Genomic DNA, 140,469 nt, shown 5'->3' with positions numbered 1-140,469 from the left:
TTCATTACCTGTGGGTCCAATCGATGCCCCGCATTTTCGGGGGCTGGATGGGGTGCACTTTTCCACTGGACCGCAGCCCCCCCCCCCGGCCACCTCCCGCTGCCCTGGACGGCCTGTCATCGCAGCTATAAATAATGTGATTTGTTTGCCGAAGAACAAATTTAGCTTGTCCAAAAGGTCACCGTGCCGGGAGCCTAGCCTTGCTTCAAATAGTCTTCCATTAAAATGGTTCTCGTGTTTTGAGCTTCACAACCAAAGGAGGAGAAGGCTGAGGACATGGAAGGTGGCGAGGGGGCAGACTTCTCACCTTGTCCAAGGAAGAGCCTGCATTCTCCGAGGACGCTAAGATGACAGGAATAGCCAACACCCCAGATGACAGTTGCAAAATGCAGATGGACCTCGACAGGGGTGCCTGGCTAAGGCAGGCTGCCCCGTCGCATCTTCGCTGGGAACAGAGAGGGGCCCAGGTTAGCCAGCATATAAAGTTGCAATTTGTACAGACCATCCTCAATTTACAATGTGTTCCGATATCTCAGGGGTTGCCACAAAGAAGAGGGAGTCAAGCTATTCTCCGAGGCACCCGAAGCCAGAACAAGAAGCAATGGATGTGTGGAAAGGGAACTTCGTGAGGACAGTGGTGACACCCAAGCAGGAAAAGCCCAAAGGGAACAACAGGCCAGCCATAAAACAAACTTGCATAGGAGAAGAGATTTAATAAAAGGTATTGAAAGAAGCCCCCTAGACAAAAGCCAAGTAATTAAGAAAGCTAGGGAAACAAGAAAAAGAAATCCCTTACAAACAACGGGATATGCCAAATCAGCAAAACAAATAGACAAAAGACACGAAATAAATTCCATAGCAGACAAGAGATTGCCACCAAACAAATATAAGAAAACATTAGGATGAAACTGATAATCCAATCAAACCACCCTGCAGAGTTTACCATCTGGCGGAAATGAAGACAACCCCTGACAGGATTTAAAACATTAAGAAATACAAACACAAGCACACACACTCAAAAGGAGAAAAGGTATAAAAATCAGGGGTTTATTATACAAAGATGGCTAGCCCCAGGAACGCAGACTTCTTGCTATCTCTTGCCTTCCTGAAAAATAAAAAGAACCAGCTTCCAAGCAGTTGTCTGTGTCCCTGCACCAGAGCTCTCCCAGCAGGAAAATCGAGCCCTCAGAAGAAAGGCATTTTCCAGCCTTTCAACAGATGGAAATGAACTACGGAGAAACTTCCTAATCAGTGCAACAATTTGCCTCCAGAAGTTGTGGGTGCTTTATCACTAAAGGCTTTCAAGGAGAGATTTGACAGCCAGTTGTCTGAAATGATATAGGGTTTCCTGCCTAAGCAAGCAAGTTGAACTACTGTACAAGACCTCCAAGGTCCCTTCTAACTCAGTCCTTCTGTTTTATTCTGTTCTGTTTCGTTCTAAAATGAAATTCAGTGTAGAGAAGAGTACGTGTTTACACTTAGGCAAGATAAACTAAAAGCACAGGCACGGATTAGGTGAAACTCCGCTCAATAACAGGAACGGAGAGAGGGATTTTGGAGCCATAGGGGGCAATCATTTAAATATGAGCCAGCAAGGGTGTGGCATTAGCCAAAAAAGCCAATGTAATCCTAAACTGCATTAACAGAGGGGTACAATCGAGATCAAGGGAGGCACTAATACCACTCTATAAAGCCTTAGTAAGGCCACACCTAGAGTACTGCACCCAGTTTTGGTCACCACACTATCAAAAAGATGTCGAGACTCTAGAAAGAATGCAGAGAAGAGCAACCAGGATGATGAGGGGACTGGAGGCTAAAACATCTGAAGAACGGTTGCAGGAACTGGGCTTGGCTGGTCTAGTGAAGAGAAGGACCAGGGGAGACAGGATAATATCTTCCAATATTTGAGGGGCTGCCCCAGAGAGGAGGAAGGGGGTCAATCTATTTTCGACAGCGCCTGTAGGCCAACAAGAAATAATGGATGGAAACTGAACAAGGAGAGATTCAGCCTGGAAGTAAGGAAAGCCTACACCATTTCTGACAAATGGCAGTGCAGCCTCTTCTTGAAAGCTTCCAGTGATGAAGTGATCAACTTCTGTTCCATTGGTTGATTGTTCTCACTGTCAGAAAATATCTCCTTATTTCTCTGCGCTTTTTCTAGAATCTCAACATCTTTTTTTATAATGTGGTGATCCAAAACTAGATGCAGTACTCTAGGTGTGGTCTTACTAAGGCTTTATAGAGTGATATTAGTACCTCCCTCGATCTCGATTGTATCCCTCTGTTAATGCAACTGAGGATTGCGTTGGCCTTTTTGGCTGCCGTTGCACACTGCTGGCTCCTATTTAGCTGGTTGTCCACTAAGACTCCAAGATCCCTCTCCCAGTTCCTGCCATTGAGCCTGGTTTCACCCAATCTATATGTGGACTTTGGGTTTTTCTTGCCTAAGTGTAGGACTTCACTTTTCTCTACATTGAATTTCATTTTGTTAGATACGGCCCGGGGTTCTAGTCTGTCAAGATCCATCTGGATCTTGAGCCCATCATAATTGCCTTCTGCGGTGAATTCCCTCGCATGACACGGCCAAAATAAGCGAGGCACGGTTTCGTGGTTTTTTGCCTTCCAGGGACACATCTGACGTTATGGGCTGCAGTAGTAGCTTGTTCGTCCAAGGAAGACTGCAGGAACCGTCTCCAGCAGCTCAGTTCAAATGAGGGTTCGACTGTCTTCCCGTCTTGCTTTTTAAATCACTTGCTAGTTTTTTTTTTTTCCCTTTACCCTTTTCCAGTTTTAAGTTGGTAGTTCGATATAACCACCTGTTATGGCGCTGAAGTGAATTGGAATTTCAGAGCTGGCTCTGCAAAAGCTCAAACTTTTAAAGGAGAATGGAGCCATTTTGGCCAAAGAGTAAAATATTTCCCAGCAGGATGGCTTCTCAGCTGTTTCCATTTGTCCCCGGATTCCAGCTTGTGTCAGGACAGCTGTTGGTGGAGGGGGGGGCAGAGTAAGATGGGGAGAGTGGGGGTAGCTTTCACAGAGGGTAAAACCCGGAGCAATAAAGAAAACAATGCATGGAAGTGGCACCAGGCCATAAAAGCAGAAGGACACACGGAACATGGAACACGTCTGCCTCTCTCCTGCTCTCAAGAAGAAGCTAAAACTCGACAACTAAAATTCTCTCTCTCTGTGTGTAAGAGGAGATAGCAAAAAAAAAAAGGAGGAAAAAGAAAACTTTTTTAAAAAAATGCACCCGTAGTTTGCAAATTTAGAGTATTACAACTGATCGGTGGAAGCAGCCCACAGTTGGCAAAGACGTTATATATCAATCTTCGCCTCCTCCTTAACTGGGCTGATGGATCGGCGAATGGTTGGGCCACTGTGCCAACAGCTGAGATAAGTTTACATGAAGAAAGGAGAATATTTGTAGCACAGGGTTGACATGAGGGGTCCTTGGTGCTCCCTGGGTTTGCTTGGTTTCTTGGTTTGTTACCCAAACATCACCAGTGCTGGTCCTTCTTCTCCGTCCCAGCGCTGAGACGTTACCTAGTTTGGGTAATGAAACCTCTGTAAGAAGACAAGCTCAGAAGAGCACCAAGGACCTCTCATAAGTTTACATATTGGCCATCTGTAGTCTGGGAACTGGTGGTTCTTGGCCTCACTGGAGAAAAAGTCAACTTTCTTTCCAGTCCGGATGAATTCCCGATTCCTGCAGCAAGACAGAAATGTTTTTGCCAAGGTTTACTCCCAAGATGTTTTATCTGCACCGTTCAGATTTCCTGGTGGTCTTCCCTCAATGTTGCTGTCAACCCTTTAAGAGAGGCCAGGTGAAAAAACGAACTGCTCAAAGAAGCCTGGGGACTCCACTTTATTCATGCAGGATATAATCATGGAATCTTGAAAGTCTGATAACATTTCCCCTTTCATCCCCATTCTACCACCAAGAGCCCAGGAGAAGTCAAATTTCTTTCTAACATCTTCTTCCTTTCCCAGCCTTCATCCTTGCTTTGCTAACTGCCTTGGCCTACCTTCTCCAAGGTCGTCTCATCTGGTGGTCCACGAGAAAATTTTGGTGGTCCTTGGGAAAATCCCCCCAAAAGGTCTGCAGGAAAAAACCCCACCCCATTTTCCTACCGATTGATCATTCTTTATTTGGGATCGCAGGATACTGTCTCTCTTTCTTCCTCTCTCTCTCTCTTTTCCCATACCCCAGAATGGAGCTGAAAAGGAGGTTAGTGAGGGAATGTGGCTGCCTTGGAGGGGATGAGGGTGTGTGAGGGACCTCTGTGTGTGTTTGTGTGTGTGTTTGTGAGAGAGAGAGAGAGAGAGAAAGAGAGAGAGAGAACACTACCAGCCCTCCAAGGTTAGATCGGATCTCTCTCTCTCTCTCTCTCTCTCTCCCACCAATATCAGCAAGCCACCATCAGTCAAAATTCATATTAGTGGTCCGCAGGATTTAAAATTATGAGTTTGGTGGTCCCTGAGGTCCAAAAGTTTGGTGACACTTGCTCTATATGGTTGTCTGCACCTAACAAGTTCAGATGCCACACAGTATTTGGAGAAGTTTGTATTTAGCAGGCCCATTTCCTGGTCTTGGTCCCACTGAGGTCCCCATCAAGGTCCCACCAAGTCCCAGGAAGAGATGCAATGACCACAGGCCCATTCACACCTGACCACATCTTCCTCTTCTCCAGAAATGGTATCCGCTTAAAACTAAGGACCCATTCGGCTGCTGTAGAGCCCTGACCAGCATCCTGGGTCATCCAGAGGACTGCAGAATAGAAATACAGTATTTGTGGAAGACGTTCACCTGATCTTATGCGTAGCCACCTTCCTAACCTGGGGCCTTCCAGATGTATGGGAATGTAACACCCATCACATCTGAATTGGGGTGGTGGTGAGGGAGGGAGACAGACTGGGGAAGGCTGAATTTCAGGCTTGCGAGAAAACCAGTGGCACCCAAGACATCTTGGGCGCGAGTTGAAAGTTCTCCGAAACTTGCAGCTGTCTGGAGTGAAGACAGGATTCCCGAGTAACTAGCAGTCTGTCTCGAGAGCCCGGGAGACGAGAAAGCAAAGCTGGAGCGTGCCTCAATCCTTCCCCCCGAAAGGAAACATGGAAACCTGACCTTCTCCTTGAGATGGCTCCGAAGCAGCCACCCCCACTCCATCTTTCAAGGCCTAATTAGCCAACAAGAGTGCTGGCATCTCCCACCTGTCATTCGGTCCGGAATACTCAGCCTTGGACAAAAGTGACCCAAGAAAACTTCTCAAGAAAGCATCCCACGGCTACTCAGGTAGCCAGACTAAGTCTCTGGAGAGTCTCATCCAGGTCGTGGTTGAACCCCAAAGGGTCCCTTTTCAAAAGGCAACTGGACATTCTTGATTTTCCTTTGGAGACATTTGGAGAAGCGAAACGTCTTGAAGGAAAAACAAAGGAAGTCCAAGTTGCCTTTTGAAAAAGGACCCCTTGGGCAAACGATGCAGCCATTTCTGAAATTTATCTCCTGCCAGTTTCATCTCACTTTTTCCCTGCCTTGCCTTCAGGAAGGCCTGTGAACCTCTAGAAGTCTCCTTTTCCCAGTCTCCATCACCACAAACATTCCTCCAAAGATCTTCCTTCCAGAATCCTGAATATTCCTAGGTAAAGTTTTCAGGGTAACCATTTGTGTCGGTCACCGGAACCAGAGGTTTCGTCTTCCGAGCTTTCAGATTCATGCTGGAGCCCATCCTCAGGGGAACGCCTCTCTATCAGGATGTCTGCTTTGGGTTATTCTTTGCATTGTGTTTATGGGGTGCCCGGTTGCATGTGGCTTCATTGTTTGTAGGTTGTTGGCCTTGCGTGCGGTGAAGGAATCCCAAAGCCAAACCGATCGAAGCATTTAGCCAACCCTCTCTCTCACGAAAGAAGGCAAATTTTATACACGCTCCGGGAAAACGTTGCAGGATCCAATCTGGCTTGGAAAAGGGAACCACACAATTCCCAGGTCCCTGCAACCGTCATAAGTACATGCCAGTTGCCAAGGGCCTGAATTTTGATCGTGTGATCACGGAGAGGCTACAACGGTTGCGTGAAAAATGACTGCGTCCAGTTTTGGTTGCCACGATGTAAAAAGGATGTTGGGACTCTAGAAAGAGAGCAGAGAGGAGCAACAAAGATAATTAGGGGACTGGAGGCGAAAACCTACGAGGTACGGTGGCGGGAATTGGGCTTTGTCTGGTGTGATGAAAAGAAGGACTAGGAGAGACATGATAGCAGTGGTCCAACATCTCAAAGGTTGCCCCAAAGAAAAGAGAGTCAAGCTGTTCCCCAAAGCCCCCGAGGGCAGGACAAGAAGCAACAAGTGGAAACTGATCAAGGAGAGAAGCAACTAAGAACGAAGGAGAAATTTCCTGACAATTAGAACAATTAACCAGTGGAACAACTTGCCTCCAGAGGTTGTGAATGCTTCAACCCTGGAAGTTTTTAAGAAGAGATTGGACAACCCTTTGTCTGAAGCGGTGTAGGGCTTCCTGCCTAGGCAGGGGGTTGGACTGGATGACCTCCAAGGTCCCTTCCCGCTCTGTTATTCTATTTCCATTTCTAAAAATGGTAGTAAGTTACTTTCCGCCCCAGTCGTTTCAATTTAGAGAAGTGGCTGCCCATTTACCGAAATGGCTGCAAATCTCCGCCCGGTGAGAATCCAAAAAGGAAGATTTCCAGTTGGGATCAGAGAGACTTTCAGATCTGACCTTGTAAGAAGGGCTCTGGACTCCCAGGAAATGTTAAACACACACACACACACACACACACACACATGCACATTCCAAGCAACTGGTGCTGAAATATGCATTTTTAGCCTCGTCTCCGGAGCAGGCTGAGCAGAACCGCGGTCTCTCAGCTGTCCTCCTTCCATCCATCCCCACTTCAGGCCAACTTCCCCAGCCCGCTTGGGGAGAAGCATGGCTGATTGGCACCTGGTTAGGCTGCACTCAGCTGTCCCTGATATTTGACACACAGACACCCTCTCTCACACACACATACATCCACACCCCTCCTTCCTGCCAAACCAAAAAAAAAACACCCCATCGGCCCTGGGAAAGGGAAATAAACACGCAAGGGAAAGCGGGGTGGCAGGGTTGAAAGGGGAAAAAGAAGTCCTACTTCCAGAGCAAAAGAGACCCTCGGGACGTTGCCAGTGTCTTTTGGGTAGAGGGATACCCTGCAGCCAGATCTTGAGGTAGATCTGCTGGGAAGAAAGTGGCCCTCTTGAAAAATGGTTGTGTGAAGAGGACCTCTTTGACTGGAGATTTTAGAACTGGATAAACACCCAAAGCTTCCCTGAGAAAGAGTTCTCTAGCCTGGACCGTTTCTTCTTTTGTAAAAGGGACTTCTTCAAGATTACCACCATATTTTATTTTCCCTTCCTCTTGAACCTTTCCCCATCAATCCACCCTGGGATTTTCCACCAGGAAGGCCCTTTGCAACGCGTGGCACACGGGGCAACCTTCTCTTCCTCCTCCTCTACTCCAAACTGGAAGGAGAGCTTGGGTTTTTTCCTGCATCTTTGGGAACTATGTCAACATTGTTGGAAGCCTCCGATGGAAATGCGAAGGAGGTACAACCACAAACTCTCTCGGGAACAACCGGCGTGGAAAGCGGTGGTAAGGCATGGGGTTTTTTGGGGAAGAAAAATCAGGTTGGTTTGGGGATCTTGCAAACCACTGACACGGGAGGGGGCTACTTTTGAGAATGTGCAGCCCTCTCCCCACTTTAGACAGATAAACTATATCCTGTAATCATGGTTAAGTCAAATCGGACTAAAGAATCCAAGACTTGCTGGAAAATGCTCCCGTCATCCATTATGTATGGCTAATGCTTACGCTGTCCTAGCGTTGCCTCGGGTCAAACAAGTTTAGCTCCTTCCTTGATCCCATTTTTCTGCCACCACAACATTAACATTGTTTTAAAATGCAGATGGAATAGAATAGAATTCTTTTATTGGCCAAGCGTGGTTGGACACACAAGGAATTCGTCTTGGTGCAAATGCTCTCAGTGTAGATAAAAGAAAAGATATATTTGTCAAGAATCATCAGGGACAACACTTAATGATGGTCATAGGGTACAATAAGAATAGAATAGAATAGAATAGAATAGAATAGAATAGAATAGAATAGAATAGAATAGAATAGAATAGAATAGAATAGAATAGAATAGAATTCTTTATTGGCCAAGTGTGATTGAACACACAAGGAATTTCTCTTGGTGCAAATACTCTCAGTGTACATAAAAAGAAAAGATACATTCATCAAGAGTCAAGAATCATCATCAATACTTAATAACAGTCATCGGGTACAATAAGCCATCAAATCATACTAGGAAACTGTCAATATAAATCGTAAGGATGCAAGCGACAAAGTTACAGTCCTACAGTCCCAAGTGGGAGGAGATGGGTGATGGGAAGATTAATAGTAATAGTAGTGCAGACTTTGTAAATAGTGGGACAGTGTTGAGGGAATTATTTGTTTAGCAGAGGGATGGTGTTTGGGAAAAAAACCGTCCTCTAGTTGTTCTGGTATGCAGGGCTCTATAGTGTGCATTGCTATATGGAAGGGGAAATGCTCTTCTTCACCTAGTATAATATGCTCAAAGTGTAAGATGAGGTCCCAATGTATGTAGATTTAGGGAACCGGAGTGTTTCTTATGGAAGGAAAGAAAGGGAAGTCGACCAAACATTCAAGGGCCTGTGGTAACCCTCAGTGAGAAAGGGGTGACCGCTTCAAATATTAATTGCAAGGTTTGAGCAGTTTCGTCAAGTCTCACAATTCCTGGAGATCTTTAATGCTGAACTGACTAGCTTCTCCTGTGTCTGCAAAAATTCCCTGAAGAAAAGCTGCCTGCTGTTCTCGAGTCCCATTTTGATAATTTTTGGCAGAAGAAAAATGCCTATGTAAGTGTTATGCCATTCAGGGGAATGGGGAAAATATTATCTTATGTTTACATTCCATGCGCAATAGGATTATACTTGCTATTTTGCAATTTGGTGTTTTAAAAAATAATATAGAAGAAGCAACCATTCTGCCTTGGCCTCCTTGGTCCCTATATTTCCCTATGTCCCTAATATTTCTGCCATGCTCTCTACCGATGAAAACAACTTTTAAAAAAAATTCCAGTTGCCCGCAGATTGATTCTCCTTCATACGTGTGTTTAAAGAGGCTTTCCTGGTTGGTTGAGTTGAAACGGTTCACAGAGCAGCGTGCAAAGCAACGTCGACAACCAAAGAAGATAACCCAAACAGCTGACTCCAAAGTGGAGGGAGGAGGAAAAATGAGAATATTGTTGCAAAGTAAAGCTAAAATAGGACAGAAGAGAATATTTGCAACTCGGTGTTGAAATGAGGGGTCCTTGGTGCTCTTGGAGTTTGGTGGATTTTCTTTCAGACGTTTCATGACCAAACCTGGTAGCACTATCAGTGCTAGAAGGGAGTGGGGTTTGTGAGGAGGAGGAGGAGGAGGAGGAGGAGGAGGAGGAGGAGGAGGAGGAGGAGGAATGGGGGTGGCCATGGTAGAGTCCTTGGTGTTCTCTGAGCTTGGTGGTTTTCTTGCAGATGTTTCATGACCAAACTAGGTAACATCATCAGTGCAGTGCCTGGCTGGGATGAAAAGAGTTAGGAGGAGGAGGAGGAGGAGGAGGAGGAGGAGGAATCGGGCTGGCCATTGTAGGGTCCTTGGTGTTTTCTGAGCTTGGTGGTTTTCTTGCATATGTTTCATGACCAAACCTGGTAACACCATCAGTACTAGAAGGGAGTGGGGTTTGTGAGGAGGAGGAGGAGGAGGAGGAGGAGTGGGGGTGGCCATGGTAGGGTCCTTGGTGTTCTCTGAGCTTGGTGGTTTTCTTGCAGGTGTTTCATGACCAAACTAGGTAACATCATCAGTGCAGTGCCTGGCTGGGATGAAAAGAGTTAGGGAGAAGGGGAGCCAAGAGGAGCTGCTCTCTCCAGGCCACCAAGCTGGCTTGACCAAGACCATCTTGGAGGCTTCAGTGCTGCCACCCGGGAGCTGAGGGATAGGGAGGGGGAGTAGAAGTGGGGTTTTGTAGGCAAAACAAAATAGTTTGTCTTGGGAACCAAGGACATCCCCACAGGGGGCTGAAGGGAGGAGGAGCAAAGTTGCCAAGCAACCAGCCAGCGCCTTGATTGGACCATGTGACTGATTGTTTGGGGAATTGGGGGAAACTTTTACCTTTTTAAAAAAAATCATTTTGTATCTTATTTATTGTACTGCATTTCAGTTACGTCTTAAATTCTATTTTACGTTTTATAGACTTCCTTTCCTATCCCTCCATACATAAAAATTGTCCCATACTTTATAATATTCTGATGTGTCCCGTTCTTTCAGTTCTAAAGTCAAACTGTCCTGTTCGGCGCATCGAAGAACCTTATCGATTATTGCTTCGACGTTTGGAATTTCTTTTAACTTCCGAGTGTGGGCAAGCGAGATTCTCGCTGCCGTAATTGACATGAATAACTGGGTAACGTTTACTTTTAATTCGATGAAAATCGCAGGAACATTCAGAGTTGGTTTTCACCAGTCGGTGCCAAGAGGATACATCTAACGAACTTGCTCGTTGAGGAGCCTGCTTGACTCAAGAGTTCTGTTTGCGACAGGCGTAATTCCTTGATGACATTCTTCTGTCCTCCTTTCCCCTCTCCAGGAGAAAATGGCGAGACCTCTCGGGGCAAATCTTCAGATTCCAGCGGTGAAGAGGAAGCCAGCACGGGTCCAAAGAAGCCTCGCAGGCACAGGACCCATTTCACCAGCCAGCAGCTGCAGGAGCTGGAGGCTACTTTTCAGCGAAATCGCTATCCGGACATGAGCACGAGGGAAGAGATAGCGGGCTGGACCAATCTGACGGAGCCGAGGATAAGGGTGAGGGTCCCCGTGGAATGAGGCGATGGGGAGGGGGGGAAACAAGGGAAACGGCTCCTCAAATTAGCTCAGCCACCCCAGGGATGGATCCTGGAAGAAGGGAGTGGCCTGAAAGCCAAACCTTGGCAAGATGAGCCACGGTGGCCCAGTGGTGAGAGTGCGGTATTGCAGGCTGCTTCTGTTGACTGCCGGCTGACTGCAATTTGGCAGTTTGATTCTCACCAGGCTCCAGGTTGACTCAGCCTTCCTTCTTTCTGAGGTGGGTAAAATGAGGATCCAGATTGTTGGGGGCAAGAGGCTGACTCTGTAAACTTAGGGAGGGCTGTAAAAGCACTGTGAAACAGTATATAGTAGTCTGTGAAGCAGTATATAGCAGTATATAGCAGTCTAAGTGCTATTGCTATTCCTTCCTTCCTTCCTTCCTTCCTTCCTTCCTTCCTTCCTTCCTTCCTCTTATTACCTTTCTCCTTCACCTTCCTGGTGCCGCAATGCTTAGAATGAAGTATTGCAGGCTAACTCTGCCCAGTGTTAGGAGTTCGATCCTGACCGGCTCCTTCCAAGGTCAGTAAAATGATCACCCAGACTGTTGGGGACAAGAGGCTGATTCTATAAACCGCTTAGAGAGGGATGTAAAAGCCCTGTGAAGCGGTATATAAGTCTAAGGGCTATCGCTATTCCTTCCTTCCTGTTAAAAATGCACTATTGCAGGTTGACTCTGCCCACTGCCAGCAGTTCAATCCTCACTGTCTCAAGGTTGACTCAGCCTTCTGTCCTTCCAAGGACCATAAAATGAGGATGCAGGTTGTTGGGGGCAAGAGGCTGACTCTGCTTAGAGAAGGCTGTAAAAGCACTGTGAAGCGATATACGGTATAAGTCTAAGCACTTTTGCTAAGATCAGAGTTTCTTGGCTCACCTTTCTCTGAAGTATTTATATCAGTTTATAATGCCTTGGTAAGACCACACTTGGAATACCACATCAAGCTTTGATTGTCACAATCTAGAAATGAGTGCAGAGAAGAGCAACAAAGAGGGTAAGGGGGTTGGAGGCTAAAACATATGAAGAACGGTTGCAGGAATTGGGTATGTTTAGTTTGGTGAAAAGAAGGTCTGGGGGGACATGATAGCCGTGTTCTGATATCTCAGGGGTTGCCCGAGGGAGTCAAGCTGTTCCCCAAAGCCCCTGAGGGCAGGACAAGAAGCAACCGATGGAAACTAATTCAGGAGAGAAGCAACTTAGAACTAAGGAGGAATTTCCTGACAGTGAGAACAATTCATCAGTGGAACAACTTGTGAATGCTCCAACACTGGAAGTTTTTTAAGAAGAGTTTGGATAGCCACTTGTCTGAAATGCTATAGGGGTTCCTGCCTGAACAGGGAGTTGAGCTAGAGGACCTCTAAGGTCCCTTCCAACTCTGTTATTCCGTTATACCCCAACTTCTTCAGGAATTGTCAACTTTTGTGAGGTTGGCAAACTCGCAAAAGAAAGGAGAGATCTTTAGGGCCAGTAGGACAAGGTGGCAGAATCTTGAAAGCCCATCAAAGCAATTCTCCAGCTCATCTTAGACCTTGTGTAATTAAGGTGGAATTGCTTTCCTTTGGGGTCTCCAGACTTTGCAACTTTGAGACTTGTGGACTTCAATTCTCAGAACTCTCCAGTCAGCAAGGCTAGCTGAGAAATGCTGGGAGTTGAAGTTCACAAGTCTTAAAGTTGCCATTGCAAATGTCCAGCTGTCTGCAAGGAGGATCAATCCTTCCATTCCCCACCATCCAGTCCAGAGCTAAAGAAGTTCCTTGGATGAGAAGCACAACCAGAAAAACCAGAAAGTCCAGTTGCCTCCTGGAAAAAGCACTGTTAGGACAACCATGACCTGGAGGATAGAGTATCTCCATAGACGTTGAGTAGGCTTCAAACTTCCTCACACTTCTGCCTCTCCAAGGCACGTCTTTTGCAGTGCAGAGTTTTTCTCCTCTGCCTTTCCATACACATTCCAATCCCAGTTGTGTTGAGGCCACATTCTGGTTGGGAACTGGGGGTGGGGTGGGGGATTGAGTGACAGTGCATCTGGAAGACAGCAGAAGGGGAAAGACTGGAAGGAAAACTGGTGTAAATCACCGTGAAATGATGGGATGATATGTCCGATTTGAGGCTTGTAGGCTGGCTTAAGTGCTGTTGCTGCAACACACTGGTTTTTCTTTTTTGTTTTTAAAAAACACACACACACACCACATGCCCTATGATTGTTCACGCATTCCTCTATGGAAGCATGGAGAATGGGACAAACTAAAAGCATTCATAGGTGTATTTTGCAAACATCAGTAAATATACGTCTCCCGGGATAAGCGCTTGCGGGATACAGTCTGAATCGGTCCCCGAGAGCAAAGGTTTATTCTTCCAAGGATAAAGTTCTATCTTCAGGGAACTTCAGTCTCTAGAATGTGAACACCAACAACCTTCACAACCTTTTCTATACCCTGCACCCCTAAAATGCTTCTGATATATTCCCACGGCCCCTTAAAAACATAAATAATTATATGTATATAATATATATATATATATATGCCAAGTACCACTCACTCATCATGAAATCTCCAGAACTGTAAAGCCTACAAACTTGAAATTTGGCACACATGTTCCTCTTGACTTCTAGGTGCTTGCTAAGAAAGGGTTTTTCGAAATGACCATTGGATCATTAGTATTTCACTATTATTTCTTATACAGCAATTAACACGCTCTGATGCTAAGGAGTTCTACTCCCCTTCCCCACCTGAAAAGAACTCTGCTCCAACTGCCAGTTGCCTCACCTTCCGTTACCTCAGTTCAAACAGGCAGACGTTCCACTCCTTCACTCAGGAGCAGCCTGGGGCTCCTTATAGCAGTGGTCCCCAACCTTTTTCGTGCTGCGGCCCAGTACTGGCATCACAAAATCATCCACGGCACGCTACCGGCATCAGCACGCTTGGCAAGGCGAGCCGGGCGACCGGCCAGCCAGCCATCCCCCACTTCTCCCCGCCACCTTCAATTCCTCCTTTGTACCTGAGTCGATGGGCTTCGCGACGGCTTCGGGATGGTCGCTCGGCTCGCCTTGCCATGCGTGCTGAAAGAATCCTCGTGCCTTAGTTTTGTTCGAAGCCGTCGCCCCCCGTTCGATGAAACTAAGGCGCGAGGATTCTTTCAGCACCCAAACGCCGCTTATCCGGAAAAGCTCACCGAAGCACTTTTTCATCAAAACAAGATGGCGGCGCCCAGCAAACCGGTGGCCTGGTAGAAATTGTTCCACGGACGGCATCGTCCAGGGACCGTGGTTGGGGACCCTTGCCTTATAGCACTAAACGTCGGTACCTCGCCGAAACATCTACGCCTTCCATCTATGGAACTGCTTATGGACTCCAGGAGGTGGGAGTGATATTCCCTTATGTGTTTCAATCACCGGCCAGCACTGAGCCAATGGATCATAAACGGATTTCTCTGCATAGCCCAATCACAAAGTTTTGTCACAAAGCACGGGTATCCCGCTAGCTATACATGTGTACTATAATTTTGAAACTTCTAAACCCAAGTTTTTTGGGGAGTAGCGGGGCTGGAATATCATCTCACAACCCCTGCACTAGGCTGTTTTATCTGTTGTATTTATATGGTGCCTGGTGGTATGAGCTTTTAGTGGTTAATTAGGGCATGGATGACCAGTTATTAAGTCTTTACTTGCTGTTTCCTTGTGTGTCCCTGTCCCCTCGGCTCCTAAGTACCTGGTAGGCTGGGGGTCAATCAGCACCCCAATGGACTGACAAGGGGCTTGTTTCCCAGACTTAAACCATTTCTCTGGCTATTTTTGTTCGTGCTCAGCCAACAATTGTATTAGTTGTGGGAAAAAAAAATGAAGGCATGTCCTTGTTCAAAATACGTTCATAGGACCTGCAGGGCAGGAACTGTTTGGATCAAGAAATTCAAATTATTTTTCAGATAATCAGAGTTGGAAGGGACCTTGTAGATCATGTAGTCCAACCCCCTGCCCAAGCAGGAGACCCTACACCATTTCTGACAGATGGCAGTCCAGTCTCTTCTTCAAAGCCTCCAGGGATGAAACTCCCACAACTTCTGTCCGACCGGTTGATTGTTCTCACTGTCGGAAAATTCCTCCATTTCCAGGTTGAATCTCTCCTTGGTCAGTTTCCATCTGTTATTCCTTGTCTGGCCTTCAGGTGCTTTGGAGAATAGCTTGACCCCCTCCCTCCTCTCTATGGCAGCCCCTCAAATATTGGAAGGCTGCTATCTTGTCTCCCCTGGTCCTTCTCTTCCCTAGACTAGCCAGGCCCAGTTCCTGCAATCATTCTTCATACGTTTTAGCCTCCAGTCCCAGTTGCGCCAATATGACAACTCTCATAAAATGGAACTTTAAGGAAATTTATACCTCTGAGTTTATTGGTTTTCGAGTGAGTTAGTTGGAACGCTGACTGACATGTTTTTTTTCTCCTGACCTGCCTCTTTCCTTTCAAGGTTTGGTTCAAGAACCGAAGAGCCAAGTGGCGGAAAAAGGAACGCCATCAGCAAACGGAGCTTTGCAAAGGAGCCTTTGGCTCCCAGCTTAACGGGTTGACTGGAAACCCTTACGATGACCTCTACCCGACCTACGCCTATAATACCTGGACTCCCAAGGGGCTACACGGCAACCCTATCCACGGCAAAGGCTTCCAGCTCTTCAACTCCATCAACCTCAATTCTTTCGTGCCCCAGAATGTCTTTCCAGCCGCCACGGGAGCTTCTCTGCCCAGAGTCCCGTCTCTGGACAACTTCAACAGCCTGGCAAGTCCTCCCGGGCACTCAGGTCCTATGTATGGGCCTGGTGCCCCTTCGCCCTACATGTACAGGGACCCCTGCAACTCAAGCCTGGCAGGATTGAGACTCAGAGCGAAACAGCCACAATCCCCTCTCGATTATGGCGCCGCCCAGACCATCAGCCACAGCTCCAGCCAGTATCACCTGGACAGGCCGGTGTGACGCTGGGTTGCGGGTGGAGAGATGATCAGAATTGTATCCCATTAAGAATCCTCCCGGCGGCCTCCGTACAAATGAATTTTAAAAGCCTCTTCGAGTCCTGGGTGGAGAAAGATTAGGGTTGGCCAATGTTTTGGGTTGTCTCCTTTCGGAAGACCACGCCCGCTTCAAGTATTTTCTTAGCCCGGATTTTGCTTTGGTGAAAGGCTACAAAGCACCCAACCGTAGTCTAATTTCATCTGAACCGTTCAGGGTTGGATACCCGAGGTGGTTGGAATTAATCAATTAATAATAATGATCCTGGAAAGATGGCAGGGTCAGATGTTTAGAGGGGGGGAAAACATCTGTTTTTACTCATCAAAGCAGAAACTCTCAAAAAAATAAAAGAGGAAGAGGGGGAAAAAAACCCCCAAACCTCCTCTCTACCAAGGCAGTCTTCTTCAACTTGGCCAACCCCATGGGTGTTGTATTACAACACCTCTCATCCTCAGCCAGTATAGCCGTAACAGTTCAACTCAGGGTGTAAGCACTAGAAACGGGAAGGCGAGTTGGAGAATAGACCTATGGAGGCAGCTAGTTGGCGCTCTATTCACCTTCATTAATCTCTACAACACTATTAACCTCAGTTTCCCCCCCCCTGGGTGCCCAGAAACTTCCAGGTCAGGGCCCTGAAAAGGAATTAGATCCCCCTATTCTCCTCTTGTGCTGGTCCACTCCCCTATATCACTAGACAGATAGTAGTTAGACTTATATACCGCTTCACAGAGCTTCACAGCCCTCTCTAAGCGGTTTAAAGAGTCAGCCTCTTGTCCCCCAACAATCTGGGTCCTCATTTTACCCACCTTGGAAGGACGGAAGGCTGAGTCAACCTTGAGTCAAACTACTGGCAGTGGGCAGAGTTAGCCTGCAATACTACATTATAACCACTGGGAAGGAAGGAGGGAGGGAGGGAGGGAGGGAGGGAACGAAGGAAGGAAGGAAGGAAGGAAGGAAGGAAGGAAGGAAGGAAGGAAGGAAGGAATAATAGCAATAGCACTTAGATTTATATCCCGCTTCACAGTGCTTTCCAGCCCTAAGTGGTTTACAGAGTCAGCCTCTTGCCCCCAACAATCTGGATCTCCTCATTTTACCTTGAGCCTGGTGGGATTTGAACTGCTGGCAGTGAGCAGAATTAGCCTGCACTACTGCGTTCTAACCACTGAGAGAGAGGGAGGGAAGGAAGGAAGGAAAATAACAATAGCCCTTAGACTTATATACCACTTCACAGTGCTTTCCAGCCCTTTCTACGCAGTTTACAGAGTCAGCCTCTTGTCCCCCAACAATCTGGGTCCTCATTTGACCCACCTTGGAAGGACGGAAGGCTGAGTAAATCTTGAGCCTGGCAAGATTCGAACTGCCAAATTGCAGGGAGCCTGCAGTACTGCACTCTAACCACTGTGCCACCGTGGTTGGATCCTGTAATTTCAGCTTTGCCCTGAGCTTTCCTCTCCTTTTCCTAGGCGGCTGGAGGCCAAAACCTATGAAGAACAGTTGCAGCAATTGGGTAGGTTTAGTCTAGTGGGAAAAAAAGTACTCAGGGTGACAAGATAGTAGCGTTCCAATATTTGAGGGGCTGCTACAAAGAAGAGGGAGTCCACCTGTTCTCCAAAGCACCAGAAGGCAAAGCAAGAAACAACGGATGGAAACTACTCAAGGAGAGAAGCAACCTGGAATTAAGGAGAAACTCCCTAATGTCGCGAGGACCATCAACCAGTGGAACCACTTGCCACCAGAATTTGTGGGCGCTTCTTCCCTGGAAGTTTTTCAGAAGAGACTTGGACAGCCACTTGTCTGAAATGGTATTGAGCAGAGGGAGCTCGACTAGAAGACCTCCAAGCTTCCCTCCCAGCGGTGTTGATCCTGCGGTTCGGTCCGAGTTTCATCCTCCCAGTCTGAGGCTTTTGGCCTCCTACACCATCAATCCTGCAGCTCCAAAGTTTGACGGAGGGCTAAGAAAGGCTTCCCTTTCCTTTGGCTGCTTTGTGGCCTCTTCCATTTCAGAAAATTTAACAATCCCGTCTATCCTGAGAGGTCGAAGTCATAAATGGGAAAAGGGGTCGTAATTCACATTTTTCCCCACTCAGGGCCATCGTAACTTTGAACCATCACTAAATGAACTGTTATAAGTCAAGGACTGCTTGTCGTTTTATCAGCTCGGGAGTCTTCTGAAAACTGGGCTGCCTTTTATTTTGCATTCTTTTGCAAATAACTAAAAAACTAGAGACAGCATGGCAACCTATTTTCTCCTTCCTCTTCTATCCGGCGGGCGTATTTCAGAAGGTTTTCCTTCTCTACTAGATGAACGTGTCAGATGGAAGCTCTATTCTTTTTAATCTCCATAATCCACCCTTCTCCTCCAGGTGCCCTCTAGATACCTTAAGCTAAGCCCACCCCACGTCACGTCTAAGTTGCCTCTCTACTGCGAATTCTGCTGCCCTTCCCAATGAAGAATGTCCTTGAAAACTATCTGGAGACCTTTTGATCATGTCCTTTTTTTGCCTGATCCATCTGGAAGTGCAGCTGATAAATTTAGAACTAATAAAAGGAGATACTTCTTCACTCAGCGTGTCGCCAGTGAGTGGAATTCACAATCGCAGAAGGCAACCTTTGCCTCCAAGGAAGTTGAAACGAGCTCTCCTCCAACTATAAGCCCATAGTTAGTTATTTTCCCGAAATGTTTACTGCTGTTTTAGGATTTGTGTTATTTCACCCTTTATCTCTCTCTCTCTCTCATCTATCTATCTATCTATCTATCTATCTATCTATCTATCTATCTATCTATCTATCTATCTATCTCTATTTTTCTATCACCCATCTATCATCTCATATCTATCTAATCTCTTATCAATCTCTATTTTCTATCTATTTATCTCTCTCATCTATCTCTTATCTCTATTTTTCTATTATCCATCTATCCGTCATTATCTTTCTAATCTCTTATCCATCTCTATTTTCTAACTATCTACCTACCTATCTAATCTTATCTCATTCATCTCTATTTTCTATTTATCTATCTCTATCATCTATCTCTATCTTTCTATAATCTATCCATCCATCCATCCATCCATCCATCCATCCATCATGTCATCTATCTCTATCTATCCATCCATCCATCCATCCATCCATGCCCACCTATTTCATCTCTTATCATCTATCTATATAATGTTTAACTGTATAATATTTTTACTGTAACCAGAGACATTTAAGGAGTGGGTCACAGATAGATTTTTTTTTCTAAAAAAATAAATAAAATGTGCCTGCAGACGTTCGGAATTTCCCATGGTGAATCAACAGGGGGAGATGGGGGTGTTTTATTTAGCCGCCCCTTTGAGGAAGGGAGACCAAACAACAATTCTTATTGTGTGTTTCTGGGGAAGAAAATGTTGCGACCCACCAACAGCCAGAGGAGCTGGCAGCAGATTCAGACAGTGAGGAGGTTGGGGAGCAACATGGGCCAGTCCTGGGGTCTGGGGAAGGCTCGGACGAGGGCTCTGCATCGGAGGCAGAGATGGGGCCAGGGCCCTCTGACAGTTATCAGCTGCCTTTGGAATCGGACATCAGTGAGGCAGAAGAACAGCTGGAGCCTGTTCCCAGTGTGCACATGCACGGAGCTGCCGGAAGAAGGGAACAGCTAAGGAACAAGGGTCGACTCGGGAGTAAAGGTACAGGTGGACGGTGAATGGCCCCTCCCATAGGGAATAAGGAGGAGCAAAAGGGAATGGTGTTTGCAGGAGATAATTAGTTCATTTAATGAGGGTGAAGATCTGTTCCCGACTTGTTGGCAAGTATTCTCTGCTGCAGCATGGCATTTGGAAGCTATCGGCCTGACAATTCTCCCAGCCTGATTAAGGTGCAATCTCTTGAAAAACTGTTTGTCGGGACTTTGCTGGATGTGAATGAGAGGAAATACACATTAGCCTAAATAAAAGGGGTTTTGTCAGGATGATTTTGGGAAGCCCAGTTCAGAACACAAAAAGGTTGAGAGTTACAAGATTTGAGCTGGGGGAATTGGTCCAGAGGAGGAACATTGAGTGATCATTCCTGCACATTGTAACTCACCTTTAAATGCCCTCAAAGGGAAGACTCCCCATTTTGACCTATGCTTGCCAACACAACTAAGCCTTGCGGGAAGATCCAGGGAGCTCCAAGGTCTCCATACTCAAAAACTTCCAAGGCTTGTAGACTTCAACTCCCAGAATTCCCCAGCCAGCAGGAGTTGAAGTCCACAAGTCTTGAAGTTGCCAAGTCTGGAGACCCCTTATATAGCTGAACAAATTGACAGGCAGGGAAGACAAAGGAGATCCCATTTAATCCCCTTGCATCAATTCCAAATCTGACTTTTCCAAATATAAAGACTATGACTATTTGGGGTATGGCCTTGGTTGTAGGTTTTTTTTTTTTAGGTCAATGGTATTTGTTGTAAGACGGACATGTTATAGAGCAGCAACGGGTCTTGGTTCTTCTGGTTCATTCCAGCTACTGGTGAATTGAGGTCTTTTGGTTAGATCTAAAAATATCTCTTGGCGTAAACAAGTCATCAGCCTCCTGGAATCGGAATCTCTTGACAGAATGCTAGGAGTATATTTTAGTCCCACTACAAAGGAAGTGATGGGACCATGGTACACATATAAACAGACCTTGCCCTCCTCCGTCCACTTGGAAGAGGTCAGTGTGACATGTCCTCAAAGAACTCCACTTCATCAAGATTATGATCTGCTCCACGCTTGGTTGCCCAACTGGGAGAATCAGACATAGCACCCGAGCAAGAGCACAGGAGATCAGCTTGCAGAGACAGGCTTTTCAGACCATTCATGGGTTTTCTCACAAGATTCAGCGCCTTATTTACTATTTACAATATTTGCACCCTGTCAGTATGTTTCTTCCAAAAGCATCTGCAGCTCTGCAGCCATTATGATGTCAAATACCCTTTAAAAAAAAAAGTGGATGTGAATAATTGGACAATTTAAAAGTCACTCCGGATTCTTGGTTCTTAAGAATTGTCCAGTTATTGGATTCAGAACAATTCACCGGTGGAAGTGCTGGCCACCAGAAATTGTGGGTGCTCCATCACTGGAGGCTTTTAAGAAGAGACTGGATAGCCACTACTTGAGGAGGGGGTTGGACTAGAAGACCTCCAAGGTCCCTTCCTATTCTATTCTATTTCTATTCTATTCTATTTTCTCTTCTATTCTGTCTCCTGTTCTGTGTTATAATCTTTATTGTATCCTTATTCTATTCTATATTCTATATTCCATTCCATTCTTTATTCTGTTGTTTATTCTATGCTAGTTTATTCTATTCTATTGTTTATTCTATTCTATTCCTATTTTATTGTCTCCTATATTCTATTTATTCTATTCTTTATTGTATTCTATATTCTATTCTATTCTATTCTATATTCTATTCTATTCTTTATTCCATTCCATTCTACTCTTTATTCTATTATTTTATTCTATTCTTTATTCCATTCCATTCTTTATTCTATTCTATTTCTATATTCTATTTATTCTATTCTCTATTCTATTCTATTCTATTCTCAATCCTATTCCTATTCTATTCTATATTCTATTTATTCTATTCTATATTCTATTCTTCATTCCATTCTATTCTATTCTTTATTCTGTTCCATTCCTATTCCTATTCTATTCTGTCTCCTATTCTAAGTTCTATATTCCTATTTCTTCTCCTTTCCCTCCCTGGGGAATCGTCGCGGCCGCTCCATCATCGGAGACTTTTGAAAGGTTGGAGAATAACTGGCCCGCCATGCTGGGGCCCCTTCCCGCTCCGTCATTCCTTTTATCTTCGCCGTCCCTTTCAGAGCGGGGCGAAGCGCACAGAGCCGAAGTCGAAAAGAAACCCGCACGTCTAGCGCGCGTGCCAAAGGACGTCCCCTCTAGGGATCCTTACGTCACGCTCTCCTCCTCCCGGGTACCCAGAACGAGCCTTGAAAAAAAGAGGAAGGACTACCGGAGTTGACCCGGAACCGGAAGTTCCGAAACGTTTCCTCCCCCCTTCTCTCCTTTCTTCCGCCTGCGCGTGAGGGAAGCGTTGCCCGGGAAGCGAGAGACCCGGAGCGGCCGGAGAAAGGCCCAGCCGAGCCGGGGCGGAGAACGAAGCAGCGGCCGGAGCTCCCCGAAGATCCGCTGCTGCCGCCGCCGCCGCCGCCATGGCGGACGTGACCGCCCGGAGCCTGCAGTACGAGTACAAGGCGGTGAGTGCGGGGCCGGGATGGCCGAGCGCCGCTTTCGTGGGCCTGTCCCGGGCTGGGGTCTCCTCCTCCTTGGGCCCCGCGGAAGGGGGATCGAAGGAGCCGGCTTGGGAAGTCCAGGCCTGGGAATGGAGGCACCGGGAGGGAAGCCTGTCCTGTCCTCCCTCTTGTGGGGATCCTCGGGGGTCCTGGGGGGGTAGATTCCTCCAAGCAGTCGGGGCCCAGAGAAGGGGGGGGAGCGGTCTCCAACCTGGGCCCCTTTAAGCCTGGAGGACTTCAACTCCCAGAATCCCCCAGCCAGCTTTGGTAGGCAGAGGCTGAATTTCTGTCCCCCTTATTTTCCTCCCCAAAAACTAAACTCGACCACGTAGTTTCGTACTGAAGCACAAACATAGAACTTGCAGAATATAGAACGGAAATAGAATAATACATAGAATATAGAATATAGGATAGAAATAGAAGAGAATATAGAATGGAATACAACATAGAATATAGGAGAAGAGAATATAGCATGGAAATAGAATACAACATAGAATATAGACTAGAATATAGGATGAAATAGAGAAGAGAATATAGAATGGAAATAGAATACAACATAGAATATAACTAGAATATAGGATAGAAATAGAAGAGAATATAGAATAGAAATAGAATACAACGTAGAATATAGACTAGAATATGGGATAGAAATAGAAGAGAATATAGAATGGAAATAGAATACAACATAGAATATAGACTAGAATATGGGATAGAATTAGAAGAATACAGAATTGAATAGAATACAACATAGAATATGGGATAGAAATAGAAGAGAATATAGAATAGAAATAGAATACAACGTAGAATATAGACTAGAATATAGGATAGAAAATAGAAGAGAATATAGAATGGAAATAGAATACAACATAGAATATAGACTAGAATATGGGATAGAAATAGAAGAGAATACAGAATTGAATAGAATACAACATAGAATATAGGATAGAAATAGAAGAGAATACAGAATGGAAATAGAATACAACATAGAATATAGGATAGAAATAGAAGAGAATATAGCATGGAAATAGAATACAACATAGAATATAGACTAGAATATAGGATAGAAATAGAAGAGAATATAGAATGGAAATAGAATACAACATAGAATATAGACTAGAATATAGGATAGAAATAGAAGAGAATATAGAATGGAAATAGAATACAACATAGAATATAGACTAGAATATAGGATAGAAATAGAAGAGAATATAGAATTGAATAGAATACAACATAGAATATAGACTAGAATATAGGATAGAAATAGAAGAGAATATAGAATGGGAATAGAATACAACATAGAATATAGACTAGAATATAGGATAGAAATAGAAGAGAATACAGAATTGAATAGAATACAACATAGAATATAGGATAGAAATAGAAGAGAATATAGAATGGAAATAGAATACAACATAGAATATAGACTAGAATATAGGATAGAAATAGAAGAGAATATAGAATTGAATAGAATACAACATAGAATATAGACTAGAATATAGGATAGAAATAGAAGAGAATATAGAATGGAAATAGAATACAACATAGAATATAGACTAGAATATAGGATAGAAATAGAAGAGAATACAGAATTGAATACAACATAGAATATAGGATAGAAATAGAAGAGAATATAGAATGGAAATAGAATACAACGTAGAATATAGACTAGAATATAGGATAGAAATAGAAGAGAATACAGAATTGAATACAACATAGAATATAGGATAGAAATAGAAGAGAATATAGAATGGAAATAGAATACAACATAGAATATAGACTAGAATATAGGATAGAAATAGAAGAGAATACAGAATTGAATACAACATAGAATATAGGATAGAAATAGAAGAGAATATAGAATAGAAATAGAATACAACTAGAATATAGACTAGAATATAGGATAGAAATAGAAGAGAATATAGAATGGAAATAGAATACAACATAGAATATAGACTAGAATATGGGATAGAATTAGAAGAGAATACAGAATTGAATAGAATACAACATAGAATATGGGATAGAAATAGAAGAGAATATAGAATGGAAATAGAATACAACATAGAATATAGACTAGAATATGGGATAGAAATAGAAGAGAATACAGAATTGAATAGAATACAACATAGAATATAGGATAGAAATAGAAGAGAATATAGAATGGAAATAGAATACAGCGTAGAATATAGACTAGAATATGGGATAGAATTAGAAGAGAATATAGAATGAAAATAGAATACAGCGTAGAATATAGACTAGAATATGGGATAGAAATAGAAGAGAATATAGAATAGATTATACAATAGAATATTGAAGGTGGCGGCCCTTTGTGAGCTGAATGCAATGGAATTTCATTTTACTGTGTACTGATTAGTGTTCATTCAAAGTGACAATAAAGTTATTCTAAATCTAAGATTATATGGATCAATTGTGTTCAGAATCTTTCTCTGAGCCTGAGATGGAACCCAATCTCCTAAGCCAATGTTTTGAAATTTCAAGCCCTTCTTAAAGTTGCCAGCTTTGAAAATACACAGTCATAACCTACTGCCAGCGCTTTGTGATTCGGTGGCGATGAACTAATTTCAGGGCAATGATGGAAAAATGTGCCTTTCATTTAATTATAACGTAATCCGTTTAGGCGCTTGCCTGACTCAAAGGTTAAGCAAGAAATGTTTGAAATCAATTGTTGTATAGCCATTACCACCTTGCTGATCTCTCTCTTTTCCCCCTTTCTCTTGTCTGTGTCTGGCAATTCTTTCAGAACTCTAATCTTGTGCTTCAAGCTGACCGGTCTCTGATTGACCGGACCAGACGCGATGAGCCCACAGGAGAGGTCTTATCGTTGGTTGGGAAGCTGGAGGGCACCCGCATGGGTGATAAGGCCCAAAGGACCAAACCCCAGATGCAGGAAGAAAGAAGAGCGAAGTAAGCAAAGAAATATATGCTTGTTGCCTGTTAATATCATACTGAGTTGAGTGAATTCCAGAGTGGGTGGATCTGACACGCTCATTGCATCTTCTGCTTATGATGCTGAGGTTTCTATTGCACACTGATGTGCCAGCACTGCATGTTCAGTTGATCAGAATATTAAACGTTTCCATATCATCTTCTGGAAAACTTTACTTCTAGAGGTCTGTAGAGATTCTCAGTCATCCTGGTTGTCCCAAAGGTGCTTTTTCAGGAGGCAACTTGGATGTCCTTGTTTTTTGTTTTGAAGACATTTTGCTTCTCATCCCACCCAAGAAGCTTTTTCAGCTCTGACAGGAGCTTCCTTTCCCCACCATCCTGTCAGAGCCGAAGAAGCTTCTTGGATGAGAAGCGAAACATCTTCAGAACAAAAACAAGAAAGTCCAGTTGCCTCTTGGAAAAGCACCTTTGGGTCTACTTCATCTCACTCCCCAAGGTTCAACTAGAGGTTGAGGTTGAAGATGCTGCGAAAAAAACAATGCTGATTAAGCAGTATGAATCGATAGAAGTTGAGGCCTGGGGCAGAGAAAATTGTAAGCAGAGATAAAGACAAGCTAATGAGAATGTTCCTCTGGGCGTAGGAAAAGAAGGTGGTTATTGTGCTTCAAGATGATGAGGGTTGGTGATCTCCGAGAGACAGGATTTCATAATCTTGAAATACATTGGCACAAGATCACAGCCAAGTAGAATAATAGGGGTACCAGCTATCCCATCAGTGGGTAAAGAAGATCTGTGTATTTAGAAAAAAAATCACAGATTGGTGAATGGAGGAAGGAACTAATTAATGTATATTTTTGTCATAAAACATAGCTGGATGATACTTTTATTAGGATAATCTAATACAAAAGTGAGCAGATTTTCAGCTTCTCGATAACTTATAAGAATATCGTTATCAAAAGAAAATGGGTGTGTCTGGGGGGGAGAAAGGATGGATAATTTAAAGAGATGGATTTCTAGTTACTGAGCGGTTCTAAAGGAGGATCCTGGGCTGAATGTAGAGTAATTAAAATGCTGTCCATATCAGAATAATTTTGATCTGGACAGAGAAAAAAATACACATTTGTGTATGATATAAATCCTCAGAAAGAGCTTTCTTGGCTCTCCATTAGATAGATTTTCTTGTGTCTTTTCTGGCTGTTGGCTAATCTTCCTCCTGGTTTCCTAGGAGGCGCAAACGTGATGAAGACCGGCATGACATAAACAAGATGAAAGGCTACACCCTGCTTTCCGAGGGTATTGATGAGATGGTGGGAATTATCTATAAACCCAAAACGAAGGAGACTCGGGAAACCTATGAAGTTTTACTGAGCTTCATTCAGGCAGCTCTGGGTGATCAGGTGAGTGAAAAACAGGTGCTGCATTTGTCCTACCTGAGATTTCATAATTACCCTACTTTGTAACCAGTATTGGCAATTTTTGTGCAAAAGCTATAGGAGACCATAATTGAGCTCTTGTGTAGAAACACAGTCAGGTAGGTTTCTGAAGCTCTTTATCATTTCTGTAGAGTCCACTGGAATTGAATGGCCAATACATTTTAAGAAATAAAACAGAGATACCTTAACACTTCAAGATGATCAGCTGTTTTATTTTTTGCTGTTTCTGTCCACTGAGTAAAATGAACATGTCATTTGGTTCAGTGTAGAAACTAGGAGCTTAATGTAGTGTTTGGGAAATCCAGTTTTTTTTGTACTCTTGAGATGTTGAATTTTTACATGCTGTACTAAAGAAAACAAGCTGGTGCCTCATTATCTTTTTATGGATAACTTAATCCAGTCTTTATTTCCCCAATAGCGCCGCTGAGATATGATTCCTGGTGTTTGAACTGACTTTGGATTTTTTTTTTTTAACCGTGATTGTTCAGGGGTGTAGCCGAAGTATTACCAAAGAATTATTTCCAATTATGTTGTGTTTCCACAAATGCTTATTATCGCTTTCTGAAACATGTTTATGGCTCAGACAACATGGCATGTAAAATAATAGAACAGTTATCAAATGAAAACATATTAAGAATGAATAGAATACGATTGCTTATTGTACCTTATGACTATTATTAAGTGTTGTACCTTATGATTCTTGACTCTTGACAAATGTATCTTTTCCCTTACGTACACTGAGAGCATTTGCACCAAGACAAATTCCTTGTGTCTCCAATCACACTTGGCCAATAAAGAATTCTATTCTATTAAAAACCAACTAAGGCAATAAACTAGCAAGCAGAACTAAAATAGACTATACGTAATCAAAGGCTCAAGAAAGCAGCCGGCTCTTAATTCCTAAAGGCCCGCGGTGTGGAGAATAACTGTGTTTTGGGGAAGGGAGTGAGAAAAGGCCACCAAAGACCCCTCCTCGATCCCATAATGTGACTCTGCTCAATGTGTGCGCAAATACAGATGCATGCAGTCCCACAAATGAGTCCTATGATACAGGATAAATGTTCTCAAGTTTTCAGCCATTAAACTGGGCGCAAAAGGAATGGTATCAATGGATACATATAACGGTATTGAAATGTATGTATGTTTTCTTAAGTTTTTATATATATTTATATAAATGTGCAGCCTCGAGACATCCTCTGTGGAGCTGCTGATGAAGTGCTGGCTGTCCTGAAAAACGAAAAGCTACGAGACAAGGAACGGCGAAAAGAGATCGACCTCTTGCTGGGCCAGACCGACGACACCCGTTACCACGTCCTGGTTAACCTGGGCAAGAAGATCACAGATTATGGCGGAGACAAGGAGATCCAGAATATGGGTATAATCCGCGGCCTCGGTTCCTTTCAGCTTATGCTCTCTGAATTAGGACCTGGGGTGGGGGCAGCTTATAGTACAGTCTGATTTTTGGGGTTTTCTTGATTTGATCAAACAGGATGTGGCGCTAAGAGGCTGCAGGGACAAATTCTGTTTGCCTTATCGTTCTCTGCCCCGAGGGTCAGGGATGTTTCCAAGATGGTTAAATCTTAGAAGATTTTAGATTTGGAGTAACCGTATTGTCACTTCGAACATACACCAATCGGCATGCATTAAAATGAAATTCCATTGCATGCAGCTCTCAAAGGGTCTCCGCCTCCAATATACACCACGTAACCCTGACAAAATAAAATACAAAATTCTGCTCACGCCCACATCTACGACACAGCCACAATCCGGTCTAGTTTGGTTGTATAACGTTTTGGTGATTTCATCGTGAGATCTACCAGATTTGAAAAACATTTTAAGGATTGGGCTGCGGTTTGGGTTGCTAAGTTTGATAATGGGAAACTTCTGGCGATCTTAGTTGTTGCATTGGGATGGCAGAAGCTCCAGCTGGGAGGGAAGGATGAGCTTCACACCCAAAAGCCTTTGCGTGGTGTGACTCTTGTAAAATTACCTCTTTTCCCCGACATCGTAACTTACGGTCACGAAAAGCCGTGGTTCTAAAGGGAGGACTGCCTCTCCCTGCTTTTCCTCACCGAAACCCTTTGCTTTCCTTGGCAGATGACAACATCGATGAGACTTACGGAGTGAACGTGCAGTTTGAGTCAGACGAAGAGGTGAGCGTGGAGGCTCCTGTGCTGTAGAACAGGGGTCCTCAGCCTAAGCCGTGACCCACTAACTGCATGACTGGCTTGTGCATAAAGGCCCCTGCTCCCCTCCCCCTGGGCCCCCAACCCAGAAAAGTTGGGGAGCTCTGCTGTAGAATGTCAGGAGAGAAATCCTATGCCAGGTTCCAAGCAATGTAACCATCGTAAAACAATGCACTCCGAGGCATTGCAATTCCTCAAACAACAAATTGATTAAAGTACATCATTTTGGCACTAACTAGTGCAGAGGTCTCCAAACTCCCAGAATTCTCCATTGCTGGCTGGGGAATTCTGGGAGTTGAAGTCCACGAGTCTTCAAAGTTGCCAAGTTTGGAGACCTCTGGACTAGTGGAAAGGCAGCACTGAAAGTTTCCTGGCTTTCCACATCACTATAACTAGAATTTTCTCAATTTTCCAAAACAATATGTCACCTTGTCCAACCAGGGTGTGAAATGGCTTCCTGGCAGCTTCGCTTCTCCTCCCTCTGGCCAAGCAACCATTGGAACGTGGTTGACCCATTGTCCAGCTATGTCATTTTGGCTCTCAGCTCTTCCCCCACCCCACTTTCAGCTTCCAAGTGTGTCAAACTGAATTTGTATGAATAACCCAGGTATAACCCAATCCACCCCCTAACCAGTCTCAGGCTTGACCTCTTAGCAACATTGAATCGTGAAGGGGCTATTTTAAGTAAAAAGAGCCGTTGTGAACCAACAGGAAGGCGATGAGGATGTCTACGGCGAAGTCCGGGATGAAGCATCCGATGAAGACCTGGAAGGCGATGAAGCTGTCGTACGCTGCACCCTCTCGGCTAACGTGAGTCCCCGGGAAAACGAGGCCTTTTGGTTTTTAAAAAATAAATAAAATCAAAAATTAGTTTGATTACATTGGAGACTAGCCACCTTGTACGTTTTCCTGGAAAAATCCTGGCCAGGGGAAAAGGTTTTGAATAACTTGAGAATCAGTTGTTCCTACGTATGTCAGTCTGTGTAGGTAGTCCACGATCACAACGGAATCCAACATTTCTGTTGCAATTTTATATCTGCGTTCAAGGATTCCCTGTAGTGCAGGGGTCTCCAACCTTGGCCGTTGTGGTGACCCTCAATGGCACAAAGGCAACACAGTTAGATAATCCGTAGGAGTCCCTTTATTAGCTCCACCTTTGACCCCAATGTCCTGGTTACCTTCTTGGCTGGAGGAAAACTCTCCCAGGAACAGCCTTTGGCTGCAGTGAATGAAGTCCAAAACATGGTCAACAAAAACTTTAAAGTTCAAACAAGCCAAACTGAAGTAATTAATTAGTCCAGCAGGACAAGAGAAAGAATTTCAGACTTGAGGGCACAGCAATAACTCAACACAGTTTGGAAGACGCCAGGAACACAGATAAGCAGTCGACACAAGATAAACTCACGTTTGCTCTGCAGTCAGCTTGCATCTCTTAAACTTTCATTCCCAGATGTGGCTAATGAAGGGAATCAGGGCCCTTTCCTCCCCCGTAAGCCATGCAACCCACGTTGCTCCCTTCTCCGTTCCTCCCTGTGTGTTCTAGGATGAAGAGGGGGTGGGCTTGGATCTTCCTCTGAACTCCCCCTCCTTTATTCTAGCTCTCCCCTGCTCTGCCCAGCCGGACTTTGCCCTTCCCCAGTTTCCACCACAGCCAACGGTGCCACACTCCCACTCCCTGTCAGCTGTTCGTCTTCCTTCTCGGATTCAGACGGGGTGGGGGTGGGGGGCATGACAGCCACTTTATCCCTGGCAGACTTCAACTCCCAACGCTGCCTGGGGAATTCTGGGAATTGAAGTCCACCAGGCTTAAAGTGGCCAAGGTTGGAGACCCCTGTTGTAAGTGCTTTCTAATTTCAGGAAGAATGAGAGAGGCTACGTATTCCTAGCGTCGCCTTCGGGCTTTGGGGTGTGTGTGTGTGTGCTTAGCCAAGCTCAGGGTGCGAGTCCTGGCATTTCTCCCCAGCTGGTGGCCTCGGGGGAACTGATGTGCTCCAAGAAGAAAGATCTGCATCCCAGGGACATCGACGCCTTTTGGCTGCAACGCCAGCTGAGCCGTTTCTATGACGATGCCATCGTCTCCCAAAAGAAGGCTGACGAAGTGCTGGAAATCTTGAAGGTGTGCTTGCTTGCTTGTTTGATCTTGGTGCTCTGATCCTGATCCTGCCTTTTTTTGGTGTGGGTGGGGGGGGTTGGCTTAATATTTGGGGCTCCAGAAGAAGAGCCTTCCCTGCTGCGGCTGCTGTCCTCTGGAACAGGGGTCTCCCACCTTGGCCGATTTAAGACTTGGGGACTTCCGCTTCTAGAAGTCCACAAGTCTTAAAGTGGCCATGGTGGGAGACCCCTGCTCTGGGACATCTTTGTCGTTGTCCCCCTCCCCTAAAAAAGTCAGTCCTGTCCCTCTTGGCCTCCTGAAAGGCCTTGGAAGACCTGGCTGTGCCAACTAGCTTGGGACCCCCAGTCGCGGTGTGGCACATCGGTGGTGACTGATGGAATAGAGAACGGCCCACCCTCCTGCTTCATTCAGTGTTAATTGTAGGGTTAAATGTAAGGTCTTTATTTATTATTCTGATGTTTCATACAGCATTTCGGTGTCTGAAAGTGCCTGGTGTTGCCTTTGGCTAGATTAATGTGATAAATAAAAAGTTGCGCATATTTATACCATCCGACCCATCTTTCACAAACGTGCCTATGTCAAAGATCCAATTCTTTCAAGCCCTTCAAGAGGAAGGCACTTTTCTCTTGTCTTTTCGCTGAAGTACAACACCAATTTTCTCAATCTCTGGGGCCTGAAATGGGAAGCAGGAAAGCTCTTGGGGGGGGAAAGCTGTCTTTTGGCTTCTCTCTGGTATACCCGGGCTCTACAGACGTATTATGAGGGCCTTGGGGTTCCTCTGAGCTTAGTTGTTTTCTTAGATGTTTCATTACCCAGCTAGGTAACATCCTCAGTGCTAGAAGGGAGTTGTTGTTTGTCTTCCGTTTGTAATGCTAACGACTCGCACTGCCAGTATTGGTGGGAGTATTCAAGGAACCCAGAGCAAATCCCATTTTCTTTTAGAGCTGATGATGTTACCTAGTTGGGTAATGAAACGTCTGCAAGAAAACAGTCAAGCTCAGAGAGCACCAAGGACCCCTCACTCCTCCTCCTCCTTCACCTCCACCACCACCTTTCTACAAATCCCACTCTCTTTTGCATGGATGATGTTACCTGTTTGGGTATTGAAATAAGGAAACAAATCAAGCGCAGATTCCTCATTTTAACCCTGAGCCACAAATATTCTATCAGTTCCCTAGACTTGTATTTATACAGGGAAGCCCAGTTTGCAAAATTCGGAAGAGCCAAATGCAGCGTGGTATTATCTCCAAAGAAGGCTGGCTCCAAACTCCTGAAGGGCACCTGCCAGTCAAAGGCAGCCCTCCTACGTTTCATTTTCCCGACTGCCCTGTGCCTCTCTTTGCCCTTCTGCCATTCGAGGCCCCACTCGTCATCCGTAGAAGATGAAACGGTTCGAAACGGTTTCAAACTGACAGCCGCCTCTCTCCGTTTTCTTCGCTTCCTTCCCCCAAGACGGCCAGCGATGACCGAGAATGTGAAAACCAGCTGGTTCTGCTCCTGGGATTTAACACCTTTGACTTCATCAAGGTGCTGAGGCAGCACAGGATGATGAGTGAGTATCTGTGTCGCTGGAATGTGAAACGCTCCTTTGTGGCGCTCCCCAAGAATTGGCTTCTTGTCCCAAAAGGTCCTTTGAGATGCCCTAGCAGAGGAGAGTTGGGGTTTTTTCTTCTTTCCACCCCGCTCGGATTTCAAAGAATCCCCTTTTCCCCTTTCTGGCTTCTGAAAACGGTCAGAATAGAGCTGGAAGGGGCCTTGGAGGTCTTCTAGTCCAACCCCCAGGCTCAAGCAGGGGACCCTGTGCCCATTTCAGACACAAGTGGCTGTCCAGCCTGTTCTTAAGTTCAGTGTGTTCTCCAGTGATGAAGGACCCATCACTTCTGAAGGCAAGTTGGTCCACCTCCCAGCTGTGGGAATCCAGGTCGCAAGTCCCTCGCCCCCGTAGATCCGTTGTAACTTCGAATGCTTGCTTACTGACTGGGGGATAAATTGAGGATCCCCTGCAATACTAGCCTGCATGCTGCGTATTTCCCTTGTGAGAATTTTATATTTATGTCCTTCCTCTGTGTGTGTGTGTGTGTGTGATGTGCAACTGATGTTTTGAACCAAAGGTGCTTTTTTCCCCAAGAGGCCGCTGGACTTTCTCGTTTTTCTTTTGAAGACGTTTCTGCTTCTCATCCAAGAAGCTTCTTCAGTTCTAACGGGATGGTAGGGAAGGGAAGGATTTATACTCCTTGCAGGCAGCTGGTCATTTGCATCCTTTTGGAAGGTTGTTGAGGCCACTTGGAGGTTTACCTGTTGTCTCAGGGTCACCTGAGTGGTGCAATGGGGTGTGAAGCCTTCTTGGAACTGCTGAAAGGACTGTGTTGTCGAATGGAGATAGATGATCCCTCTGTCAACTCATAAAATATTTCTATGTTGTTGTTTTTTCCAGTTGCCAAGACAAAGGGAAGGTGGGCGGGGAAGGGATTTGAAAGAGCAGTGCGGCAGCTTGGAAAGCAAAAGTGCATTCCATAAATGTTTTCAAAGATAGTAACTAGGTGACTGAAGTTTCTGCCAGGCAAATCTCTAACTGGAGAGCATGATTGATGACTCTGGGCTATGGAGGTGTCCCATTGGAGAATATCAATTACAATACACCCAGGGGGTGGAGGGAAAACCAAGGTCAAGGGTGACAATGAATGATGTGTCTCAGAGCCGGCTACACCCAGGCAATGCCGGATGTGTTAACTCCCAATAAATCCTTTGGAAGTTTTGGAAGTTTGGCTCAAGACTCACGATTTCATTGGGGTGACTGCCGGAATCCTGACACCATAAGTCTAAGTGCTATTGTTGTTGTTTTTTTTCAGTTTTGACATAGAATGGCCTCTTTAACCCCTCTTTCAAACCAGCGGTCCTCTCTGTCCAAAATGTGGACTTTACTGTCTTCAAATGTGGACTTTACTGTCTTTTAAATACAGATGGATTGCTGAATATAGTCCTGAGGGATTTGTTCTCCTGTGTCAGGGGTCCCCAGACTTGGCAACTTTAAGGCTTGTGGACTTCCTCACTCCTTGCTCTGAGGAATTCTGGGAGTTGAAGTCCACAAGTCTTAAAGTTGCCAAGTTTGGAGACCTCTGGCCTACGTTGAAGAGCTGAAGCTCCTTGGATGAGAAGCAAAACGTCTTCAAAGAAAAACCAGAACGTGACCCCGATGACAAGAGAATCTCCGTAGAATATTTGACTGATATTTTTGCTTTCTGGCTCTAGTCCTCTACTGCAGTCTCCTGGCCAGTGCTCAGAGTGAAGCTGAGAAGGAGAGGATTATGGGAAAGATGGAGTCAGACCCCGAGTTGTCCAAGTTCCTGTACCAGCTGCATGAAACTGAGAAGGAAGATTTGATCCGGGTAAGAATTTGACAGTAACGATCAAGAGAGAAACCTTTTTAAAAGGACGTTTGTACCAAAGCAGGCAAATCCAGAACTAGGATTGACTTTGCGCAATGCAGCTGCACCGTGTAGCTTATCTTTCGTGTCTCTAGCATTGCTACGTTAAGAGAAATACACAATTGAAGCGCTACTAAAACAAGTGAACAATAACAATAGCATTTAAGGCTTACCTTACATTCCAACCCCATAGTGCCTTTATAGCACTCCCTATAAACGTAAGCATTATTTGCGTATTGTCCCCAACGTTGTGGGTCCTCATTTTACCCACCTCGGAAGAATGGGAGTCAACCTTGAGTCGGTCAGGATCGAACCGATGACACTTGGCAGAGTTTGCTGGAAATACTGCACTTTAACCGCTCTGCCACCTGGGTTAAAATACTATTCCTTTAATATTGCAGCTGAATAATCTGTGCTACTTTATTCCTCATTAAGTTTCTACGTTCTTACTTGTTGAACGTAAGATGACCTTCTACAGTTGTCTGTCATCATTGTAAAATGACCCCTTTCATTGGGGCTTATTCCTTGGAAAGGGTATTTAAGACGACAGGTTTTAGGGACTGAAGCTTAACAAATGTTGGTTAACAAATGTTGGTACACAAAAGCTTCTAATTCCTCACTCACACACCTCACCTCCCCACCTCTCCAAAACAACAACTACCCACCTTTAGATGCTGTTTAGGGTTTTGTTTGAAAAATATCTCTGCCATTCACCATCAGAATTAAGATTTAAAGCCACTTGTTGGCCTTGCCTTCTCTTTCAGGAGGAACGCTGTCGCAGGGAACGTGTCCGTCAGTCCCGCATGGACACCGACCTGGAAACCATGGATCTGGACCAAGGAGGAGAGGTAATTGGATGGATGGAGTGGTTAGAGGCTGGCTTGAGGGCTCAATTTCCTCTGCCTGTCTGAAGTCCTCTCCCAAGTGACATTTGCCTTCTTGAATCGCAGGCCTTGGCCCCTCGGCAAGTGCTGGACCTGGAAGACCTCGTGTTTGCCCAAGGAAGCCACTTCATGGCCAACAAGCGATGTCAGCTGCCCGATGGCTCTTTCCGCAAACAGCGCAAAGGCTACGAGGAAGTTCACGTCCCTGCCCTTAAGCCCAAGCCCTTCGGATCGGAAGAGGTGAGCCTCCCTCTCTGTCAACTCCTAAAGCGTTCCTGGGCCTGCTCTTGAGTTGCCCTAGGCGGGGGAGAGGGGGAGAATTGATGGAGAAGCTCCGTTGCTATGACCAGAAGCCCATTCCACACATACCTTTCTCCAGATTGTATCCCAGGTTACCCAGAGCAAGCCAGAGAGGCGTGTTTTCCACAGCCCGAGAAAGTGCTCGGTTGGAGAATGCGATTTAGGACACACCCTGGGAGGAGGAGGAGGAGGGGACGGGGAAACGGGGTCATAGGTAGGCAGTAAATTACGTGGGGCAGAGCCAACTGCACTTTCGGACACGTTGCTCCTAAAAAATAATTGGATTTCTTTTGAAACTCGACTCGAGGCTCATGAATTAATTAGGGCATCCGCTGGAACCCGGACACTCTCATTTCCCTGCTGGGGCTTATGTTATGTGAATTTGGCATCGCAGTCATTCCTCTTCTTCCTCCATCATCTTCCTCAGCAACTCGTTCCTGTAGAAAAGCTCCCCAAGTATGCCCAGGCTGGATTCGAAGGCTTCAAAACCCTGAACAGGATTCAGAGCAAACTCTACCGCGCGGCGCTCGAGACGGACATGAACCTGCTACTGTGTGCGCCCACGGCAAGTGTCACCTTTCTCTTCTCCTATCTTGAGTTTTCCCCACTCTCTGATGCGTTGAGTTAAAACCGCGACCCCCTCCCTCCCTCCTTCCCTCCCCAGAGTCATTCTGGTGAGAATTATAGCCCAGAACACCTTGGGGAAGACAAAGGCTGCTCTCTTACGACACCGAAATATCATTTTATCACGTTTTATCTCTCTCTTAAATTATCGTATTCTATTCCAATTTCATTTTAGACTGTACTTTCTTCCAATTTCATTGGAAATCTTATTTTATTCTAATTTTTCGCAATTGTGTTTTATTCCAATTTCATTTCAGATTGATCAAAGCAATCTGAAATGGAATTGGAATAAAACACAATTGCGAATAAAACACAATTTTTAGTGATCATCTTGTTTCTGGAATTTTGCCCTCGCATACGGCCCAAGGGCTAATCCGTCAACAAAGAACCCCGAATCTCTCTTCCCTCCCCTTCAGTGCGTTCTACGGGGCAGGGGTTGAGGGAGTCACAGCAGGAATGAGGAGGATCGGCTTCTCTCTCTTGACGCTCTCTCCTCCTCCAGGGTGCCGGGAAGACCAACGTGGCTTTGATGTGCATGCTGCGCGAGATCGGAAAGCATATCAATTTAGACGGGACAATCAACATCGATGACTTCAAAATTATCTACATCGCCCCCATGAGGTCCCTAGTGCAGGAGATGGTGGGCAGCTTTGGGAAGGTAAGAAGAAGAGTTGATGGTGAGTCGGTAGAAGACACGCACACGAGTGGAGCGCAGCTTGAGGCCAACCAGTTGTGCCCAGTCTTAATGATCGACATTAAGGTCGGCTTTCCAAGGGATGAAATCCATTTAAAAAAAAGAAAAGAGCAACGTCCATCTTCCAAAACTCATTTCTTTTATTTAGGAAAGCATCAAATTGGCAAAGTCTGTTGTAATTCTCAATCTGACACAACCCGGAATTGCACCAGATAATATTGGAAGTTAAGAAACAGCCCCCCAAAAGTCACATTCTCCAATAGAAGTAAATCAATGTTTGCCTTGGTGTCATCAATCTCCACCTCCAAGACTCAGCAAAGTCAGCTTTCCTTCCCACAGGAAGAAGACCCACCTAGCCTAAACAACTCTATCTCCACTCCACCTCCAGGTCTCAGCAGGGTCAGCTTTCCTTCCCACAGGAAGAAGACCCACCTAGCCTAAACAACTCTATCTCCACTCCACCTCCAGGTCTCAGCAGGGTCAGCTTTCCTTCCCACAGGAAGAAGAACCACCTAGCCTAAACAGCTCTCTCTATCTCCACTCCACCTCCAGGTCTCAGCAGGGTCAGCTTTCTTTCCCACGGGAAGGAGAGTCAGCTAGCCTAAACAACTCTCTCTTATCTCCATTCATCCCACCTTAGGAATGTGGAAACCATTCCCCACCCTCCACGGCCAGCAAAGAGATAGAAAAGGAATATATAATAAGGCTAAATAAAATGGCTACGCAAATGTCGATTTCGGGCTTGACAATTAAGTGTTATAATGACTATTAAGTGTCGTACCTGGTGATTCTTGACGAATGTATCTTTTCTTTTTATGTACACTGAGAGCACGTGCACCAAAGACAAATTCCTTGGGTGTCCAATCACCCTTGGCCAATGAAGAAGTCAGTCAGTCAGTCAGTCAGTCAGTCACTCAATACCTTTTTCACCCCATTCCCTCCTTCCCTGTAGCGCTTGGCCACTTACGGCATCACGGTGGCTGAGCTGACCGGCGACCACCAGTTGTGCAAAGAAGAAATCAACGCCACCCAGATCATCGTCTGCACCCCAGAGAAGTGGGACATCATCACTCGCAAAGGAGGGGAGCGTACCTACACCCAGTTGGTGCGCCTCATTATCTTGGTGAGTTGACCCTCTCAAGGTTCTTGTTGGGGCCAGATGGGATCCAGGCATCCTTCCCCCCCACGGCAGCACGATCCGTTGGAATACCAATAGGATTTAGAGTTACATACCACTTCCCAGTGCTTCCCAGCCCTCTCTAAGCGGTTTGCAGAGTCAGCCTATGGCCCCCCCCAACCACCTGGGTCCTTGGAAGGATGGAAGGCTGAGTCGGTCAGGATCGAACTCCTGGCTGTGGGCAGAGTTAGCCTGCAATGCTGCAATTGTAACCACTGAGAGGTAGGTAGGTAGGGAAGGAAGGAAGGAAGGAAGATAGATAGCATTAGCCCTTAGACATGTACTGCTTCTCAGTGCTTCCCAGCCCTCTCTAAGTGCTTTTTAGAGTCAGCCTAAGTGTTTTTTAGAGTCAGCCTATGGCCCCCAACCATCTAGGTCCACTTTTGACTGACCTCAGAAAGATGGAAGGCTGAGTCAACCTTGAGCCAGTCAGGATCAAACTCCTGGCTGCGGGCAGAGTCAGTCTGCAATACTGCATTCTAACCACTGTGGCACCAGGAAGGAGAAGGAGAGGAAGGAAGGAAGGAAGGGCAATAGCGCTTGGACTTATGTACCGCTTCACAGAGCTTCACAGCCCTCTCTAAGCGGTTTCCAGGGTCAGCCTATTGCCCCCAACCACCTGGGTCCTCATTTGACCCACCTCGGAAGGATGGAAGGCTGAGTCAACCTCGAACCAGTCAGGATCGAACTGGTGGCAGTGGACAGAGTCAGCCTGCAATCCTGCCTTCTGACCACTGCGCCACTACAGCTCTTGGCAACTGTACCTCCCTTGGTTTGCTATTCATGGAGTCACCCTTTCTCCTCCGGGCAGGATGAGATTCACCTTCTCCACGATGACCGGGGCCCAGTTCTGGAAGCCTTGGTGGCCAGAACCATCCGCAACATCGAGATGACCCAGGAGGACGTGCGGCTGATCGGGCTGAGTGCCACCCTTCCGAACTACGAGGACGTGGCTACCTTCCTGAGGGTGGAGCCCACCAAAGGACTCTTCTACTTCGACAACAGGTATTTGATGGAAGGTGGCCGTCATGTTGAATGGCGACTGGGTACCCAATGCGTGACCCTCAGTGTCTAGCAGATCTCTAAAGTGCCCAGTTGCAGATGATTCTCTGGGTAGCTTGGCACACAAAAACTATGCAATCAATAATAAAGCCCAATAGATGCTGCTACCTGGAGGGGAACAGCAATTAATCTCTGTCATTCAATGTGAAGAATTAAACTTTTAAGGAAGTATAGGTGTGTTATGCAGATCTTTCTTTAAGCATTCTCTTCCGGCAGTATGTTCCTTTCCTTCTTTCCTTTCCTTTTTCCTTTCCTTTCCTTTTTCCTTTCTTTTCCTTTCCTTTTTCCTTTTTCCTTTCCTTTCCTTCGCCTTTCCTTTCCTTTCCTTTCCTTTCCTTTCCTTTCCTTCCTTCTTTTCCTTTCCTTTTTCCTTTCCTTTTCCTTTTTCCTTTCCTTTTTCCTTTCCTTTCCTTTCCTTTTTCCTTTCCTTTTCCTTTCTTTTCCTTTCCTTTTTCCTTTCCTTTCCTTTCCTTTTTCCTTTCTTTTCCTTTCCTTTTTCCTTTCCTTTCCTTTCCTTTTTCCTTTCTTTCCTTTCCTTTCCTTTCCTTTCCTTTCCTTTTTCCTGTTTCCTTTTTCCCTTTCCTTTCCTTTTTCCTTTCCTTTTTCCTTTTTGCTTTCCTTTCCTTTCCTTTCCTTCCCTTCCCCTTCCCCTTCCCTCCCCCCTTCCCTTTTTCTTTCTTTTCCTGCTGCCTTAACCACTAGCTGACTCTTTTATGAGGTGGAAGGCAATTTAGAGCAAACCAGCGGAGTGGATTAACAAGACAAGTAGTTCCTCAGATAAAAATCGAGCAATGTAATACTGGTTGCCTGGCTTCTGTCAAACAGCCCAAGGAGCTGTACAAAGCATGTCTTGGATATAAACAGATTTTTTTTGCACCTCTGATTTACACTTTGCAAGGCCGCCTGTGGTCGTCTTCAGCTCTCTCTCAGTTCTTCCCGTGTCTTCGCAGCTTTCGCCCGGTTCCTCTGGAGCAGACCTACGTGGGAATCACAGAGAAAAAAGCCATCAAGCGCTTTCAGATTATGAATGAAATCGTGTACGAGAAGATCATGGAGCATGCTGGGAAGAACCAGGTATTTTGTGTGTGTGTGTGTGTGTGTGTGTGTGTGTGTGACTGTGACTGCCTTTCATTTTCCCACGGATTTAATCTTGTTGCTAATGAAGGCAAATTGGCCATTTGGATCAAAGGAAAGAATTACAAGCACTTTTGTTGCTACTTCTGGACTGTGTGATCGAGGTGGAATGAAACTTTGATTTGGGGTTTTACTGATTACGTTGATCTGTTGCTATAGGAATGGCTAATTTATATTACTTTAGATAAGTAAAAAGTTGGGATTAGTTGTTCGTGCTTTATTCTACTGCAACAGAGAGAGATGGAAGTTTTCTTCCCTTCCTCCCCTCCTCACTTTTCTTTCCTCTTCCCCTTCGCACCTTGTCCTATTATTTGCTTTCATATTTTTAATATTTTATCCTTGTACTAGCTGGATACTTGTACTTTGCTAGGAAACTGTGTGGTGGGGCTTAGTTTTGGGGGAGGAAAATAAGTTGGGGGGGAATTCTGCCTCTACCTACCAGCATCCATCGATATTCATCTGGCTGGCGTCCTATCAGTGTGTGAGAGAGTTGAGGGCTGTTTGGAAACTGAAGGAGTATTTGCGGTGTGAGCAAGGAGACAGCAAGGAGCCTGGGCATGGCTTAGCTCAACTGTTCTGTACTGAAGCTGGTTGGTGCTGTGAAACTGAATCTGAAATTCCTTTGTGTTTTGCATTTGGAAGGATTTTTTTCAGGTGGGAATAATAATAATAATAATTAATTAATAATTAATAATAATATAATAATAATAATAATAATAATAATAATAATAATAATAATAATAATAATAATAATAGAGGAAATACTCTAAATGCTCTGATGGTTGCTTCAAAAAATCCGTTCTTAGTGAGCCCCAGAAGCCAAGAGGAAGATACGTGCCAAATTTCAAGTTTGTAGGCTTTACGGTTTTGGAGATTTTGTGATGATGTACGAGTGGTCTTTCGCTTTTATAGATACAGATTTTATTTATTCTAAGATCTAATAAAATGTCATTAAGAAAAGATAACAAAGCAAAACTAGTTAGGTCCATTGGGAGAAGCACCACTGTGTCCTATTATTCGCTTTCATATTTTTTATATTTTGTTTTTGTATTTTATTCTATCATCCAATAAAAAATATTTAAAAAAAGAAAGATAACCAAGGGATTGCAAAACGAGATAGACCCCATTGTGAGAAAACCCCTCTTGGTTCTTTGCTGCAGATTTCCTGCTTTATTCAGCCGTCGTTCTCGGTGTCTCGTTCGCCGTCTTCTCTTCTCTCCAGCATTCTAACCCCGGAAACTCCGCCGCCGCTGCGGGCCGAACTCTGATTTAACGGTTCTGTTTCTGACCTTTTGAACCCAGGTGCTTGTCTTCGTCCACTCCCGGAAGGAGACGGGCAAGACGGCGCGAGCCATCCGAGATATGTGCCTGGAGAAAGACACGCTGGGCCTCTTCCTGCGAGAGGGCTCTGCTTCCACGGAGGTCCTGAGGACCGAGGCCGAGCAGTGCAAGGTGCGTACGTATTTTCCTTTCTTCCTCCATCCCTCCTCCTCCTCCTCCTCCTCCTCCTCCTCCTCTGGGTTATCTGTGAGTGTCCGATTAGGTGTTAAACCAATTGTCCCTGTCTTTTACTGGCTGGTTGGCTTTGCATTCCACGGTATGTCCTAGCAAGAGGGCAGTCCGGACAACAATATTGCAGAATGCAATCTGGGTCGATGACTGGGGCCAGAGGTCTTCCAAACTTTTGGACTTGTCCCGGAACCTCTGTGTGTGTGTGTGTGTGTGTGTGTGTGTGTGTGTGTGTCTGTCTGTCTGTCTGTCTGTCTGTCTCTCTCTCTCTCTCTCTCTCTCTCTGTCTCTCTCTCTCTCTCTCTCTCTCTGTCTCTCTTTCTCTGACTGTCTATCTCTCTCCCTATCTCTCTGTCTCTCTATGTCTCTGTTTCTCTGTCTCTGTCACTCTCTCTCTGTGTCTCTCTCTGACTCACTCTCTGACTCTCTCTCTCTGTGTCTCTCTGACTCTCTCTGTCTCTCTCTGTGTGTGTGTCTCTCTCTCTCAGTCTCTCTCTGTCTCTCTGTCTCTCTTTCTCTGACTGTCTCTCTCCCTATCTCTCTGTCTCTCTATGTCTCTGTCTCTGTCTCTCTGTGTGTGTGTGTCTCTCTCTGACTCTCTCTGTCTCTCTCTGTGTGTGTGTGTCTCTCTCTCTCCCTGTGTGTGTGTATCTCTCTCCCTGTCTCTCTGTGTCTATGTCTCTGTATCCCTTTCTCTCTGTCTGTCTGTCTCTCTCTGTGTCTCTGTCTCTCTCTTTGGCTCTCTCTGACACTCTCTCTCTCTCTCTCTCTGTCTGTCTGTCTCTCTCTCTCTCTGTGTGTGTGTGTCTCTCTCTCTCTGTCTCTCTCCCCCACCAATTATTGAAAGTAAATTGGGAAGAACTTTCTTGTTACCCTTCTCACAAACTTCGCTGTTTTCTCCTGTATACAGAATCTGGAACTTAAGGACTTGCTCCCCTATGGATTTGCCATTCACCACGCGGGCATGACCAGGGTGGACCGAACATTGGTGGAAGATTTGTTTGCAGATAAACACATTCAGGTGCGGCATTCCGCTCCCTGGAATAACAAATTCCCTGTTGTTGAATGTTCTAGAATACTTAGAGAAGGCAAAGGAGGCTCCGAGGGAATCTTTTCGTTACTTGGGGACTGCTGTAGGTTTTCCTTCTCAGGGAAGATTGTATGTGAACAGCTTTGGGGTGGCGGGTGTCACTCTAGATGGGGAGTATTTTGCTACAGGTAGTCTGTTCTGTTGTACTCTACTCTATTCTAGAATTCTTTATTGGCCAAATGTGATTGGACATACAAGGAATTTGTCTTTGGTCCATAAGCTCTTGGTATACATAAAAAATACATTCATCCAGAATCATAAGATACAATATTGAGCGATAGTCATAGGTTACTAAATAAGAAATCAACACCACACTAGGAAACAAATAAAAAAATATAAATTGTAGAGATACAAGCAACAAGGTTATAGTCATAAGTGGGAGGCGATAGGTAATAGGAAGGGTGAGGAGAAGAATAGTAAAAACAGTCTTAGTAAATAGTTGGACAGTGTTGAGGGAATTACTTGTTTAGCAGAGGGGAAAACTCCCCTTGTGTCTAGTTGTTCTGGTGTGCAGGGCTCTATAGCGTCGTTTTGAGGGAAGGAGTTGAAACAGTTTATGTCCAGGATGTGAGGGGTCTGTAGATATTTTCACAGCCCTCTTTGTGACTCATGCAGTATATACAGGTCCTCCATGGAAGGACCTGTATACTATATAATTAGGCTTTTGCTGATATTGCACTTTTATGGAAATATTAGACACGGGATGAGATCTAATCCTTCTCTTGCAGGTTCTGGTCTCCACTGCAACCTTGGCTTGGGGTGTTAACCTCCCTGCTCACACGGTCATCATCAAAGGGACACAGATTTACAGTCCTGAGAAAGGACGCTGGACTGAGCTGGGTGCCCTGGACATCCTACAGGTAAAATCCCGCTCTCCCCAGTTGGGCACTCCACTAACGCAGTGCATTTAAGTACCCAGACCATCATTCTTTCTCATCACAAGAAACTTGAAACTCTGTATCAGATCCCATGCTTGTATCTCAAGACGTGTGATGTGTTTTGTTTAGATGTTGGGTCGTGCTGGAAGGCCTCAGTATGACACGAAGGGCGAAGGTATCCTGATCACGTCCCACGGCGAGCTGCAGTATTACCTCTCTCTTCTCAACCAGCAGCTGCCCATCGAGAGCCAGATGGTGGCCAGGCTCCCCGATATGCTCAATGCAGAGATTGTGCTGGGAAACGTCCAGAATGCCAAGGTGAGGACGGGGTGCCCATATCCGGTTCATGTTTGGAAATAATTCCGAGGTTGGCAGCCTTCGGACATTATAGACATTGTGATGACCCAAAGAGGCGTGGCACAAAGGCAACACAGTCAGATAAGCAATAAGAGTCCCTTTATTAGCTCCAACTTTGCTTCCAATGTCCTGGTTACCTTCTAGCTGGAGAAAAACTCCCAGAAACAGCCTTTGGCTGCAGTGAATCAAGTCCAAAATGTGGTTAACAAAAACTGTAACTATAAGTCCAGTCAAACCAAACTGAGGTAATTAGTTTGGGAGGGGCAATAATTCTACACGTGAAGGCACAGAAAAATTCACATGGTTGGGAAGACACTAGGAACACAGATAAGCAACGACAACACAGGATAAAGTCATATTTGTTCCCAGCCGCCACCATACTCAGCATGCATTTCTTTTAAACTCTCTCCCCATCTGCGGCTAATGAAGGGAATCAGGGCCCTTTCCTTCCCCGTAAGCCACGCAACCCACATTGCTCTCTTTTCCATTCCTCCCTGCCCTAGGAAGAAGAGGGGGTGGGCCTGGGTCTTCCTCTGAACTATCTCCCTTGTTCTACCTCTCCCCTGCTCTGCCCAGACTTTGCCCTTCCCCGGCCTCCTCCACAGCCAAAGGAGCCACACTCCCACTCCCTGTCAGCTGTCCATCTTCCTCCTCGGATTCAGACTCCGACAGGGGCATGACAGACATGAAGTAAGAAAAGGAGGCTGTGCACTTGTGTGCCGCTTAGTAAGCTATCCCATATGGAACCAACAGCAGGCTACAGTTTTAATAAATGAATGAATGGTTAGGATGGAGTTGAGTAACAATTACACACCGTGACATCAGTGACATCAACAGACACATAGAGATAAACTACATCTATACACCAAAGATGCATGTAGATATTGCTCACCAAAAGGCTGCAGAAGCCGTTTCATTCCCCTGTCCTTGTAGCTTTTCAGAGACTAATAGCACTTCCCTGGGCTTCCTCTTTGGGCTGTTGCAGGATGCAGTAAACTGGCTTGGCTACACTTACCTCTACATACGGATGCTGAGGTCTCCAAATCTCTATGGCATCTCCCACGATGACATGAAAGGAGACCCACTGTTGGACCAGCGCCGGCTAGACCTGGTGCACACAGCAGCCCTGATGCTGGACAAAAACAACTTAGTGAAATACGACAAGAAGACGGGGAATTTCCAGGTGAGTACAGAGACGTCCAGGTTACTTTGCCTGAACCAAATACCATCAGCGTCTGTTAATGGCCTGGCCATAAATAATCCCTGGTGTTGGTGATTGGTTTAAGAGCCGTGATGGCACTGTGGTTAAAAGGCAGCATTGCAGGCTAACTCTGCCCACAGCCAGGAGTTCGATTCTGACCGGCTCAAGGTTGACTCAGCTTTCCATCCTTCTGAGGTTGGTGAAATAAAAAAGGCGGCAATATAGCAATAGCACTTATATACCGCTTCACAGGACTTTACACCCCTCTCAAAGCGGTTTATAGAGTCGGCCTCTTGCCCCCAACAATCTGGGTCCTCATTTTACCACCTGGGAAGGACAGAAGGCTGAGTCAACCTTGAGCCTGGTGGCACTAGGAGTAGCTTGCAGTACTGCACTCTAACCACTGCGCCACCGAGGTTCCCGTATGCTGATGTTGTAAACCACTTAGTACCGTAAAACATTGTGAAGTGGTATACAAGTCTGAGTGCTATTGCTATTATGTATGAGGCCCAAAGTATCCACACAAAACTAACAATAGAATAGAATTGAATTCTTTATTGGCCAAGTGTGGACACACAAGGAATTTCTCTACAATACACAAGCTCTCTGTGCATAAAAGCTGTAAGTGATGAATCATGGTCGTAGTCATAAAAATACATTCATCGTGAATCATAAGATACAACACTTAGTAACAGACACAGGACAGATACCATGTAAGCAAGCAACATCAATCATACCAGGAAACGAAATAAAACAATGTAAATTGTGAAGATCCCAGCAACCAAGTTATAGTCATAAGTAGAAAAGGAGATAAGTAATAGGAAAGATGAGAAGAAGAAGAATGCAGTCTTACTAAATAGCTTGACACAGTTGTGGGAACGAGTTGTTTAGCAGAGTGATGGCATTGAGGAAAAAACTCCTTGTGTCTAGTTGTTCTGGTATGCGGTGCTCTGTAATGTCATTTTGAAGGTGGGAGTTGACACAGTTTATGTCCAGGATGTGGGGGGGTGTCTATAGATATTTTTAGAGCCCTCTTTTTGACTCGTGCAAGATACAGGCCCTCCATGGAAGGCAGGTTGGTAGTAATTGTTTTTCCTGCAGTCCTAACTATCCTCTGGAGTCTGTGTCTGCCTTGTTGGGTTGCAGAGCCATAAACCCCTTCACCTGATTACTACCAGCTCCCATGGCTTTAGAACAGCCACACTACAATGCCTAGTAGCTCTGCCTACGGTGGATTGATTCTTCTCCCCGTCTTAGCTGACCTTTCCCCCGTCGTTCTTCTCCCTCCACAGGTGACTGAGCTGGGCCGCATCGCCAGCCACTATTACATCACCAACGATACCATACAGACCTACAACCAGCTACTCAAGCCCACCTTGAGTGAGATTGAGCTCTTCCGCGTCTTCTCCTTGTCCTCCGAGTTCAAGAACATCACCGTGAGAGAGGTAGGAAGTCGGAGGCAGCATTTCCTTCCAAGACAGTCACGGCAAGAGCTTTCTCCAAATCCTTGCTTTTATCAGGGGAAGGAGTAGAACATCAGTGCCTTAGTTTCTCTGCTTGTTTTTCATCTTTCAGGGATTAAAATAGTTTTTGGAATATTAACACCAATGCTATTGTTGCTTAGCTCAACTTCATAAAAATAAAGGCACTCAACTTATTGGTTCCCAACACCAATAAGACCAAGGAGCTTATAGTGGACTGTAGAAGGAACATCCAGCCCTTGCTTATCAATGGAGACCGAGTGGAGCAAGTGGCCAGTTTTAAGTTTCTGGGTGTTACCCTAAAAGAGGACCTGACCTGGCGGGGCTCACATTGCAGCCCTGGTCAAAAGGGCCCAGCAGAGATTCTACTACCTGAGGCTTCTCAGAAAAGAGCAACTGAATGGAAAACTGCTGGTGACCTTCTACCGCTGTACCATAAAGAGTATCTTAACTTACTGCACACTGTGTAGGATTTGCCAACTGCACAGGGACAGATAGGACAGCACTCCAGAGAGTTAACATCATTGCCCAGAGGGTCATTGGCTGCCCTCTCCCCTCCTTGGAAGAGCTTTGTAGCTCCCGCTGCCTTAAGAAAGTTCAAAACATTCTCAAAGATCCATCTCATCCTGGGAACCCTTTTTTTGAACTATTACTATCTGGCAGACGGTACAGGATAATAAAAACAAGGACAAATAGGCTGAAAAACAGCTATCCTAGGGCAATAGCTCTTTTGAATTCTGCTGTATGGTGCAGTGTTTGAATTCTGCTGTATAGTGCAGGGGTTTCCATTCAGTGTGTGGAGTGTGAAGGATGTGTGTTTGTTTATATTTTCATGGTCATGATGTGCCCTGAAGATGGGGTTTGATTTCGTTGTACGAGGTGCAACGAGAATAAACTAAACTAAACTCATTCCTCAATATCTGGCATTCTAGCCATCCCTTCACTTTTCTCAGAAACTCACGGTTCTTTCATTTTTTTATTTTTTATTTTATAGAATCAACAAAAATTTTTTAGCTTGCAAGCCCTTCGCTGCTGCCTTTTTAGCTTTGGTATCGATCGACTTAACATGGGTAGCAGATGTATGGATGATTTGCAGTAGTTCACCCATCACCTTAGCCAACGGATTCGTAGATTGCAGCCAAATTATACCGTTGAAATGAAGGAACTTTATTCAAAAGGGGTTCAGAAAAGCTCCTTTCTAGTCCTTTTGGAACGGAATTCTGAACTCCACATTCTTTTATCTTTATGCAGTGAGTCCGGTTGACGGAACCCTAATAAAAATAAAACTCTTTTTGCTTGTTCGCTTTTTTGCTCTTTCGACTCTAGCGTGGCAGAGGCGACTCACTTTTCAATTCCCCACCCCCTCTCCTCACCTTTGCAGGAAGAGAAATTGGAGCTTCAGAAATTGCTTGAGAGGGTCCCAATTCCAGTGAAAGAGAGCATCGAGGAGCCAAGCGCCAAGGTAGGTTCTTCCAAGCCCTGCCTGGGTTTGCTTAACTTTTACAGTGCATATGCCTATTCATAACGCATCGCCAAGTATCTAGAGCCGTGATGGTGAACCTAGGGCACGTGTGGCACAGGTGGCACGCGGAGCCAATTGTGTGGGCACGTGAGCACCAAGCTAAATTTACCTGCACTGCGCATGTGGACACCTCCCAGCTGATTTTTGGCCCATTGGGGGCCCCTTTTCGCCTTTCTGCGGCCTCGAGGGAAGCCTTTGCAAAGCTGGCTGAGGAATTCTGGGAATCGAACTCTCCCAAGTTTTAAAGGAGAGCTGAGGTTGGAAAGACTGAGGAACTCTGGGAAATGAAGTCCACAAGCCTTAAAAGTAGCCAAGGTTGGAGACCCCTGCTTTGGAGGGTGCTTAAGTTCGCTTTCTCTCCTAGATCAACGTGCTCCTCCAAGCTTTTATCTCTCAACTGAAGCTAGAAGGCTTTGCCCTCATGGCTGACATGGTCTACGTCACTCAGGTGAGCCGCAGTTCTGAGGTAATTTGATGCCTCCGTCTTTGGGTGTCGCTGCCCTCATGCTGGAGAAGATTCTCCCAGGGTTACCGGATCCTTGTGGAACCTGAAGATTCCTTCTCTCCCCCGCACCCCCCACTCCCATTTCGTGAAATATTAAAAACCATAAAGCCCCTGGTGGACTAGAGTCCAGTTTGTCTGCTCCACCTCTTGGTTGTCCAAAGTTATACGGTTGAGGGAGTTAGGAGAGGGAGGAATGCCACCAAAATCTGATCCTCATGGAATGGAGGGTAGTATCAGGGCTCCCGGTAGTAACCCCCATTTAAATCATGATTTTCAAAGCTCCAAAGAAGATTTACTAGGAGTAGACATGCCGGTGCTACCTGGGTGTAGCCGACTCTGAGGCACATCATTCATTGTCACCCTTGACCCTGGGGTTCCCCCACCCTTGGGTGTATCGTAATCCATATTCTCCAATGGGATGTATCCATAGCCAAGAGTCATCCATCACGCTCTTCAGTAAGCATTTTGCAGGGCAGAAACTTCAGTCATCTAGAAACTATTTTCAAAAACATTTATGGAGTTTTGGTTTGCAAGTTGCCTCAAAACCATAGAAATATTTTATGAGTTGACATTAGGATTCAGAAGGTGATGGTTCTTTTGCTTGTCAGGACATTAAAAGCTCTCTGGGATGGGATGCCCAGTATTTCCCTCTTTCTCTAGGTACCCGTTGTGTGTTGAAATTGACACTCTCATTTTGTATTCTTAGTCTGCTGGGAGGCTCATGCGTGCCATCTTTGAGATTGTCCTTAACCATGGCTGGGCCCAGCTCACCGACAAGACCCTCAACCTTTGCAAGATGATTGACAAGCGAATGTAAGGCGGCTTCTCTTCGTTTCTCTATATTTTCTGTCAACTTCTAACCAGTCATAGTCATCTTCCTATTGTATAGTTTCGTTTCTGTGCATGTATCTTCAGAAATAAGTTTAGTTCCTTGTAAACTATTACTATAATTAAGTTGTTTGAAACGGGGCGTAAGGATTAAGATAGGAAATGTACTGTATATTAAACTTCAAAAAAGGAATATATACAAACTTTGGTTTCCCACAAATGATGCATCTGGCTAAAATGTACTTGTGATCATCTGTGTCCAGGCTTGCTGAATTCTGTCTCTGTGTTTGGGGAAGAACATAAGGAAAACGTAAATACTGCCGGAATTTTAACAATTTTTCAACAGTGTTTAGTGGAGAAAGGAGGGGATCAGGCATAGAAGTTGTGAAGATGTGGGTGTCTTATATCCTAGAATATTCTAATAAGCGCCTCTGTTTCCAAAGAGATCTTGTGAGAAAAGCTCTTCTGACCCAAACCTTGTTCCAAGTAAACAAACACCAAACAGAGATAAAAGCAAAACCTTTTAATGCCTTTCTGTGGAATTCCGTTAATTCACGGTTAAAAAGCTATGAAAACTAATTGTCTCTGATAAGAACAAGGCTTTCCAAGGTTGTGCAAGGCTGCCAAGAACACTAGATTAAGTTAGTAAGAAATATTCCAAACACAAAGAGTCTCCAAACACCAACCAAGATAGTCCGAACTTCCACAAGGCTTGAAGTGCAAGAACTTCTTTGCTTCCTGCAAAGAATCCCAGTCTCTCAGGCTGGCTTTTATCCCTTAAGGGAGGGGCTATTACCTTGCAGCCTTACTGCCAAGTTGCCCGTGCTGCTGCAGCTGCGCTTTCCTTTGACTATCCCTGCGTGCATGTGCACTTGGCACAGGCTCCTCGGGGACCTCCTCCTTGCTGCTGCCAGTTGCCACAGTCTCCGAAGGCAGCACTCCACTCCCTGATGGTCCTGGCTCCATCCCTGCATCCCACGCAGGCCCCTCATCCGAGTCTTCGCTCTCTGAGAACTCAGCCGTCTGCACCTGCTGCCAGCGGACCACAACAAAACCAGAAATGTGACTGCAACGGTGTAGTTCCCACATTCTATGTCGAGAGGACAAGGTTCCGTTTTTGCACACACACACAAGCATGTACAAGGAACAGGCCCATCTGACCAAGATAGTAAAGTTACGAAGTCTTTTGCGAATGAGAATGAGCAAAATTGAGTCTCCCAGCCCTCACAAAAGGCCACTTTTCTGCAGGTAAAAATAGAAGGTTCAGCCAGATGAAAGGAAGTAAACTGCAACCTTCTAGTACCGTGATGGTGAACCTGTGGCACGTGTGCCAGAGGTGGCATGCAGAGCCATTTGCGCTGGCACGCAAATTCTAGGCAAACTTACCTCACTGCACATGCGCGTGCCTCACACCGGATTTTCGGCCCGTTTTGAGGCCTTTTCCAGACTCCCAGAGGTTTGAGAAAGGCTTCTGCAGGCTTTGCAGGCCAAAAATTAGGCCCGTTTCATCACTTCCTGTTTTTTCCGGAAATACCGGAAGTGACAAAACAGGCCTAGTTTTTGGCCTGAAACACCTGCAGAAGCCTTCCTCAATCCAGCTGAAAATCAGCTGTGAGGTGCAGGGCAGGTAAGGGGGATTACGTGCGTGTGCGTAGGGGGCGGACGCACCATTTTTGGCCCCGGAGCCCAAGAAGGTTAGCCACTACTCTTCTAGCATTTTGCTTTTTCTAGCCATGATTGAGGCTTGGATCTTGAGAGGTGCAGTAGTGAAGTTAGACCAGCTCCGCATCCTGAACGGCCGCCGTCTTGTTCCTCCAGGTGGCAGTCCATGTGCCCCCTCCGTCAGTTCAGGAAGCTGCCCGAAGAGGTGGTGAAGAAGATTGAGAAGAAGAATTTCCCATTTGAGCGACTCTATGACCTGAATCACAATGAAATAGGTCAGTGAGGAGAACTGCGGTATCTCTTAGGGGAGGGGAGGGGTGTGAATTGGGGAGGTCCTGTATCCCTTTGCAGTGGGTGCGTGGCTCGGTTTTGTATCGCAACCGAGCGGAGCGCACATCTTTGATCCTGAATGAAATGCTCGAATTATGGCTGAATTGGAAGAAAGCAAAAGCTTTGACCGGTGAGGAGCTAACAGATGTGGCCAGGTATTATGTAGGCCGTTGCAATAAATAGAATTGGTAATTAATTTGATATTTTTTAAGTAAATACATCAAAACAGTAAACTCCTAAAGACTGTTCGAATACAAATCAGTGTGTGAGTTATGTCAACGAAGACTCAATCACCCGGGTCAAAAGTATCTAAAATTTGTAATTAATTTAATATTTCTAAGTAAAGTAAATAAATTAAAACAGTAAACTCCTGAAGACCATTCGAATACACAAATGCAAACTGGTGTTTGATGTTGCAAATGAAGACTCAATCACCCAGGCCCAAAGTATCTAAAAAGATTAACTCACGATGGCAATTCGGTTCAGCGTTCAAATTGCGTTTCAAGTGACACACGAAGACTTGACCTTGCATTGAAAAATGAGTTGTTGGGTAAACTAAAAAATGCCTGAGGTCACATTGACATTGTAAGCCATAAAGCCAGGATGAATAAACCCAGTGACCGGTTTCACACGGTGTGTTTAACCTGAATAATGCAAAAAACTTACCACGATGTGTGAACCCAGCCATAGGGAATACCCAGCCCTGGGGTCAAGATTCGAAGCTTACTCAAAGTGCTTTCACTTTTACTGCTTCTTAGCTTGACCTGTTGGAGGGAAGAAAGGGGGAATTGGAGTGTGGATCATAACCACCAAGCACTGATGAGAACCAAGGTCCCTTCAGCAGGGGTTTGCCAGACCTTCCAGGCATCTTCTCACAACAATATTGTGACATTTAATTGGACCATGTGACTTATACGAATTGGAGGGAGGGAAGATTCTATACTTTTAATTATATTGAGTTGCGCGGGAATTAGCCAGAGCTGGTTTTGCTTTCATTCTGCGCCGAAAGGACGGGCTCCATAAAGTTTTGCATTAAGTGATGGAATAGTCTTGACGGTGCTTGCTGGGTTGGGTCCGTCAGTCGGAACTTTTGACGCCTGGGTCTGATGCTCCTGAGAAGGTCCGCTTCTCCTCCTCCTCCTCCTCTTTGACCAATGCTCTCCTTCTGCAGGAGAGCTCATTCGGATGCCCAAGATGGGGAAGACAATCCACAAGTATGTCCACCTGTTCCCCAAACTGGAGCTGTCTGTCCACTTACAACCCATCACCAGGTCTACTCTGAAAGTGGAGCTAACGATTACTCCTGATTTCCAGTGGGATGAGAAGGTGAGAACGGGCAGTCATGAAATCTGCCGGAACCATCTCCGGTAACGTTGAGGAGGTGGGATCTTGAGGATGGCGTTTCATGGTGGAGAAACCCCCTTCAGTCTTGGTTTGGTGGCTCTCCTTGCTTCCTCGGTTATGATCCCGTCTCTCTCCTCTCTTTTTTTTTTTTTTTGCGGTGGGGGGCAGGTCCATGGTTCCTCGGAAGCCTTCTGGATTTTGGTGGAAGACGTGGACAGCGAGGTGATCCTCCACCACGAGTATTTCCTTCTGAAGGCCAAGTACGCTCAGGACGAGCACCTCATCACCTTCTTCGTGCCCGTTTTTGAGCCTCTTCCTCCGCAGTACTTCATCCGGGTGGTCTCCGATCGCTGGCTTTGTAAGTCCCTGGAGAGGTTGGGTGGAGAAATGTACGCTCCCTTGCTGGAAACAGCGACGTTGGGAGAATGCGTTACGAAGGCGTCTTATCTGCGCATAAGCCATTTCCGTGCAGAAAGTCAGCCCGGTTTGGTATTTCATAACAGCTGTGGTGGTGCAGTGGTGAGAATGCGGTACTGCAGGCTGACTCTGCTCACGGTCATCCGTTCGGCAGTTCGAATCTCACCGGCTCAAGGTTGACTCCCCCAGGTTTTCTTTTAATCCTTGTTTTTCCATTGTGAGCCTGGGTCCAAAACAGCTCACATAAATACAACACCTCAGAAAACATGTTTAAAAGTTTAGTTTAGCACCGATTCAAGAGCCATGTACTTAAAAGACGGAAGAAGAATAATTTACACTTTATAGACCGTTACAAATCAGAGCCCATGAGGAGTGTAAAGGAGGCAGAAACAATCAGTCCAGTCTGCATTGTTGTCGCTATACCTGTTGCACCTCCTGAAGGTTGTTTGGAGCCAGTAGGGTGTCCGGTACAAACCACAACGACACCCCCAGGTAACGTTGCACGACTGATAACAACCTGTGTGGTAACTTAACGAGCCACATGGCATCATTTCCAAACTGTTGGCTCTCTCCTCCAAAGGAGACCAGCTCCCAGCAAGAAAGAAACATGGAGAGCTGGTTAAGGTTGGAAAAGATAATTAAGGAACACCTAGACTGGAAACCAGGAATAGTTTTGTTGGGTATAATGCCAGAAGGCTATGAACAAAGGGAACTGTATACTGAATTTTGCATGTGTTGACAGCTGCAAGGATTGTATTTGCACAACATTGGAGAAACGAGAACGCCCCATCCGATGAGGATGTAATACGGAAAATACTTGACTGTGCAGAGATGGATAGATTGACATTAAACATAAAGGCACAGAAGACACAGAATATTACTTAACATGGAATAGATTTTACGAGTGGCTAGAGATAAGAGGCAGAAATTAGATGAAGAAAGATGACCGTTATGCAAGAATTAAATACAAAGAGGGTTGACAATTAGAAACATGTTGAGATAAGTAACAGAACTATAAATAAGCTAATACAAAAAAACTCAGCTAAAATTATTTTGTTACACTATCACCATTGTTACTAGTATATATGTTGATATTTCTGTTTTTTCTTTTGCATTTTCGTAAATGATACGCCCTGGCAAGTACACTGTGTTCAAAATGTTTATGGATCAAAATAAAACCATATATTAAAATACAAAACGAAAAAGGGAGACCGGTCCCCAGCAAGAGCTGGGTTTTTCTCCTCAGCCTCTTGGTGCCCCGGGGTGTGTGTGTGTGTGTGTGTGTGTGTGTGTGTGTGTGTGTGTGTCTGTCTCCAGGTGTCCCCGTTCCTCAGGTGTGTTTGTCTGCTTGCTCATTCCAGCCTGCGAGACGCAACTGCCGGTCTCCTTCCGACACTTAATCCTGCCAGAGAAGTACCCTCCTCCCACGGAACTGCTGGACTTGCAGCCCCTGCCGGTCTCTGCGCTGAGGAACAGCGCCTTTGAGGGCCTCTACCAGGACAAGTTCCCCTTCTTCAATCCCATCCAGACCCAAGGTCAGCATCGCGGCGGGTCAGGGGAGGGCCCTCCCGGTGCCAGTGCGGGGATCCAACATTGCTTTGACTACCGTTTCTGTGGGCGTGGCTTGGAGGGTGTGGCAGGGAAAGGCCACTGCAAAATCCCCCTTCCCTTTGATTGCTTATTGTACCCCGTGACTCTCGTTAAGTGTCGTACCTGATGATTCTTGACTTTTGACCAAATGTACGTTTTCTTTTATGTGCACTGAGAGCATTTGCACCAAGGGAAATTCCTTGTGTGTCCAATCACACTTGGCTAATAAGGAATTCTGTTCTGTTTTGCTCCGCTCTGCTCCACTCCTGTCCTAGTCCTTATTCTATTCTATTCTATTCTATTCTATTCTATTCTATTCTATTCTATTCTATTCTATTCTATTCTATTCTATTCTTATTGTACTCTATGATTATTATTAAGTGTTGTACCTGATGATTCTTGACGAATGTCTCTTTTTTTTTTATGTACACTGAGAGCATTTGCACCAAGACAAATTCCCTGTGTGTCCAAACACACTTGGCCAATAAAAAAATTATATTTCTATATTCTATTCTATTCTATTCTATTCTATTCTATTCTATTCTATTCTATTCTACTCTATTCTATTCTACCCTATGACGATTATTAAGTCTTGTTCTTGACTCTTGATGAATGTATCTTTTCTTTTATGTACACTGAGAGTATTTGCATCAAGATAAATTCCTCATGTGTCCAATCACACTTGGACAATAAAGAATTCTATTTCTCCCCACCCCACTAACCTGCTTTCCAGCTCTGTTCTCCTGGGCAGGGCAACCAAAGGAGACCCAGCCGATCAGCTGGGACTCAATGGGAGGCAGAGAAGAGATGGGGTTGGTGGGCCCAGTCAGAGGTGGGATTGGCCGGTTCTCCGGACTACTCAACTTTTCTGCTCCCGGTTCTCCAGAAGCGGTCAGAACCGGCTGAATGCCCACTTCTGCCTCCCACCCCAGAATGTATTTATTTGGGCATGGAGAGCTTCCAGGAGATCGCATGCCTTTGCAAATACAACACAGGGATGTCTTGATAAACAAGAGCCACCAGGAACTCAAAAAAAACAAAAAAAAAACCCAGATAACGAAGCTGGCCTGTCTCTTCTTCCATGTCTAGTATTCAACACGGTCTACAACAGCGATGAAAACGTCTTTGTGGGCGCGCCAACGGGCAGCGGGAAGACCATCTGCGCTGAGTTTGCCATCCTGAGGATGCTGCTGCAGAACGTGGAAGGCCGCTGCGTCTACATCACTCCCATGGAGGCTCTCGCTGAGCAGGTGCCGAGCTCCCTCACAGCTCACTGGATTTTTTTTCTGAGTCTGCTCTTCCCGAGGAAGCGAACAGATCAGAGCTCAGTGCAGGTTGCTTCCTCTACATCAGGGGTGTGGGGAACAGTGGCCTTTTTGGGAATTGTGGACTTCGACTCCCAGAACTCCTGAGCTAACATGGCTGGCTCAGGAATTCTGGGAGTTGAAGTCCACAAGTCATGAAGGGGCCATCGTTCCCCATGTTGGCTCGGGAATTCTGGGAGTTGAAGTCCACAAGTCATAAAGGGGCCATCGTTCCCCATGTTGGCTCGGGAATTCTGGGAGTTGAAGTCCACAAGCCATGAAGGGCTGGGGTCCCTCACCCTCGTTTCTACAGAGAGTCTCAGCAGATATGAAAAGAGGGGGAGGGGATTGACGAGCCTAGAAGAGGCCAAGTTAACAGAGGTTTGAGCTGGAGGATCTCTGCGGGCGTCCTCATCTTCCTCTTCTCCCTTCTCTGAGGCAGATCTTCCTGGACTGGTATGAGAAGTTCCAGGATCAGCTTCTCAAAGTCGTCCTCCTGACGGGGGAGACCAGCACGGACCTGAAGCTGCTGGGGAAGGGCAACATCATCATCAGCACCCCGGAAAAGTGGGACATCCTGTCCCGGCGATGGAAGCAGCGCAAAAATGTACAGAACGTCAACCTCTTCATTGTGGACGAAGTCCACCTCATTGGCGGCGAGAACGGGGTGAGAAATCACTTGTTTTGAAGGGAGCGAGCAGGGCACGGCTTCCTTTTGCCCCGTTCTTCCCTGGAGCATTGCTAGTGGGACAAATCACTTTAATCCCTTTCTTGCTGGTGGGAAAATCACTTAACTACGAGCCCGCTAGGGTGACTTGCACCTCAGTTCCTCAGGTGCATTCGTGAGCATGTATGACTCCAGTAGACTTTGACTCTATTTATCATCAAAGTTAATTAGTTGGAAGAAAGAGCTCTCCAAACTCCAGATATTTTTTGCCGTTGTAGACTGATATGTCTCTGCTCCAACATCCTGCATACCACAGTTTTAATCCCAGCGATAAATTTTGCCCCCTCATAAATCATGTCTGGATTATAAAACAGGAGCTGTAGAATTGTAACTGGGGACAAATCATACTGAACCCTTAATGGAATTATGGGTCTGTGGAAGTAAGTAAGTAGTAGGATCCCCCAAGGTTCTACCTTAAACCATGGACTGTTCATAAACAATTTAGATGAGGCGATAGAAGGGGAACGCCTCAAATTTGCAGACAACATTAAACTGGCAGGAACAGCCAACACCCCGGAAGGTTGGCTTAAGGTCCAGATGGCTCTCCAGAGACTAGAACACTGGGCCTTTTATAACAAAATGAAATTCAGTGACAAGAAAAATAAGGTTTTACGCTTAAGGCAAGAAAAGCCAAACACAGAGGTATGGAATAGATAGAACCTGTGTCAGGGCTCTGGCAGTTGCTCTCCATTTAAATCATGAGTCTCTAGCCAAACTTCCAAAACTTAAAAGGGATTTATTAGGAGTAAACATGCCAACACTGTCTGGGTGTAGCCGACTCTGAGACACGTCTTTCATTGTCACCCTTGACCCTGGTTTTCCCCTCACCCCCTGGGCGTATCGTAATCCATATTCTCCAATGGGACACCTCCATAGCCCAGAGTCATCAATCATGCTCTCCAGTTGGAATTTTGCAAGGCAGAAACTTCGGTCACCTAGTTACTATCTTTGAAAACATTTATGGAACGCCAGCTGCCTACTGCTCCCCCCTCCCTTTCTGTTGGCAACTCTAAAAAGACCAGAGAAATATTTTATGAGTTGACAGCCTGGCTCAATAGTGGCAACTGTCAGGGGGAAACTGGGTGTCCCTGACTCAACTTTGCTTTCATTTCACAGCCAGTCCTGGAGGTGATCTGTTCCCGAATGCGCTACATCTCCTCCCAGATCGAGCGGCCCATCCGCATTGTGGCTCTCAGCTCGTCCTTGTCCAATGCCAAGGATGTGGCCCATTGGCTCGGTTGCAGTGCTACGGCCACCTTCAATTTCCACCCCAATGTGCGCCCTGTACCTCTGGAGCTCCACATCCAGGTAAGCCTCCCGCTCTTTCCAACGGGCAGCTCCGGCCAGGCGGAGGCCCTCCTGCCAATCGATCCATTGCTCGATTTACCTCCGGGGTCACCGTCATCGACTGACAGAAGGTTGGTGTGGTGACCCAGGGCACGGCACAGCGATAACACAGGCAGCTCCAAATTCCCCCAAAGGCTCCCAAGTCCCAGAGCAAAGTGAGGACAAACACACACACACACACACACACACACACACACACACACCTCAATCAGCCTCTGGCTGGAAATAGTCCAGCCCAACGCTGTGAACACCACAGCTGCATAAACCCAGCAGGGCAAGTTGAAGAATCCAGGAAGCAAAAGTAATCCGGAAATCCGGAAATAATTCAAGGAATCCGGAAATAATTCAAGGAATCCAGGAAAGTCCAAACTTTGGCACTCAACATTCCAGGAATTCAGCATTTGTTCCCGACAAAGGCCCCTCCCCACAGCGTCTCCTTAAGTGTCAGTCCCCAGGTGTGCCTCGTGAAGAGGGGCGGGGGCGCTCTCCTCCCGAGTGGTTGGGTCAGTCTGCGCTGTTCTCGCCTTCTCTCCGCTCTCCGTGCTCTCGGATCAGGAGGGGGTGGTCCTTGAGCATATCCTGAGCTCTGTGTCATGTTCGCTGCTTAGCCTTTCTCGGTCGTCCTGTTCATCTTCCTCTGCAGATGTAGTCTCTTGACGGGGACATGACCCTTTGCGTGTTCTTAGGCGAAATGGATTCCCTTCCCGTCCCTTTCAACATCTCAGCTTCGTTTCCCGTGCTGTCACTGGGCTTTTAATTGCGGTTCTTCCTTTGAAAGTTCTGCCCAGCAAGTAGATTTGACGCTATTTGTCTTCTCTCTCTCTCTCTCTCTCTCGGTTTCCTTCCCTTGTTTTTCTTTCAGGGCTTCAACATCAGCCACACGCAAACCCGCCTGCTCTCCATGGCTAAGCCAGTCTACCACGCCATCATGAAGCATTCTCCCAAGAAGCCGGTCATCGTGTTCGTTCCCTCGCGCAAGCAGACCCGGCTCACGGCCATCGACATTCTCACCACCTGCGCTTCAGATGTCCAGAGACACAGGTAGAGTGTTCTGAACCCGGCTCCCAAACACAACCAACCCTCCTGTCTTTAATAGGAGTGCCAGCAGCTCCAGCAAAATAATGTCTGTCTGTCTGTCTCTGTCTCTCCCTCCCTCCCTCACTGCAGGGAGAGACAGACTAACCAGTTTGTCGGGCAGGGGAGATGTATAATAGTTGTCTGGCACATCTATTCCTCTCCCTCCCCTGCCTTTGATCCCCAGAGCTAGGGAGGGGCTGCGCTAGCAGCGGTGGCTCTTCCGTCCCAAGGACCGGCCCATAGATTTCCATGGCTCTCCTCTCCTCTCCTCTCCTCTCCTCTCCTCTCCTCTCCTCTCCTCTCCTCTCCTCTCCTCTCCTCTCATCTCATCTCATCTCCAGAGCGATGGGGGGAGCTTCGCTAGCAGCGGTGGCTCTTCCGTCCCAAGGACCGGCCCATAGATTTCCACAGCTCTCCTCTCCTTTCCTCTGCCTTTTATCTCCAGAGCGATGGGGGGAGCTTCGCTAGCAGCGGTGGCTCTTCCAGCCCAAGGACCAGCCCATAGATTTCCACGGCTCTCCTCTCCTCTGCCTTCTGTGCATCTGTGCGTCAGGCACTGGACCCAGCTGGTCCTCCTCTTCCTCATCAGCCACCTCCAGACCTGGGGGTTGTTGACTCTCCACCTGAGAACTGGCAGATGGCCCAGGCTCTACCTCTGTCTCTCTCTTTCTCTTTGCCGGCTCCGTTCCCTCTTCTCCCTCAGAACTGTCCGGTTACCCTGGCGGCCGACAGGTCACAACACAGACCTGGAAGTGCTTTTGAACTCGACTCCGTTTCCTGCTCCCTTCCTTGCCCAACAGAGTCTGGTCCTTGGGAAAGCCTCCTTCTCCTTCACGGAGGACAATCTGGTTAAGATCCGGCTGGCACAGCCGTTCTGATCTGCCCGTTTTCCCGTCCCGACAGGTTTCTGCACTGCACCGAGAAGGACGTGGCTCCTTACGTGGACAAACTGAACGACAACACCTTGAAGGAGACGGTGGTGAATGGGGTGGGCTACCTCCACGAGGGGCTGACCTCGATGGAACGACGGGTGGTGGAGCAGCTGTTTAGCTCAGGTAAAAAGCGGCGAGGGAAAAGAAAAAAAAAGCCAGACTAACTGAGCCCCAACAAACAGGCCTAACTTGGAAAAAAACAAACAAACTTCAGATTCACAAGGAAACCATTTCATGGATTCAGTGCCTTCTGCTGGAAAGATGAGCTAGTAAACTGTAATATTGCAGTAAGAGGCCACGAGGCAAAGCGTGCTTTTACTTTTCCACCGGGGAAAAAAATAAATTTGCAGAGAAGAATGGAATAGAACGGAATTAGAATAGAATAGAACAGAACAGAGCTGGAAGGGACTTTGGAGGTCTTCTAGTCCAGCCCCCTGCTTAGGCAGGAGCCCCAATACCATTTTAGACAAGTGGTTGTCCAGTCTCTTTTTAAAAACCTCCAGTGATGGACTGGCCACAATTTCTGGTGGCCAGCTGTTCCACTGGTTAATTGTCCTCACTGTTAGGAAGTTTCTATTTAATTCCAGGTTGCTTCTCTCCTTGATTAGTTTCCATCCATTGCTTCCTGTCCTGCCTTCAGGTGCTTTGGAGAATAATTTGATCCCTTCTTTGTGGCTGCCCCTCAAACACTGGAATATTGCTATCCTGTCACCCCTAATTCTTCTTTTCTCTAGACCAGCCAAATCCAAATCCTGCAGCCTATTCTTCAAATGTTTTAGTCCCCAGGCCTTGGATCCTCTTAGTTGCTCTTCTCTGGACTTTTTCCAAAGTCTCAACAAGCTTTTTTGTAGCACTATGACAAAAATTGGATTCTGTGTTCCAGGTGTGGCCTTACTAGCATTTCAGAAAGCGGCACTAATGCTTCATGTGATCTACTAGGGTAGATTTCTTTGCAAGCAGATGAGTGAATGTACCCCTAGGTCAGGAGTCTCCAACCTTGGCCACTTTGAGACTGGTGGACTTCAACTCCCAGAACTCTGGTAGTTGAGGTCCACCAGTCTTAAAGTGGCCAGGGTTGGAGACCCCTGGCCTAGGCGGTTGTTTCGGTTCTAGACTGTTCCTCCTTGGTGATTTCTCCTTAGGGGCCATCCAGGTGGTGGTGGCTTCACGGAACCTCTGTTGGGGAATGAACTTAGCTGCTCACCTGGTGATCATCATGGACACGCAGTACTACAACGGGAAGATCCACGCGTGAGTGAAGGGTCCTGGGAAGGAGTTGTCTGGAAGCGCCACTAAGCGGGTTGCAGTTTGGGGTGCGATGGGGGAAATTAAGAGGGAGTTGGAATTGGGTTGGGTTGACTTTGGGGTGAGGTTCTTAACTGACCGGCTTGTGAATTGTTCCCCTGGTGGCAGGTACGTGGACTATCCAATCTACGATGTCCTACAGATGGTGGGCCGTGCTAACCGCCCCTTGCAGGATGATGAAGGACGCTGTGTTATTATGTGCCAGGGGTCCAAGAAGGTGAGCAAAGATGGGAAGAGGGTAGATTCCTCTGCTGCTTAACAACTGGGGCTCCTAAGACTTGAGGTCCTTCTAGCATTGAAGAGCTTTCTGGCTGAGTGGCCACAATCTCAGCATTGTGGGGTCCTGATATTTTGCCAGCCACTTTGGTTGGCGTCTTCAGGGGCAGAGTTAGCTGCTAAGGACTTCTCAGTAACTCACAATCAATGAACAGGAACTATCTGGACTCTAGTCTAGGGGAGAGAAGGACCAGGGGAGACAGGAGAGCAGTCTTCCAATATTTGAGGGGCTGCCACAGAGAGGAGGAAGGGGTCAGGCTATTCTCCAAAGTACGTTTGAAGGCCAGACAAGGAATAATGGATGGAAACTGAACAAGGAGAGATTCAACCTGGAAATAAGGAGGAATTTTCTGACAGTGAAAACAATCAACCCGTGGAACTGAAGTTGCCTTCGGAAGTTTCGGGAGCTTCATCCCTGGAGGCTTTCAAAAAGAGACTGGACTGCCCTCTGTCAGAAATGGTGTGTAGGGTCTCCTGCTTGGGGTTGGACTGGATGACCTACAAGGTCCCTTCCAACTCTTGTTAATCTGTTAGATCTGTTAGTCTTTGAGCTGCCAAGGTTGGACACCCCTGAGTTACATTATGAACCTCAGAAGTCTAAGGGAGAGAAGGACCAGGGGAAACATGAGAGCAGTCTTCCAATATTTGAGGGGATGCCACAGAGAGGAGGAAGGGGGTCAAGCTATTTTCCAAGGCACCCAAAGGCCAGACAAGAAATAATAATGGATGGAAGCTGATCAAGGAGAGATTCAACCTGGAAATAAGGAGGAATTTTCTGACAGTGAGAACAATCAACCCTTGGAACAGAAGTTGCCCTCGGAAGTTGTGGGAGCTTCAATCCTGGAAGCTTTCAAGAAGAGACTGGACTGCCATCTGCCAGAAATGGTTCAGGGTCTCCTGCGTGGGTGGGGGGTTGGACTAGATGACCTACAAGGTCCCTTCCACCTTTGTTCATCTGTATTTGAATTTAGCAAGGTGCTCTCCGATTGCTCCCAGAGTTCAAGGAAGTTAGTTCCTTATCTGGATGGACTTTTGATTGATTTGTGTTTGAAGAAATTCCACGAGAACCAGTTCTTGGTGGGTCCTTGAACCTGGCTGTTGATTGGTTCTTTAGGTAGATGGATTTCTAACCTGTTTTCGGAGAATGTCAAAGTGATCTTATTCCTGATTGGCTCGTGTTTGAGACAGCATTTTTTGGGGTGGGTGGTGAAGCTGCTGCAGGTTCTTCTTATGCTACCTCCAGATTAAATAGCCCTCAAATCATTGAAAATATCAGAAAATTAGATCCTTCCGGGCATTCAGCCTGAAAGCTCAGCCCTACTTGATTAACTCTGGCTTGCAAAAAAAAACCCTACACCCTTGGTGCAAACCTACAGTGGGTGGATGTGGGGGATCCTTCATTGATTTTGCATGTTGTGTTGGTGTGGTTTGTTCGGAGCAGGTTCTTCTCTTCTGTTCTGGAACCGTTTTCTCCGGAAACCCTAATTTTAAGCAGGCCATTCCCCCACCCCCCCCCCCCCCCCAAACGCTAACTATCATTCTGGCTCTTCCCTTCCAGGATTTCTTCAAAAAGTTCCTCTACGAGCCCCTTCCGGTGGAGTCTCACCTCGACCACTGCATGCACGATCACTTCAATGCCGAGATTGTCACCAAGACCATTGAGAACAAGCAGGACGCGGTGGACTACCTCACCTGGACCTTCCTGTACCGCCGGATGACCCAGAACCCCAACTATTACAACCTCCAAGGTGAAAGGGACGCTGTCCCAATCTTCCTGGTGTCAACTGATCAGATATTTCTATGGTCTTTTCAGAGTTGCCCGCAGAAAGGGAGGGGGCAGAGAAGCATGGCCATCAAAAGTCCATTCCAGAAATAGTTTTGGGAGGATGCCAGGAACTCTGATAACAGCAGCCCACGTTAGATAATCCCAAGGTTTGTTCCCGACAAACGGCCCTCCCAACTGGTTCTCCTTTAAACTCCCTTCCCAGGTGTGCCTTGTGAAGGGAATCAGGGCCCTTTCCTCCCCCATAAGCCACGCCAACCACATTGCTCCCTCTTCCGTTCCTCCCTGCGTGCCCTAGATGAAGAGGGGATGGGTGGGCCTTGGTCTTCATCTAAACCCCCTCTCCCTTGTTCTACGTCTTCCCTGCTCTGCCCAGCCTGACTTCCTCCCGAGCCGACGGAGCCTCTCTCCGGCGGTTCATCTGACGGCTGTTCATCTTCCTTCTCGGAGTCAGACTCCGACGGGGGGGCATGACGTCGATGGTTTAAGCCTCCCAATCCTTTTAATGTGTCAGTTCATGTCAGAAAACATTCTTAAGCCCTGCTGCAGCACGTAGACCTGGTTCCTCGCCTGTATCTAGTCTGTGTCAACTCGTAAAATATTTCTGGAGGTGCCAACAGAAAGGGAGGGGGGAGCAGTGCGGCAGCTCACAAACCGAAACTGCATCCCGTAAATAGTTTTCCAAAGATTGTAACGGGATGACTGAAGTTTCTGCCTTGCAAAATTCTAACTGGGGAGCATGATTGATGACTCTGAGCTATGGAGGTGTCCCATTGGAGAATATGGATTACGGCACACCCAGGGAAACGGAGGGTCAAGGGTGACAATGAATAGTGTGTCTCAGAGTCAGCTGCACCCAGGCAGTGCCGGCATGTTAACTCCCAATAAATCCTTTTTAGGTTTTGGAAGTTTGGCTCGAGACTCATGATTTAAAATGAGATTAAGTGATGGAATCCTAACACCTGGATTCCTCTGCCTGCCTGCTCCCCCCACCCCACCCCACCCCCACCCCCAGACCCATTCCAGGCAGCTCCTGGGCAGTTTCCCAGCCACTCCAGACGTGCAGCAGCTCCTGACTTTCGATCTGTTCCTCTGCCCAGGTGTGTCCCACCGTCATCTCTCCGATCACCTTTCTGAGTTGGTGGAGCAAACCCTGAGCGACCTGGAGCAGTCCAAGTGCATCAGTGTGGAAGATGAGATGGACGTGGCGCCTCTGAACCTGGGCATGATCGCAGCTTATTACTACATCAACTACACCACCATCGGTATAATGGGTCTTGGGGGGGAGAGAGAGAGAGAGAGGTGGCGGTGGCGGTGATGGTGTCGTGTCCGTCGCTGCCACGGCCTCCAGCCTTGTTGCTCGGTGTGTGATGCAGCTTCCCTTGCTTTCTAGAACTCTTCAGCATGTCCCTGAACGCCAAGACGAAAGTGAGGGGCCTGATTGAAATCATCTCCAATGCTGCAGAATATGAGAACATTCCTATTAGACACCACGAGGACAACCTCTTGCGGCAGGTAAGGGAATAATCCTCTCTCTCTCTCGCTCTCTCTCTAGTTTGTGCCAGTGTACGGTCGTCTATGATGCTTAGAAGCACCCCCTCTCCTTCCTTTTCCTTTTCCAGCTGGCCCAGAAAGTGCCCCACAAGCTGAATAACCCCAAGTTCAACGACCCCCACATCAAAACCAACCTCCTTTTGCAAGCGCATTTGTCGCGGATGCAGTTAAGCGCCGAGCTCCAATCGGACACCGAGGAGATTCTGAGCAAGGTACAAGCGTCAACTCATAGAATGTTTCTACAGTCTTTTTAGAGTTGCCAACAGAAAAAGGGAGAGGGGAAGCAGTGCGGCAGCTTGCAAACCGAAACTGCATTCCATAAATAGTTTTGCAAAGATAGTAACTAGGTGGCTGAAGTTTCCGCCATGCAAAATTCCAAGTGGAGAGCATGATTGATGACTCCGGGCTATGGATGTGTCCCATTGGAGGATATGAATTAGGATACACCCAGAGGTGTGTGTGTGGGGGGGAAACCAGGGTCAAGGGCGACAGTGAATGATGTGTCTCAGAGTCGGCTGCACCCAGGCAGTGCTGGCATGTTTACTCCCAATAAATCCTTTGAAAGTTTGGCTCGAGGCTCATGATTTAAATGGGGCAAACTGCTGAGATCCTGACAACCAGAACAGGTGGTGGGGGTAGAAGAGGGGGGGAGGGATGGCCAGGTCCCATGTGGCACGGCCTTGCCTCTCCGGGTCTGCCCGGAGGAGCATGGGCTCACCGGGCAATTCAGCGGGGGCTCCACCCAGGCACCCTCAAGCCGATCCTTTGCCGTTCTCAGGCCATCCGGCTGATCCAGGCCTGCGTGGACGTCCTCTCCAGCAACGGCTGGCTGAGCCCCGCCCTGGCGGCCATGGAGCTGGCCCAGATGGTCACGCAAGCCATGTGGTCGAAGGACTCTTACCTGAAGCAGCTGCCGCACTTCACCTCCGAGAACATCAAGCGCTGCACGGAGAAGGTGAGCGCAGGCGCGCGGGCTCCGCCCTTCCAGCTCGGTGGGCGGGGGGGGTGGAGCAGTGGAGCCATCTGGGACGAGGGCGCGGCAGGCCTTCCCAGAGGGAGAACGGAGCGCCCGGTTGCACGAGTATTTAAAAGAAAAGAAAATCAAACCAAGCCATTTATTTAGAAAGATTTATATCCAGCCTGCCTGAGCGAGGTCTCTGGGCTGGGCTGGCCGGCTGACTGTGCTGTAAAAGTAGCCAACCTACTGGGAAGGGGTGAGGGGTTTTCAAGGGCTGCGTTTGGCCGAAAGTCTTTCGAGCTGCTTTTTGTCTTTCTTGAGGAATAATTGAGAACCAGGGAGGGGCCCAACTTAGGCAAATAGCCCTTGGACTTCTATACCGCTTCCTGGGGCTTTTACCGCTCTCTCTAAGCGGTTTACAGAGTCAGCCTCTTGCCCCCAACAATCTGGCTCCTAATTTGACCCACCTCGGAAGGATGGAAGGCTGAGTCAACCTTGAGCTGAACGGGATCGAACTCCTGGCAGTGGGCAGAGTTTGCCTGCCCTGCTACGCTCTTAACTAGTACGACACCAGGAAGGAGAAGGAGAAAAGGAATAAGAAGAAGGGAAGGAAAGGAAAGGAGAAAGGAAAAGAATAGCCCGTAGACTTATATACCGCTTTACAGCCCTCTCTTAAGTGGTTTACAGAGTCAGCCTCTTGCCTCCCGACAATCTGAGCCCCCATTTTTACCCCCCTGGGAAGGATGGAAGGCTGAGTCAACCTGGAGCCTGATGAGATTCAAGCGGCCAAACTGCAGGCAGTCAGCAGAAGTAGCCCACCCTACTGCACTCTGACCAGTGTGCCACCCCAGCCCATGTCCCTAGAGCCCCTTTCGGGGCCGTTTTTGGAAGTAGGCCCTCCCAAAGAGTGGCGCATCTCCCTCATTCAAGTCGCTCTGTCCCCAGAGGAGGGGACCGCTTTATTCCAGAGCGTGCTGCAGACCGCTTGTGGTCCAGAGTAGTTATTAAATCAGGAACTTCGTGACTGGCCCCAGAGCGACAGCTACCTGTGGGTAGTTCACCCGGCTTCCTTCTGCCGTTGCCCCCCCAAAAAGCAAAGGGCTTGAAGAAACACCCCCAGAGGTGGAACCGCAAATGCCTCCCCATTGATCCTGAGGTGTGTGTCAGCTGCTTGTGTGTGTGTGTGTGTGTCTTTCAATGACACCGTAACCCGGAAGCTTTTCCCCTTGGGGGTGGGGGGCTGCCAGCACCTGCTCACCCCCAACCCCGCCCCGCCTGTCCTTTCCTGCAGGGCGTGGAGAGCGTGTTTGACATTATGGAGATGGAAGACGAGGAACGCAACGTCCTGCTCCAGCTCTCCGACACCCAGATTGCCGACGTGGCTCGCTTCTGCAACCGATACCCCAACATCGAACTCTCCTACGAGGTGGTGGAGAGGGAGAGCATCCGCAGGTAAGGCAGCGGCCCGGAAGGTGGCAAGAGGAAGGCTTGCGGGGCGACGCGGCCACACTGGAAGTTGTGAAGAAGAGATTGCACAACCGTTTGTCTGAAATGGTAGAGGGTTTCCTGCCTGAGAAGAGTTGGACTAGAAGACCTCTAAGGTCCCCTCCAACTCTGTTCTTCTCTTCTCTTCTCTTCTCTTCTCTTCTCTTCTCTTCTCTTCTCTCCTCTCCTCTCCTCTCCTCTCCTCTCCTCTCTTCTCTTCCCTTCCCTTCCCTTCCCTTCCCTTCCCTTCCAGAAGAGCCTGAAATGCTTTGGGCTTTCTAAGACTTTTTCTCTAATAGCTTTCAGGTTCTCCCTTTTTAAAAAAATTAAATAAAAATAAATGGGGCATTCAGAGGCTCCTTCTCTGCCTTCAACTCTTTCTGTGAGAGCCGGTTTGGGGTCGTCGCTAAGGCATGTGGCTAAAAACGGGGAGATTGCCAGTTCTAGTTCACAAAGCCAGCTGGGGTGACTTGGGGCCAGCAAACCCCCCCACCCCCCTCTTAGCCCTTGGGAAGCAGGTAATAGCAAACCACTTTGGGTCACCTTGTCGAGAGAACTGCAGGGTGACGTCCAGGAGTCGAGACCGACTCGAAGGCACCAATTAAAAAAAAAAACTGGGATAGGATTCCATGCTGGAAGCTGCCCTGGTTTTAGTAGATCTGTCGATCCTTCAACCTGTTGCTTGTGCTGGACTGGGAAGGGAGCGAAGGCTGTAAACAGTAGAGGGGGCGGGGCGGAAAAAACATGTGAATCTCCTGGCTTTGTTCCCCCAGTGGAGGCCCTGTGATTGTGCTGGTGCAGCTGGAGCGAGAGGAGGAGGTAACCGGGCCCGTGATCGCCCCGCTGTTCCCACAGGTAAGTTGGGGGTCCCGGGAGAAAGGTCCTGGGAAGCCGGTGAACGATTCAGCTTCGGGGTGAGGCCGGGTTGGGGCCCTGGCGGCTGCCAGCAGAGCCAGGCGAGTCGGGAGAGCCTGGGCCAGCTCCGGAGCCTATGGAAGTCTCGGATGAGGAGGCAGAGCTGGGGGCCCCGTCTGTCTGTCTGTCTCCAAGGGCCCGTTGGGGCTGAGTGGACCCCGTTGTCGCCCGCTCCCACGTTGTCCTCTCGGCTGCTTCCTCCCTTGCAGAAACGTGAGGAAGGCTGGTGGGTGGTGATCGGCGACTCCAAATCCAACAGCCTCATTTCCATCAAGCGACTGACGCTGCAGCAGAAGGCCAAGGTACGACACTCCCGCTTGCGCGACAGCCTTGACGGTGGTTCTGACCCGGCTCCCCAAACACAACAAACCCTCTGCGGTTAAGTCAACGATTCCTTTATCGGGAGCGCCAGCAGCTCCGGCGAAACGTTTCTCACCGCGGCTTAACGAGTCCACCTGGGAGGGAGATTAATAGGTGAACCCCAACCCTTTGGCAGGCAAGCTCCGTTCCTTGCGGTGCCGCCCTCCGAACCAGGTTCCTTCTTCTCAAAACCCAATTCTTTTAACGCTGTTTAGGTGAAACTGGACTTTGTGGCTCCAACCACCGGGACACACAACTACACCCTCTACTTCATGAGCGATGCCTACATGGGCTGCGACCAAGAGTACAAGTTCAGTGTGGACGTCAAAGAGGCAGAGAGCGACAGCGAGTCCGACTGAGGGACAGGCCGGCCATCATCCTTGGGGACGGACCTTCTTGGTAAAGCCACCGTGGACTTTCTTGGAGCAGATAACCAAGGTGATGCTTCGGTGATGTTCTCAGTTCTTCTGATTCCCTGCATCGGAATTAAGCCTCAGCCAACAGGTGTCAGAAGGGACTTCCACCTTTTTCTTCTTCCTGCCACCATCTTTTGAGTTTTTTTTTCCTTTTTTTTTTTTTAAATCTCAGCAAAACAAGCCGCAGCTTTTATGTACCATGTTTGGAGTAAATGAGCCGAATTGATTGTTAATTTTCCAAAATAAAACTTCCAGGAACTAACTCGGCTCATCTTTTGGCGGGAGAGCAGTCCAAGTGAAGACAGTTGTTAGAGCCGTGGTGGTGGTGCAGGAGTTGGAAGGCAATATTGCAGGTAGACTCTGCCCGCCGCCAGGAGTTCGATCCTGATCAGCACCAGGTTGACTCAGGCCTCCCGTCCTTCTGAGGTCGGTAAAATGAGGAGGCAGATTGTTGGGAGGCAAGAGGCTGACTCTAAACTGCTTAGAGAGGGCTGTAAAAGCTCTATGAAGTGGTATATAAGTGCTCTTCCCTCTCTTATTCCCTTTCTCCTTCCTGGTGCCTCGTGCTTAGAAGGCAGTATTGCAGGCTCACTCTGCCCACTGCCAGGAGTTCAATCCTGACTGGCTCACAGTTGACTCAAGCTGTCCGTCCTTCCGAGGTGGGTAAAATGAGGACTCAGATTGTTGGGGGCAAGAGACTTGACTCTGTGAACAACTTGGAGAGGGCTATAAAAAACTGTGAAGTGGTGTATAAGTCTTAAGTGGTATATATTTGTTCTGCATGTTCCTTGATGCCCTTACAGTATCCCAAATTCCCACACTACATGGATTTGCATTTTCTTGCACATGAATTGTATAATCGTTGCCATTCATTATCTGGTGTAAATGTAGAATCTCCCTTTTTTAAAAAAAACAATCTCAATTGCAGGAGCTTAAATGTAGTCTTGCCCTCCTCTGAATGAAGTCTTCCTCCACGAGAGGGAGGTCTAAATAAGGAAGCTGCAAGCACCCTTTTTCTTCTAAATATGACAAAATTATTCCTCTAAGCTGTGTTCCATTAGCAAAAATTAATTCTTTGCAGGTCGCAGATTTTGTAACACGTTTTCCGCATTCTGCCTGCGTCAATTTTAACAGAATTCAGAGTTCCGGGACGCCAAGTAGGCAGGATTTACAATGCTGATGGCTGCTGAAAGTGGAATCTCTTTAGGCTTTTTTTGGGGGGGGGCGACTCTTAACAGCTCTTTCGTAATAAAAGGGTGAACAGACGCCGCTGGGTTTGAAACAAAAAGCTGCTTGTAATACTTGGAAAAGTGGCAAGAACTCCATTAATGAACCGATTTGAGGAAGTGAAGCCTGTCGGGAAGTTGAACAGCTGCCAGATGGGAAATTGTAAAGTACGGATGGAGTAACCACGGAGCTATTATTTAGAGTGCAGGGGAGGAGGCGAGACCCTCTGAGTTAACAGCCGTGCGTTGCCAAAATAGGAAACCAGCTAATGGGGCTTAGGAAGGGGAACAGCTTCAGGGATGTGTCTGCGTCGAAGGAAGGTGAAGCCAGAGAAATGTGCAGATGATTCAGCCACTTCAGTAATTCATCATGCAAGCAGCTGTTGTTTTGCTCCAACGAGTAGGCATCGATGGAAGAAATGCTACGTTAATGCTACGTTAAATGGAAGAAATGTTAAGGGGAACGTAGTGCCAGGGAACAAAAGATCAGGGAACTAATTGCAAGTGAATAATTGAGGGACACAAGAGGACTTTGGTAAAATTATCTTGATTTTTATAGCCAGGCCATCATGCAGATCTCTTCCCCCCTCCCTCCCTGGTGTGTTTAGATCAAACCCACCTTTTTGGCTTCGTAGTTGGCCAAAGGTAAGTCACTACTGGGACATAACCAGCAGGTAGCCATAGCCCTTAGACTTCTGTACCACTTCCCAGCCCTCTCGAAGCGGTTTACAGGGTCAGCCTCTTGCCCCTCAACAAATCTGGGTCCTCATTTTACCTACCTTGGAAGGATGGAAGGCTGAGTCAACCATCAGCCAGTCAGGATTGAACTCCTGGCAGTGGGCAGTTAGCCTGCAATACTGAATTCTAAGCACTGCAGCACCATGAAGGAGAAAGAGAATAAGAAAGAGAATAAGAGGAAGGAAGGAAGGAAGGAAGGGAGGGAGGGAGGGAGGGAATAAGAAGAAGGGAGGAGGGAGGGAGGGAAGGAAGGAAGGAAGGAAAGGAAGAGCACTCAAACTTATACACGGCTTCACCGTGCTTTCCAGCCCTCTCTTAGCAGTTTACAGGGCCAGCCTCTGTCCCCCAACAAGCTGGGTCCACATTTTACTCACCTGGGAAGGAGGGAAGGCTGAGCTAACCTTGAGTCCACGAGGATCGAACTGCTATCAGTGGGCAGTGAATCAGCCTGCAATACTGCATTCTAACCACTGGGCCACCACGAGGGCAGACTCTCTCTCTCCACATCCCCATAGCGTGTTGTTTTCCACTAAGAGCTTCCACTTGAGCACATTAGATTGACACGTAGACATTCCCAAGTCATCCCTCCAGGTGTGGAACATACAAAAGCTAGCAGGCTTCCCAGCACACCTGACTATTCCGTCCTGGGGAAGCAAGCTGAATCGACTTGCCCGGAGGAAACTGTCAAGTGAGCGTGAGGGGGTGTCTGTTTCTAATACATTTGTCCACTGTCAGGAGTTCAAAAGAGGCGGGGAAGGAGAAGCTCTTAAGAAATCTGCATTGTGATTTTTCTCTACTTGTCGCGGGTTTGTCTTCCCGCTGGAAAGAAGCTGGATGGGTTTGCGGGAACCGCAACGTGCCGGGGAAAAAAAGAAAATCAGATGATTGGAACGGTGAATGCAGCTATTATTTCAATGGATGAGAAAGAACATGGATGATAATAAGGTGAAGGAAATGATGAAAAAGTCGGTCCCCATCGGGTCATTCAGGAGTGAAAAATAATTGATTTTAGAGATGATGGTTCTTAAAAATGAAATGGGAAGTGGAGAAAAACTAGGTGCCCATCATAAACGGGGGGAAAAAAAGAATCCCGAAGAAAGACATTCCTTGGCAAAAAAAACCCCAAACCTTGTACTATCAATCCTGCCCTTTGAAATTCCTCCTTCCCATCTTCCTCCAGCCTCTCTCTTTCCTTTTCCCCCCGAGAGAGAAATCTTTTGTGTTTTCCCTAGCCACCATGGGGAAGCTATAGCTTAATAAAGCAGCCAAGGTGTACAACAGGTGTTCTACTTTATTCATTTTGTATAGATGTCCAAATCACAGCTCCTTTCCCTTGCCTGGTTTTGTTAAGGAGGAACCAATATTTCAAGCTTACGATTTCACTTACTCGGAAGCCAGCGTGGAAGGGAGGAGAACGCTTTTCGAGGTTCCCCGTGGGCCTACCTTCAAATTCCCCCCTTTAGTGCAGTCCGCTCTGGCAATACCCTGGGATCCGTATCAGAGAACAATCAAGATTCCCTTTCAGTTAAATCCAGTGTTTTCCTCTGCTAGATAGTGGGGAACTGCAGTTCTTCGGCAAGGATGGAAACAGCGACCACATATCCATTTGTAGGAGGCTTAGCTGGGGTTTTTTTTTTCCAGGGGGGGTGGGTGGGATCTATGCTTGTGAACCCCACCCTGGAGACAAGAAGATACTCAGCAGGTCTCTGGGCGCTGGTACCTCCAGAAGGCCATTTCTCCATCGTCGCTGCACGAAGCCAGCAAGCCCAGCTCTTTGGGGTTCCAGGCAACACAATTCACGTCCTGAGAGTGGGCTCGGGCCACGTGGGCAGCCAAGGAGAAGGTGGGCTGATGAGGGTCTGAGAGGGGCTCCTCCTCAAACACCCGGATGGCGTCGTCCCCACAGGCGGTGGCTAAGGCGCCTGTCAGGTGGCACCTGCCAAGAATTTGGAAAAGAAAACAATTCCACCTTAGGATTAGATGGCTCAGAACGTCGCGGGGCTTTTGAAAGAGAAGCTGATCGTGAAATGCCTCCCTTTTTACGATGTAATCCCTTAATTCGGGGTGGGGTGGAACTGAGCATTTACTGGCCGGGTGCCCTTCCTGATGCCTATGTGGAGTTCACAGCAAATATATATATATATATACATTTCCCGCCCTAGGAGAGGAAAGATCTGCTGCTACCTAGGGTTGATCTCTCAACCTTCCAAGTGGAAGGTGAGCGTCTTCACCACTGGGCCATCGTGCCACACAAAGAGGTGAGCTTGGAGGTCTTCTAGTCCAACCCCCTGGTCAAGCAGGAGACATGCAAATCGAGAGAAGTGGCTGTCCTGTCTTTTCTTAAAAGGCCTCCGGTTACCCCCTTTCGTTCCTGCAATTTCTGCCAGGACGACGGGCAGCATGCACGATTCATATTTATAGGGAGAAGGATCAATTGATTTTATAAATGGGATGCCTGTTTATTTTCCAGGCCACTAGATTAAGCAGGGGTGGCTTAGCTTTGTTCTTCTTGCGGTCCTACCCTAATATAGAAGGTGGCTTCTTGCCGGTTTATTAGAGATGCAGCTGTTCTTTTTCTGTGCTTTGGTGGGGAAGGTTAAGAGGTAAAAATTAGTGTCTTAAGACAACTATAAGATAGTAGCTAAAACATCTTTATCCAAAGATGCTGCAAAGAGGCAGAGTTTGGCTTTGATTGTAGGAATCAAGAATAGTCGCAAAACTTAAAATGTTCCACAGTGGAAAACAGCTTTCACGGACCAACATTTCTCTGTAGAGAAGCACTTAAAAAGTTGTGCTATTCCTTCATCCACAACGGTGCGCGACCTGCAAAACACCCCCACAGGAACCCGTCCTCGACACAGATCTCGGCTTGTCCCGGGACACTCTGGGTGGGAAGCCTCTCCACTTACCATGCCACGTCGTAGACGGTCCGCGTGTGGAAGCCAGAGAGGGTGCAAACGCACTTCCAAATGGGATCGGGACCGCTACAGGCCACACCTGAAACACACAAGGGAGTTCCTTACGCTGCTGCCCCTTGGCTCCGCTGCAGGAGCTTCAGGCTTCTTTGGAGGGAGGGGAGGTTTAAATTAGAGAGGTCCAATCAAGGGTTTGGGGGTGGGTGGGTGTTGAGGAATAGTTGCTGGGATAGAAAATACGATTGGGTGGGAAGGGGGATGCGGTGGCCCTTAAGTCACCCAGTTTTATGGTAACCAGGATTATGCAGTTGGCTCAGATGCAGGCAGTCTAATACAAGTAATTCTCAATTTAATGACCGTCATTGAGCCCAAAATTTCTATTGCTAAGTGAATTTTGCCCTATTTTACATCCTTTCTTGCCACAGTAGTTAAGTGAACCAACGGAACAGAAGCTGCCCTCGGAAATTGTGGGAGCGCCATCGCTTGAGTCTTTCAAGAAGAGACGGGACTCCCATCTGTCAGAAATGGTGTAGGGCCTCCCGCTTGGGCGGGGGGTTGGACTAGGTGACCTACAAGGTCCCTTCCAACTCTGGTTGTTATCTTTTATCTGAATCACTACAGTTCTTAAAGCTAGTGACACCCGGGTACCATGTTGGAGGTGGTTGATGGACTAATTTAGGAGACCAGAATAACTTCATTGTCACTTTGAATGGACACTAACCGGCGTACGTTAAAGTGAAATTTTGTTGCACACAGCTTTCACTTCCAATATACACTACATAACCATGCCGGAATAAATAAATAAAAAATTATGCATATACCCACATATATATTGTATGACACAGAGACAACACAGTCTGGTCCGAATGTACATGTGTGGACGGGAGAGAAACGAATCTTGCGAGTTTGCTAGAACAAAAAGCTGTTATAGAATTTGGTGGCCCTGCTAGAAAGTACTTCAAAACTCCTCCCAGAGGGGAGCAACAGAAACAGGTCATAAAGTGGGTGTGTGGGGTCTCTAACAAGGCTTTGAGCTCTAGGCACATAAGCATTTATAAGCAATACCCTGAATAACGGGAAGAGAACTCCCTATAATCTTCTCCACTGTACTCACCACTCTCTGTAGGGACTTTCGACCTCATCATGCTCCCTCCCATCTTTTCATCATCATTTTGAATTTTTATTTGCAATGTTGTAAGCCGCCCAGGGACACCTTGTAGCAAGGTGGATGGCAAATACATTTAATAAATAAATAAAAAGGAAGAGTTCTACTCCCCTGGGATGTAACACAGGGCGCCACGCTGTACCACCCACCTTGTTCGTTGCCTGGCTTAAACTGGCGCCAAATGCGCACGGTCTTGTCGTCACTACAGGAAGCCAGCCTTTCTCCACTCTGGTCAAAAGCCAAACTCCACACCGTGGATTCGTGCCCTTCCAGGGTGCCGAAGCACACCCAGTCGTCTTCCTCCTCACGATACAGTTTGACGGTGTCATCGTAACTGGCAGATGCCAGCAGCTGGGAGGAGGGGGAAAAAAAACAACAACCCCAAGAGGGAGACCCAGATCGGCATCAGCAGAAGAACCAAAGACTTCAGACTTCAGAATAACTTTATTCTCCCTTTGGATGTACACTAATTGTCATGCATTAAAATGAAATTTATCTGCAGACAGCTCTCCAAAGGGTCTCCACCTCCAATATACAATACATAACCATGACACATAAATACATAAATATGCATCTACCCACATCTATCATATGACCCAGAGAAACAACAGTCTAGTTTGGATGTCTACGTGTACGTGGTGAGAAAAATGAATCTTGCGAAGTTTACCAGGCGGACGGCCTAGGGGAACAGAGCTGTTACAGAATCTACAAAGGACTCACAGCCTGCTGGGCTACGTGGAAAATGCCCATTTCCAGAGAATCTCTGCATTTGTTTCACAAAAACCATCTTCCAGTTGTTGTAGCAACGCAGAAAAGGAGACCTCCCTACCCTACCCTGTAGAGTTGTAATTGCAGGAATGTTCCAATCTCGGACGGCAAACCTCAGATAAAGAATGTTTCCAAGCAAATACAACTCAGGCAAACAAAGTCACTAATCTATGGATAAAGGAGAATTGGAGAGGGGAAAGTAGACATATATTAGACTTTAACTAGAGATAATTAACTGTATGGATTACTGTACTAAACAAGTAACGAAACTTAAGCAGTAGCCAAAGTTAACCAGTGATGGAGGATAACTAAAAATGTGTATAAATGCAAGACTGGACTCCAATAAAGATCATCATCATAATTCAGTTGTTCATGATCAAACAACTCGACTGCCTCGTCATTACAACACTACCCCAAGGAAGCCAGCCGGACTCACCTCTTGGTTAGGATGCCAGGCGACATGCTTCACATCCTGCGTGTGAGAATTCAGGACGCTCATGCACTCATATTCATCCTCTTCATCCACTATAAGGGAGAAGGAGCAGGGAGGATTTGATAAAAAAGTGATTGAATAAAAATCCCCATCCGTCAATCACAAAAGGCAGCGTTACCCCGAACAGCTAACATCCGTGACTATACCTTTAACACTATTAAACATCCAAACCTGCCTATCTATCTCAGGTCCTTGGGAAGGACTTGATAGGTGGACAAAAATGTCAAATCCAGTCTGAACATCAGGCTGACTCCGTGACAAACCATACTACTACTAATAGTATCACTGGCAATGACAAAATCCCCATCGGTCAGTTGTGAAAGGCAGCTTTACCCCAAACGGCTTACATCTTGCCATAATATCTCCAACACCATCAAGCATCCGCACCTGCCTATCTCAGGTCCTTGGGAAGGACTTGATGGGTGGACCAAAATGCCAAATCTGGTCTGAACATCTGGCCGACAGGGGCAGCTTCCCTAATGTTATTACTTTAAAAAGCCTGATTTACATGAATCTCTTTGACATTCTTAGAAAGCAGTCCTTCCTTCCTGTGCGCCCAGAGAGCAAAACCAGATCAAATGGGAGCGGGGTTGATGGTGTTGGAGATATTATGGCAAGATGTAAGCTGTTCGGGCTAAAGCTGCCTTTCACAACTGACCGATGGGGATTTTGTCATGGTTATCCTGGCAGCCACTTTGGGAGGGCATCATAACAGGTTCTGAAAATTCCAACGCCAACCCCCCCTCCTGCCAACCTACCCCTATCGCCAAAGGATTGCCTGCCTCCCACGATTCTCCAAGCTCTCGCTCACCTTCCCAAACCCAGACGCTTTTGTCTCGGCTGCAGGTAGCCAAGAGGCTGCCGGACGGGGCCCAGGCTACAGACTTCACCTCATTCTCGTGGCCCTCCAGAGTCGCCGCACACTGGGTGGAGAAAGAGAGAGGGGACGTTTCAATCTGAGACCACAAAGAGACATGTTCGATGGCCGGGCAGCAGCGGAGATGACCGGGAGGGTGGAGTCAAACACACCATCAGTTTGGAATCACCACGTTCCCACAAGTGATCTAAGTCCAGCCTCCTGGAATTCTGCTGACTTTTGCCTTGGCTGTTAGTACAACTGAGCTCAAAATTTATGTTGCTAAATGTCATGCCCTTGTTAGAGTCGGACTCTGAGGGAGAGGAGGAACAGCCCGGAGTGGAGGTACGGCTCTGGAGGTTGTGGAGGAGGCTGGGGAAGGGCAGAGGCTGGTTGGGCAGTCAGAGGAAGAACCAGGCCCTCTGCATCCTAGGACACGCAGGAATGGAGAACTAAACAACTTGGCTTACGAGAGGAAGCGGCCATAATCCCCCTCACTGGTTGCAGCTGGGGAGACTAGTATATAAGAGAGACTGTTCAAACACAGCATTGTCAGAAGCAAAGTGTGTTTTATTTTGGGCTGAAGTTATCTTGGTTGGCGTCCTTCCAACAGACTCTGCCTTGTTATCTCTTTGAAGTTGGTAATTACTTATCCTGGTTCGTTGTGGAATTTCCTTCATTGTAGTTTGTTTTGGTTTTTTATTTCATCTCTATTTGTTCATTAAGTTCGGGCTGTATTGCTTTCTTTTGAAGACTATTTTTGAGTACATTTTATCTCCAAGTGAGAATTATTGAGCAGTGGGGCCAAGTTGGAACATTAAAGGACATTTATTCACGTTTTGGATTTTGTTACATTTATGTTACACTCCAGGTCATCACACTGAGTTTTGTCCCATTTTACTGCCTTTTCTTCGCCTTTTCTAACTGGATCATTGCAGTGGTTAAATGATATGAATCTGGCTTCTCCATTGACTTTGCTTGTCAGAAAGTCGCAAAAGGCTTAGAAAAATTTTGTCTTAGAAAAGTATGTTTAAAGTGACTTGATCTTTTTTATTTCTCCATTGAGATTCTCACTGCTCCCTCTTTTTAACTGCATTCCAATTTTGCACCCAGGCAAGATTTGCAAGATTTGAATTGCACAGTTCTGAATTGCATTTCTCTAGTGTACTATAAATTGCGCCCCGTAAATATTCGTTATTGCGAGTTGCAACATTTCCAAATACAGTCGTGTTTTGTGTACATTCCCGCTTTATTTTCACAATTCTCTTGCTGCCACGTGATGCTCGTTTGAAAATATTGGAACCAAATGAATCTACAAGAGCGGTACGTAACGAAGGATTTAAGATAACCTTAATTTTTTTTTTTTTTTACTGGCTAATCCTCAAATATAGCAATTTAAACAGATGATCTCTCCATTGAGCAAATCTGAATTAGCAGCCACAAAGGATGCTGTACCTCGAAATCATCCTGGTTCTTCTTCCAAATGCAGGTGGTTGCGTCAAAGCTGGCTGAAGCCAAGTAGTTCCCGCAGGGGGACCAGGCCACCTTGCGGATGGTCCGTTGATGCCCTTCACCCAGAAGGGACTTGCACACCCAGGCATCACCTGGTGAGAGAGAAAGCACCTGGCAATGTGGCTGGCAACATCCCTGCCTGATCTTGGTACCCCAAGACTAAGCATATTAATCAGGTATCCACAAGCTGATCACCTGAGCCTACCTTCTTTCCCCCAGATGCGGATGCTACGGTCTCCACCACATGAAGCCAGCAGTGTCCCTGTAGGATTCCAGGCTAGGAACCAGCAACGGGAATCCGGGTGGGCCTGGATGCGGGACAGGAGGGTCAACGAGTCCTTCATCGGAACACCGAGTGGTCACGACAGAACCGAACCTTAAAACCCCTGCAAATAAAATAAAGAGGTTTTCTTTCAGCAGGAGGGCTTCCTTTACGGTCATGGGATTAAAAACCGGAGCGCTTGACCGACTGGCCTGTGGACATAAGGTTGAACTGAAAGGTGGAATTATTGTAAAATATAAAATTAAAAAAATTAAACCCCCCCCCCCCAAAAAAAAGCAGTGGTGGGAGAAAAAAGGGACATTTTTCAGACTTACAAAATGTAGACACTGGGTAAGTGGCTTGGTTTTATGACGGTCGCAGTGTGTGTGTGTGTGTGTGTGTGTGTGTGAGGGGGTGTCACATGATCCACCTTTTGCATCCTTCTGGGTTACTAACTTATCTTTTTTTAAAAAATTTGTATTTGCTTATTATTATAAAAGGCAAAGAAACAAAGGATGGAAATAGGAAACGAAGGGGAGGAAAAAGAGCAGGGAAAAGGGTGTGTGTGTGTGTGACTTAACCGCTGTAATGACGGTTGTGGCAAGAAAGATCATCCAATGGGGAGCAAACCTCACTTAACAGCCGTCTCGCTTAGCAGCGGGAAGGCTGGCTGCATTACGGTCGTAAGTCGAGGACCACCACCAGGAAAGGAATATACAGACTTGCAATTTTAAAGCTTTGCTTCTCGCTCCGGCGGGAGTGACGGCCTCAGCACTCACCTGAGAGTCAGGCCCAAAAAAGCCCCTGGCCGGGAAGAATGGGCTATGTGGTTGCAGGGCCTGTCTGCCGTTCCTTGTTTTTATCAGGCTGGATCCAACGCGAAAGTCCCTTTGACGAGGCAGCACCGGAAGTGCCCTCGCCGCAAAGCCTGCTGGGATTCGTAGTCTTTCTCCCCCTCTTCCTCCTTCTCCCCCCGCCCCCCTTGTTTCCTCTCAGCACCGCCGAGGAAGCCCAGGCTCCCCAAGAACCGGGGGAGGTGTGAGGGGGGATGTTCCTCGGGCCCCCAAAGCCTTCCTGCTTCACGAGTTGCTTCGCAACCCATTTCGGCCCGTTGTGTGTATTTGTGCGGATGTGGGGGTGGGGGTGGGGCAGGGGAGCGAGCACAGTAATGGCGGTTAGGTTTTCTGAGGCGGGCCCGACGCGGCGCCGTGACGTCACGCGAGTCGCGACATGGACGCCTTTGCGCCGCGCGGGACGCGACCCGAACGCCGTGACGTCACTCAGGACGCCCTCCGGCCGCCCTGACGTCGCCTCGAGGGGGCGGAAGCGGAAGCGGAAGCGCGGCGGCGGCCGGGAAGCTGAGGGAGCGGCGGCGGCGGCGGCGGCGGTTTTGTCAAGCTCGGCGGCCCCTGCCCCCCCCACCACCACGGAGGCCCGCCGCGGTTCAAGGCCTCGGGAGCGGCAGCGGTGAGGAGGAAGGGCCCGCGGGGGACGGCGGGGAGGGGAGGGGTGGGGTGTGCCGTTGGGTCCGGCCCGGACCGACCCGGTGATGGACGGGATGTCCCGCTCCTTCCTCCCCCGCCCCCATCCGCCCCGGTCTGGGCGGGCGGCCTGTGCGGAGGGGCCTCCTTCCCGCGGACTACCTGGAAGGGCGGGGAGGGGAGGGGAGGGGCTCCTGCTTGGGGTCTTTGGGGGTTCGCCGACCGGGATTTGGGGGTTCGGCGCGTCGGGGGAACAGAGGCCGGCCGATAAGGCGAAGATGGCGAGGAGGAGGAGGAGGAGGGAATGGGGGGGGGGGTGAGCTCTCCAGCCTCGGCCAGCTTTAAAGGCTGGCGGGCTCCGACCCCCAGACTCCCCCAGCCGCAGCTGTGCTCCGAGGTTGGAGGCCCCTTTGGGTTTCGAGCCCCGCTGGAGGCTCAGCGGGTTCCTTGTATTTGGAGCGTTTATTGGTTCAGGGGAGATAAAGGATCACGAGACACCCTCGACCGTCCCTTTGTCTTTTCCCTCTGAACACCCGGGCACACCTTGGAAATGAACGTCTGATGCCCGCCCTCAAAGTGAGTGTGGTGTGTGTGTGTGTGTGTAGTGTGTGTGCACCCTCGGTCATACCACACGTATCACAAAAGTTATAGGGTTTGTGTAGGGTATGTATGTAGGTGTGTCTGAACTGTGTATGTACACACACACTCATGCACACATCAGAAAAGTTATAGGGTTTGTGTTGTGTACGTGTGTATAGTGTGTGTGTGTGTATATATAGTGTCTGTATACATACACACACACACAATATATATATATACATACATACATACATATATATATATATGTTAAGTTTTTGTGGGTACTTACTTGTATGGTATTCAGTTTTGTTCGGGTATTTTCCCACGTCATTATAGTTGTGCTTTTAAAGTTGTAGCGACGTTTCGGCAGAATCTCATCTGCCATCATCAGGCTTCTGTATTGTGTTCGTCTGTATTGTGTGTGTGTATATATATATATATATATATATATATATATATATATATATATACACACACACACACACACACATATACATACGTATCACAAAAGTTATAGTGTTAGTATGTGAATATGTGTATATGTGTATGTATATGTGTGTGTACAGTGTACATGTGTGTGTGTATGTACTATGTACACACTCAAACACATCTCACAAAAGTTATACAATTTGTCTAGTGTATGTATGTATATTTATTGTGTGTGTGTCTACACATACATATCACAAAAGTTATAGTGTTAGTGTGTGTAGTGTATGTGTATGTATATGCGTGTAGTGTATGTGTACACACATACATACACACTTACTCATACACACACATACATATCACAAAAGTTATAGTGTTAGTGTGTGTGTAGTGTATGTGTGTGTGTACACACCCGTCACAAAAGTTGCTAGTCACCTAGTTTGAGATGCCTCCTTGGTCACCCTTTGACTCTCACATACGACTTACTAAAACAAGTAAATCAGATAACAGTAAACGATACCAGCTGAAATGCAGGGAACAACGACACAGGGAAGGAAATACCAGGAACCAAATTCAAAAAAGAAATAAATAAATAAAAGAACCCTTGCCAGCACTGCAGGGTCATAAACGCCGATCATTTATATTATATGGGAGGCAGTAAAGGTAACCTGTAACTCGAGAGTCACTTCTCTGCTTGGGCTAATCCTTGAATTGGAGTTCAGAGCAGCCAGAGAAAATGGGCGAGAGAGAAAAAAAATTACCTGGTCAGAGAATGCTGGAAAAAGGACATTTGAGTGTGGGAAAGACACTTCCACACTGGCCTCTTAAAGGCTCCACTGTAGAGTTGTTCAGTTTGGATCTGAACAACTGCTTCGCCGCAACCTTTTATTCCCTTCCTGTCCTGCTTGTGTTTTTCCAGGCACAGATTATTTTGGAGAATGGTGGTTAAGTGAAACCCAGGGCTGTTAAGCAAGCCCTTTTCCGAAGCCAGCTGGGAAGTTTTCGTTTGTGAAAGACAATCGTGTGATGTCGAGCTGCTGAAATTGGTCACTTTTCCCCCAGCGCCGTCGTAAATTCAAAACTCTGGCTGAATGAATAGATGTAAATCAGATATTATTATAAGAGCAGTTTGATAGTACAGCCCATTATCCAGAAAGTTTGGAGCTGGGCATGCTAAGCGAAGACCAGTAACCTTATATTGGCAATACAAGCAGTCTTTGACATACAACCATTTGTTTAGTGACTGTTCAAAGTTAATAACAGCACTAGAAAAAGTGACTTGTGACCATTTTTCACATGTATGACCATTTGCAGCATCCCCATGGTGATGTCAAAATTCGGATGCTAGGCAATTGACCGCTGTGGTTCGCTGGCAGCAGGTGTGGACGGCTGAGACCTCAGAGAGCGAGGTCTTAGATGAGGGGCCTGGACCATCAGGAGTGGAATGCTGCCTTCGGAGGTTGTGGAGGCTGGCAGCAGTGAGGAAGAGGCCCCCGAGGAGCCCGAAGGAAAGAGCAACTGCAGCAGCACGGGCACCTCGGGGGTAAGGCTGCGAGGTGATGGTCCCTCCCTGAAGGGATAAAAGCCAGCTGAGAAACTGAGTTCTTTGCAGAAGGCAAAGAAGTTTGATACTCGAGCCTGGTGGATGTTAGAATATCTGGGTTGGTGTTTGGAGACTCTTCGATTTATTGTTTAGGAACTTTGTCTGTTGTTCTTGGCAGTCTTGAACAAACTTGGCAAGGTTCTTCCTTGTTGGAGCTAATTAGTTGGAAGCAGCCTTTTTATCTGTGAAAAAACAGGCTTCATAGATGAAACAGTAAAAGGTTGTGCTGGTACCTTGGTCTTGTTTTTGCTCTTGTGGAACCAGGTTTGGGTCAGGACACTGACTCATATTTATGACGCTCGCAGTGTTCCTGGGTCATGTGATTATACCTTTTTGCGGCCACCTGACAAGCAACTGCAGCAAGAAGGGTCATATATAGAGCAGAATTCACTTAACAACCTTGCTTAGCAGCGGAACTGTCGTGCTCAATTGTGGCCATAAGTGGAGGACTACCTGTAGTTTTGGATTCCTGCCCTGAGCATGGGTTGAATTCAGTAACATGTATGACTTCTTTTCATTCTTTTTAATTATTGAGCTGTTTGTAGAAATCAATTCCGGAAGAGGTTACAAGAGGGAACTTTGCTCCTTTTAATAACCCCACAAGCCTCCAGCTTTGATTGAATTATTTCTGACCTGAATTTGTTTCCTCGTTAAAAATCTAATATGCTCCAGCCATTGTGCACACTAGGCACCAAGGTTGAAAAGAGTCTGAGGGTGAATTGCGGTGTCTGTTGCCCACAGCATCTTTTTCTTAGGAAAAACCTAGAGAGAGCTAACAGCCTCCTGCAAAGAATCTTGAATTCCTGGCTGGAACCCAAACGATAAACAATAGTGGCAGAAGCAGCATGTAGAGAAAGAAATTGTCAGTGCAAATGGACAAAAACGTGTTATTCTTGTTGAGCTATACGGCTAAATTGCAAGTTGTAAATTCATTCCATTTTCTTTGGCCTTAAAGAGGTGCTTTTAAAAGGTAATTTGGTTCAGGAATTAGATAAGATCCGTGAGAATGCTATTGAAGAGTAGCTCAGGAAAGGGTTGCTTCTTATCACTGAGGGGTATATGGGATGAACCCCTTTTCTCCCCAGTTAATTGGAATCTGCGTAATGCTGAGTAACACTCCAGTTGGTGCAGGTTGCTTTGCTGACAAGGAAAGAGTGTGTGAATATACAGCGGCTTCGATAGTAAGAGCTCCCATCCTGTTTATGTTCCTCAGGCGGCATCTAGTGATTCACTGATTCTCTTTTGAGTATTACACGTATTGCTGTCAGTCTGGTGACATGCGTGGCCTTTGTCGAGTTCTTTTTATATGTTAGCGGCTTTGAAACAAAAAAAGGGATGTTTTATGGAACCATGTAATGCATCGAATCCCCATTGCTTTAAAGAAAAGATCCTTGTGGTTGACTATTGGGCTTAATCCCTTTCTTTGGTCTGAGAATTATTGTAATCTTTTATATTTTTTGCCAACTCAGATTCCAAACATCTTCACATGCCTTTAAGGGAGGGATCCAATATGGCTGTTTTGTCGTCCCCCCCGCCCCCCCTCTGCTTGACCTGGGCAAAAGTTTACAACGTTTTCCAGCCCAACAATTAAACTCTGATAGTTAGAAAGGAACTTTCATGCATCCATACCATGGTCAATTACAAACAATAGTTTCTTGCCCATCTGTTCTGACCAAGGCTTTCAAGAGACTGTAATTAAGTGCACGCTTAGTCCAAAAAACTCTTTGTTTTATTTCAGTGCTGGGAACTATGTGCATTCCCAGCCCATAATGAGTTCCAAACAGTCCCTCGAGATAAGCACCTACCTTTCTCTCCTTTGATGTACTGCTAACAACTAAAGTGCCAAATGAATTATAAAAAACCAACTGAAGTACGAAGTCCACACAGAGCTTCAAGGATTAATCTGAACAGAACAAACAAAGTTGCTTCCTGCAAAGGTTTCTCTACCTTTGCCTGTCCTTTATCCCTTAGGGGAGGGTCAATCACCTCCCAGCCTTACTCCTGAGTCGCCCCTTCTGTTTCAGCTGTTCTTGCCTTCTAGCAGCTCTGCGCACACGCGCACTGGGAACAGGCTCCCCTGGGTCCTCTGCCTCGCTGCTGCCAGACTGTGGAGGCTCCAGAGTCATCACCCCATTCCCTGATGGCCCTGGCCCCATCTCTGCATCGGATGCAGGACCCTTGTCCGAGTCCTCTCCAGACTCCCTGCCTGGTCCCTGTTCTTTCCCACTGTCCAATTCCGCTGCCGTCTGCACCGGCTGCCAGAGAACCACACCACCATCTTGTCACGATCATGAAGATGATGCTTGTCATCATCAGTTGTCTCTTTTTGTTTCCTCAACAGAGCCCAGAGACCGACCTTCCTCTGATGATCATGCCCTGTCTGCAGGCCTTCTGTTAGCCTCCTGGCTTAGTCTCCAGCGGCACCGGTAGTGCCGACCTCTGAAGACCCCAAGGGTTTCGGTGCAGCGTTGGATTTATTCGGCTGGACCCCCGAATGTATACCCCAAGTGGCTCAGTGTTGCCAGGTGGCCGGAGGCGAAGAGGCCAAGATGGGAGTGCCTTGCCCAAGCAGCCCGAAAGGAGCCTGGCGTCTGCCTTGCCCGGGGCGCTCTCCATAACCGCTCTGTGCACCGCCTTGGCAGAGCCCGCCTGGCTACGGATACATGGGGGCACTTGTTCTCGCCAGGAACTGGGTGTGGCGGATGTGCTGGGATACATTGACCCGGATCTACTTAAAGGTGAGAATGAGTTCAAAGTTAAACCCTAAGAGTTAAAAGGCAAGGAAGACTCGGGGTATTGTACAGTTGGGGAAAACGGGTAGGAACGGATGGACAATAGGGATAAGAATTGAAGATACAGAAATGTATATGAATCATTAGAAAAGTATGGACGTCACAATGTGCGTACGTCACAAAGATGCCTCAGTACTGTTAGAGATGACCGAGATGTGTGAAAAGAAAAGAAGTACAATAAAAATGTTAAATATAAATAAACAAAGGTGAGCAGGAAACGGATGCTCTTAAAAGAGAACTATAGGTTGGCCTCGTGTGTCTGATCCTCTGCTGTTTATTTGTCCAGAGGCGAAACCACGAGTAAAAAGGCTTGATTTAAATCGACTCGACAAATCATTTTTAAGGAGTCACTGTCTCAGCCTTCAAGAATCTTTACTTTCCAGCTGCCATAGTAACGGGTGTGTGCGTCTGTGTGTATATTGGAAGTGGTGACCGTTTGAGAGACATACGCAACGAAATTTCATTTTAATGGTAAGCCAATTAGTGTAGTGTATATTCAAAGTGACAATAGAGTTATTCTAAGTTCTAAGAGTGGTTGTAACGTTTAAGGGGGATAACAAAATCTTGGAAAGCCAGTTGCATTGATTTTATTTTAATTTCTTTGTCGTGAGGCATTGAGAGCCGGTTGGCATATAAGTTTCATACATTACTGTTAGTATTATTGCTGTCATTGTGCTACACTGACTCATAACTGAACATAAGGGAGAGAAGGTAAAAACAATCAGACTCACAAGATTCTGTTATAATCAGCTTCAGTAAAGACAGTTTTAGCTGCCTGGTGGAGTTGACTTCTTGGTTTAACACTATCCTGACCAAAGTGAAGACTATGGACATCAACCAGGAATTTCAGATTCTCATTGCTTGTTTAACTTTCCTCTGTCCTCACTTGTTTTCCCACAATCTCCATTTTAAAAGTAGATTATTATAGTCACAAGCCTGGGTTTGTTTGTTCCACGGTATACATCCCACCCCACCAAATCACTCCTCTTCAGTTCAGGTCCTACTGACATGAGGTTGAATTGTTGCCAGCTTAGGGCAATTAGTCTTGCATATATATCAAATTCTGATATATTATTCTGATTATGCTCCATGTGAAACTGAGCACATTTTGTAGTGTTTTTTTTGTTATTACTGTTATTTGTAACCATGGCGAACTGGCATTAAAACAGGATTTTCAGTTTCTTGAATTGGGAGGACCTGCATGGAACAGATTGGGAACAATGTCAAGCAGTTCTTGTTTAAAACTCTGGTATCGTTTTTCTTGTTCTCCCAAAGTTGATTTTGGAGAGAGGAAAACACTGAGAGTTTAAAAAAAAAATACAAATCAAATTTCAGAGCATTTCTTTTTGGACGTTCACGCGCTCTAAACCCACCGAGTTACTTCATGAAGAATTAAATCTCACTGATTCACAGCCCCAGCCTTTGACAAGATGGAACACGGTGGCACCAACAAATAAATCCGCCTTCTTTTCACCAGAATGAATAAACAGTGAACCTTTGTATTAGCTGCACCAGCACTTACGGATCTGAATTAAAAGTTCCTTTTTTAAAAAATAGGTATTTACTATTTTATCTTTTATTGATGGGAATAAAATACAAAACAAAAAAAAACCTGCAGAGAAAAAAAAACCCTCATCCATCCAACAGTAACAATGAAAAAAGGAAAAAAAAATGTATAAAAAAGGGAAAAAGAAAAATAATGACTGAAACACCCAACATTAAACATTGAGGAGGGAATATTCTGCTTAAACTTTAGCTGGCTTTCATGCCTCTAAGGCAAGACTAAAACTCACTGTTTCCCCCATTTTTATAACCTGGTGCTTAAACCACAAGATCAAGCCAAGGGGTGTGTGTGTGTGTGTGTGTGTTTTATGGTTCTGCTTCTTGCCAGGGCAAAGGCCTCAGGATAAACCAGTGAAGCACCGTGGAAAGTAGGTGGAAAGTAGTCCTTGAGGAAACTGTCAGAGTGAAACTGCTTTCACAAGCTGCTTGGTGATCTGAAATTGAAACTGAAACTGAGCTATCATGACTGGCTGAGGAATTCTGGGAGTTGAAGTCCATAAGTCTTAAAGTTGCCACGGTTGGACACCCCTGCTCTAAATGCTCTGATGAGTCATTTGGAAAAATCCTTTCTGAGTCAGCCCCTAGAAGCCAAGAGGAACCGACGTGCCAGATTTCAAGTTTGTTGCGTGTGGAGATTTTGTTATGATGCCTGAGTGGTCTTGTGCTTTTTATATATATATATATATTTTAGATATATAAATATATAATGCTTGTTGTAATACCTGTTTTCAATAACACTGCTAGCTATTTATCATCACTGTTTGCAAGGTAGGCAGCCACACAGAATGACATAAACACCTGAAGATTACTTTGTAGGAATGTTCAGGTGTTTTATGTCATTCTGTATGGCATGTAATTATGTAATATCCCTAGGTGTGAAGAAATATACAATCTTTACCCCATAAAACCAGGATGCAGCCCTCATTTCCCGGAAAAGCCGAAGCAGAAAACTATCCAGTGTGGGTTTTGTGAAATGGAGAAAGAGTTTTAAGGCGATGAGACTTGGTCCTGGATTTTTGGAGAGTTTGGGGTAGATGGGGGGAGAATCCTATTCTATCTATATTCATATGGAAAAGACATTTGTTTTAGCGCAATGGGTGCCTCTTAAAAGATAAGATCCGTACCAGGTTGTAGCGTTTCAGGGTGCTGCTCTTGTGGAAGTTAGTAAACCCCGGTGACCAGCGTAGAACAAAGAAAGACTTTGCCATTTGTCTAAACAACTCTTAAGACAATTTTTATTTTTGTCTTTAAAGTAACCCAACCTAATTCTTTTTGATCCATTGAACATTACTTTTCTCTAAACCACGTGGTTTGAGATACTTCCCTTCCACCCACCTCAGCCTTCTGTAACTCGGCCTCCTCGAGATATGTGAATTCTTAGAATCCCGATTTAAGAGGCAATTCTTACATTTCTTTCATTTTAAATGTTTAAGTTCCTGGGCAAATTCTGAAGAGACAAATTATCCAGATCTGAAGAATATCCCAGTAACAGAAGTCTGTTGAACATCAGAAGTAAATAAATATTGCAACCAGTGGTGGGATTCAAAAAAAATTTTTTTTACTACCGGTTCTGTGGGCGTGGCTTGGTGGGCGTGGCAGGGGAAGGTTACTGCAAAATCCCCCTTCCCTCCCCAACCCACTAACCTGCTTTCCAGCTCCGTTCTCCTGTGTAGGACAACCAAAGAAGACCCAGCCAATCAGCTGGGAGGCGGAGAATAGATGGGGGTGGGGCCAGTTGGAGGCGGGGTTGGCCGGTTCTCTGAACTACTCAACATTTCCGCAACCGGTTCTCCAGAACTGGTCCGAACTGACTGAATGCCACCTCTGATGGCAACGTCCTATAGACCCGGGTTGTAAACTGGAAGGCTGAATCTGTGACACGAGGAAGCGTTTCTTCGGATCAGAAGTGAAGCCCCCCACGCAACTGACTTGTTGATTCTGTCTCCCTCCATCCAGACTACTGCATGAATCCACAGACGGTGCTGCTGCTTCGGGTGATCGCTGCTTTCTGCTTCTTGGGAATCATCTGTAGCCTTTCCGCGTTCCTTCTCGACGTCTTCGGCCCCAAACACGCTGCACTGAAGATTACCCGCCGTTACGCGTTTGCTCACATTCTCACAGGTAGCTGGAGAGCGGAGGTGGGCTGCAGCCAGTTCGGATCGGTTCGCCCGAATCCCTTGTTCCGATTTTGCGTTGCCTGTTTTTCGGGCTGTTAGTCTGAAAATGCCCCCCAAAACAGCCTGAAAATGGCTCAAACACAGGCCGAAAAATGGGCAGGGGTGGACCAACCAGTGATGGGATTAGCCCCAACCAGCTGAATCCTCCTACCTGTTGTCAGGGATCCAACAATCTATCCCCATTTAAATCATTCTAGCCGCGTCTCTCAGAGTTTATAAAAAGGTTTATTAGGAGTGAACGTGCCAGTGCTACCTGGGTGCAGCCGACTCTGAGACACATCGTTCATTTCCCCCTTGACCTGGTCTTCCCCCACCTCCTGGATGTATATTCCCCAATGGGACACATCCATAGCCAAGAGTCATCCATCATGCTCTCCAGTAATAATCTTGAGCACCAGAAGCTTCGGCCGCCTAGCAATTATCTACGGTATGCACTACTCCTCCCACTCCCTTTCTGCTGGCCACTCTAAAAGACCAGAGAAATATCTTTTGACACCTGTTCCTTTGAGGTGAGTGGCCAGGAGGCGCGGCTGGATGTGATGAGTGACATCACCCACCCAGTCACATGACCAACCAGCCACGCCTACCCAGCCAGAGAACCAGTTGCTAAAAAATTCGCAGCTCACCACTGCTGGGGAGGCCTTGATTTTACGTTACGCTCTGGGCTCCTTTGCAGGGCAGCTTCCGTGAGGCTTCCACAACCGCCCGTCTCTCTTAACTTGTCCACCAAATACTTCCATTTTTCTCCACGCGTGCTCGATCTTGGAGCCTCAAACACCCCCCCTGTTTGTGTTCCTACCGTGTTAAGATTTTCCCCCTTGTGAAATTTTTAAGCACAGGTGCCGCATTCCTCTACCGAGTCCGCGTCTGTGCTGAAGGCCCAATTAGTTGGACTAACAAGGGAAAGCTTTTTGGTCATCCAGGTTACCGATATCCCAAAGTTGCATTTTTGAGACGCAACTGGACTCACTTTGGTGAAACTAGATCAAAAAAAGTCCAGCTGCCTCTTGTAAAAGCACCTTTGGGACCAGAGAAAGCAGCACCTAGGCTTTCTCCCATCGGTGCAACTCAAAGTCTTTGGCCCTTGGTTTGGCCATAGGCCACAAAATCACCTCCAGATGACCTTAGGAGGGGACTAATAAAAACCACCGGGAAGACATTTAAACTGCTTTTTGCAGTCCATTTGGTTTCTACCCCACGTTTGCGTTAAAAACAAGTCGTAAAGCATCTTTTTGTCCAGTCGGTTCTCCATGAGACAAACCAGTCCAACGTGTACATTCAGCTTCAGATCCCGAAAGATCTTATCTCTCCCCATCCCACACCTTCGTCTTAAAAAGAGTGTGAGAGTTCAAAAAGCAAAAAAATAAATAAATGTTCGTTTAGCAGGTAACTGAGATGATGCAACCCATTGGCTCCTCGCTAGCTGTCCCTGTGTGTGTGTGTGTGTGTGTGTGTGTGTGTCTGTCTATCACTCTGTGTGTGTGTGTGTGCGTGTCTCCGTGTCTTTCATTCCCTGTCTCTGTCTCTCTTTCTCAGTGTCTGCCTGTCTCTCTCTCTGTCTCTCTATCACTCTGTGTGTGTGTGTGTGTCTCCGTGTCTTTCATTCCCTGTCTCTGTCTCTGTCTCTCAGTGTCTGCCTGTCTCTCTCTCTCTCTCTCTCACTCTGTGTGTGTGTGTGTGTGTCTTTCAGTCTCTGTCTCTCTCTCTCTTTCTCAGTGTCTGCCTGTCTCTCTCTGTCTCTCTATCACTCTGTGTGTGTGTGTGTGTGTCTCCGTGTCTTTCATTCTCTGTCTCTGTCTCTCTCAGTGTCTGCCTGTCTCTCTCTCTGTTAGCCCGAGAAAGGGTCCCTGCCCACGTCCTCCTTCCCCATGCTCCCATCCGTCTTTTCCTTCTGCCCACAGTGCTGCAGTGCGCCACGGTGATCGGGTTTTGCTACTGGGCGTCGGAGCTGATTCTAGCCCAGCAGCAGCAGCACAAGAAGTACCACGGCTCGCAGGTCTACGTTACGTTTGCCATCAGTTTTTACCTGGTGGCCGGAGCCGGCGGGGCATCCATCCTGGCCACGGCCGCCAACCTGCTGCGCCACTACCCCACTGAAGAAGAGGAGCAGGCCTTGGAGCTTCTGTCCGAGATGGAGGAGAACGAACCTTACCCCGCGGAGTACGAAGGAATCAACCAGTTCCAGCCGCCGCCGGCTTACACGCCATAACGCTTCCCCGGACGATGGCTGGGGCAAGGAGGGGGGGGCGGGGCTTTCTTCCAGCCCCTCCCAGAACGTCAACCCGCACACAACTGCTTGGGAAGGCATTCCCTTCTCTTCCTGGGACCTCCTCTTGTAGGTGTTTCTTCCTTTCCTCCCCGCCCCCCCAATCCCCCCGTGGATCTGCTCCCTTTTTACCGTTTCCTGTCTGGGGAGAAGACCAGGAGCCCGAGCTGAAGACTTGCTCATGCAGCGACCTCTGAAGCGGTCGGATTCCGAAGCAATGGGGTGACCTTTGGGAGCGGGGTTTGAACCTCAGGCATTCGGGGGGGGGGGCCAAGAACTGCCCGACGTTTCGAGCGGCAGAGCTGGTTGAGGCTCCAGAGCGAGAGATCTGAAGAGGAGAGCCACCTCTCGGGGAAGGAAGGCCTGTAGACGGCTTGATTGGATGGGAAAGGCGACGGTGGGCGGGCGGAGGGAAAGGTGCCGCCATTTTTGACATTGCGCGAAGACGTTTTGCGTTGGGCGGTGGAGAATTCAGCCGTCCTGTCCCGCCATCCACAGAGCTCTCCTTTTTTTGGGGGTGGGGGTGGGGAAGAGTGGAAGGTTACCCCTCTCCGACGTTCACCCCCAGGGGCCAACAGGCTTGGCCTTCAACACCCCGAAAGATGGGACTCCTCCTCTATGCACCGGCTTGTGGAGAGCTGAACCCCGTATGCTTCCTGAAAACGCAGGATTGGCGTTTCCTCCCGCCCTCGTTGCGTCCACTCCTGCGACTCTGCGCAAGCGTTTTGCACTTTCTCTTGCTCTTTCTTCGCGCGGCCACTTTCCCTGACGGGGTGGGTGGAGGGGGGGGGGGAAAGGGGGCCACGAGGCGTGGCGCACTCCAAGAGGGTATTGCGACTACTGAGCTTTTCCCTGGGAGAGAGGTGGGTGCCCGTCGTCTCTGGCAAGGGACTCCCGGGGCTGTCCTTCCACCCGGCGTCCCCCGCTGCACAATTGCCGGGCCTCCAGCCCCTCTTCGCCAGGCAACATATCACAACCACGTTCTTCCCCCCCCCCCCCACCAATGCAACCAATTATATGCAAAAAAAAAAAAAAACTGATTGCAGGCTTGATTTCCACTGTTACCTTTTCGATAGGTCTTTTCTTCCCCCACCGATTTTACCTTCTCCCTAGAGCTTCTGGCCCCGATTTTTCCCGATCCGCTGGCGTGTTTCACAGACGGGAGTCCTCCTGTTAGCTGCAGGTAGTAACTCAAAAGAGCATTTCACTTTCTGTTCGCTTCCTGTACGAAGAGAATTATAGTTACCTTTTTTCCTTTTTTAAAAAAAAAAAAAAATTCTCTGCGTGGAGGTAAACCCGCTTCAAATAAGCCAGCAATTTTTAATTTTGATTTTTAAATTCACTAAAATGTGCTTTTACTGACCGCGGGAGGGAGGATGCTGACACGAAAAGGAGTGAGTGAGCCTTGTCAAGGAATATGCGCGTCTGTGTTTTGAAAAAAGATGGAGAACTGTTAAAAACAAAGTAAAACCGGCTTGACTTGATGGAGGGTTGTTCCTGTTCAGCGAGATTTAAAAGAGAAACGCAGCGAAAGCTGCCTGGGAGGTCAAAGGGGGTTTGTTGTGATCGTAAGGCTAGCGGGGCTGAATCAGAGTTAGAGAGGACTTGAAATCCAGGGCTGCGCTTCGAAAACTTCCGCAGCCGGTTCTCTGCCTGGTTGCTGGGTGGGCGTGGCCGTAATGGGCGTGGCCTACTCGGCCTCCTGCACCATGGCAGTGGGGGAGGGGCATCTTTGCCCTCCCCAGGCTCTGGAGGCTTTTAACTTGAGCCTCCGGGAGGGTGAAAACTGCCACCCACGGGCTCCGGATCAGAGGTGGTATATTCAGCCGGTTCTGACTGGTTCCAGAGAACCGGTGGCAGAAATGTTTGAGTAGTTCGGAGAACCGGCCAATCCCAACTCTGACCGGCCCCGCCAACCCCAATCTCTTCTCTGCCTCCCATTGAGTCCCAGCTGATCGGCTGGGTCTTCTTTGGTTGCCCTGCCCAGGAGAATGGAGCTGGAAAGCAGGCTAGTGGGGTGTGGAGGGAAGGGGGATTTTGCAGTATATCCTTCCCCTGCCACGCCCACCAAGCCACGCCCACAGAACCGGTAATAAAACAAATTTGAATCCCACCACTGCTCCGGAGGCCGGAAAGCGGCCCGTTTCCGGCCTTCTGGCACTTCCGGGAATCCTGGTTTATGTCCTCCCTGACCCTCTGCGCGGGCCTTGTACTTACCTGGCACCCAAAATGGGCCACATGGAGGCTCCTGGGAAAGGTGGGGTGGGCGGGGCCAGCCAGGGGTGGGATTTACCGGCTCACCAAACCGGCAGTTAAAAACGATAAGATTAGCAACCGGTTCGCTCGAATCGGGGCGAACCGGTAAGCCGTCCATCCGTGGACTTCAACCCTTCTCTTATCTGTGCCCGATCCTGCAGAGGACATGAGATCCTGTGTAGCCTGAGCGTGTTAACAGGCCTCCGTATAAATACAGGGTTGGAAAGTGGAGGGGAGGGGACCCTTCCCCTGTTCTCTTAATTGCAGGGGGGGAGATATTGGGATAGCTTTTTAAATTCGACTCCAAAAGCTTCACCTTTTCAGCGCCGAGAAGGAGAAAGTTGTGGGATGCAGAAGAAATCTGATCTTTTTATTTTAATTTTAAAAGGTAGTTCAGTTGGGGAGTGTGCGTGTGTGTGTGTGTGTGTCCGTCCCCCAATCTGACTTTTGTGCTTTCCGCGTGCTCACAAAACAGCCGGTAGCGATCTTTTGCTCCCGGGCTGATTTGGCTGTAAATATTGTGCACACTTTTTACTATTTCCACCTGGTCTCCTTGTATTTGAGCCCCGGTGCCGCCGGGGTTAGAATGTGCGGGGTTGCAGGCTGACTCTGCCCACAATCTAGCGTTCGATCCTGACAGGACACAAGGCTGACTCAGCCTTCCGTCCTTCCGAGGTGGGTAAAATGAGGACCCAGATTGTTGAGGGGAAGGAGGCTGACTCTGCAAACTGCTTAGAGAAGGCTGTAAAAGAACTGTGATGCAATATATAAGTCTAAGTGCTATTGCTCTTCCTTCCTCTCCTCCCTCCTTTCCTCCCTTCCTTTTCCTCCCTTCCTCTTTCCATTCCTTCTTTCCTCCCTCCCTCAGCCTTCCATCCTTCCGAGGTGGGTAAAATGAGGACCCAGATTGTTGGGGGCAAGAGGCTGACTCTGTAAAACCACTTAGAGAGGGCTGGAAAGCACTGTGAAGCGGGATATAAGTGCCATGGCTATTTGGATCTTGAAGGGAGTCATGGGGAAATGCTGCGTCCGCTCTCTTCCCCTTTTCTGGCTCAAGGCTGGGAAGCAATAAAGGCTCCGTGTGCCAAGGGCAGCTTGATTCATCTTCAGAATAAACTGGTGGCCTCAACCTGCCTTCTGTTTCCATAGCGGGACTTGATAAAAACCACATAATCTGCATAGAATCATTTTTAGACCCAGCGCATTGTTCACGAAACACTGTTGATTAACTCCCATCGGTTAAAAATCTGGATTCCTTTTTCTACCCAGAATAAAACGGCAGCGTGAATGGCCTCTTGGCAAATATTTGAAGCGTGCAGGTTTGTAAAGGAATGAAGGATCGCCTCGTGGGTTTTCCTCCACCTGGAAGGGCAAACCCAGTTTGACCAGTGTCTGTTTGATCGCTTGCAAAGGCCACAGTTTTTTGCATTGACATGTTTCTATTTTTTAAAAAAATAATATTCACATTGTGGTTCATTTATTCTTGTCGGTCTGCCTCGAGTCTCTTTTTCTTCAAAGCTGAATGCACAATAAAGGATTAGAATAGCAGAAAAAGAATTGCCCTGTTCGAAAAGGGCTAGAGCTGAGTTGGTGAAATGAAGTCCTTCAACCTTCTTCCAAAATGCTCACCCAAACCAAAGAATTTTACATCCCTGCCTGAAGATGCTTTTAGTTTAAAAAAAATAAAAATGAAAGACCCTTCCAAAGTTTGGCAGTGATGCAAGAACACCAGGACACACACCACCAAGGCTATTACTATTATGATCCTTTTAGTGGGTTGTTGAGGCCACTCGGAGGTTTACCTGGGTCCTTACGGTCACCTGAGTAGAGCGCATGGTTCCTGTAGTCTGCAGTTTTTTCCCTCTGGATATCCATTCTTACTCCCTCACCATTCCAAGGGTCTTCATCCCAAATTGTATAGCTAAAAGCCTGACTCGGGACACAGATAAACCTCCAAGTGGCCTCAACGACCCTCTAAAAGGACGGAAATGATCAGCTGTCTGCAAGGAGCATCAATCCTTCCATTCCCCACCATTCAGCCAGAGCTGAAGAAGCTTCTTATAGGAGAAGCGAAATGTCTTCCAAGAAAAAATACCAGAAAGTCCAGTTGCCTCTTGGAAAAAAATGCATCTTTGGGATAGTAACAAAGTTGTTGAAAGTGAATCTGGTTTCTTCTTTGACTTCGCTGGTCAGTAAGTTGCAAAAAGCAATCCCAGGACACTGCAACTGTCATAAATGTGAGTCAGTGGCCAAGTATCTGAATTTTAACCATGGAGATGCCATAATGGCTGTCACTGTGAAAAACAGCCACTTTTTTGGTGCCGTTATAACTTTGACCAGTCACTAAGCAAGCTGTTGTAAGTGGAGGATGGCCCGTATAGTTCGGAAGTGCTGGCTGGGGCATTCTGGGAGTTGAAGTCCATAGCTCTTCAAAAGGCTAAGATGGACAAATGCTGCATTGAGCTCCCGGAGTTCCCCAATAGCATCCAGAGCAAGGTTCTTCAAACTCTGGCAAGTTTAAGACTTGTGGACTTCCATTCCCAGAATTCCTGAGGTAACATGACTGGAGGAGGAATTCTGGGAGTTGAAGTCCACAAATCTTAAAGCTGTCCAGTTTGAAGACCCCCTGATCCAGAGGCTGGGAATTGTGCTGCTTGGCTGCCCTCCACTCTGGAGGAGACCAGGGCCCAGCAACGCCTGCTTCCCAAATGGTAACTCCCGGAAAAGGGATTCCCCCCGCATTTATTTTTTCTTTTTCTAAGGGAGAATCCAAGGTCCATCTGCCCTTGGACTGCATCTCCCATCGTCCCTTTGCTAACGGGAGGCCTCAGAACAAGGCTGTCCTTGGGGCCGCCTGACTTTTCGCGCAGGCGCCATCCGAGGGCAGCCTCGCTGGAAGGGGGCCGGGGTGGGGTCCTCCTGTCTCCAAGGCGCCCTTGAGTGGGTCACAAGGCGGAGCTCCCAGGCTCGGTGGGCGAGCGATTCGAAGGAAAGTCAGCACGCCGTCCGTGAGAGGTCGCAGGGGAAGAAGAAAAAAAAAAAAGAAGACGACGACGGACGTCTCTTTCCTCCAATCGGAGGGCGGGGATGGCTAAGCGCTGGCCAATAGGCACCGAGCTCGGGGCGCGGGGCGCGGCCTAGCCAGCGCAGCCCCGCTTTCTGAGGGCTTCTTTCTCCTCAAGCGAGGAGGGGAAAGCCAGGAGGAGGAGAAGCCGCCGCCCCGCCCCGTCTTCACCCCCCCTTCTCGGGCCGCGCCACCGGCTGGAGGGTTCGCGGGGAGAGGCTTCGTCAGGTGAGGCTTCCTCCACTCTCCCGTCTCGCGTCCACAGCCCCTTCCCCAAAAGGCTTCTGGGAATAGTAGTCCCCGGGGCCTGAGGAGGGTCCCTGGGGGCGGGGGGAGGTGGCTATTTGGCGGCGCCGCAGGGAATGCTGGGAAAAGGGCGCGAAGGCGGAGAGGGGGCGGGCGGACGTGGAGAAGCTCCCTCAGAGCCTGCGGGGAGCGTCGTGGCTGCAGCCTCCGCCGGCTTCTTCGGGTCTGTTGGCGGGGGGAGGAAGGGCGGGGTGATTGGGGGAGGGGGCTAACGGGAAGCCTCGTAAAGCGGCCAGAAATGGGGGAGGGTTGAGAGGGGGTGGGTGGGGGTCTTTCTTGGGCATCTTGAGACCGCGCGAAGGGGATCGAAGGTCAGCGCCCCGAATGAATAGGATCGCCGCAGGATCCGTATCTATAAGGGGATCCTGGGGGCGTTAAATCAAGGGCCTTCAAACTGGGCAAGTTTAAGGCTTGTGGACTTCAACTCCCAGAATCCCTGAGCTAACATGACTGGAGGAGGAGGAATTCTGGGAGTTGAAGTCCACCAGTCTTAAAGTTATCAAGATTGAATACCCTGATCGATAGAGGGTATCGATCACCTATCTATTTATCATCTCTCTCTCTCTCTCTCTCTCTCTCATATCCATCCATCCATCCATCTATCTGTCTATATGTATGTATATCATCTATCACAAGGGTCTTCAAACTTGGCAAGTTTAAGACTTGTGGGCTTCAACTCCCAGAATTCCCGAGCTCACATGACTGGAGGAGGAGGGATTCTGGGAGTGGAAGTCCTAAAGCTGTCAAGTTTGAAGGCCCCTGGCGTCTATAGAGTAGAACGGGAACTGGGAGGGACCTTGGAGGTCTTCTAGTTCATCCTTGGGCTGAGGGTTGGACTAGAAGACCTCCGAGGCCCCTTTCAGCCTAGGATTCTATGAAGTGAACCTATAACATCTCAGAAGAGACGACTGTCCAGTCTCTTCTTCAAAGCCTTCAGTGATGAAACCCCCACAACTTCTGGAGGCAAGTTGTCCCACGGATTAATTGTCCTCCCTGTTAGGAAGTTTCTCCTTAATTCCAAGGTGCTTCTCTCTCCTGGATTAGTTTCCACTTATGGTTTCTTGTCTGACCTTCAGGTGCTTTGGAAAAAATAGCTTGACTCCCTGTTCTTTGGGGCAGCCCTTCAAATACTGGAATACTTCTGTCGTGTCATCTCCCAATTCTTCTTTTCTCTAGACAAGCCAAACCCAACTCCTGCAGCCGTTTTTCCTATGTTTTAGTCTCCAGGCCTTTGATCCTCTTGGTTGCTCTCCTCTCAACTTTTTCCAAAGTCTCAACATCCTTTTTTTTTTGTAGCATGGTGACCCAAATCGGTTGCATTCTTCCAGGTGTGGCCTTACTAGCTTTTTATAAAGCGGCATCAATATTTCAGGTCATCTTATCTAGTCCAATCCCCTGGTGGCAGGTCATTCCACTGGTTAATGGTTCTAACTGCCAGGAAATTCCTCCTTAGTTCTAGGTTGATTCTCTCCTGGATGAGTTTCCACCCATGGCTTCTTGTCCTGCCTTCAGGTGCCAGATATGGTACACCTTTAAATGCTCATATCATCTGTGGAGCCAGCAATTTCTGGGGGCTACAGGTTCTTCCCCAGGTCTGCTTTTATTGTTGCAATAAAACTTCAGGAGAACTTCCTTGGTTTGGTTTTCTGAGCCAGGTTATGAATAAACACAGATGGGTAGCTGCTTGAAGTAGAGTGCAGGTAATCCTTGACTTACTGCAGTTCGCTTAGTGGCCGTTCAGAGTTACAACATCACCAAAAAGGGGGAGTTACGACCATTTTGCAACATCCTCGTAGCAAAGTTGAGGGGGAAACCAGATTGACTTAGCAACCGTGTTACTGATTCAACAACCAGTGCAGTGATTCGCTTAAGAAATGTCCGTACAAATGGGACAAAATTCACAAATTTATCACTTACATTTTGGGCTCAATTTTGATCGTAAATTGAGGACTGTCTGTGGTTTATTCATTCAGCCACCAACAGCGATGGAAGGCATTGTTAGGGGGTCTGCTAATCGAGGTGTGTAGAAGGACAAGCGGGCCTTGGTATTTAGATGTACAGATTGAGGTGTTGCTGTTCTCAGCTTTGATCCAGAGGTACGTGTTGGTTGTGAATATTAGGATGTTGCCCTGAGGTCATGTGCAGTCTGGAAAAGATTCAGATTGCACTAGATTCCTCCCTAGGTGTGGGGGTTTATTATGGAGGGGCCAAACTGGAGTATTGGTGTAAAAGATTTCCCTTAATAGCCTAATCTGGCTAAAGGGAGGGGGGAGCAGAACAGGGGCTTTTAGATTTTAATTCCTAACACTACTATTATGGCACGTATATTCATTGCTGCAGCTTAATTTGCATGGGTGCCTAGGAGAAAGAACTGAGCCATGGAATTAAATGGTTCTTTATGCCAGACTGGATTTGGCATTTTTGTCCACCTACTGAGTCCTTCCCAAGGACTTGGAGCAAGCAGATGTGCTTATTTAATAACAATATTGTCGCATAATGTAAACCATTTCTAAGCAAAGCTGCCTTTTGCAGTTGAGTGACCGTCTTCCAATGGTGCCCTGGATGTTTCGGGATTACACCCCAGGCACCTATTTTTGCTTTCTTTTGCCACAGTTCTTCTGTTTGCAGATCTTTATATTATTATGTTTTTGTCCTGCCTTTTTTAAAAAATATACAAGTCACAATGGCAAACATATCTAATATACCTGCCTTCTATTCTTCCTACAATGACAACTATGTGCGAGTTGGGCTGATAAAGTACGATTGGCCCAAAGTCACCCAGCCGGTTTTCATGCCTAAGGAAGGCCTGAAAAACTCGGTCTCCTGCTTTTTAAGCCACAGCACTTTTACCACTAAACTAAACTGATTCTAGATATTCTCAAAAAGCCATATTACAGGAGTAAATAAACAATTCTTTATAATTCTCACCAGTGGTGCATGGCAGATATTTAATACAATTCAGTATCCTTTTCTGACTTTGCCAATCCTGATGGTCTTCAAGAGAGTGTGAAATTGTTGCTCTAGATTGCACACGGCATTAAATTAACTGAAAAGTCATCTGACTGAATGTTATCTGTGTATTTGTGTAGCTTTCTGATCGAGGCCATGTGCAAAGGGAAGAGCAAATACCTTTCAGCTTTCAGTTGGCTGTATTTTGGCTCAAATCTATAATTTGCTACCTTCTGATGTAAGCAGTTGGGCACACGCTAAAAATTAAAACGTTTCTCTGCAAACTGCTAGGGATAATGCAAGTGAATTTGTACCTATTGTGAATAGCCGTGCTGTTGAAAGTCGTAGAGTAATAGAACCTCTGCACCGTTTTGTAACTGTCCTTATCTTCCAAGACCTCAGTAGAAATTGTTCTAATCTGACATTTGTCCTGTATGACTTTTAAACATACCTTCACAACTCTACTGTACAGGTTTGTGGGTTTTTTTAACCTGAGATTGCTGATGGTGAAAATTGTTTTGTAGGATTTGTTCTCTATGGAGTCACAAGATAGTGTCGGACGGTATTTCTCAGCTACAGCACCGTTTTAAGTTGAAGTAAGTTTAACTTGAGTTGAAGTCCCCATATCTTAAAGTTGCCAAGGTGGAGAAATTAGTGTAGGACACACTTCCCATTCTAACTGTTTTATCCTACCTGTATTATTGTTGGTCATGCTACATGAGGGATTATGAGAGTTAATCCGTTATATTTATGGACGTCCCACTTAGGGCAGAACATGGCAGGAAGGAATCGATTTGGAAAGAACGAGGTGGGTGAGGTTTGGCCAGATTACTGAAGTCATATTGTGTTGCAAACATATCTGAAAAAGAGAGGATGACATTTTCTCTATTTTGTAATTGACAAAAAGCAGGTATCTGAGCTTACGTTTGTATACTATCTTCCCGGCTCATATTTTTAAGGCTCTTCAGTACAGTTCTTGGTCCTCTAATAATATTTACTTAAAGCTTCAAGGAATCAGGGTACAGTAAAGATTATGAGCTGGCATCAGATTAATTCTGTCGTTTGTAAAGTTAAAGATGAGTCTCTCTGCTTAATATTTACTTTATTGTGCAGCCATTAAAGGTTTCTTTTTCCCCCCTTTTCAAGCTCTTAATAATATATTTCTGATTCTGAAATAGATTGCAGCTACTGATGGATTCTTTTAAACTGGAATAGAAAATTAGAATTCTGCCATTTGCTGCTTTTGAAGAGTTGCTGTTCTTCTCAGGCAAGGAACGAAGCACTGGAGTTTAATTGGATTTTGCATCTTACACCTCAGCATTTGGCAAGCCCTCAAAAGCTTTGATCCAACAGATACAATCGCACCTGTGAGATCTGCCTACTCCTTTTTTCACAACCTCACTTCTGTCTACAACGTTAATCTCTGGGTAGAGCGGGCAGGCTGATGAGCGTGTGTTCCCGATACAGCCAGAGCGCAGCTAACCATCAGGGGCGTTTCTCCGCTACTCGATACCGTTGAGAGTCGGAAGACTCTTTGGGCGAGGGTCTTGCTTGGCAGCTGCTGCAGGAATCTCTCCTGCAGAAGAAGCCCCTTGCACCGTTCCTCTTTTGGCTGAACTACTGTACGGAGGTATGCTGTAAGCATTCCTGCCTCGGGGTCATTTTTAGGTTGCTGCGAAGCCAGCTGATCCTGTTGCTAATACCAATTACTGTATCTGCTTTTGAGGCCTGTAATGGGATGCTGAGAATAGCGGTAGAGGAAGCATGCTTCTTATTTTATTATTTTTTTTTGACTCTTGCTTCCCCAAGACAGAATCTTTCCATGCTGGAAATGTTGAATAGCGAGACAAGGAGTTCTGCTTGTGGAGAAAATGTGATGCGGTTGACTTTCCTCTCTCCCTTGTCCTCATGAATGGTTTCACTGTGTTGGGGAAAACATCTGTCTCTGGATACACTCGTTGGTTTGAACGTTTGAATTCCATAAAAGCTTTCTTTCTTTCTAGTTCCAGCCATCATTCTCTTCATCTGTGCATTTTTAATAGCGATTTCATGTTGTTTCATGCTTATGCGTTGCACCTTCAATGTTTGTTTTTGATCTGCCATATCATATGAAGCTCGTGTATTTATAAACCATCATAGCGGGATGTAGGAATCCAGGTATTTTATCTCTGCGCTTGAGAAACGCAGGATCAATAATTTCATTCCATTTTATACTTTGGGACCAGATTTTTTTGGGGTGGGTGGGGGAGAACTAAATCCAATGAATATATGGCATATTAACCTTTCTTACATAAACCTGCTACTGATACATCTGCCGGTCCTTTCCTGTATTCAGTTCTGTGGAAGAGGCTGAAATAAATCATTTTAGAATAAAAACTAAAGCAAAAGCAACATTAAGCAAAAGAACAAAGAAAAAGGAACAGCACAGCAGAATAATTCTTTTAACTGTGCTTTCTTTTTGGCGTATTTACTAAAACAGCGTCAATAGATATCCTTTTGTTTAAAAAAAAAACCCGGAAAAATAGGCTGACCAAAACAAAGGCGTTTTATAATGATTTTTGGGGATTTATATGTGGTCTGTAATCTCTAACGCAGAGGTCTCACCTTGGCACTTTAAGACTTGTGGACTTCAACTCCCAGAATTCTCCAGCCAGCTGGCTGGAGAATTCTGGGAGTTGAAGTCCACAAGTCTTAAAGTGGCCAAGGTTGGAGACCTCTGCTCTAATGGATTGCTAACATCGGTTATTGAAGTAGCTGCTCTAAGTTCCTCTCTGAACCCTAAACTGAAGCTCCCTTTAATTGTGATGCCGTCTACCCAATCAAGAGAGGAGAATCCCAAATAGGGAGATACCAAACGTTGTGACTGGTGCTGTGTTGTGACTTTGTGTTTGTTTTGTTGGTTTGGTTCCAGGGCATTGACTGGTCCGTGAGGCGTGGCAGGAATGTTCCACCCACTTCAGTGGAGGCCGCCCTCCAGCCTTTATTCCCTTTACGCAAACTCATCCCGCTTCATCAGCTACGAAGGGAAGCCACGGAACGCGTGGTGGAGTGAGGACTTCCTGAGGAGCAAGTACCAGTGGCTGCTTACGTGGCTTCGGAAAGGCTCCGAGCAAGACCCGGGGCAGAAGAGCCTCCTCTCCCTGCTGGCCAATCAGTGCAGCTACGTGACCAGCCAGAGAATCAGGCGCGCTCAGCAAATCACTCAGCTGTACAGTAACATTTACTCGGAGAGGGCGCGTAGGAGTCTCTTCTCTTCCTTGTGGCGCCGGTTCCGGGGTCATCATGCCAACGCCTGCAAGCTGATGGCAGCCCTCACTGGAGTGTTCCTGTGGGAAGAGGAGAGGATCAAAGAAGAAGAGCTGAAGAGGTAGGTGGTCTTCTCCCCTTTCTTCTAAGGCTCACAGGGTGTGTGTGCGTGTGTGTGCGTGTGCGTGTGTTGCTGGTGGACGGGGCTCCCCCCGTGTTGGTAACAGGGCACGTCGTAACCCAATTTCCTTTTAATTCCTCGGTGACCAGGGCAGGATTATCACTTGGAGGGAAGAGATTTTCTGTTAGCTCTCGTGCATCCAGCAGGTGCCTTGAGCCGGGTTTCTCTTTGGTGCCATAATTATCAGTCAAGCTGGCTGTTGCTGTAGAGCAGGAGTGTCCAGCCTTGGCGGCTTGAATTGGATAGGGATGGAATAGAATAGAGAATAACCTGATAATCTTATGACCCCTTTTTTGCAGCAGACCTTAAGCAAGTCAGTGCATTCCTGTGGGCGGGTTTTGGCCAAAAACGGGTTGAAAAGGCTGGTTTCTGGCCAAAACAACCCCCAAAATAAAATCCCTCATGAAATTGTATCGTGTGATTTAAAGGCAAGCTGGTTGCCAAGCACCCCAAATGAAGTTATGTGGCCACAGAAAGGGGGCACTGCTGGTTGCAACTCCAGAACTGGGTCATAAGTGCCTTGTAACTATGAATGGTTGCTAAGCAACTGGCCCTTAAACAAGGACTACCTATGTAACACATGCTTCACCGCACTGTTCATTTATATCTTTTATTTCACATTTTAAAATACGAGCTTTCGCAGGCAATCTTGAGACTAAGAAAGCAGGAATAAGCAAAAACATTATACCCAGGTGGCTTTTTCCAAACTAGTGCTCTGCAGTTTCCCTCATTCCTAGTCAGTATCATAATAGATGGTTGGGCATTATGGGAGTTGTTATCTAACACGTGGAAGAAAGCAAGACTTGTGGTCCCCAGTAAAAGCAAACAGCCTTCGTTATTCTGTGCTTTCAAATATTTACATGGACATCGGGATCTTTATTTTATTTTTTTTAACCACATACCTGTTTCGAAGTGCACTGGATTCTGTAGATCCTGTTGCGTAGTGTGGGGCGGCATCAATTCCACTGGGATTAGCTTTCCACTGGCCGCCGATGAAAGCTGGAGCGCTGAACCTCTGGCAGATGCCGGATTCCCTAACTTGAGCAGACCATATATTCCTGCAGGATTTCAAAATCCGAGAGCGAGCCGGGCATGTCACAAAGTGGATGCAAGCGAGTGAAAGCTGCCGGAGTCTGCTCTGCTCAAACGGGGGCCGGTCCCAGGGAATGTGCGAGGTCATTGTTGAATAGTTGGCCGCCAACAATGGCTCCCAGTATTCCTCTGGCTCTCCTCCCAGCCCCGAACAGCCTTGGGACCAAAGAGCCTGAAAGGCCTCATTTTCCCATTAATGCTGCCTTGAAGAAACATCCCTCAGTGCTTGGAAGTCTTTGCAAATTCAGCGTTAAACTTCATATTTCCTAAGCTTTGAAACTGGGAGGCTTGCTTAGCCCTCATTTCCACTGGGCCTCTTTAAGAGACTTTTTGAAGTTGTCTGTGTGCTGCTGAGTTTAGCAGACCATTGTTCTTATATGAGGGGGGGCCAGCGGATATATGTGTTAAGTTTAGAAGCTTTGCTGCTTTATAAAACTAAATAATTCGGCCCCCTTCTGCAGGAACGTGGGGTACTAAACTTTCTCTTCTTTCTGGAAATGATCACTGTGGCTGAAACTATCGTCTTAAAGCAGCACCCCTCAACCTTTTGGGCACCAGGGACTGGTTCTGTGGAGGGCAGGATGTGGTTTTGCATGCTGCCTGGAGCATGTACGTGCAAGGATGGGGCTCTGCTCAGTTAGTTACACAGCCCAGTTCCTGGTGGGCTGTGGATTGGGAGTTGGGGAAGCTCATCTTGAAGCATTGATGGTGAGGTGATGGTAGGGACCTTTCCAGCGTTGTGGACTGGTGGGTAGGGGGAGAGGGGGTGGCTGCAGGTGAGCAAGTGTGTGTGCGTAGTTCCCTTTGCACAAGCAGTGGGCACACAACCCCTCGCACAAATGGAGCTTTGCATGCATATGCGCTCACCCGCCGTTTGTGCAAGTGGAGCCGCGTGTGTGCACGCTCGCGCAGCCCAGTTCCGAAAGGATTGGGGACTCCTGGCCTAGAAGATGTGAAAAGGAAGGAGAGAAGGAAAGATACCATGAGAAATTCCTGAAACGTAGATTTAGTAAATCTTCCGACATGAAAATAAATGCAAGGTGGCTGCTGAGAACTAGGCAGTAGCCATGAAGCTCACAATAAACTTTTTAACTCCAGGAAAGGCAACTCTTCGTATATTTAAGCGTCCTCAGAAAGTTTAATGTTTAGAGAACTTGGAGTAGGTATCAGTGTGCTGCAAATCTGTTCTGAACCAATAGCAGGTGAGGTCTCGCAACACACCTTTTGGCTGTTTGCGTGTTGCTGAGCTCAGGACTGAGTCTTGCACAAACGTTGTAACGCTTTGCGTAATCCAGGCCACTCCTGCCCAAGCACTTCACCTGTAATCCCCTGGGCTTTTGACAAGGTCTCTGTAGTGATGAATGTTGGAAGTAGGGTGAAAAAGATTTGGCCCGGTCTTCCCACTTCGCCCCAACCTTCTCTGAGTGACACTGGCCCGGTCCCTGGCTGCCTAATATGCTTTTTATGAACCCACATTTCGGATGGAATTGTTTCCCTTCAACGTTGACTTCAGCGCAAATCCAAGTCAAGAGAGGAATGTCCATTGCGCAAGCTCAGTTGAAGAGAACAAGAGGTATCTACCTGTTTAGGTTAAGTACCGTTGATCTGGAAGCTTCCAGATTTATGTAACAGTTGTCCTAATAAATGCAGCTCTTTGGAAGATCAGTAGATGATTTGACTTGATTTACCTGTTGCCCTCATTCAGCCTCTTTAGTCATGCGTGCATTCGACATATTTCAAACATGTGGCCTTCCACTGAATGTCATCCATGTTAGAGTTAATAGCCTCACTCATGGCTAACCAGAAAATGGCTGGAGTCACATATAATGTCGAACCCTAAATCCAATAATAGAATAACAGAGTTGGAAGGGAGCTTGGAGATCATCTGGTCCAGCCCTTTACTCAAGCATGAGACTTTATACCATTTCAGACCAAGGGTTGTCCAGTCTCTTTTTAAACACCTCCAGTGATGGAGCTCTAGTGCAACTAGAGCTGCTCTTTGATTAAGATAATGCAAAAGAATAGAAATAAAAAAACCCTGTTGATGGCAGCACTGAGCTGGTCTTAGCTTGCTAAGAATAACCAGCCAGGTTAGAACTTGGACGGAAATCCAGCAAAAAATCAAAAAAAAATATTTCTTTTTTAGAATAAAAAGGCAGCATTTGTTTCAGTAGTTTCTTATTCCCTTGCCAAATATAGGTTGATTAAATGTTACCCAGCAAGTCCATGGGGATGGGTTTAGGAAAACAGTCAAGATTCGTTTTTCTTGCCTTGTACATCTGAACTAGACTGGTGTTTCTCTGTGTCATATAATATATGTGGGTATTCGCATATTTGTTTGTTTATTGTGTCATGGTTATGTAGTGTATATTGGAGGTGGAGACCCTTTGAGAGCTGTATGCAAATATATTTCATTTTAATGTATGCCAATTAGTGTAGATTCAACATGACAATAGAGTTATTCTGTCTGTCTGTCTATCTAATTTATTTATCTATTTTATTTATCTATCTTATCTATTTATCTACCTATCTGTTTATCTACCTATCTGTTTATCTACCTATCTATCTATCTATCTATCTATCTATCTATCTATCTATCTATCTATCTATCTATTTATCTATCTATCTATCTATCTATCTATCTATCTATCTATCTATCTATCTATCTATCTAACCAGAATAAGCTGACACGTTTCAACATTGTCCTCCCCAGGTCGGTGCAAGAAATGAAACACATGCAAGAAATATCGAAGTTCTTCCCAAGCAACATGGAAGACGACCAGATGCAGGAGTTGGAGGAAAGCACCTTTCAAGGCGTCTCGTCTGATCCCGAAGAGCAGAGTTGGGAAATGGTGGTCAACAAGAAGCACTTCAAACTATGGAGGCGTCCGGTTGGCGGGGGTCATATGTACCAGTATCGAGGTAGCCTCACCCCTCTTCTTCCATGAACTCGCTCTTGTCTTAGTACACAGATCACAAGTCTGTCTGGCCAAGTTGGGCTGCTTAATTCGCTCTGGATAGCGAGATGGGCAACATTTAAATTGAATTAACCACTAATAATTATTGGACGGAAAGTAAAGCTTGCAAAGCCACGTTCAAGGCTTAATAAGGGCCGAGGGAATCTTAAAAATCCAGATTCAGGGATTTCTAAGTCGGTCCTAACGTTTTCCAGTGGCTCTCCGTAGTTGGGCCAATTTTTATCACTTACAAGTTCGTGTAGGGAGCCCTGAGGTTACGCTCCTATTTGGGACCAGAATTCCCATCGCTGAGCAAAGTGATTATGAAGCAAAAGACGTGACTGTGCCCCTTACAAGGCCACAGCTCCAGCAGCGCAGTCTGTGGCTTTTAGACAAAGACCTTAACTGATGAGATTCCCCCCCCCCACACACACACACACCCCATCTCCCATATTCCTTCTAAGAGCCGCTTCCCAGTTTTACCATTGTCTTTCGACAGCCAGGAGCATTGAATTTCAGCCACGGCTCCGTTTTTATTCCCTTAAGAATGCATTCTATCTGAGGGCCAGAACTATTGTAATTGAAATAAATAAGGAAACGAAAGATGATACGAGCGGAAGATGCTCTCCTTCGCTGTTTACTGTTTATGTTTTCAATTAAACTGATCTTTAAAAACTTGAGTCTGGTCCCTAACAAGCAAGGTGCGTTCGGGTGCTTTGGAGCCCACCACCTACGATTTGTAGTCTAACCAAGACCCGCGTTTACTTTACTGCCCGCTCTGAGATTTGCCTTTCTCTTTTAGTCTTTGGAACATACACAGATGTGACACCAAGACAGTTTTTCAATGTGCAGGTGAGTTCTCCCACGCCGCTTCCTGTTTCTCATTGACGGTAGGGTACCTCCTGTTGATTAAGTCTTGAAGCCAGCCTACATTCTGCTTGTCCTGTTCTTCTTGTAGGAGGGATGTGAGGGCCCTCTCAGAAGCATAGCCAAATAGTTCCAAATAGGGCAAATCAAGACAAAATTACTGTAAGATATTCTGCTAGTCCATTTCTCCAGGGCTGGTGGTTAAAATGGGTAATGCACGTTCAAAAATTGAAAAATTAAGGTGGAATGTTTTTACTGTATTTGGTGGCAAGCTCAACAGCTTTGGAAAATAGTTCACTGCAGCTGGAAACAAGTCTTAAACGCTCACTTTCCTTCACTACCATTTATTTTTTTTCTGTTAAGTACTGTATTTTATATACAGACCTATCCAATGCACCGAGCTGGTTTTCCATAACGGTCACCAAGATGCTTCCTTGTTTTTATTGAAAAATAGCATTTCATTGGGATGCATTTTCCCCTAATTTGCCAATCCTCTAATGAAATGAGTAATGTATGTCTATTTCCTCACTTCCTTTCTTTTTAAAAATAATTTTAAAAAAATACTTTTTAAAAATTTGCTTACCTTGGTCAAGCTGATAGTCCGATGACCAATTGTCAATAAATACACGTGCTATTAAGGGGAGGAGCTTTGGCCCACAACACTTCTTTCTGGCTTTCCAAAATATCTCCTGTTATAATTTCTTCTTCATCCTCCTACCTTATTTTTTTTTATCCCTTCAGACATTCTGTTATTTTTATTTTTTTTAGAAAGTTTAATTTAATTTTTACACGTTTAAAAACAAATCTTATATGCAATTTTTGCAGTAAGTTATGGCATCGACTTTTCCATACATACACACACACACACACACACACACACACACACACACACACACACACATCATTTACATTTTACGTTCTGTTCTATACCTTTTCTGCATTTTCTGCAGAACGGGTTCTGGGTTTAAAAGAGCAGGGAAGAATAAATTCGTTTTTCTCTACTCTTCCCTGAATTCTGATCTTCTCACTTGCTTACCCTTTCGAGGGAAACGAAAGCCTAACAAGTTAATCTCCGAAAATCCCCTGAAAATGAAGGATTTATTTCCACCTTCTCAGGGGAGAGAGGAACTTTTAGTTCGAGATGGAAACCAATCAGGAAACCTCAGGATTTTTGATGTTGGCTTCGTAGTCTGTTTTGGGGGAATTGCGTCAGCAAACTGAAAGCTTAGGTTAGCTGACTTGAGAATGCGTGGCTTCTTCTCTTGTAGCTGGATACGGAATATCGGAAGAAATGGGACTCCCTCGTGATCAAACTGGAAGTGATTGAGAGAGACCGGGATACGGGCTCGGAGGTAGTGCACTGGGTAACTCACTTTCCGGTAAGGCCTCCTTCCTTTGCCCAGTGCTGCTAGTAGCCAGGTGCATTGTCACAAGCCACCCAGACTAATGACACTTGTCATGCCCCTCTTAGAATCTGATTCCGAGGGGGAGGTCGAGCAGCTGACGGAGTGGGAGTGTGGCTCTGTTGGCTGTGGAGGAAACTGGGGAAGGACACAGTCCAGCTGGGCATTCAGAGGAAGACCCAGGCCCCCTCTTCATCCTAGGGCACGCAGGAAGGAACAGATAAGGGAGCAACATGGTTTACGGGGGAGAAAAGGGCCCTGATTCCCTCCATTAGCTGCAGCTGGGAAAACAGGATTTTAAAAGGGTGTTTGCGCACAGCACCTTGCTGGAAGCAAAGCATAAATTATTTTGGTTTGTCACGCTTTATCTGGGTTCCGGTGTCCTCCCAACACTGTGTGTTTCGTTATCTTTTGAGTTCCGCCATTCCTTATCCTGCCCTATCCCGTTAATCGCTGCAGTGTGGTTTGTGTTGGTTTTTATTTCTAATTTATACAGTATGTACTTGGGGGTCGGACTGAATTTCTTTCCTTTAAAAACTGTTCTTGGTAGAGTTTTTTTCTCCAGCCGATGATAACTGGACACTGGGGGGCCAAGTTGGAGGAATTAAAGGGACTTTACCTACTTTTGTGACTTGGTTGCTTTTGTGCCACGCCCCTTTGGGTCATCACAACACTGCTCTTTTCTTCTTCCTCCATCCCTTTCCAGTATCCAATGTATTCGCGGGATTACGTTTATGTTCGGCGGTATGATGTGGACCAAGAGAACAACCTGATGGTGCTGGTATCACGGTAAGGAGGCGCCTTCATTGCATGTCAAAAGGACCAATCCATCCGTCCAGCCGCCGGCTAAGATCTGGGTTTCTAAAACCTTCTGGAAAGGTTCTCGGGCAAATGCCGGAAGGATGTAGGAGAAACGAGTGCCAGTGTTGTTGCGAAGCTCTTTTGGAAACTCCAGTTGTGCTCTTTTTTTTTTTCCAAGTTTCAACGTGCCTATCAATTTGAGATCCCTGAAACACTTTTTGGACCTTTCCCTCTGTTTCCTTTGTCCTGTCACTGAAACTTTTTAGGCACAGAACAAGGCGTAATGTGCGTTGTGTACTGCAGGCATGTCAAGCTCAAGGCCATTTTCCCATATCTCTGTCAAAATAATCTTGCTTACTAAGTAATCTTAGTTGCTTACTAAGCACATCTAAATTACATTAAAGGAACCCTTTGAAATCCCCAAGGCAGGTCACAACTTTTGAGCACCCATTAATGTTTGGAAAATGGAAAATTGGAAAAAATTGATATGCCCCACTCTACAAGAATTGCACCATGTTTGCAGTCCCAGAATTAATGGTTGTTTAACAACTGATGGTTGTTTGGTTTTGGGGGGAAGCATAATATCCTTTTTTTTCTTAATTTTCCTCAGAGCGGTAGAACATCCAGGCGTCCCCGAAGATCCTGAATTTGTCCGTGTCCGAACCTACGAGTCACAAATGGTTATCCATCCTCACAAATCATTTGATGAGGTGAGTTCCTTTATTGTATTTTTTTTAAACGGGAATCTGAAATTTAGTAGAGGTTTTCTTTACAGGGAGCAGAAATATTTAAGAGGCTGAAGCAACCATTGTTAATGTGTGTCTGACCCCTGTTATTTTTGACTTATTATACACATTTTATTGTATTTTAGGCCTCAGAATTAGCCATATATATCATCTTTATAATCCTTGCCAGTCTTTTATACCTTGACTATTTGGTCAGGGCAGCAACAGCATTGGTCATTTAATTTCACGATCATCTTTTTCTAATGCAAAATGGGTGGGGGCCAAGATTCTCTAAGCCAGATACCTTTGTATTTTTAGGTTTTCTTCAATTGTTGTCAAAAATGACATTAAACTGGTTTGAGAATGAGTTCCCTCTCTTGCTACACATTCTACACAACAAGCACTTTTCTTTTATAATTTATTTTTTCACTGTAACAGAATAAGAGAGTTGGAAGGGACCTTGGAGGTCTTCTAGTCCAACCCCCTGCCTAGGCAGGAAGCCCTACACCAGTTCAGACAAAATGGTTGTTACAATCTCTTCCGCGTTGGAGCATTCACGACTTCTGGAAGCAAGTCGTTCCCACTGATTTTGTTTTGGGTAGCAAAAGGGTTACATTGGGCAAGCTACCTCGCCGTGCAGATAGCTGCGGAACTCCTCGTTACAAGGAGTAGTAATCCGTATCGTTTCTCGTTTCAGAATGGCTTCGACTACCTGCTCACGTACAGTGACAACCCACAAACCGTGTTTCCTCGATACTGTGTCAGCTGGATGGTTTCCAGTGGTGAGTTTGGGGACTGTGATTCTTCAGCCTAGAGAACAGGCTCCCCAACATGGCAGAACGAGAACTCTTTGAGTTGGTTGTGTAAGACACCAGGTGATCTCAGATCCCAGAAGGGCATGATCCAAAACAATCCCCCCGTTTCAATTTTGAAGGCCTGACGATGTGAATAAGTCTCCTTTACTACGTTGAAGCGAGTTGAAAATTATCCTTGGGTGAAAAGAAGTTGGCTTTGTATCACAGGGGCTTCTTTGGCCTATGAGGTTCAGGGTCAGGCGTGGTATTGGAGAGCCACACCCTTTTGTTACAAGCATCCTTGTGAACTCATTGGAGTGGTGCAATGAGTTCGATCCTAGGTGGAGGCAGATATTTCTCTCTCTCTCTGGGCACACTGGCAATATACATCTGCTGAACAAAACTCCTCATTGGCGACAGGAAGAGTATCCGGCCATTGAAATACTCCGCTAGCTCCATTCAGTTGCCCAGACTCCACCCAGCAAGGGATTATGGGGTTGTTAAACGAAGAAGGTGATCCTTTTGGACTTATTCAAAATCGGCTATTGACGCTTAGTAGATTTAAAAGGCGCCCCTTCAGGTTCCATTTCTGCCAAGCGGAACAAAGTCCCCAGAATTCTTGTTCAGTTGCCTAGAAGGTTTCACTCCTGAGTGCAGCTCTGGGCTTTGGCCGGCCACAGCAGCGGCCTTATGGGCGGATCCTGCCTTTCCATGTCGCCCAAGTCGCAATTGGTGTGAGCGGGATGGCTCTTCAGTCTTAAATCCCAAGACGAGGAGGTCTTTAAGGCAGTGGTCTCCAACTGGTGGGCCGGGCACCACTGATGGTCCACGAGAAAATTTTGGTGGTCCGCAGAGAAATGTCCCCCCCCAAAGCAATTAATCCAGGCTGCACGGGAACACAAGGCTGAGCCGCCCACGTGGCCGGCGGGAACACAAGTCTTGTGTCCCTTGCATTGCGCACAACACAAGGCAGTGAAGGGAGGTGGAAAGGGAGTAGGGGAGAGAACTTGCCCCACACGCGCCTGGCCTGGCCACCGGGCTGCTTCTTTCCGCTTCTTTCTTCTTCTGCTTTTGGCTGCACACAAGGAAAGCAGCAAAAGTCCTTCTTTCTCTCCCCCAAACTCCGCCAGAAACGAGTCTTTGGGGCCCTGCAAGGCCTCCTGCTCCTAGAGGCTGCGCTGGGAAAGACTCGTTTCTGGCAGAGTTTGGGGGAGAGAAAGAAAGACTACTGCAGCTTCTGCTGTTTTCCTTGCATGAAGCCAAAAGTCTCTCCTCTCTCTCTTTCATTCCTCCTGAGAACAGAGCTGGAGACGGTATCCTGAGATCCCAAATAAAGAACGATCGATCGGTAGGGAAAATGGCGTGGGGAATTTTCCCGCAGACTTTTGGGGGGGATTTTTTCAGGGTCCGCGGGATTAAAAAGGATGAGTTTGGTGGTCCCTGAGGTCCAAAAGGATGGCGACCCCTGCTCTCCCCCCCTCCCCCGTCCCCAAGATTGCAGGCCACTGGGATCTCCCCTTAATTCAAAACGCCGAAGTGCTTTTGAAGGAGGAACAGCTTCACCAACCGCATGTAGGTGTTGGGTTCCCCGTCGACCACTCCACCCACCTGTCTGTGTCCTCTTCACCCCTACCCTCCCCCTTCATTGTCCCCCCCGTCCCAGGCATGCCGGACTTCTTGGAGAAACTGCACTCGGCAGCGCTGAAGGCCAGGAACATGGAAATCGTTTTGAAAGACTATATCGCCGCTTCCAAGCCCTGGGAGAGCGGGGGCGAGAACAGCAGCGGGGAAGGGAAGGCCGGCACGCCCAGCCAGGAGCACAAGAACGAAGGAGCCCGCAGCCCTATTCAGATAGACTATGCTTAAAAGGAAGCGAGGGCTTGGCTTGCAACGTCGCCAGCCCCACGCCTCTTGCTCCAGGCTGTGAAGAAAAGGGCCCAAGCCACGGAGAAAGATTGTCTTTGGGAGCTCGATCACCTGCGTCTGTCCTCCTCCTCCTCCTCCTCCTCCTCCTCCTCTTCCTCCCCCTTCTCGGCCACGTCTCCTCCTCGAACGAAAGCAACACCGTCAGCCCTGGGGAACTCAGGCTCGGCCATCTTGAAAAACAGTTTTGTGCGGCCACTTCTGCGTCGTGATCTTATTTGCTTTTAACCCTGGGGGGTGGGGGGTGGGTGGGTGGGAAATATTCTTGGGGGGGGGTCGGGTGGATGAAAGGGCCTCGTTTCTTCTTCCCCCAATCCTGAAGGCTCCTCCCTGCAAGCCTTTTGGGGAAATGCTGAGTAGAGTTTCCGGGTTATTGGCCTCTCCTCTCTCTTTCGTAGAGGTGAACGGCGTGGAGGCCGCTGCAGCCTGGGGTGACCCCAGCCAGCCCCCCAACTGTTTACAACCCCAGGGGCTGGGTCCTGCAACCTCATGGAGGCTTCCTCCTTTTCTTCTTCTCTTTCTTCTTCTTCTTCTTCTTCTTCTTCTTCTTCTTCTTCTTCTTCTTCTTCTTCTTCTTCTTCTTCTTCTTCTTCTTCTTCTTCTTCTTCTTCTTCTTCTTCTTCTTCTTCTTCTTCTTCTTCTCTTCTTCTTCCTCTTCCTCTTCCTCTTCCTCTTCTCTCTCTCTCTCTCTCTCTCTCTCTCTCTCTCTCTCTCTCTCTTTTAAATCTTGTGCTCCGCTTGCAGAGGGGCTGCTTTGCTGCCAATGTGCCTTCTTCTTCTTCTTCTTTGGTTTTTGTTCCCTGGGGCGCAGCTGAACGCCACACCTCTTTGGCCACCGGAAATGGGCAGCGGGCCTGTCGAGAGCCCCTTGGCGTTTAAGGCCATCGCCCGTTATTGACGCCTCTGCCCACCGAGCGACACCTTCTTCTGCCGCTTTAAATCTCTTCCCCTTTTGCAAACTGGCTGCCTTGGGGCCTTTTTTCCTTCTCGTCCGAGGGGAGGAAAGAGTGACAAGAAGTGCTGTCTCGACTGTTCAAAAAGACGCCGTCTCTGAAGTGGGGCGTGGCGGTTCAAAGCAGAGGTCTCCAAACGTGGCCCCTTTTAAGACTGGTGGACTTCAACTCCCAGAATCCCTGAACTAACATGACTGGAGAAGGAGGAATTCTGGGAGTTGAAGTCCACAAGTCCTAAAAGTGGCCAAGTTTGGAAACTCTGTTCTCAGTTCTTGTTCTCCTATCTCCTGGAACAAGGGTTTTCCAACTTGGCAAGTTTAAGACTTGTGGACTTCCAACCCCCAGAATTCCTGAGCTGACATGACTGGAGGAGGAGGAATTCTGGGAGTTGAAGTCCACCAGTCTTAAAAGTGGCCACATTTGGAGACCTCTGTGCTAAGCCAAGGGTCCCCAAACTTGGCCACTTTTAAGACTTGGTGGACTTCCAACTCCCAGAATCCCTGAGCTGACAAGACTGGAGGAGGAGGAGGAATTCTGGGAGTTGAAGTCCACCAAGTCTTAAAAGGGGCCAAGTTTGGGGACCCTTAATTTAAAGCAACACGAACTCTTCTTCGTGTATGTTGGTCCCATACGTGCCTGTTTGCTAAGTTGGAGGTGGGTGGGGGGGTCCTGCTTGGTGAGAGGCCAGCTAGCCAGCTTCCTGGGGTGGCCAGTGTAAGAAAGAGGAAGGGGGGGGTACAATTTTTCCCCTTGGAGGGTTCATACAAGAGCCAAAATGCGTGGCATAAGTATACACGGGGACAGGTGAGAACTCCCAAAACACTTTTTGGTGTAAGATAGAAAGGGGGTGGGGAAACAGCTTGTAACAGCTGCTTCCCCTGGCAAACCTGAATGCCTGTTTCTTTCCAAAGGGGTTTGTGGAGCCTCTTTTTCAACCCTGGCACCCTGCAGGACGTGTTGACCAAGAGCTGGTGGGAAGCCAAGCTGGGAGAACCTCCCCTCCAGCCCGCCAACCCTTGTTTCGAGCTGATTTTATCCCCTAAGCTCCAAAACATCCTAATATCGGGAGGTCTCCAACCACTCGGGCAGCTCCCAAGACGTTTGGACTCCCAGAATCCTCCAGCCAGCATAATTGAAGTCCACAAGTCTTAAAAGTTGCCAGGTTTGGTGGGGGGAGCTGCCCTAAGAAGAGGCTAAATTCCATTGCAAATATGATATATATATGTGTGTGTGTGTGATTCCTCCAGAATCCTTTCTGGGCCAGTAGAGGGAAGAACGAAAGCCTCCCCCTTTTCTCTTCCGCTTTGCGCTTTTTCTGCATGGGGTCTAGTTCTAAAAAGGAGAAGAAAAAAATATATCTTGTGTGAGTGGCAGGAAAACAGAGCCGTCTTTTCTCAACTTTTGAGCCGCTTTTTAAAGATTGCGGGATTTCCAATTCCCACCGCTCCCTCACCGGCAACGCTGACTGGGGCAACGGAAGCTCCCTTGGTCTTAAAATGGGTTGAAGACCATTCAGGCTGACCCGCAGGAGCTGCTCCTCAGGGGCAGGAGGAGCGGTCGAGAAATCCCGCGCGTGCATGGCGATGGGTTCGCGTCCAGGGCCCGTCTTAATATATATAGCGGCTGAGTGGATTGTGTTTTTATCTCGACGAATGTTTTTATGAGAACCAAACATCAATAAATGTAAACTCATTGGTGCTCTCATCTAACCCAGCTGCCTTCTGGGGGAAGGGGGGAAAGGCGAATGAGAAAAACTCTCCCGTTGCTATAAGAGGTTCCTTTGTGGCTGGAACATCTGGAGAGGTTTGGCCTCCCTGGTTTGCATCCAAAATGGGAAGTTTTTTTTTTTAGTCAACGTGGGGGCTTAGGGTAGGAACAGACTGAATATACAAAGCAGCAGCATTAAGAGAGGTGGAAGGGACCTTGGAGGTCATCTAGTCCAACCTCCATACAAGCAGGAGACCCTACACACCATTTCTGACGGATGGCAGTCCAGACTTCTTGAAAACCTCCAGGGATGAAGCTCCACCTGCTTAGCTGTCGGGACTAGAATAGGATTTTCCGAGCCACCTGAGACAATGTTGGTAATAACTCTCCACCCCTCATAAATTCTGGGCACTAAGTTTCCTGTGACTTATGTGGCCCCGTCTTCGGATAATTCCAAATCTTCATGATAATAACCCTGGTCATTTACGATTTCTCGGGACTTTGGAGTGGCTTTTGCCTCCAGAAGACGCAGGGGCTTTTAAAAAAAACAGGCCGGAGAGCCATTTGGAATGGTACGGGTCTGCTGCTTGAGCAGGGGCTGGACTAGAAGACCTTTGAGGTCCCTTCCAACTCTTGTTCGCTAGAAATATCCCTAGTGGTTTTGTCTTCTGCTTCAGGTCCCGGGACAGGGGTCTCCAAACTTGGCCGGAGAATTCTGGGAGTTGAAGTCCCCACAAGCATTCAAAGCTGCCAAGTTTGGGGACCCCCTTCCCAGTTGCTTCTTCCCCTGGGGAAGATTGAGCTAGCAACATCAAAATTACAACCTGGATTTATTCTATTTATTTTGCCATTTGCTTCCCTGGTCTTGACCTTGGTGCCCTTTTCATATTGCCCACTAGATGGCAGCATCCCACCACCGCCTGCGTAAAGATAATTTTATTGGAATATTTTATTGAATTATGCAGGCCCTTGGCAGCTTTTCTTTGAAAGTTCAGACTGCCTCATTTTCTGGGCCACCAATTTCGATAAACGTGGGGTGGGGGGGACCCCTGTGGTATCCCACAGGCGGCTGTTGTGCGATTGAAGGGAACACGGGGAATTCCTCACCCACGAGGTGACCCAAAAGTACAATTCTAAGGAGGAGAAACTTCCGCATATTAGCAAAACGTTTGGACGCCTTGAAGGTTTTTGGCTGCCGAGAGTTCAGCGCAAAGGCGGGTGGAAATCGCCAAGAAAACCAGACCACGAAGCCATGAATGCCTGCAGAAAGCAAGATAAAAGATTTAAAAAACACACCAAAGGAGCTTCCGTTTGCAAGGAATGTTGATAGCACAAAAGATGTTTGGGGTTATGTGAATCGTGGAAGGAAGGAAGGAGGGAAAGGCAGGGCCCACTCGTTGGTAAAGAGGGTGCTGTAACTCAGTCCCTCAATTCCTACTCTGGTTTGGGGTCTTCAGAGGAGCAGGGTGGACCTAAGCCATATAAAGCGACCGTGGAGTAGCGGGCTAAGCAAAGGAAGGGCTGAGTTGAAAGGCTTTGCGGACGCCCTCTTGAACTTTGTTACTCCAAGTGTTGAGAAATTGTAGTGAAAGGGGGTCAGGAAAGAGTCCATGTTTTTGAAAGGAGTGGTGGGAGGACCTGGGACCTGTAGTAGTGAATTCAGGCAAAACTTTAGCACGAATTAGCCATTTGTTTATGCACGGTTTGGAATCGGCGTGTCTAGGGAAGAGAAGGACCGAGGAGACAGGAGAGCATCTTCCAATATTTGGGGGGCTGCCCCAGAGAGGGGGAAGGGGGTCAAGCTATTCTCCAAAACACCCGAATGCCAGACAAGGAATAACAGATGGAAACTGAACAAGGGGAGAGATTCAACTTGGAAATAAGGAATTTTCTGACAGTGAGAACAATCAACTCATGGAACCGAAGTTGCCTTCAAAAGTTGTGGGAGCTTCATCCCTGGAGGCTTTCAAGAAGAGACTGGACTGCCCTCTATCAGAAATGGTTCAGGGTCTCCTGCTTGGGTGGGGGGGTTGGACTAGATGACCTACAAGGTCCCTTCCAACTCTGTTAATCTGTTCTGTCTTAACTAGCCATGACCTGGATGACTGAGAGTCTCCATAGATTAGCTAGCATCGGTTTATAAAAACATAAGTGGAAACACAAGATAAGTTTTTTAAAATGATGAATCCGACCTTCCCCCACATAGAGATTCTTGCTAACCATGGTAAAAGGGTGGTAGTAAGCCTTGAGTAAACAAAGCATTTAATAATGAAGCCCTAGTAGCGAAGGCAAACTGTGAGCTGGACTGTGCTACGTTAAATGAAACTGCTTGAACAAATATAGAAGTGTCAATTTTTATTTCTGTTTGTATCCCGTCTTTTTGCAAGTAAGGTAGCGAACATGTCCAACACCTTCCTCCTTTTTTACACAACCCTGTGAGGTGGGTTGGGATGAGAGTGACTGGCCCAAAGTTACGCAGCGGCCTTTCAGTCAGAAATATTTCCTTTCGCTAACCAACGTTCAACAATTAGAAGAACTTTTATTGTCCTTGTACAAGTACAACGAAACTGTGGCTGCACCCCAGCAACTGTTCGCAATACAATCAAACCAAAGCACTTTAAAATGAAGATAAGAAAGATAAGAGTACCCACGTCTCCATTTGCAATTTGAGAGTACAATATCTACGAATATACACAAAATATACATCCAACACCGACTGTAACGCTTAGCCGAGTATAATACACTAGAGATGGATTGTACTGTAATATGTTATTATACATCTGAATGGGGTATTGAGATTTCACACCTGCATGTTGGCATGTTGAACTAAAACCTCCCAAATTCTGTTCCATTCTACATTTCGTTCTGTGACCTGGTAGACTGAGCTCAGTTTATTAGTCTGGTTTCCAGTCTTGAACCTTTTAGGTTTATCAGAAAAATAATATATATATATATATATTAATGCTGGTTTGTATTGTATTGTTTGTATTCAGGAGTATCCCTGTGTTGTCTTTCCTCATCCAGCCACTAAGTAGCTCCACAGACCTTGAAAACAAAATAGAAGCTGATGCTGGCATACGCTTCTCGTTCTCCAAAAAAGAAATTAACAGACATCTGGATTCCTATCGTGATTGTGCTCTCCACCTTCACCCCCATGAATTAAATTGAAGTACAGAACATTACATGGCAGGACGAGAACCCACGGTCGGTACCCAGCAATTCAAACAGCTGGTGACCAGGTACCTACGTGAACCATTTGAGCAGAATGGCCTTGGAGGTGGGAGATGCTTCTATCTTGCCCCTGTGACTATGGGAAGGAAGCTACCACTGAAATGGTACATAGGGTTTCCTGCCTAAGCAGGGGGTTGGACTAGAAGACCTCCAAGGTCCCTTCCAGCTCCTATCCTATCCTATTCTTTATTCTATTCTTTATTCTATTCTATTCTTCTATTTATTCTATTCTATTCTTTATTTTCTATTTTATTCCATTCTTTATTCTTTTGTTCTTTATTCTATTTATTCTATTCTTTATTCTATCCTATTATTCTATTCTCTATTTTATCCCATTCTTTATTCTATTCTATTCTCTATTTTATTCCATTCTATTCTATTCTTTATTCAATTCTTTATTCTATTCTATTCTTTATTCTATTATTCTATTCTCTATTTCACTCTATTCTTTATTCTATTCTTTATTTTATTTACTTCTATTCTATTCTATTCTATTCTATTCTATTCTATTCCAATATATTCTATTCTATTCTATTCTATATTCTATTCTATTCTCTATTTTATTCCATTCTTCTATTCTATTCTTTATTCAATTCTTTATTCTGTTCTATTCTCTATTTCATTCTATTCTATTCTATTCTATTCTATTCTATTCTATTCTATTCTATTCTATTCTATTCTATTCTATTCTATTCAAAATACCACACACAGAAAAGCCCAAAGCACACATTCTGCAGGGGAGAGGTTGCCTGAGGGTGGGCTCCTGCAGCAATGAAGGGAGCTGTGAGTCACGCAAGGTCGCAACAGACTCGCTCGCCCCCATTTGGGGAAAATTCAGTGATTCTCAGGTGGCAAAAGGCGTGGATTCCAGCAGAGGCAGACTTAAAATAACTGGGATGATTGAATGATCTGATGACACCCAGCCCAGAGCAGCAGGCTCTTCTTTGCCACGGAGCATATTTTGAGCAGAGCAAAGCATCAAGCCGGCGATCGTGCAGTGGTTTAAAACAAAAATGCTTTTTCCAGAAGTTTTGATGCAATGGAAATCATTGGGATGACCCACTTCAACTGGGCAGAATGATCTGCCTCCAAACTCAGTGAAGAGAAGCCACCCTCTCGACGGCCAAGGTGCAGAACCCAGCCATGTAAATCTGCCAGGATTCCAGCAATCCCTCTAATTAAATCATGATTCCTGAGCCAAACTTCAAAAAAAAAACATCAAAGGATCCATTAGAGGTGACATCCTGGCACTGCCCTGTATGAAGCCAACTCTTGACATACGTAATTTACAGTCCCCTGAGACCCTTGTTCCCCCTCTCCTCCCCCCGGGTGTGTCAAAAATCAGATTCTCCAACTGAGCACATTCACAGGCTGGCTGTCATCAATCATGTTCTCCAATTAAATCTATTCCCGGGGCAAAAGCTCTGGTAGTTTAGTTTCAATCTTGTAAAGAGAAGAGTTGGAACGTACTTTTGCTTTCAAACTGATTTTCCAGATTTCCTTCCTCCTCCCCCCCCTTTTTTAAATGGCAACTACTAAAACAGGCCTAGGAATGTTTTATGAGTTGACACTAGCATCGTATTCCTGGACCTTAGCCTTCCTCCCTGCAAATTGGAGCAAGAATTTCAGTTGTTGTTTTTTTTTTAATTTGAGTATGTGTGTGTGATTATTAAGCCCTGAAGATGTTTAGGGCACCCATTTCATGCTTTAAAACTCTGCTCCCCAAAATGTAGGAGAGAAGGCTTAGGGACAACATGGGCATCTACTGGAAAGGCTGTCACCGAGAAGAGGGAATGGACTGATTCTGCAAAGGACCTGAGGGTAGGACAAGAAGCAATGGATGAAAACTTTAAGGAGACATTGCTCGATGGAGCAATTAATCAGTGAAAATTCCTGCTGGAGTCGTGGGTCTTCATTGGAGGTCTTCAAAAGTAGACCGGTGGGGCAACTGTTGGACCAGGATGGTATAAGTTCTCCTGCCTTGAGCAAGGGGTTGGGCTAGAAGATCTCCAAGCTCCCTTCCAGCCTTAGGATTCTATGCTTCTAAATGGGGACTGGTTCTCGGTCTCTTAGATCAAGGAGCTTGAATGGTTATGCAAAAGCTGTTGGGATCCTTCAGCCTGAAGAGGCCTGGTGCGTCCCCTACTATGGGAGTCTTCCAAGCCTTTCATTCTTTACTCGTGGTTTTCTTGGAGGATGTAGTCAACAATGCAAAGAAGTTCAGAATAACAGAGTTGGAGGGGACCTTGAGGTCACCTAGTCCAACCCCAAGCAGGAGACCCTACACAACATTTCTGACCGAGGGCAGTCCAGTCTCTTCTTGAAAGCCTCCAGGGATGAAGCTTCCACACCTTCCGAAGGCAACTTCTGTTCCATGGGTGGATTGTTCTCACTGTCAGAAAATTCCAGGTTGAATCTCTCCTTGTTCAGTTTCCATCCATTATTCCTTGTTTGGCCTTCAGGTGCTTTGGAGAATAATTTGACCCCCTCTCCTCCTTCAAAACTGGTGGACTTCAACTCCCAGAATTCCTCAGCCTGTTTTTGAAGTTCATAATCTTAACTCAGGGGTGTCCAACCTTGGCAGCTCTAAGACTAACAGATCTAACAGATTAACAGTGTTGGAAGAGACCTTGCAGGTCATCTAGTCCACACCCCCCCAACCAAGCAGGAGACCCTACACCATTTCAGAGAAATGGTTATCCAATCTCTTCTTGAAAGCTTCTTGATTGTTCTCACTGTCAGAAAATTCCTCCTTATTTCCAGGTTGAATCTCTCCTTGGTGAGTTTCCATCCATTATTCCTTGTCTGACCTTTGGGTGCCTTTGGGAAAAGGTTGACCCCCTTCCTTCTCTCTGGGGCAGCCCTTCAAATATTGAAAAACTGCCCTCCTGTCTCCCCTGGTCCTTCTCTTCCCTAGACTAGCCAGGCCCAAGTTGTGTTGGGGTTTTCTGCCACATCTCTTGCTTCTATTTTTGTGGTGAGGAGTGGGGACGATCTGCGAATCTTTTCACCCAGAGCTTTGTCCGACGAGACAACCAAGGCAGGAAAATTGACTCACACCGGAATTGGCCCTTCACAACGAAGCCACGTTACAAATGGAAACAGGAAGTCGGTGTTGAGTCCCCTGACAATTGTGGGGGCTTCAAAAAAAACCCTTTTTGTTCAGACTTTGAAGAGTGGGTGTTCCAAGTCCCCCTTGGGAGGGAGGCTAAGGAGGGAACTGGGATCTCTTGTGTGTTTCGAAGCAAAAACTTTTAAGTTAAACACCGTTTCTTCTCATCAAGAGTATCTTTTCATCTCTGGCTTGCCATTAAGTGAATAATCCAAGTATTATAGCTTACAATGTCATGCATGAATAACCTGGACTTACAACCGTTGGTTTAGTGACTGTTGGAGGTTACTATTGGAAACATTTTATTAGATTATAGAATAGAATAACAAAAATACGAAAGCAAATAGTAGGACTTCAGCCTTCTCTTCTCTTCTCTTCTCTTCTCTTCTCTTCTCTTCTCTTCTCTTCTCTTCTCTTCTCTTCTCTTCTCTTCTCTTCTCTTCTCTTCTCTTCTCTCAGGGTTTGCAAAACCAGCTTTGCTTCAGAAAGTTTGAGGAAGCATTCAAGAAGAGGAAAAACCCGTTTCCCCACACACCGCCAGTAAGTGACAGCTATGTTTAGATGGGCGGCCCCTTTCCACATATGTGTAGTCATAAAACATGCCCCAACATGCAGTTGGAAGCCGTTGGACAATGGTTCCCAACCATTTTCCTTAGGTGGTTGATTAGATTGTAATTTTAGAAAAGGAAAAAAAAAAAGGCTCAGAGCACATCAAGTTGAGGTCAATGGTTTGGCTGTCTTGGGATTCAAGAGGTAGCATCCTCAGGGGCCCAAAATTAGATTTGAACAAATTGGAAACAATTCGTTTTTGGACAGAGAAACTCAACTTGTGTACGTTGCAGATTGTAGAGACTCTGGGAAGAGTACAGAAAAGAGCAACAAAAGACGATTAGGGGATTGGAGGCTAAAAGAAATGAACGGTTGTAGGAATTGGGTTTGTCTAGTCTAGTGAAAAGAAGGACCGGGGGTGACATGATACCAGTCTTCCTATATTGGTGGGGCTGCCCCAAAGAAGAGAGAGCCAAGCTATTCTCCAAAGCACCAGAGGGCAAGATAAGAAGCAACGGATGGAAACTCATCAAGGAGAGGAGCAACTTAGAACTAAGGAGAAATTCCCTGACAGGGAGAACAGTCAACCAGTGGAACGCCTTGCCTCCAGAAATTGTGGGAGTTTAAGAAGAGACTGGACAGCCACTTGTCTGAAATAGTATAGGGTCTCCTACTCAAACAGGAGGTTGGACTAGAAGACCTCCAAGGTCCCTTCCAACTCTGTTATTCTGTTACTCCGAGACCTTTTCCAAACTACAAAAAGAAAAAGAAGAAGAAAAAGGCACTGGAGACTATAGAGAGGCCACCCCCTCTGAAACAATGAAATCAATAATAAAACTAAGTTTATTTGCAGAAGGGAATTTCTGGGGTCCATTGCTTTACCCTTTCCTTCCTTCCTTCCTCCCTCTCTCCCTCCTCCCTCCCTCCTTCCTTTCTTCCATCCTCTTTCTCCTTTTCTTCATCCTCTTTTTCTCCTTCCTGCCTTCCATCCTCTTTCTCCCTTTCTTCCATTCTCTTTCTCTCCTTCCTTCCCCCCCCTTCCTCTTTTCTTCCTTCCTTCCTTCCTTCCTTCCTTCCTTCCTTCCTTCCTTCCTTCCTTCCTTCCTTCCATCCATCCATCCATCCTCTTTCTCCCTTCCTTCCATCCTCTTTCTTTCCTTCCTCCCTCCCTCCCTCCCTCCCTCCCTTTTTCCTCCACAACCACCTTGTGAGTCCGATGGGACCAGCTCACAAGTCCCTCAGGGAGCTTCCACCGCTGAAGGGATGCTCCAAGTGCTCTGCCTAATGCTCATCCGGGATCTAACTATTGTGCCATGCCGGTCAATAAGGCCACTAAATATAAAAACAGATGGCCACAAGGCCAGAAAGCCCAGCTGGGCCCCACCTGCCAAACCTCAGCCTTGCTAGGTAGGAACCAGGGCTGCTGTTTCCAGCAAAGCCATTTTGCATCAGGAGGCCTTCAAGGAAGGAATGTCTTGTGTGTATGGAGTTGCACAATTCTGCTTCCACCCAAAACCTCCTTCAATGGGCGGTGTGGGAAAAAAACAGAGAGCTGTCATTGAAGAAGTTAGTTTCCTGCTTTGGTTTAAATTCACAGGTATGTGTTTGTGTGTGTGTGTGTGGGGGGGGTGCAGAACAGGTTTCTTTGCTCACACACACATGCAAAAGATTATGGTTGGTCTCAGTCGGCCGAATGTTTTGATGGGATTTCGCATTTTTGTTCACCTGTTGAGTCCTGGCACGGGCCGTCCCTGTTGTTTAACAATAGTAAATGTGTTGGAAGGAGTTCTGACTAAGGCTGCCTTTTGCAATGGGCTGATGCGGTTGTCATTCTATATACAGTAATATGAATCCGCAGCTGCCAATTCTTCAGCTTCGTTCCCACCAAGAATTTGGATGACGGGCGTTGTAATGTTTTGACACGGTGTTATGTGCGAATTGGCCATTACGTATAAGCTGGGTCGACAAAATCAGAAATGAGGTGATAAGCCACCTGGGAAAGCCAAGGGAAATCATCAAAACCATAAAAAAGCAAAAATTAGAATATTTTGGACATGAAATAAGGAGGAGGAGGAGGAGGAGGAGGAGGGGGAGAAGAAGAAGAAGAAGAAGAAGAAGAAGAAGAAGAAGAAGAAGAAGAAGAAGAAGAAGAAGAAGAAGAAGAAGAAGAAGAAGAAGAAGAAGAAGAAGAAGAAGAAGAAGAAGAAGAAGAAGAAGAAATGATGATGATGATTTGTAGCTTGGGGTTGAAATGAGGGGACCAGGGTGCTCTCTGAGTTGGGTGGGGTTTTTGCAGACGTCTCACCACCCAACTAGGTAGCATCATCAGTGCTAGGAGGATGTGGGATTTGCTCTCTGTCCCACCACCTCCTAGCACTGATGTTACCTAGTTTGGTTGTGAAACATCTGCAAGAAATCCATCAAGCTCAGAGAGCACTTAAGGATACCACAGTCATCTTCTTCCTCTTCTTTCTCCTCCTCCTCCTCTCCCTCCTCTTCTTCTTTTTCTTCCTCCTCCTTCCTCCTTTTTCCTCCTCCTCCTCCTCCCTCGTTCTTCCTCCACCACCTCCTCTTCTTCCTCCTCCTCTTCCCTCCTTCCTTCCTCCCTCCTCCCTTCTCCTCCTTTTCTTCCTTCCTCCTCCCTCCCTCCTTCTCCTCCTCTTCTTCTTTCCTCCTTCTTCCTCCACCAGGCAGTTGTGGCCTTTTGCAATTAATTTTTTTTGTCAATGTGCAGATGTTCAATGCAAAGTCAGCTGAAGATGGCAGACCCGACACTCCCCCCCAAATCCATCCCTTAAACAAACTAAGCCTAGTTTTAGGGCTCTAAGGGAACCAGATACCGCAGCATTTTGCCCCCTGACTACCCTACCCGTCCCTCTTTCCGCGCCACACTCCGCTCAATTGTTCTTCGGGGTTGTCCTTATCAGCAGTGATGGACTTTAACCGGCATTGTTCGTTTGTTTTTTAAACATTCTCCTTGGTTTGATGGCTGGCTAAGGTTTAAAAGTTGGGTTTGAAGGTGTGGTCTCCCTTGCTTTCGTTCTCAAGCATGAGAGACCAGGGGCAAATCCACTGTGGGGCTGGATTTAGGGCAGCAGCCGGCCTTAATCCGGTTTTGGAACAGGGCTACCCCTCTAAGACGAAATAGGATTATTTTTCTTGGGTGACACATGCTCTGTCTATTCAGCAGTGGTGTTTGGGGCTTAAGCATGGTGCAAGGATATACCGCAACTGGGATGGAAGAAGGCCCACTGGCTTAGTGTGCTGTCTGTTGTGTGACTCCCTCAATCAGGGTGATACACAAATTAGAATTTGTGTGAACTAATGCTTGGATCAACAACCATGATTAAACAAGCCATAGTTTAATGTAACCTTCCCCATTCTGGGTATCCTCTAGATGTGTGAGCTCTCCTAATCCAATTCACTTTCCCCAGAGGCTCAGCAGGGCGGGCCCACGGATCATGAAATGGGAGGAACAGCCTCTTTCTGGCATGTCTCTCGTTTTTGGGCTGCACGTGGCCGGCTGATGTTGGCTGATGTTGGCATAAAGCTGGCAGCCTTCCCGCCATCTTGTGTCCCGGGGCAAGGCAGAGGTCTCCAACCTTGGCCACTTTAAGACTTGTGGACTTCAGCTCCCAGAATTCCTCAACCTCTCCAACCTTCGCCACTTTTAAGACTTGTGGACTTCAACTCCCAGAATTCCTCAGCCAGCCATGAATGATAGAGTTAGAAGAGACCAGAGGGGTCATCTAAACCAGGACTCTCCAACCTTGGTGACTTTAAGACTTGTGGACAAAGTTTGGGGTCTCGCCGGTGTGCCTGATGCAACACCCTCAACGGTTTGGGCTTGGGGTGTGTGTGGAGAATCGTGATTCTGAATTTTCTCCCCCCGCTCCACCCCCCATGCAAGTGGAGAGTAGTAGTTTGGTGGAGGATTCAGAGAAGAAAAATAATATAGGTGGTCCTTGGTGGTTTGCTTGGCGTTCATCCCTGATGATGATTTCAAGCATTGCTCCAGATGTTGTAGCCTTGATCTCGTTACCAAAGCCCCGAAGGTAACCTCATCAGTGCTAGAAGGGAGTGGAGTTTTCCCTTATTCTTATATTTCGGGAATAGAGTGGAGCTGGAAGGGCCCTTAGAGGTCTTCTAGTTTAGCCCTCTGTTCAAGTAGGAGATCCCCCCTTCCAAATTCTATCCTATCCTAGTCTAGTCTAGAACATTATTGTTTTATTCCTATTCCCTTCTATTATTCTCTTTTATTCATTTTATTCCATTCCATCTCATTCTGTTATTGTTTTATTCTTATTCTGTTATCGTTTTATTCCTATTCTCTTCTCTTCTGTTATTCTTTTTTATTCATTTTATTCCATTCCATCCTATTCTGTTATTGTTTTATTCCTATTCTATTATTGTTTTATAATTATTGTTTTATTCCTCTTCTCCTCATTATTCTCTTTTATTCGTTTTATTCCATTCCATTCTATTCTATTATCGTTTTATTCCTATTCTATTATCGTTTTAGTCCTATTCTATTCTATTCTATTCTATTCTATTCTATTCTATTCTATTCTATTCTATTCTAGTTTCATAATTATTGTTTTATTCCTCTTCTCTTCTCATGATTCTCTTTTATTCATTTTATTCTATTCCATTCTATTCTATTATCGTTTTATTCCTATTCTATTATCGTTTTAGTCCTATTCTATTCTATTCTATTCTATTCTATTCTATTCTATTCTAGTTTCATAATTATTGTTTTATTCCTCTTCTCTTCTCATGATTCTCTTTTATTCGTTTTATTCCATTCCATTCTATTCTATTATTGTTTTATTCCTATTCTATTCTATTCTATTCTATTCTATTCTATTCTATTCTTGTTTCATAATTCTTGTTTTATTGCTCTTCTCTTCTCATGATTCTCTGTTATTTGTTTTATCCCTATTCTCTTCTCCTCTTTTCTCTTCTCTTCTCTCCCCATTCCTAAGCAACTAAGAAGAAAGGGCTCGTCTGAAGGGTGCCACAAAAGGAAATTTCTGCCAGCACGACTCTATTTAAGGAAGCAGGAAGGTTTCCTTAGAAAACACCCCTAGAATCCCCCAACCATCACGATGAGCTCGCCCACGCACACGTTTCCTTCTCCGATGCAAATGTGCACGTTTCCTTTGCAAAGGCTTGTCAGGCAGCTGCAATTCGGGATTGTTCCTTCTGGAGTCGGGAGTTCAAGCTTCCTGAAGCTGGGATGGGTGGAACCGGGGAAAGATAGAGATGTCCTGGGATTCCAGGAGACGCGTGCCAAACGATAGTGGATGGGCCCAGAAGAAAAAGAGATGTTAATATCTTGGCACTCGGGCGTATATTTATTCTGAGCCGTGGTGGCGCAGCAGCACTGCAGGCTACTTCTGCTGACTGCTGGCTGCCTGCAATTTGGCAGTTGGAGTCTCACCAGGCTCAAGGTTGACTCAGCCTTCTGTCCTTCTGAAGTGGGAAAAAATGAGGACCCAGATTGTTGGGGGCAAGAGGCTGACCCTGTAAACTGCTCAGAAAGGAATGTAAAGCACTGTGAAATGGTATATATGTCTTAAGTGCAATTGCTATCTTTAAGAGCCATGATGGTGCAGTGGTCAGAATGCAGTACTGCAGGCTACTTCTGCTGACTGCCAGTTGCCTGCAATTTGGCAGTTCAAATCTCAACAGACTCAAGGTCAACTCAGCCTTCCATCCTTCCAAGGTGGGTCAAATGAGGACCTAGATTGTTGGGGGAAAGAGGCTGACTCTGTAAAGCGCTTAGAGAAGGCTGTAAAAGGACTATAAAGCGGTATATAAGTCTATTGTCCCTTCCTTCCTTCCTTCCTTCCTTCCTTCCTCCCTCCCTCCCTCCCTCCCCTCCCTCCCCCCCTGTTAGAATGTAGTATTACAGGCTAATTCTGCCAACTGCCAGGAGTTGAAGGTGGCGGGGACAAGCGGGGGACGGCTGGCTGGCCGGTTGCTCGGCTCGCCTTGCCTTGGTCGTGCGTGCTGATGCCGGTACCGGTCCGTGGATCGGTCCGTGGATTGTACCGGTCAGTGGTACAAAAAAGGTGTTCTACTGTTCTACTCCAATCCTTTGCTCAAATGGGAATCTCTTCTTAAAAGCCTCCAGTGTTGGAGGCCACTGGTTAATAACTCTCACTCTTAGTAAGTTTCTCCTTAATTCCAGGTTGCTTCTCTCCTTGATTAGTTTCCAATCATTATTTCTTGTCTTGCCTTCTGGTGCTTTGGAAATTAGTTTGACCCTCTCCCTGCCCCACCCTCGGCTTTGTATGAGCCCCTCAAATACTGAAAGACCACTATTATATCGTCCTTAGTCCTTCTTTTCGCTAGACTAGACCTACCCAATTCCTGCAATCGTTCTTCAAGTTATCAAGGCGGAGGAACCCTGTTCCAGAATATCAAACCCAGCCAGGCATTTGTGAATGCCAAAGCTGTGGAACTACAACTCCTAACACAGCCAACCAACCTGGCTAATGGTGAAGGAGGCCAGGAATCCCAGTCAGCTACTTCCAGAGAGTCAAATAATCCCCGTTCGTGGATTACAAAACATCTTCTTGAGATTCCTCTCCTTTTCATTTCCAAGACGCCAGATTATCTTCCCCAGGCACCCTAACATTACCTCCCGTCTCAGTGGCGTCTTTGACCTACTGAACTACATCCCATGCCCTGGGACAAGCTCTCGGAGAGACTGTCTCTCTCTCTCTCTCCCAGGAAGTCAGAATAAATAAGGGGCTGTTTCCAACCACCTCTATCCATGTTTCAAGGTGGAATTGCAGCCTCATCTCAAAACAAGGGCGGAGGCGTATCAGGGAAGAGGGAACACACTGCAGTTTTGGAACCTGCTTGACTTGGGCACAATTCCAGGTGATTTTTGGATTGGTAGCAGGAGGAGGTGTTGCTTGGCTCACTGAACCTTTTGTCCTTGGACAGGGAACAATAATAAGGAGGGATGGACGCACGCACGCATGCATGCCTGCAGGGAGGGAATGAGGGAGGGAGGGAGGGGGAATCTATCGATCGATCAATGTGTGTCTGTGTAGAATAGAATAGAATAGAATAGAATAGAATAGAATAGAATAGAATAGAATAGAATAGAATAGAATAGAATAATAGGAATGGGAATTATAGAGAAGAGAAGAGAAGAGAAGAGAAGAGAAGAGAAGAGAAGAGAAGAGAAGAGAAGAGAAGAGAAGAACAGAACAGAACAGAACAGAACAGAATAGAATAGAATAGAATAGAATAGAATAGAATAGAATAGAATAGAATAGAATAGGAATGGGAATTAAAAAGAAGAGAAGAGGAGAATAGAATAGAATAGAATAGAATAGAATAGAATAGAATAGAATAGAATAGAATAGAATAGAATTCTTTTTTATTAGCCAAGTGTGATTATTGGACACACAGGGAATTTGTCTTGGTGCATATGTTCTCAGTATACATAAAATAAAAGATACTTTTGTCAGGAGTTGAGAATCATAAGGTATGACACTTAATGATAGTCATAGGGTACAATAAGCAATCAATCATACTAGGAAGTCAATAAAAACCGTAAGTATGCTAGCGACAAAGTTTCAGTCATATAGTCCCAAGTGGGAGGGGATGGGTGATAAGGAGTGATGACAAGATTTAACAGTAATAGTAGTGCAGACTTTGTAATAGTTTGACAGTGGTGTGGGAATTATTTGTTTAGCAGAGTGATGGCATTCAGGGAAAAAAATGTCCTTGTGTCTAGTTGTTCTGGTGTGCAGGGCTCTATAGCATCATTTTGAGGGAAGGAGTTGAAACCGTTTATGTCCAGGATGTGAGGGGTCTGTAAATGTTTTCACAGCCCTCTTTTTGACTCGTGCAGCTGTGTGTGTCTTTGTGTGTGTCTGTGTGTAGGCAGAGAGAGAGGCAGACACACACATACACACACACACACACACACACACAAAGGGAGGGAGAGAGAGGGAGAGAGAGATACACATACACAAAGAGAAAGACAGAGACAGAGACAGAGAAATAGAGAGTATATGTTTAGGATTTGATATCTGGGCTACAGAAACATGAAGAGCCACTAGATGGCAACAGAGACACAGAAAATTCCAACTCTTTGCTGCTGTCTAGTGGTTGGTTGAGTTTCTGCAGCCCAGATCTAATAAGTCATTCTAAGACAGACATTGGCTTTTCATGCTTTTCTTGTGCATGACACTGCATTCTGCACCTATCCAATAGGTTTATTAGCTGGAGAAATGAAAGCATGGCATTGGCTAGTTTTGTCAGAAATGATGTAGGGTCTCCTGCTTAGGCGTGGGGTTGGACTAGATGACCTACAAGGTCCTTTCCAATGCTGATTATCTGTAAAACAGAGGAATACAATCAAGATCAAGGGGAGGTACCTGCCAAGTCCCGTCCAGTGCTGTGATTCTAGGATAAAGCCAAGGCCACCACAGAACCTGCATGTGTTAATCGGGTGACTCAGTCTTCTAACTTAATGCTTGTAAAGCAAGAAACATGATTTCACTTCACTTAGACTTGGCTTTATCAACCTATAATACCCCACTGCAATGTATGGGATTTTGGGATCCATCCAAGGCTCCACAGCGGATGTGCCCAGCCTGGAGGAACTCCCATGGCCAGCTCCCTGATCCTCCCTTCCAGATTGATGGGCCCGATAGCGGCAGTAAAAGCTCCTTCATGGCTTCTCACGGAAGTACGGCGGCAATCTTGGAATCTCTCCGTTGGAATGTTCCTGGACAACCCAAAGCGCTCTAGACTCCATTCTTTGGCCAGTCCCAAAGAAAGCTGTTTCCTTTCTCTGGCTTGTTCATGGACAAATGGCTGGTTTTCTTCCCTACTTTGATGATTCCATCAGGAGACCGAAGCTTACCGCTAAGTTTGCATAAGACTAGGTTAATAGATTGTTGGCTTTGGTTGTGGTTTACTGGCCGCACAAGCTAGGCGTGTTTATGGAATAACCCTTTTTATGGCTTTCCACAATATATTGAACCACAGTTATATAAAATAATCAAGAGCCTTATTCCCGAATTGCCCCCTCTGCTTCAGCTGTTCTCGCCTCTAGCAGCTCTGCGCATACACACACTGGGAATAGGCTCCCCTTGTTCCTCTGCCTTGCTGCTGCCAAACTTGGAGGCTCCGAAGGCAGCACCCCGCTCCCAGATAGTCCTGGCCCCATCTCTGTATTGGATGCAGGACCCTCATCCATACTCCTCGCCAAACTCCCTGACTGGTTCCCTTTCGCCCTCACTGTCCGATACCTCTGCCGTCTGCACTGGCTGCTGGTGAACCAGAACAGAAATATCATATTGGCACAGATTTGATGTAAACCGACTCCCGCGGTCTTCACCTAATTAAAAGTAAAAGATTTTCTACTTTCTTAAAAGAATGCAGTCTGGCAACTGAATGGCATCACTCCGCCTTCCTCTGACCAGGTGTGAGCATGTACTGCATTTATGCCAAATGCAAAAACGGATGCCAAGAGAAAGGATTTTGTTTGGATTACAAAGATCCCCTCTGTCTCAGATCCCTCCCTCCCTATCGCTCAGCTCCAGTGTGGCAACACTGACACGGTCAAAAATGGCTTCGGTCCGGCCAGCTTCAGGGATGACAGTTCAGTGATTTTGCAGCCTTTCTGTTGGTTGGTCAGCTTAATGCATGCGTGGAGCAGGTTGGATAACCTGCAGCTTCCTGGCTTCCAGAATTTCCAAACGGAGAGTTGTGGGTCCAACATCTTTGGAGGAATTTTGGACCTGGAGAACCTAGAACTACGCCGTCTACAGTCTGACCTAACCTTAGTACACAAAATTGTCTACTATGATGTCCTACCTGTCAATGACAACTCCGGCTTCAACCGCAAGAAGACACGGGCAAACGATAGATGCAACCTCAAAGTAAACCGCTCCAATCTCGATTGCAGAAAATACAACTTCAGCAACAGGAGTGGTCAACGCCTGGAACTCACTCCCTGACTCTGTCATTACATCCTCAAACCCCCCAAAACTTTTAACCTTAAACCATCTACCATGGACCTCCTTCCCTTCCTAACAGGTCTATAAGGGAGCATGCATAAGTGCACCAGCGTGCCTACCGTCCCTGATACTACTCTTCCCATTTAATCCTACTCAATGATTATGTATATACTTAGGCCCACTTATATTTATATGTTATGTTCATACTTATACCGGTTTTCTCATACGTGCTTGAAAACAAACAAAGGAACAAATAAATAAAGTAAATAAAAAGGATAGGAAGTCAAAAAGGCTGCATGAGGTGTTTGCAGGACATAGAAGTGTTAAAGCTAGGCTTAACAACCTCTTGGCTGTTGGTTGTTGCACACTAGATGTCCCCAAAGCTAAACCAGATGTTCTCCTGTTTCTCTTTCTGTCTCTTTCTGGCCAGAGCTGGTTCCAGGCTGGCCTCACCTTGCTCTCAGCCATCTCCCACTCCAAAATGGGCCATGGAGTCACCTGCCAGGGACACGAGCTCCTTCCCTTCTCCTAGGCTGCAGTGGGTGGAGATGTTGGGACCTCGCCCAGCTCGGCAAGTTGGCTTGGCAGAGGAACAGCAGCCTAACCTGCCAGCTCTTACTCAGCTCTGCTCCCACTCCTTGTTGATGGGAAATGGGGCACTTGCTGGCCGCACGTGTTCTGCAAACTTTCCCAGAGCTGGCCAGGATTGGAGCCTGGTTAGGCAGACAAAAAATTGATCCCTGGTACAGAAACACTCAGCGTACTTGCAAAAAAAGCAACACCCACCACCACCAACAACAGAGAAAATGGTAATACTAAAAGTGGTCAACCAGTAGACGGGGGAAATAAGAGATATAACAGGATAAATAATGCTACAGCCATGCGTGATGAGTTAATATACATACACATCAGTGGTGGGATTCAAACATTTTTACTACTGGTTCTGTAGGCGTGGCTTGGTGGGCATGGCAGGGGAAGGATACTGTAAAATCTCCATTCCCTCCCCACCAGAGGTAGCCTTCAACAGGTTCAGACCGGTTCTAGAGAACCAGCAGCGGAAATTTTGAGTAGTTGGGAGAACCGGTAAATCTCGCCTCTGACTGGCCCCGCTAACCCCATCTCTTCTCTGCCTCCCATTGAGTCCCAGCTGATCAGCTGGGTCTCCTTTGTTGCCCTGCACAGGAGAACAGAGCTGGAAAGCAGGTTAGTGGGGTGGGGAGGGAATGGGATTTTGCAGTATATCCTTCCCCTGCCACGCCCACCAAGCCACGCCCACAGAACCAGTAGTAAAAAAAATTGAATCCCACCACTGCTTCCCACCCCACTAGCCTGCTTTCCAGCTCTGTTCTCCTGTGCAGGGCAAGAAAAGGAGACCCAGCGAGTCTGCTGGGACTTGGGAGGCAGAGAATAGATGGGGGCAGAACAAGTCAGAGGTGTGATTTGCCGGTTCTCCAAACTACTCAAAATTTCCACTACCGGTTCTGGAGAACCGGTCAGAACCGGCTGAATGCCACCTCTGATACACATTAGACAGCACTTGATAGTCCCTTTACTTTGTCGACCATGAGTATTTGGCATTAGGCAAGAATTAGCTGGAACTGGCAGACTGATGGCAGGAGGAACTACTGACGTTTGGTGCACATCAAAATTCAAACCTATTAAGGGAAAAAAAATGGCATGGCAGACCCTGGGACCAATGACTCATCCTTCTGCCCTGATGTCCTCGTTCTATATTTAGCACCTCCTTCTTATCTGCGGTGGCCCAAGGCCTGGAGTTCCTCCGTGCCCACGCCTGCGATGATTCCTCCATGCTCATGTCTGCGGTGCCAGGGGGTGGAGGCAGACAGCGAGGAGAAGGGAAAATAAGAGCCACCAAGAGTGTGTGAGCATGGGTGCACAAGGATGTGTGTATTTCCTTCCACCTGGGGCTTGCACCAACCTCCTTTGGCGCTGAATTAACGTGGCAACGCTTCTTCCTTTTTTCTTTTTTTTTTGCCCAATGCGAGTGTTCAAACTTCCTATCTGCAAACTTTCTGTCCAAAAGGTTTTTGCTTCCAGGGGATGGAAGGGATGGACGCGAAATCCTCATGGCAAATTCACCAGGGGCACATAAATTTGCAGAGCGTCTCTGGAGATTCTCAACCATCTGGATCACAATTGTCCCAAAGGTCTTTTCCCAAAAGGCAAAAGCGAACTTGCGGTGGTTTCGTTTTTGTTTTTCGATTGAAAAGGTTTCGCTTCTCATCCGCTTCCTTAGTTCTGGGGCGGTGCGATCCCCTTCTGACAACAAGGAAGCCCGATTCCCTCAACAACTTTGTAACGAACTTAACAAGCTCAGCGATTCACATAACAACGGTGGCAGGAAAGTGTAAAAGTAAAGAAGGGACTATTTTTTAAAAAAATAAATTTTATTTGTACATTTTTCTTTAACATACACGAGTGCTCAATAAATAGTGTATTGTCTGGGTCAATTTATCTATACATAATATCAATAATAACAATTTTTACCTATCTATAGTAGCATTCTTCCAACTTCTAATTTCCTTCCAACTCTGCTAATCTGTTCAGTTCTGCTTTACTTCTAATGTCTAAGCATTTGTAAAGCAAATCCCATGTTAAAAAAAAATTATTCTGTATCTTCTTTATCATCTCTTAAAGATAAAAGAAGGGACTTTTAACCCTCTATGGTGAACATGTGATTAAAGAAAAATTGGAGCATGGTTCATATTTTAATAGAGAAAATTTTGAAAATGGAGATAAAAATGAAACCAGAACTTTTCCTTTTGGGCCTATTGGAAAAAAGAGTTGGAGAAAAAAAAATGGGAACTTTGTTATTGTATTTGTTGACCACAGCAAGACTATTGTATGCACAAAAGTGGAAGGCACTTCAATCCCTACCCTGGACGAACGGTTGCAGAAGTTGACGCAGTTGGCTGGAAGGGCAAAATTGAATATTTTGATTAAAGAAAAGAACCGAAATACTTTTGTTTCCCCGTGGAAAGAGCTTTTGAACTTCGTGCTGGATGTGGAAAGGAATGAAACTCTTAATTTGGAGTTTTACCAAATAGACTGGTAGAACTTGATCGAAATGGCTTGTTCCTATGATTATGAAAAAGCAAAGAGTTCGTGATTCGATGCGAATGCCTCCTTTCACTGCAACAGAGAGAGTCGGAAGTCAATTCCTCTTTTTCTTTTTTTTTGTTTTTTGATCTTTCCTCACTTCTCTTCCCCCTCGCCCCCTCGCTGCTTTTCTCTTGACTTTTTGTGTTTCGTATTTTATAATACTTTATAGCTCAATAACTAAAACGTTAAACTAAACAACGGTGGCAGGAAAATTCTTAAACTGAGCCGAAATTTACTTCACAGCCCTCTCGCTGTGTGATGGAAAGTTTGGGTCCAAGCATGGTTGTACGGTGAGGATGGCCTGTGCTCCGGAGGTAGACTTGGTTGGGATTGTGGCCTGTCAGCATCCTTCCGCCCCCAGCAGCTGAATCAGATGAGGAGGAGGAGGAGGAGTGGGAGTCAGGGTCCACATCAGGGCAACCTGGGAGCTTCAAGGGGGTAGCAGGAATGGAGCTGGCAGAGAGAGAGAGATGGAGGCGGAGCCTGGGCTGTCCATCAGCCCTCAGATAGTCAACAGCCCCCCCCCAGGTCTGGAGGTGGCCGATGAGGAAGAGGAGGAACTGCTGGGTCCAGTGCCTGACAGGCAGATGTGCAGAAGGCAGAGGAGAGGAGTGCAATGGAAATCTATGGGCCGGTCCTTGGGACGGAAGAGCAACCGCTGCTAGTGAAGGCCGACCCTAGCTCTGGAGACCAAAGGCAAGGGGCAGAGATTAATAAATGTGGGTGACAGCTATTCATCTCCCTGCTGGACGGACTTGTTAGCCTGTGGTGAGAGAAAGAGAGAGAGAGACTTTTGGCTGGGGCTGCCGGCGCTCCTAATAAAGGGATTATTGATTTAACTACAGTGGGTTTGTCGTGTTTGGGTTAGCTGGGTGAGGACAGTTGGCTTTCTCCTGCGTCCTTAGAAGAGAAACGTCACGGGACTGAATGAGGAGGGCAGGCATGTCCGTAGGGCACCATCAGCCAAAGAGGGTTTGCATCGATGAAATCATGCCGCCTTATTTGTTTAGCAAAATGGGGTGGAGTGACATTTGCACGCCTCTTCTACTCCAGCACTGACATGACTCACTTTTTGCTCCGAGGGAATCTCTTCATCCCTTGCATTTTCTCTCGAGCACTCTCACTCTCTTGCTTTCTCACGTGCCACCGAGAAAGTGGGTCATTCCCACACCGGTTTGCACACTTTGGTTGGTTTTGCACACAAAGAAAGGGGAAACTCTGAATTATTGGAGCAAAACCTGCCTGACCGTTTTCAGTGGCCCCTTGATTATAGCGGGGCAAAGCAAAACGACAATGTCCTGAGGTGAGGCCGAGGGAGATACATGAAGCCCCAACAACTTCAAGTGAGGTACTAATGCCCCTCTACAAAGCCTTAGTAAGACCACACCGAGAGTACTGCATCCAGTTTTGGTCACCACACCATAAAAAAGATGTTGAGACTCTAGAAAAAGTACAGAGAAGAGCAACCAGGATGATGAGGGGACTGGAGGCTAAAACATACGATGAACGGTTGCAGGAACTGGGCCTGGTTAGTCTAGGGAAGAGAAGGACCAGGGGAGACAGGATAGCATTCTTCCAATATTTGAGGGGCTGTCACAGGGAGGAGGAGGGGGTCAAGCTGTTATCCAAAGCACGTTCGAAGGCCAGACAAGGAATAATGGATGGAAACTGAACAAGGAGAGAGATTCAACCTGGAAATAAGGAGGAATTTTATGACAGGGAGAACAATCAACCCATGGAACAGAAGTTGCCTTCAGAAGTTGTGGGAGCTTCAACCCTGGAAGCTTCCAAGAAGGGACTGGACTCCCATCTGTCAGAAATGGTGTAGGGTCTCCTGCTTGGGTGTGGGGGGGTTGGATTAGATGACCTGCAAGGTCCTTTCCAACTCTGTTATTCTGTATCTGGATTGAAAGTTTCTGGCTGCGTGAGAAAGCTCTGGAGGTCTAGTAGCCAAGAAGAGTCAACTCTTTGTTTTCTTTTTTCACTGTTTTATTTCAGTTTATCCAGTTAAAACGTGCCTCCTCTGCTTTTCCCACCAGGCTTAGAAATGAAAAGGACAGCTTGTCAGGCTGCAATTAGCCAAACCCTATCATTTTCCCTGCACAGGTGAACAGGCCCTTGGCATCTAAATGCCACCCTCACCCTTGGCTGCCTGAGTGCTTCAAACTCCAAGCTTAGCCAAGAGGTCATCTCCCAGGGTTGGAGAACATTCTGCAGCCAAGGGGATGTCTCACCTACTGATGGCCAAGAACAACAGAGTTGACATCAACAGCCAGGGAGTGAGGGTAGGCCAACTCATTCCGTTGTTGTCCCTCGCCTGTTAATCACGTTAGGAATCTCTCCTTACTACTAGATTGCTCCTCTCCTTGATTAAAGTTCTAGTTTGCTCCTCTCCTTGATCGCTAAAGCCATCTTGACATTTTGAAGGCCCCTGTGATCCGAGCTTGTTGAAAGCCGTGAATTTTTGGATCATCATTTCCTGGGTCACCGTAGTTCTCGCGGAGGAACCATGGCTGAGTTGTTGTTTTTCGTGCAAAGCAAATCTTATTTAATCCAGAAGGATTTACAATCAGGTCACTCGCAACGTGTATTGAGTGACAAAAATCTGCCTTGTGAAGGCCGGGGATTTTCACGAGCAAAACATGACAACGTGTCTTCCTTCCATCCAAACGGAACCTGTAGGCAAGGTGGATATTGCCAGCCATTCAATGGTGGGAGGGGTTTTTAGTTTCATTCTTTATGAATCTTTTAAGCGGCCACTCAATGCCGCGTGGACATTGTGCATCGCCACCACAATCTAACAATCACAAATCAGGGGGGAAACATCCCGTACACCAAAGAAGGGGCTCAGAAGATAATCTCTCCTGTGCAACCTGTTTTCCAACTCGGCATTTAAGAATTGAACTGAATCGTTGGGGCAAATCTTCTAGAGTTGTGGTTTTGTGCCCCTGATATCTCACTCACGTTGTCCCACTGTCATGGTGAGAGCTTTGTGGACACTGGACATTTGAAAAGAGAATAGTTGTAGCTCAGGGTTGAACTGAGTTGAACAGGGTTGAGCCTTCTTCTCTTCCTTTTCCTCTTCTTCCTCTTCTTCTTCCTCTTCCTTTTATTCCTTTTCTTCTTCCTCTTCCTTTTCTT

The 140,469-nt window shown here is 46.6% G+C and overlaps 6 protein-coding genes across 7 annotated transcripts in view; 4 read left to right on the top strand and 2 right to left on the bottom strand.

Annotated features, from left to right (window-relative positions):
• The window catches only part of ITPRIPL1 (ITPRIP like 1), a 7,820-nt gene extending 7,740 nt beyond the window's left edge, over positions 1–80 (bottom strand). Inside the window, exon 1 of the mRNA XM_026715144.2 lies at positions 9–80. The gene's annotated coding sequence lies outside the window, so the exon portion shown is untranslated. The remainder of the gene's footprint in view (positions 1–8) is intronic.
• Positions 81–7,097: 7,017 nt separating this feature from the next.
• Positions 7,098–16,280, top strand: LOC113445826 (pituitary homeobox 3-like). The gene is made up of 3 exons (XM_026715182.2): positions 7,098–7,640; positions 10,690–10,904; positions 15,397–16,280. The coding sequence occupies exons 1-3, from the start codon at positions 7,553–7,555 to the stop codon at positions 15,895–15,897; spliced, it is 804 nt and encodes a 267-aa protein (XP_026570967.2). The 5' UTR covers positions 7,098–7,552; the 3' UTR covers positions 15,898–16,280.
• Positions 16,281–21,918: 5,638 nt separating this feature from the next.
• SNRNP200 (small nuclear ribonucleoprotein U5 subunit 200) lies at positions 21,919–69,531 on the top strand. The gene is made up of 45 exons (XM_026715247.2): positions 21,919–22,144; positions 24,939–25,102; positions 26,310–26,481; positions 27,700–27,892; positions 28,615–28,670; positions 29,415–29,513; positions 30,667–30,819; positions 32,269–32,368; positions 34,066–34,202; positions 35,006–35,089; positions 35,192–35,365; positions 35,853–35,990; positions 36,552–36,707; positions 37,696–37,866; positions 38,732–38,925; positions 39,933–40,056; positions 41,419–41,568; positions 42,536–42,646; positions 43,444–43,575; positions 43,723–43,911; positions 44,936–45,133; positions 46,444–46,596; positions 48,014–48,094; positions 48,519–48,602; positions 49,366–49,472; positions 51,306–51,424; positions 52,651–52,805; positions 52,992–53,181; positions 54,602–54,775; positions 55,920–56,080; positions 56,577–56,801; positions 57,978–58,169; positions 59,071–59,249; positions 60,189–60,340; positions 61,360–61,468; positions 61,631–61,739; positions 63,357–63,546; positions 64,682–64,846; positions 64,975–65,096; positions 65,204–65,347; positions 65,914–66,090; positions 67,385–67,545; positions 68,352–68,433; positions 68,703–68,795; positions 69,069–69,531. The coding sequence occupies exons 1-45, from the start codon at positions 22,100–22,102 to the stop codon at positions 69,210–69,212; spliced, it is 6,408 nt and encodes a 2,135-aa protein (XP_026571032.1). The 5' UTR covers positions 21,919–22,099; the 3' UTR covers positions 69,213–69,531.
• Positions 69,532–72,506: 2,975 nt separating this feature from the next.
• Positions 72,507–80,119, bottom strand: CIAO1 (cytosolic iron-sulfur assembly component 1). Its single transcript, XM_026715248.2, has 8 exons — positions 79,984–80,119; positions 79,148–79,328; positions 78,886–79,034; positions 77,386–77,497; positions 76,518–76,606; positions 75,463–75,664; positions 74,143–74,230; positions 72,507–73,169 (listed from the first exon to the last, which is right to left on the bottom strand). Exons 2-8 carry the CDS (start codon positions 79,284–79,286, stop codon positions 72,929–72,931), a joined length of 1,020 nt encoding a protein of 339 aa, XP_026571033.1. The 5' UTR covers positions 79,287–79,328; positions 79,984–80,119; the 3' UTR covers positions 72,507–72,928.
• A 301-nt stretch (positions 80,120–80,420) lies between these two features.
• On the top strand, positions 80,421–95,824 carry TMEM127 (transmembrane protein 127). Of its 2 annotated transcripts, XM_087938814.1 has the most exons (5): positions 80,539–80,671; positions 83,005–83,233; positions 85,635–86,031; positions 89,605–89,769; positions 91,727–93,575. In XM_087938814.1, exons 3-5 carry the CDS (start codon positions 85,788–85,790, stop codon positions 92,032–92,034), a joined length of 717 nt encoding a protein of 238 aa, XP_087794940.1. In that variant the 5' UTR covers positions 80,539–80,671; positions 83,005–83,233; positions 85,635–85,787; the 3' UTR covers positions 92,035–93,575. The 2 variants fall into 2 exon arrangements, with proteins under 2 accessions (XP_026571035.1, XP_087794940.1); XM_026715250.2 differs by lacking the exon at positions 83,005–83,233 and having other exon boundaries at positions 80,421–80,671; positions 91,727–95,824.
• Positions 95,825–97,267: 1,443 nt separating this feature from the next.
• Positions 97,268–114,853, top strand: STARD7 (StAR related lipid transfer domain containing 7). Its single transcript, XM_026715175.2, has 9 exons — positions 97,268–97,639; positions 103,578–104,033; positions 107,899–108,107; positions 108,945–108,994; positions 110,278–110,388; positions 111,119–111,201; positions 111,824–111,923; positions 112,636–112,720; positions 114,396–114,853. The coding sequence occupies exons 2-9, from the start codon at positions 103,609–103,611 to the stop codon at positions 114,596–114,598; spliced, it is 1,266 nt and encodes a 421-aa protein (XP_026570960.1). The 5' UTR covers positions 97,268–97,639; positions 103,578–103,608; the 3' UTR covers positions 114,599–114,853.
• Positions 114,854–140,469: the final 25,616 nt, after the last annotated feature.

The sequence above is a fragment of the Pseudonaja textilis genome, chromosome 9 (genome assembly GCF_049901715.1).
Source record: "Pseudonaja textilis isolate UNSWEBS1 chromosome 9, rPseTex1.2, whole genome shotgun sequence".
Classification (NCBI taxonomy): Eukaryota; Metazoa; Chordata; class Lepidosauria; order Squamata; family Elapidae; genus Pseudonaja; species Pseudonaja textilis.
The sequence above is the reverse complement of the archived record's forward strand: the minus strand, read 5'-3'. Positions and strand labels throughout refer to the sequence as shown.

Bases quoted from the DNA above. Each gene is read 5' to 3' on its own strand.
- TMEM127 (XM_026715250.2), top strand. From the start codon at position 85,788: ATGTATACCCCAAGTGGCTCAGTGTTGCCAGGTGGCCGGAGGCGAAGA. The intron at 86,032-89,604 runs GTGAGAATGAGT...CCCTCCATCCAG, and splicing joins TGACCCGGATCTACTTAAAG to ACTACTGCATGAATCCACAG. The intron at 89,770-91,726 runs GTAGCTGGAGAG...TTCTGCCCACAG, and splicing joins GTTTGCTCACATTCTCACAG to TGCTGCAGTGCGCCACGGTG.
- STARD7 (XM_026715175.2), top strand. From the start codon at position 103,609: ATGTTCCACCCACTTCAGTGGAGGCCGCCCTCCAGCCTTTATTCCCTT. The intron at 108,995-110,277 runs GTGAGTTCTCCC...CTTCTCTTGTAG, and splicing joins GACAGTTTTTCAATGTGCAG to CTGGATACGGAATATCGGAA. The intron at 112,721-114,395 runs GTGAGTTTGGGG...CCCCCGTCCCAG, and splicing joins CAGCTGGATGGTTTCCAGTG to GCATGCCGGACTTCTTGGAG.
- SNRNP200 (XM_026715247.2), top strand. From the start codon at position 22,100: ATGGCGGACGTGACCGCCCGGAGCCTGCAGTACGAGTACAAGGCG. The intron at 28,671-29,414 runs GTGAGCGTGGAG...GTGAACCAACAG, and splicing joins AGTTTGAGTCAGACGAAGAG to GAAGGCGATGAGGATGTCTA. The intron at 41,569-42,535 runs GTGCGTACGTAT...TCCTGTATACAG, and splicing joins CCGAGGCCGAGCAGTGCAAG to AATCTGGAACTTAAGGACTT.
- CIAO1 (XM_026715248.2), bottom strand. From the start codon at position 79,286: ATGAAGGACTCGTTGACCCTCCTGTCCCGCATCCAGGCCCACCCGGAT. The intron at 79,035-79,147 runs GTAGGCTCAGGT...CTCTCTCACCAG, and splicing joins CCGCATCTGGGGGAAAGAAG to GTGATGCCTGGGTGTGCAAG. The intron at 73,170-74,142 runs GTAAGTGGAGAG...AATTCTTGGCAG, and splicing joins ACCGTCTACGACGTGGCATG to GTGCCACCTGACAGGCGCCT.
- LOC113445826 (XM_026715182.2), top strand. From the start codon at position 7,553: ATGTCAACATTGTTGGAAGCCTCCGATGGAAATGCGAAGGAGGTACAA. The intron at 7,641-10,689 runs GTAAGGCATGGG...TCCCCTCTCCAG, and splicing joins AACCGGCGTGGAAAGCGGTG to GAGAAAATGGCGAGACCTCT. The intron at 10,905-15,396 runs GTGAGGGTCCCC...TTTCCTTTCAAG, and splicing joins TGACGGAGCCGAGGATAAGG to GTTTGGTTCAAGAACCGAAG.